General features: G+C 37.7%; 1 protein-coding gene and 1 long non-coding RNA gene across 2 annotated transcripts; both read right to left on the reverse strand.

Annotated features, from left to right (window-relative positions):
• Positions 1-45,581: 45,581 nt before the first annotated feature.
• On the reverse strand, positions 45,582-105,386 carry LOC308614321 (uncharacterized protein). Its single transcript, XM_081228640.1, has 5 exons — positions 105,358-105,386; positions 103,266-103,388; positions 93,624-93,751; positions 92,318-92,480; positions 45,582-45,659 (listed from the first exon to the last, which is right to left on the reverse strand). The coding sequence occupies exons 2-4, from the start codon at positions 103,336-103,338 to the stop codon at positions 92,319-92,321; spliced, it is 363 nt and encodes a 120-aa protein (XP_081084766.1). The 5' UTR covers positions 103,339-103,388; positions 105,358-105,386; the 3' UTR covers positions 45,582-45,659; position 92,318.
• A 2,782-nt stretch (positions 105,387-108,168) lies between these two features.
• LOC308614323 lies at positions 108,169-116,501 on the reverse strand. Its single transcript, XR_014015377.1, has 3 exons — positions 116,383-116,501; positions 113,831-113,990; positions 108,169-108,375 (listed from the first exon to the last, which is right to left on the reverse strand). It is a non-coding gene; the product is annotated as an uncharacterized lncRNA (long non-coding RNA).
• Between the last annotated feature and the right edge of the window lie 27,678 nt (positions 116,502-144,179).

The following is a 144,179-nucleotide window of genomic DNA, read 5'->3' on the forward strand; positions in this document are numbered from 1 at the left end:
TATCACTTATTATAAGCTTAGACACAGAGGCCTAGAAAAGGAAAATGACTTATCCAAGTGCTAAATCTAATAAATGGTAGGACAGAAAACTAAAGTGAGATGTTCTGACTTTAAATTCAATACTTTTGCCACTATAACATCCAGGTAATTCACAGTAAGTTCTTAAAGTGCGGCATCTCTCAGGTATATGGGTTTTTTAATAGATACCCCTGTAGACTAAAAGCAGGGTTAGATTTAAAAGAATAGTGTTAGAATAATAAAGAGGCAGACTTTGAGACTGAGGTTTGGGACAGAGACTGCCTAATTATAATCTTAGCCCTGTAAATGGTCAGTACAAGACACTCTATTCGTATAGAAGGGGTGAGCTCTTCACTACCTTCTCAATCTATCCATAATCTTCACTGTTCAGTCCCCGGACTAGGGACACCTGACTGGGGGGGATATTTCCTTGAGATGCCATGATAACCAGAACCTCTATTTATTGACAAGCTTGAGTGATTTTTAAGGGAAGGGGGTGGCCTTCCTGCAGCTTTTGCCTTGGATTTTTGCCCCACTCAGAAAAGAGGTCTGCTGCCTGTGCCTCAGTTGTGAGAATGAACGCATGGGGACCAGAGAACCACTGCAGCGACAACCTCTGAAGTGTCATGGATCACCTTCACAATGGGGTGGTATCTTCAGCTCTGTACCTCCGCCCCTCACCATAATTAAAGTGTCTCTTCTGGCCCCGTCGCATTTAACCTGTTAAAGACTCTTCAATTTAGGTTATATGCTGATGACTCACAATTATCTATTTCAGGACTAGACCTCATTTTTGAGTTCCGGACCCGTATATAATATATCCTAACAGACTTCTCTAACTGAATATCTCAAAGACATGTCAAGTTTAATCCATCTAAAATGGAATTCATGATCAAACCTACTTTTTATATCCTGTTCCCAAGCCAGAAATCTGAGCTTCATCCTAAAATCCTCCTTGTACTTATCAATGACATCCAATTTGTTAAGTCTCATTGATTCCAGTGGTTTGAGGAATTGGTTTCAGTGGTCAGCCTCTTTTGTCTGACTATAGAGTGGTTTTCTCAGAGTGTGGGTATTGGCATGACTAAGACAAAAAACTATTCTGAAAAGAGATCTGGTGAAAAGTAACTCTAGCTCTGAAAAATTTCTCGGACCAGTTAATGACCTACTCTCAACTTCCTTTCAACCTACCCAAAATGCGTTAGCTACATAATTTTTTTCACTTTGAGTACATTTGCATGAGTAATGTGGAGAACAAATTTTTTAAATACTTAAGGGAGGAAAAGAAATGTTTCTCTCCTCTGACCCTTTTTGGGTTAATCATGCTGTGTTGGTTTGATATCCCCATACCTATTCCAACACCAACAGGCAACAAGAGACTCACCGCCTGATCTGTGAAGAGGAAGGGTTATTTTGAATCCTAACACAAACTCTGTGTCTTCACCAAACTCCAGGAGGGTAGAAATGAAATCTATTTAACTGTTTTGTTTACAGTAACCACAATGATACGGGCAAAGTACATTAAAAATTCACTTTGGTGATTATATCTTGCTTTCATTTAGGGGTACAAGAGCAAAAAAAAAAAAAATCTTGTGTTAAAATACCTAGGTTACTACTGGCTTTATAATATCCACTATTTTTATACAGAAAATGAAAAGTCAAATTACATTTGCCTATACTGCCCATGAAGGGTTCTGTAAAGCCTCCATAAAGCAGAGCCCTGTGATCTCACCTGCCAATACAGAGAAAATGACATGGATATGAATCTCAACTCAACAGTCTAGGAGTTGCTTGGATATTCTTTGTTCTTATATTCACCTTGGAAAATTGGGGTCTGATTTAAAAAAAAAAAAAGACACATTCCTCAAAGAATTTTCATCACACCTACAATTTAGAAAATATTTTCAAGGCAATTTTCAGTACAACCTTTTGATACAAGAAACAATTCCAAACCTATTCCCGGTCCATGCAGTGAAAGTATGTCACCACTATTTGAGCCTGAACTGAGAGGATCATTTTAAATCTAATCCATTCTTTGTCATTGAAATAGTTGTATGAAGCTCTCTTTCTTTCTCCTCATCTGCTAAATGAGATCATCTTCACCCACTTAAGACATCTTGATGAAGTGTTATGGCTTTTAAGGAAATTTAAATATAGGAAATATATTTTTAAGAACACTCTGAGTATGATTTTATGTTTTCTACCTAAAGATGTAAAATGATATTTAATTTTAGATTTGTGTTTCCTCCAAAAAGTATTCCTTTCCCAAAATAATATTTGCTGGCTTGAGTGGTAAGGTTACGGATGATTTAGTCCCTCTACATTATAAACTCTGTAGTACGTTGTCATCTTAAGAATTAAAATGAATTTTAAAAATGGAAAGCAGCAAAGTATCTATTCAACACATATATATTGGACATATTTTCTAAATCATGCCCCGTATTATATGATAAAGTTGTAACAAATAATGAGTAAGAGGGAGGGCAGACCAGTAAAGAGATGGTGAGTACAGAATGTGGTAAGCATAAGAATTATATGGAGAGAGGGATATGCTGTCCTAGAGGAAAGAAAAGGCTAAACATCATTGCAAATTTCAGATGAAGGACAGTTCTTTCATTTAGCATTTACTGTAATTCTACCTTCCACAGCATTGTGATTAAAAGAGTTCATTTCTCTCATGAGGGGAAATATTTTCCTCCCAGGAAGAGTTAACCTCACTTCTCATATGGACATAATTCCAGGGAATACATTTCAAGGAAATGTTCTCAGCAATGGATGTTTCTTCTTCGAATAAACACAGGTGTTTAGTGCCCATAGTCTTTCGGTTTTTGTTCATCTTTTTCTAACCCTCTCACACAAAAGGCACTGCTGCATGGGCACCAGAATCTGACTTTCAGCTCTATCTGTGTTCCCATCTACCTTTCTGTAAGTAAGCTTCAAAGAAAGGTCTAATTTAAGACTTATGGTGTGTTCAAACCTGTAGTTCCAGATAAGGATTCTCCCTCTTACATAACGCATTTTAAAATGAGAGCAAAAAGCGCACATCAGCGTTGGAATTCCACTATTTAGCTTTGAGTATTCTTGAGGGCTTAACTTGAAGAAGGAGTACAGGGTTTGTGAGCTACAGTCATTAGTGCTGGTGGCAGTAAGGCTTGAAGCACTGTTGATGAAAAGAAACCATAATTTCTGTTAAACTCCTTAGGGTCTCCTTTCTGAAAGGGAGACTTGCTATGTTTCTTTTTAAAGCTTGGATCAAATAACTTAAGCAGACACTGTGACAATACTATTTGCAGGAAAGAAACCTATGGTACAACTCACTCACCCACCAAAATGACACCCTATACACCTACTTGTTCCTTGACTTTATTTTCTGAGTCTTCTGAGTCAAAGCCTTTGAAAATCAGTCTGCATGTCGAATCCCCATGAAAACCTACTTGCACACATCTTTCCTGTTCATCCTTGTCTATTTCACCTTTTTCAGCATAGACAGTTAATAACAATTTAGTGATTATTCATTAAGAAGGTCCACATGTAGCAGAAAACTCATTTTTCTCTCCAAGTTAACACTGCTTTACTGCTCCATCACTCCATTCCCTAAAGACTAAGGGAAGATTCCTTTACCCTCAGAATTTTACAAATCCTCCAGTTCATCCCAGCTCTCCTCCCTGACAGCCTCTGTCACTGAAGAGACAAACTTGATCAGAAAACTGTCCTTTGCAGCTTTTACTCTATAATACAAAATCACCTGATTTCATTTGCCTTTGAGAGTATTGGGAAATTTTTAAATTGAGTGGAGGAACTCTTAAAGAATTAAATTTGGTGCTCATGTCATACCCAAATACCACTGCAAATAAGAGATATACTGCCTGTCACATAGTAGGTTTGCGGAGTGTTTGAACAGATTGTAGAGCTATGGTCTGAGATTATCTGGTCGTGCACTATTTTTCTCAAAAAATTTTTATTGAACATCTGCGTGGCAGGCATAGATGCAATGTGCTGTGCACTGTGACCTCGAATCCATCATCCTGCCTCTGGACTGAAGAGTAGTTTGGTCATGTTTAGACAGATGAAAATTTATATTACAGACATACTTCATCTTGCAAAGTATGTCTGATTCTAAAAAAAGTATGAAAATATCCTTTTATTTTGTAATTATAGAGACATTTTAAATCAGAAAGAAACCAACTACTTAAAATTATCCTAAATTAATTCAACAATTCCACTTACATGTGAGGAGACTGAGGACTAAACATGTAAATTATCTAAGGTAAAGAGGGTAGTTATAAATACCCTTTTTTGGGACATAAGGTCAAAAGGATAGTTATAAGATAATAACTCTAATACTCTCCCCTCAGTATTAGGTGGTCTCTGTGAATCCTTTCTTCTTCTTAACAGTTTTCTAGTTAATCAAATAATTCCCCATATTTGTCTTATATTATGTTAGGAATGTTAGTGTAACTGCAGGTTTTCATTGATTCTGCTGCCCTAAAATGGGAATATATCTGTCTTTCCATAAACCTCTGGGCATTCTCCCCTAGAAAAATATTCTAGATTTTAACCATTATTATTAGGAGGTTTTTCCTTATGCATTACTTGATGCTAAACACATTTCACTGTGTCTTTCAGAGAGGTGAAAACTAATAAGAAACCATAATTTATTGAATGAAAACAGTTCATTTATTTGAGGACAATTAACTAACCCCTTTTTAGTATTCTATTTTTCCAGTTAATTTATCTCAATTACCTTGCTTCTTTATGAGATAACTTGTTGATACATTTTTGACCCAGAGCGAAGGCTTATTAAAATGGGACTAATATATCAGCATTATTTCTCTTTACCAAATATTTCCAAGATATTTTATTCATGAATGTCAACAAAGAATGGGAGAAAGAGGGCATGCACTGAGTGCCTGTTATACAACAGCAATGTTTTAGTTATGTCATCATATTTAACCCTCACAGTATCATTGTGAAGACTGCTTCTGGAAGCCTTAAATTTTGAAACATGAGAACAGTGGGGTCCAGCAAGGTTCACTAGCTGGTCCAGTGACATACGGTTAATGAGAGGTGGGGACAAAGTACAAATCCAAGTCTGACAGTAACAAAGCCTAGTATCTTTCCAACACAATGCTCTGACTCACAGGCAAGTGAGAAGATAAACGCCCTCTAGAGATGAGATTTGGAGTCTGGAAAGATTAAATGACATACAGCAAAGGGACACTTTTGAGCCATGGAGAGCCAGGTGCCATTCCTGTGTTCTGGACTGAGGTCTGCCTTGAGTGTGTCCTTAAAGCCTAATCCTCTGTAGGGAACCGTGTTTTCCATCTGTGCGTGACAGCTTAGCACTCAGGAAAGGTTCCAGATTGACATCTGGCAATTTAAAGTTCCCTTAGAGTTATACAGAATGAAAATCTGGCTTATATTTTCTTTTCCCTACTAGCGGCTCATCATGGCTCGGCTGTCACTGGCTGTTGTAGTGGTTGGCAGGCCTGGTGTGTGCAGGAAGTCGGGGTGACAGAGTCAGGATGCCTCAGTGGTTAAGGACGAGAGTAGAGGGCCCAAGCGCAGTCACTGATTCCAGCTCTTGCTTTGGGCAGTCACTTAACCTCTCTCTGCCCTGTCCTCCCATCTGTAAAATGGAAAGAGGAATACTGATAAAATCCTCAGAGAAGCTGTAAGGCAAAACCCATCCATGATTAACACACAGAAGGGGCAAAGTTTAAAACCATTTCAGCGTGAGATCATTTGGTATAAATGTCATTAAAATTATTACTGTTTGGCAATGCTGGTCCAGCAAGCCTTCAATATAGCATTGGCTGTTATGTGTAGCCAGCCTTTTAGGAACTGCTGAAGCAATAACTGCTTTGTGGAGATTTTGTAGGACAATAATGGAAATATGTCAAACAAAAAGTGTGCATCAGATCCTCCATTCCCCAGCTTTCTGCAGGCTTCTTAAGGCCATATTCTATGTCTTCTTCATGTTTTGCATGTTCTATAGTATCTACTTTAGGGCTTTGCATCAAAGAAATTACCAGTTGCGAATCACTAATCATGAAATGATTCACTGATTCAAGGCCAAGAGAAACTATAATGAAAGGTCAGTGGGACTTAACTTTTAATTTTTGGGTAGAATGGCTAATGGCTTTGATTTTCCTTGTGTTTCTTGGCAAGAATTCCTAAGTGCCAGATTGTTAAGAGGTTCTATATTTCTACTTTCCAATTACTTTGGGCTCTCTAAGTATGCAATCAGTTGCATAGGTGTATGGCTTGGGCAAACACCCAACACTGTTTTACCTCACCCTTAAACTCATCAGAAGGTGACCATCCACACCTGTTCAGGCATGGGTGGAGTCCCCTTTTACAGCTTTGTTTCTCCCATCCATGTGAGAAATGAGACTTGCTGTCCATAAGATGTGGTTCATATGCTATGACTGTACTTTGGACCCTCTATTTTTTTTTTAAAGAAGTCAGTAATGAAGGGAAGAAAAAGTGAAGGCTGTTTCATAAACGCTGCCATGGCCCATAAGTGTGTTATGCAGTACCTTGCTACTGAGGAGGGTTGGGGGTTGCAGACCACCAGCATAGATACCACCTGGAAGCTGTATACAGTCCCACCCAGAGCTTCAGAATCAGAATCCTTGTTCTAACAAGATCTCCAGGTCATTTGTATGCACGTTAAGAGTGAGAAGCACTGGTCTAGGACCCAGGTTTTAGGATAATTAGGAAAGGTTAACACCACAGTTAAAAACCAAGTACTCTTGCAGTGTGCAGTTAGTATTGGGTCCCATCATTACCACTGGGGCCTAGTCTCATATTAAAAAACTGTTCACTCTCGCTGTCCAAGATATTATGAAGAGCCAGATGAAGCATAAAGACTGGGTCTTCCCTCCTGTGCGGTTACGACGACACCCTCTAATCTTCCTGTTTCTGCTTTGATACTTGAGAGTTTCTCCATATATACCAGATGCTATTCGCCCCTCCTTTCTAGGTAAATAGGAGGCCAGAGTGTCTCCCTAGCTTTCAATACATACTCTGTCTCACCTGCATCAAACTGACAGCTCTCTGAAGAGCTCAGACTAGTTTTCTTTATAAATAACTCTGAGTCCTTTAGACTTGTCATAAGAGGAGGGAGAAAGAAGCAGTGAAACTCCCTAACTAGCTTACTTTGGCTCCTGGATAGCAGGGCAGATGACATCTCTGCTCAGGGCCTCAGCGTGGAAATTACTCAGCAGAGCAGACACAGGCCTTTCTGTTTTACTGCCAGTTATGAGCTTGTGAATAGCACACCACACTGCCCTGATGAGTGGGTGCTTTCACTCCCTCATAATCGCAGGGACTGGAGCAGAATGATAAGAAGAGCCTCCATGATAGAGCTGGAGGTGTGGAGCTGCCCTCTCTCTTCTCCTTTGTTGTGCTTTTCTTAATTCAGGCAACCCTTTGATGTGTGATTCTTTTTTGCTTTTGACTGACTCACCTGAGCCATCAGAAGCTCCACATTTCCAATATAGTTCCCTCATCACTGTCCTGACTGAGGCTTGAAAGCACCCGGGGGAGAGCTTCAATGTTGGCGCACAGCTGTTGGGTTGCACCATTCCCTGCTGCCTACCAGGAAATGGTGATTCTCCTATTGTACTGCAATGAATAATCACCTTAATTTTTATTAGAGGTTTATCTGCAGACCTTGCCTACCTTTTCTGAAAAGCCTGAGGGAATTTGCCAGTTGATTAAGTGTCCTGTTAGTAGAGCTAAGGGATTTCTTCCGGGGAGCTCATCCAAGATTTCAGCTCTGTCCTTTTCTGAGTATGCAGGCAAGGGCAGATGAGTGAGCAAGAGAGGATGTCTGGGCTGGAGTTCATAGTGCTCAGGTGTGTGTGACTCATTTTCTTTGGATCCCGGTGGTATAGAGCTCTGACTCTCACCTTCTTTGACTTACTGAAGGGCATAGACGAAAAACAAGTGGCAAGTGGCTCCATTTTGGTTCTGATAAGAGGGCACAGATGCTGTTTGGTAATGGAAAATTTACCCAGCCTGTGTGAGTAGGTATAGAGTTACCTCTTAAGTAGTGTCAGACTATTTCTTTTATGATAATGAGCATCTCTGTAATCTTAAACATACATAGCTCACAAATGTGATCTTTCAATATGTATATCTCTCTAAAAGTGAAAATAGTTCTTGAGTCCTTTGTAATGATGAAGACTTATTTTAAACCAGAGAAGAAAACTGCTTTCATCTTGAATTGTTAACTGTGATCAATTGGTAGTGGTACTTGGAGTCCTGCGTTGAGAAGAATATTGAAGCAACCTCAGGGCTCAACAGAAAACTATGATAAATTACGTAGAAGGGTATGCTTTCTCTATACCATTCATACATATTCTAACTGTAATTCATTATTGTTTGGAAGGAAAAGAAAATCTCCAACTGCTGAAAGAGAGCTAGCTCTGATCACCTCATAGGTGTTTTCTTATTTCAAGATACAGGGCTTACTGGATAAACCAAAGCAGATTGCCTGAATAAATGCTACCAGCCTGTCCTAACTATACTATACAGTTTGAACATGTTAGGACATACCTAGTATTTAGAATACTATGCAGCTTTCTTTTTGGTTCTGTTCTCATATTTCTCTGGATTTGGTGTTAGAAGTCTTGGGCTAAAACTCAGGCTAAAATTGCATGACTGTGGGCTAGTCCCTCAACTTCTCTGAGCTTCAATTTCTTCCTTTGAAGGCTGATGGAAAGAACACATGAAACAAAATATGTCAATGAGGTCACAGCAGAAGTCACTATACATGAACAGTCTCAAAAGACTTGTGAGATAGGAAAGGAGAAAAACAGGATGAGTTAGCTTGAGCATAACATAGATACTGAATAAATGGTAGTTTTATCTGAATCCTACTAGTCTCCTTATGAAAATGAAACATCAAAATATATGGAAAAGCAAACAATTTTAGTTGTAGATGGGCATTTATGTGAGGACTAGGTCCCTCTAATGACGGGAACACATGCACATAAACGCTTCTGATATGCTATATCTTTTCTTTTAATGTCTAGTGGCAAAGCCTCTCCTCTAGTTTATACTGAACAGATACATAAATGTACCTATATTTTTTTACATATCTGAGTGAGTCGGCAGTGAATGTTGATAAAGTTCGTTGTAGAAGATCATCTGCAAAGCAGACAACTAAGAAAGCTAAGGCAGTGGTTTTGGTTAAGTTTACTCGACCAAACTAAGGTAAAATGAAAATGATGAAAGCAAGGAAACAGATGTTAATAGAACAGGTATCTCCTATATTAAGATAACTAAAACCTAAGTATTGTTAGGACAGGCTGGTAGTGTTTATCCGAGGAGGCATAACCTTGATAACTTTCCGTACACTATTCCTGCTGGTGGACCATCTCAGATGAACTGAGCTTCAGTTCATGGGTGATGCCCCTTCCCAGCGCATGTATCCCTAACTTCCAGGAAAGGGTCTGAAGGACAATTCTTGCTTTGACACTAACTTTGTGATCTTGGGCAAGTGTCTTAACCTCTTTCTACCTTATATCCCTCACTTGTAAAATGGAGATAATAGTATGTATTATCACCCTCACCTTCTGGTGAGGCTTGAATGAAATATATGTGAAACAAAAAATATGTGGTACAAAGATGTTAGCTGCTCTCTTCATGTTAATACCGGCATTAACTTCAACCTGAACACCTCCATAGATGAACACTGGATGGGGTACCTCAGAGGTTCTCAAGGTACAGTCTGCAGACTCCTAGATTTCCAGGGCCCTTTCAGGTCTGTGAGGTCAAAACTTTTTCAAAATAATACTACGATGTTATTTGCCTTTTTCACTTTTTTTGGTTTTGCACAGATGATACAAAAGCAGTGATGGGGAACTTCCAGTTTCTGTTTCTACATGTAAGGAGCTTGCAAGTCACCACTCATACTGACAACACAAAAAAAGCTGAACAGACTGAAATATCAACTCTTCTTGGATCTGAAAGAGGTCAGGACACAAGCCCCAAGACTGAAGAGACAGGCGAATACAAAGAGTCACAGAGCAGACTCAGAGCAGAAACCGCAGTGGGAACCACTGCTGGAGTAGGAAAACCTGGACTGGAATTGATGAATTGCTGGAGGCTCAGGGTGGACCAGTCTGAGAGTTAAAACTCCAAGAGGACCAAGTCATAGGGGCACCCCCACAGTTGTTCCAGTTTTACCTTAACCAGGTTCCCACAGTAAATAAAAATTCTTCTACGCTTCCTGCAGGAGGGGAGGGGAAAAGGAACCACTTTGAAATAGGTCAGAGCGCTCTTTGCTTAACAAGGCCTCAGGAGAAACTGGCTAACCAGGACCTAACCAGATGGGGTTTTATTAGAGCCTGACTGACGTAGGGGAAAGGAAATACCCAACTCCGGCCCACTCTAGCCATCCTGTCTCACCTAAGTGGGGGAGGAAAAAACTGAGAAACACCTGTGAAATTCACAGTCCCGAGGCATAGTGTCACCAAGAGCAGCGTTGGCAAGAACTGCTGTCAGTTCTTCTAATGATGGATCAACACAGCGTTGACAAAATACACTAGTAGTTATTGTATTCTTTACCACCACACGCTTAAAGTTTTAAAAAATGAGTAAAAATTAGTAATTTTACTAAATCCCAATCTATGAATACATATCTGTTGAATATTTGTACCATGAAATGAGAAATATGAATAAAGCACCTTTACTGCACACTAAAGTACAATGGCTGCCTCAAGACAAAGCACTGGTTTTTGAGTTGCAAGCTGAACTAGCCACCATTTTCATGGAATACTTTTTTTTTACACTTCAAAGAATGACTGACAGACATACTGTGGTTACCAGACTTAGGTATTTGGCACTCATTTTTATAAAATTAATTGAGTTTGTTTCTTCAAGGAAAACAACTTACAGTATTTGCTGCAAGCTATGAAGTTCAAGCTTTTGTGTAATAATTAGAACTGTGGAAAAAGTTTATCCACTATCACAAACCTGGCAGTTTCTCAGTATGTTAAGACTTTTCTCGTAAGACTGGTGGTGAAAATAAGAAATGTGGTATGATTCTTTGATGTTGTATGATAAAAATGTATCAATATTTAGAAGCTCTGTATAACTAAAAAATAAGATTTTACAAATAATAAATGGCTGCCATTACAAAATCACACATGGGTAAAGATACACACAAAGTATAAGATGACAGGCTAATGTATTTTAAGGTAATAGAGTACAAAATGTTTGGCATGGTTTCAGATTTCACATTGCAACTAACCTTTTAGAAATGACCACTTGCTGAGTTTCAGTAAACACCAAAGAGTAATATCTACAAATATATGAAAAGGTTATTAACCTACTCTTCTTTAGTCCAATTAAATATTTGTTTAAGGTCAATCTTCTTCATATATTTCAATAGAAACAACATATTTCATCAAATTCAATGCAGAAGTATACGTGAAAATTCTGAAGTCTTCTATTAAGCCAGATATTAGGATGTGCAAAAATGCAAAACAAGGTTAATCTTCTCACTTTTATGTTTTAAAAAATATTGCTTTTCAAATTAATTAGCTGAATATAACCTTTAATGGTTTATTATTGTTATTTTAAATGAATAAGTGAAAATCTTAAAATTTTTCTCAGTATTTATTTCTAATTCAGTAAACAGTGATATATATAACTCACACGGACAAAAGTTCTTTGATGTCCTCAATGATTTTTAAAAATAAAAAGGGATTCTGAGATAAAGAGATTTGAGAACTACTGACCTACACTCTAGTGTTTCTCAAAATGTCTTCTTCAGCAAACTCTTCATAAACATCTGGATTTCTTTTTAAAAAATTAATTTCAGGGACTGCCCTGGTGGTGCAGTGGTTAAGAATTGCCTGCCTATACAGGGGACATGGGCTCGAGCCCTGGTCTGAGAAGATCCCACATGCCGCGGAGCAACTAAGCCTGTGAGCCACAACTACTGAGCCTGTGCTCTAGAGCCCGAGAGCCACAATCACTGAGCCTGCGTGCTGCAACTACTGATGTCCGTGCGCCTAGAGCCCGTGTTCCGCAACAAGAGAAGCCACTGCAATGAGAAGCATGTGCACCACAACGAAGAGTAGCCCCCACTCACTGCAACTAGAGAAAGTCTGCACGCAGCAATGCAGCCAAAAACAAACAAACAAACAAACAAACAAATAAATAATAATTTCCCCAGCCCAAGGTCTATTGGGTCAAAATCACTAGGCGGGGCTAGTAAATCTGAGTTTCAAATAAGCTCTGCTGGGTGACTCTCTTGCATAATAAAGAATGATGACTTACACTATAAACAGGAGAAAGTCCATACTTTCCAAAATATGTAAATTAATTTAACAACAATCACAGCTCATTGTGAGTACTCTTCCCTCAATCTCCCTACTCTGTAACCCTACTTCTTTCCCATAGGTAAATGGTAAATATTATCCTATCATAGATGGAATGCAGAAACTGCATTTAAGAGCTAGATTCTGATCTTTACTCCTTCACTCATGTACACCCTCAGTGCACCTACATATGTGTCCCTGTGTCTATGAATACTTTCAGAAGGAGACATAATCTGGGATAAAAAAGGGGAAGACCCAGGATGATCTGGTAATCAGGTTTTAGGATGATGATTTTACTTTGGATATAATGACCAAATTATTGACACTGCCCTGGGGGACAAATCCAGTCTCTCAGAGTGAGAATACCTAAGGTTTTCTTTTCTTTAAATTTTTTTTTATTATGGTATGATATACAAAATGAAATTTCCCATTTTAACCCTTTTTAAGCATACAATTCTGTGGCATTAAGTACATTCACACTGTTGTACCACCATCCATTACCAGATTTTCATCTTCCCCAGCTGAAATTCTATACCCCTTAAACACTAACTCCTCATTATCCCTTTTCCCAGCCCCTGACAACCATCTCTTGAATTTCTCTTTTGTCTACCATTCAACCTGTAGGAGGACTGTGGCAGATGGTGGTAACCGGGATGATTCTACTAGAGCACACCTCCATCAAAGTGGTAGGTATGAAGACCTCCCTTCCTTGGTAGATACATACTTACAACTTTTTAGAAGTGAAGAAGAGTTTAATAAAATCTCCTGTTACACATGCTAGGTAGATAAACTTGAAGCTCCAGACTTTCAATTGTTCAGAAAACAAATTTATGTTTTGATGTATCAGTCTATTATATATTTTATTACTTTGGGCCAGGGATAATTGTATTATGTGTTCCTGAGCAAGTTCTAGAATCATAAGAGTTATAAACCCAATTCAGAAGTGACCTCAAAAGCTATATATTTTAATAATTTAATTTATAATCAAATAAATTAATAAATTTAAATAAAAATTAAATTTAAATAATTCAATGACCCATCTGATAATTGGATCCAGCCATGGAGCACTCACTACCCACAGAGGCAGAACATTTCTCTTTGACTTCCAAGATTGTTTAAAAAGTTATGTTACACAAAAACCTGGCCTATGTAACTTCAAAACATCAGTCAATTTTCCTCTGAGAAAATAGTGAAGGCAACTATCACGTTTTCCCTTGGTCTTCTTTCTCTAGGCTAAGCATCACCAGCTCCATCATATATTCACCATGGGATAGGGTTTAATTCCTTCCAAACTCACCTCACATTTCTGGAATAAACTCCCCCAGTTTGTCTGAGTCTCTTCCCCAGGAGATTCCGTATCAAGAGATGTAGGTGATTCTTAAGATCAGTGAGGTAAGCCTGTTAGAGGATGTCTGACCAGCTAGATTACAGCCAAACCAACACTTTCTTTATTCAGAATATCATAATTATATGAATGCAGCCCAAGACCATTTTGCTCTTTTATGAGACACAATACATGACAAATTCATATTGATGTTATTGTTATAAAAATAATATTTACATCTTTCCAAAGCTGTTTTCACAGCTGTTTCTAATTTTTTTAAAAAAATTTTATTTTATCTTTGTTTATTTAATTTTGGTTGCATTGGGTCTTCGCTGCTGCACCTGGGCTCTCTCCAGTTGCGGCAAGCGGGGGCTAGTCTTTGTTGTGGCGCGTGGGCTTCTCATTGTGGTAGCTTCCCTTGTTGCAGACCATGGGCTCTAGGCATGCGGGCTCAGTAGTTGTGGCTCGTGGGCTCTAGAGCACAGGCTCAGTAGTTGTGGCACAGGGGCTTATTTGCCCTGTGACATGTGGGATCTCCCCAGACCAGGGATCGAACCTGTGTTCCCTGCATTGGCAGGCGGATTCTTAACCATCGTGCCACCAGGGAAGTCCCTGTTTCTAATCTTTTTTAAAAAATCAAAGATCAGGCACTTGCATTTCTACTAAACTTAATTTTGTTGGCTGTAGCCACTGTCCCGAGATATTATATCTTTTTGGAATCTGATTCTATTGTACAATATATTTTCTATTTCTTACAACATATAATATACCATTTGAAAAATTGATAATCATGCATTTGATATTCTCATCCAAGTACTGACAAAATCTGTGAGCAGGACAAAACCACAGAAACAGAAACCTTTGACACTTTGTAAAAACCTTTTTCCAAATTAATGGAGATATTTTAATCTGCATACTTAAGATTCAATCAGTCATATTTTGTTTCTCCATTTTACCTGAAAATTATCACAAACACTTTGACAAATGCCTTGATGGGGCTGTTTGATATCTCTGGGTTTTATTTACCCTCATCAATTTAATGGAAACTTAAAATGTTTCACCTCTCAGGAACAGGGTAAGTATTTGTAAGATAAGGTCAACTGAATGCTTTAAGTTCCTTGGAGGAAAAAGGGCTATATATCTATGATTATTAATAAACTAATTTACTGTGGAGAGTCCTAATCCTTCTGTATTCATTATCATCTACTGGGTAAGTGACTACATAGGACAAGGAGACTAAGCTACTACAACTCTGAAACTCACACTGTGACCAACAGATTTTGAACTTTAGGGGTGTGTGTGTGTGTGTGTGTGTGTGTGTGTTAAGATCAAGGACATTCCATTTTCTTGTTTAAAGAAAAAGAAAGTGGGGAGCATCACTAACTTCATTATTTTCTCACTCGTCCTTCACTTACCCTTTACACACACTTAGATCAATTACTGCTAGTATGTCTTCATAGAGGGGAAAAAAAACAGACACTTTTAGACAAGGACCTGATTTTCAGGCTCAGGTGAATCATCTAGTTATAAAGACTGGGAAAGCGGGGCTTAAAACAGAGAGCCCGATAGACCCTTTAACTACTGGAGTGTGCTCTAGATTTGAAGGTTGAAGTTCTTATGTATTTTTCCTGGTCCACTTAACTGCATCATCTAAACTTGATAAACATCTTCTTAAAACGGTAGTCATTTTCTTGAAAATATTAGGAAGTGCTGGAAAGCAACTGAGAATAGCAGGAAGGCAAGCACTTAATAGGCTGGACTATCGTAAAGACTATTCGTTCGTTAGGAGCGGTAGGAAGTGCTCTGCTGTACAGAATCTGAATAAATCGCAAACAAACTCTCGCCTTCCAGGTCCAGGAGCCCAGAAACCCCTTCACACCAGACTAAGTATGCCAGGGAAAATCAATAAGCTACTGAATTGGGTTCTCTGGGGGAGAACACAGTGTATTTTGTAATTTCAAAATAGCTCTTTTATTAGACAGCTGAAGAGGGTATAGCAGACATTACATTTATATGAAATATAAGCCAGGCAACATTCAGATCTGTTTTAAAATTAATAGAGCTTCAATCTTTTTTATTTTGCCAATAGATTGAGTTGTGATGCCTGCTAACTCTGTCTTCGTTCTGATTTAGTAAGCATTTATTAAGAACAGTTTTATATTTCTCTAACTGCATCACCAAAGCCTCTCTCTGTCTCCTGGACATTAAATATAAAATGGATTGCACCAAAGCTAAATAAACAGATCCTTAATTTTCTCAAGCAACACACACACGTATAAAATAAAATAAACGTTATGGTGTTGGGCGTTGGGAGTAAAGATGGTTTGCGTGTAGGTTTAGTTATCAAAATCCACAGCATATAGGCTGACAGCTTTTGAAATACATAAACTGTTTCTCTCTCTCCTGTTTCCATAGAAACAGAGTGCACAAAGCCTTCGTTTTTACACATAGAGAGGAAAAAAATTGGGAATGGAGTCTGGAATTGTCTGGAACAAAAAAAAAAAACTGTAGAAAAGGGAAATTAAGCATCTATCCTCCTCAAGACCTTCATACTTGCTCTTGCCCCCTTGATGTTGTTATTCAAAATATGTATTTGAATGTATGTCGGGGTAGCTTTGAAGAATTGGGTCAGGACCTAAAAGGTTAGAGCATCTCGCCTCCCCTCTGCAAGCCAGAAGAGTCAGTGCAAGTAACTTAATGCTGTCTTTGTCTTGGGAAGTTTCATTATGACTCCCTCCTTCAAGGCATTCTCACCAGAGCTTTGTTGACCAGCTTTTGTCTGTTTACCACACTTCAGGTTAAGATTAAGATCTCTCCATTTTCTATCTTCTCCTTCAGTTCATTCACTTTAAAGGGCCAATGACAATGCCCTAAATTCAACAAATAATGGGAGATGTCACATATCATTTAAGGAAGAATGTCACAAAGCAGCGCATGGAGACCAGCAAAGCAGCCAAAACCGAAGGGGCCCCTCACTAGGGACTACCCTGATAGGCAAGGGTTTAAAGGGCTGCATCAATGCTAAATGAGTACATCTTACTTGTTGCCCCATAATCTACATATGTCTGTTTAAGGGCTCCTTCATATGGGTTCATAACCATTTTTCTAAGTTTGCCTTAGATTTCACTTCCCACAGGGTGGTGATCTTGCCTAGATGTATATACGAAAAAGATTAACATCTAGCCAATACAATGAATATTTTACCAAAGTCTCCTTCCTTCAGGTACAACAGAAAAAGTTTAATGAGGAGTATCAGATTTCTTTCAACCAGAACATTTTTTTAACTTTAATATGAAGGAAATAAAACTTAAACAATCTCAGAAGAAGTCCAGTTGAGATTAAGTGGAAATGAGCATTGCCCAAGTCCTATTATCTCTTCTCCATCTGGGGGCCCCAAAAGTGATGTATTTCATAGATCCTCTACTAACTAGTTGATAGTTACTTTAGTAGTGACAAATATATGTCTGTATTCTCCCTCAACACGCTCTAAATGACCAAGAACCTCTACTGTTACCTGTCCAGTTGGGAACAAGTTCTGGATGGTTATTGCAAAACCAGGTATCTGAATTGTTTTGGTTTAAGTACTCCTGAAGCAAGAAGTGAATTGCTAATCTTTGCTTGGGAAAACAACAACAACAACAACAATAACAACGAAAACACATATAACTCTGCAATCAGGAAATTTAATGAATGCTACTGTGGTTCTTGGCACTCTGTATAGGGTTCTCACAGGGATTTTTCTAAATGCAGGACATGCCCTAAATATATAATGACATGATGAAATGGATTAGCTTAGATAAAGTCATTACTGTCTATTTGTAAATAATAGACCTTTTAAAGAAGCATATGAATGAAAACATACTTAACCAACAGACTACAATGGTTTCTAAGGGATTTTTTGGTTGGTTGGGGAAATAAAACATGCTTTCTAAAATTGCTAAAACATGTACTGACCTGCTAGACCACAAGGAAAATTACTGGGTTCAGAAAACTTGTTTTTAAACATAAACAAAGACAAAAAGTAAACCTAAATACAAATCCTCCTTAACCAGCAACTCTTGGAAAAAGAGTTTTAGAAGTTTTCAACTTCCGTAAAACTTGTTACCTTTTGGCTTGCTGAATGAATTTTTTGCTAGAGATGGGAGTAATCTATAGTGGTCTGTCCTCAAATAGTCAATGCCCTTCTCTCTGGCACTTCTTGCTATTTCTCTTGCCGTAAGTTAACATGACCTGAGAAAGAACTCATTTTTTTCCTAACCTCTCATTTTTCTATTCTTACAATAATGTTTTCTCTCTGATACCAAAAGAAAGACCAAAGGACTTTTTGTTGTGAGTTGACACTGCCCCTAAACCTAGCTACACACCTGGCCCTCTTGCTTTAAAGCACTTCGAAAAGATGGGACTCAGAGGTCGTAGCCCTGATTCCATGGGAGTCTCTCAGACCAACCGTGGTTCTGTGGCAGTATCTATTAACCATGTGGCAGGCTGTTATGGACCTGCTCCTGTGAGAATGGGATAAGGCTAAAATTTTACCTACTTTCCTTTGGCCTAGACAACCCCACCTTGTCATGGCTGACTCTCATTTCTGGCTGTATGAGAATCATCTCCCTTCCCTTCAGTCATCCTCTCCCTTTTTAAGCTATCAAATCATACCTTCTAAAATCTTCTCTGGCTTTTCTTTGTATTCTTTAGTGATTTAAAAACTGTTCACCTCCACGGGCCCACCTTATTCTTTTCTTGTCATGATATGCTTATTCCTTTCTTATCTTTCCCCACATTCTTTTTAACCTCTCTCACATTCTCAGTGAAGTGGCTGGAAGTCACTTGTGCTGAGAAGCCAAAAGGTAATACTGCACTGTGGGCTCACTTGCATGCAGGTCAACTAGGAAATCTGAAAATCTTGTTATATGTTTCTGATTTTCAACACTGGATATATTATTCTCCAATAGGCTTCCTCAGCATTCTTTTTCTTTCTTTATTCCTATTTTAGTAGCTTCTTTTAAAGCAGTCCTTGAACCTCCTGAAAAAATTAGCTGCTCCTAAAAGTCTCTCACACATTCTTCTAAGAAGCGATTCACAAATATGGCTGAATGCTTTTATGTGGGCCAATGTTTAATATGACCCATGCAATGCATTTTCCCCCCTCTAGAAATACAACACCATTTTCAAGAAAAAATTTCATGGAAACCAAACATTGTAGCCTACATTGTTGAGGCTGGGGTGATGGCACCTACTCGGTCTCCTCACAGCCTCACCAGCGATGCTACTTGGACACCCACACTGAGCCGTAGGTCTTCCAGTACAGTGTTTAAAAAATGTTACCAAGGACCACAAAATGACCATGGATTAGTCCATTATTAATCAAAGTGTAGGATTATATAAATTGAATTCTACTACCATTTCCTACCTAACTCACTCCCGCTGCCATTCCGTTCTTAGCAGCTCTGACCTTGGCACTCCCACCATTCATTCCGTGGTGAGAAATTCAAAATGGCTTCCAAGTTACTGATCCATGAGAACCCTCTTACAAGCCTTCTATGGTTCATCAGCCACTGGTTGTCACATTTTAAGTTACTGCATTTGTGGAGTATTCAACAAATGATATCTTAATGACTTGAAATACTGAATACAGTTTACAAATTGCCACTAGGAATTTATTGTTTGGGGAAAAGCTATCTTACTCAATTGTAAAAATAACCATAGTATCACCTCCTCACTAAATAATCTCTATGATGTCACTCTTTCTAAAACTCAGTGAAGGGTCAGGAAGAGAAATACAGTAGTGAGAGGGAAACAGTACATTAAAATCAAGCCTTCTATAGACACATTTATTTCTGGATTTAGGTCCTTATTCACTATTTCTATTTATTAATTTTATTTTTAATTATCATACAGTAAAATTTACTTCTTGATGTGCAGTGTTACAAATTTTAACATATGTATACCTTTGTGTAATCACCATCATAATCAGGATACAGGATAGTTCCATCATCCAAAAAAGTTTCTCCATGCTATATCTTTATTTCACCTTCATCCCTGATGTAGAATTCTGACTTGACAGTTCCTTTCTGCTAGCACTTTAAAGATATTTTGCCAGTTCATCATCTCCATGGTTTCTGATGAGAAATTCATTCTCATTTGAATATTGTTCCCCTCCACGTAATCCATCATTTTACTCCGGTTGCATTCAAGACTGTATTCTCTTTAGCTTGCAACAGTTTGCTTATGATATGCGGAGGCTCGGATTTTTGGGTGGTTTACACTGACTGGAGTTTGTCGAGCTCCCCCAAACTGGAGATCTTTATCTTTAACCAAAAATGTAAAGTTTTTGGTCATTATTTATTCAAATATTGTTTAAAACACCACACTCTTTCCCCTCTCCTTCTAGGACTCTTGATGTCACAAATATTAGACCTTTTATATTACCCCACCGGTCCTAAGGCTTGGTTATATTTAAATCTATTTTTCTTTGTTTTGCTCAGACTGGATAATTTCTATTAATCAATCAAGTTCACTCTTGAGATTCAAGTTCATCTCTAATCTACTACTGAGTCCATCCAGTAAGATTTTTATTTCATTTATTGTGTTTTACAGTTCTATAATTAACATTTGATTCTTGTATATACCTCCTACTTCTTTGCTAAAACTTTCTATTTTTCCATTCATTTCAAGAATGTAATTATCTACTGTAGTACTTCATATACATATATATATATATATATATATATTTTTTTTTTTTTTAGTTTGGTTTTAGTTTGGAGGTTTTTTTTTTGCGGTACACGGGCCTCTCACTGCTGTGGCCTCTCCCGTTGCGGAGCACAGCCTCCGGACGCGCAGGCTCAGCGGCCATGGCCCATGGGCCCAGCCGCTCCGTGGCACACGGGATCCTCCCGGACCAGGGCACGAACCCATGTCCCCTGCATCGGCAGGCGGACTCCCAACCACTGCGCCACCAGGGAAGCCCCTAGTTTGGATTTTTTATTGCAGTATGGTTTACAATGTTGTGCTAATTTCTGCTGTATAGCAAAGTGATTCAGTTATACATATACATACATTCTTTTTTATATTCTTTTCCATTACGGTTTATCACAGGATATTGAATATAGTTCCCTGTTCTATACAGTAGGACCTTGTTGTTTATCCATTCTATATATACTAGTTTGCATCTGCTAACCCCAAACTCCCACTCCATCCCTACCCCCACTTTCCCTCCCCCTTGGCAACCACAACTGTTCTCTATGTCTGTGAGTCTGTTTCTGTTTAGAAGACAGGTTTATTTGTGTCATATTTTAGATTCCACATATAAATGATATCATATAGTATTTGTCTTTCTCTTTCTTACTTCACTTAGTATGATAATCTCTAGGTCCATCCATGTTGCTGCAAATGGCATTCTTTCTTTCTTTTTTATAGTTGAGTAGTATTCCATTGTATATATGTACCACATCTGCTTTATCCATTTATCTGTCGATGGACATTTAGGTAGTTTCCATGTCATGGCTATTGTAAATAGTGCTGTTGTGAACACAGGGGTGCATGTATCTTTTTGAATTATAGTTTTGTCTGGATACATGTCCAGTAATGGGACTGCTGGGTCATATGGCAACTCTATTTTTCAATTTTTTAGGAACCTCCATACTGTTTCCCACAGTGGCTGCACAAGCTTACGTTCCCACCAACAGTGTAGGAGAGTTCCCTTTTCTCCACACCCTCTTCAGCATTTATTAATTGTAGACTTTTTAATGATGGTCATTCTGATCAGTGTGAAGTAGTATCTCATTGTAGTTTTGATTTGCATTTTGATTTGCATCTAATAATTAGCAATGTTGAGCATCTTTTCATGGGAGCACTTATATGTTACCTACTTCAAAGTATTTGTCAGATAATCCAATATCTGTGTCTTCTTGTCACTGGTAACTGTTGTCTCTTCCCATGAGAGTTGAGGTTTTGCTTGTTTTTTCATATCTTGAGTAATACTGGATAGTGTCCTGGAAAATTTGAATATTATGAGACTCTGGGCCTATTTAAATTTTATGGAACATATTAATATTTTTGTTTTAGTAGGTAATTCACATGGTTAAGTTCAATCTGAAGGTTTCAACCAGCTTTGCCTCTGTGGACTGTGGTTCCCATGGCAGCTCAGGTTTCAAAGCCTTTGTAGTGTTATTCAGATCTTTCCTACATATGAACTACTATGAGTAGTGATCTATCAGTTCGGTTCTCAAAGGCTTTGGTATGCTGATTAGATCCGTACACACCCAGCTTGAGTGAACCCAGGTGTTCATAAACCACTTTATGGGGTAGCTATCCTGAGGCCCTCCCTCTCTGCCGTCTCTCTGTGAGTTTCCTCTTCTCTGGGCCTCCCCTGTCTGGTCCTCCAGCCAAAAAGCTGAGTCTCTAATTGCCTCATTTTGCGAAGTATTTCCATGACTGCACCAGGAGCCAAAAGGCAGATGGACAGAGAGAACAAAAAAGCAATGAAGGTTCATCTCATTTTTTCGGGAGCACAGCTCCACCAATTAGACAGGGAGGTTCCCCCTTATTTTGATTTCTGTGGCCACCTCTTGCATTTCAGACAAGATGGATTGTGCTTATTCCTCCATCACTTCCTAAACATGAGAAATCCCCAAACAGAACCATCATGTACGACTGTACGGAGATGTACTGCCCCTCTTTGTGAGAGTTTTATCACATCAACTATGCTGTGAGTGGCAACCTCTGAAACTGAGCAGTAGATAACTTGTAACAAATAAACAGAAGAATCCAAGTCAAGGTAATAATAGTAGACATTACTACTAATATTACTATACCACTGCTGCTCACTGTCGTCATCACGACCACCGGAATCATCATTCTCATTCACTGGACATCTGTTACAAGCCGTCTTTCCACAGTCCCTGGGTATATGACCTAACCACAATCCTAGAAGGTAGGATTTGATATTCTCAATTCACAGATAAATGAAACATGATTCTATGCCTGGCTAAGTGGACAGTGAGGGATAAAACTCAATCTGGGTTACACTCAACATGTTCACCACACACACAGCACTGCAAAAATCTACTCAGAGACCTCCAAGAAGCTTTTTATTTGCACAAAGGTGCTGCCTGCTTCTGTAGGGTGCTTCTGGGTGCCACCTGCCCAGCAGGGCTCCTTTTCAAATTCACACAAAGGTATATTTATGCTGGTGGTAGACTAAATCTCAGAAAGGAGAGGAAGAACTTTTTCAGGGCAACATAAATAGTGAAGTTTATTGAGATGGTTTGGAATTTTGGTCTATCTCTTGTATAAACTTCCTAGATCCAGTTTCCCATAATACTCGTTGTCAGAGTTCATCAGAATCATCTGCCTAAAGTATGAATTTAATTGTGCTATTTTGCTGCTTAAAGACCTTCAATGGGCTCCCCTGGTGGCGCAGTGGTTGAGAGTCAGCCTGCCGAGGCAGGGGACACGGGTTCGTGCCCCGGTCTGAGAAGATCCCACATGCCGTGGAGCTGCTGGGCCCATGAGCCATGGCCGCTGAGCCTGCACGTCCGGAGCCTGTGCTCCACAACAGGAGAGGCCACAACAGTGAGAGGCCCGTGTACCGCAAAAAAAAAAAAAAAAAAAAAAAAAAAAGACCTTCAATGACTTTGCATTCTCTCTAAGATAAGTTAAATACTTGGCCTGAAACTCAGTGTACTTGATGATTTGATCTGATCGCAGTAAACTTCCTTGAGTTTTCTCCCAAACCGTCCATTGTTGTAATCCAAATAGGAGATTCCAATATTCCTGGATATGGCATCATTTTGTTTGTTACCTTGCTTTTTAGAATTTTCTGTATCAGAAAATCTTCTCTCTGCATTCTTGCCCATTGCACCTGTCCTACTCACTCTCCAGGGTACCTTCCACTAGAACGGTTCCATTCTTGCTTCACCACAAGTCACCCTCTCTGGTCTTCCATCATATTTTTTGTGTTTCCCTTATGGTTACATTATTGCAGTCATGTTCCATTATCTATGACTAAATTGTATTAGCTCCTTTCTAGGAGGTCCAAATTAAGGTTGTATCCATAGTTATCACTGAATTCCTATCTATCATACCCAGCATAATACTGGCTAGATAGTACGTGCCAAAAAGTACCTCTTGAATAAAGGAATCTACTAAACTATCAAAAAATGGAGCAGGGGCAGTGCAAAAATGCCACCTTGTGAATTTTAAAGAATAGTAGTTGAACTTCATTTCCTCACAAGTTGTTGTAGACTAGGCAAAATGTTATGAAATAGCTTACTTCAGTTGTGAGAATAGGAACAGGCAGACAGATTCCTAGAAGTGATATTACCAAAGTCAAAAATATTAATACATAGTTAAAACATTTGAGATTTCACTGCATACTGAGGCTCTTCTATTTCACAGAATTTGCTCTGGAGGATATAGCTGCTTTGCTTTTATCTACTGAATTGAAAATTTGAAAGTCCAAGTGTTTCTGAATAAAGTTCTGTCTCCACATTCCATTATATTTTATACACCAGATTTATTTAGCAGTACTCCTGTTCTTGTCCATTCAGGATCATGCAAAAGTTCATTATGATACTAATTCTGTAATGAACATTTTGGTGCATGAACTATTTTTTACCACATCTCTTTTTATTTCCCTAAAATAGATACCTAGAAGTGAAGTTACTGAGTTTAACAACAAACACTTTTTAAGGCTCTTAACACATATTTCTAAAATGCTTTACAGAAACTGAGTACCAATTTACACTCTCCTCAGCAGTGTACCATAGTGCCCATCTCATTGCACTTTCCCCATCACTAAGGATCATAGTGAGAAAAAAAATTTGCCAATATGACAGGTTTTATTATTCTTGTTATTTAATTTTACATTTTTAGTAATTAGAGATGGAGTCCTTTTCAAACACTTATTGCCCATGTTTTTCCTATAATTTTATCGTATGATTTTAATGAAGGGTAGACAGCCCAATTTTTTTTTTCTGCCAGGGGATTTTGGTTCTCACAGACTAGTGTTATATTGAGTAAGAAGAGGATCTTGAAACAACACATTAATAACCAACATTAATCATATAGCACTTTGTAATTTATGAAGCATTTCAATGCATTATATCATTTGATCTTTCAACAATTCTAGGAGCTGCAAAGGTAATTCTCATTTATAGGTGAAGGCACTTATGTAAGGTGGTTCAGGTAGTTAGAAGAGCCACATAAGGACATTTGTACATTCCTAAAAGCACAGAACTAGGACACAGACTCAAATACAAACATTATGACCCTTAGGCTGGCATCCTTTCTTTGGTCTACAGCAACACCTGTCCTCAACACCTTGCCCCCACAGGAGCAGCATGGGCATCACCTAGGAGTTTTTAGTTACAGCCTCTCTGGCCCAGGAGCTTTCTACACAAACTGGTGTCTGTGAAGTGCTGCTTTAGATCATGCTAAGAGCACGCATGCACTCAACTGTGGTTAGACTTCATAGAGAATTCATATGAGGAAGGGAATTATTAATCTGAATATTCTTCAAATAATTTGTAAACTACTGATGGAACTTCAAAAGAACAAAACTTTTTCTTAACCTTTTTTTTTTTAAAGAAGGATATCTTAGTTTAAAGAGAATTCCACAGCATCCATCAATTAGCCTTTCTCTCCAGGAAAACACAGGCATTAACCAAGAGCTCTATCTACTGTTTGAAATGTTGATGGGTCCGTAAGAAATATTTTCCTTTCCATGTACAGGAATCACTGGTGGAGGTTTTTCAAAAGGCAGTTAGTAAGTCAGAAAGAGAAAGACAAATACCGTATGCTAACACATATATACGGAATTAAAAAAAAAAAAAAGTCATGAAGAACCTAGGGGTAAAACGGGAATAAAGACACAGACCTACTTGAGAATGGACTTGAGGATATGGGGAGGGGGAAGGGTAAGCTGTGACAAAGCGAAAGAGAGGCATGGACATATATACACTACCAAACGTAAGGTAGATAGATAGTGGGAAGCAGCCGCAGAGCACAGGGAGATCAGCTCGGTGCTTTGTGATCGCCTGGAGGGGTGGGAGGGGGAGGGTGGGAGGGAGGGAGATGCATGAGGGAAGGGATGTGGGAACAGATGTATATGTATGACTGATTCACTTTGTTATAAAGCAGAAACTAATTAAAAAAAAAAGGCAGTTAGTTACCTTTGTTAGGCTTCCACTTTAAGCCCCACATGACCCCCAAAACATACACAGAACAATTGCATTTGGTGCTGTGCACATTTTCACAATCAGTAATACACATTTTGGCCTAATGACTTACCTACTATTAATGAAAACAATCCTAGGAAGCAAACATATTGTACCTTGTCAATCAAAAAAGGAGGTGTCCTATTCAAGAACCTGCTATGAAGCATTTGAGTGATGCTGAGTGACTCAGCTAACATGTCAGGATGTCTTTCCTTATAACAACTAGTAGTGTATAGAGTAAGTTAAAATAAGGGTATTTCCAAGCCCAATAGTCTGTTAATTTTTTTCTTACAAAGAAAGTAAGCACCCTAGATGACTGGGCCTGGGATAAAAGAGATGAAGTAGCCAGTGGGGAAAGAGAATAGAAATGCAAGTCGTGCAGGAAACAAAGATAAATTTTGTTTGAGTTATAATTTTGCCTAGAACCAGACCTCAATTATGGGCAATAGGTTATAATTTGTCATCACTCCGGGCACTAAATTTAATTGTGAAGCTTGTCAGTATTACATGTAGTCACTTTAGAAGTCTTACTTTAATGTCTATTTGATGTTCCTCCAAATATAGAAATCAGTGGATACTCTGATTTCACACAGAAATGCTTTTTTTTTTTGCTCTTGAAGGACATTATCTATTTAAATGTGTTCTCTATAGCACTCAGACAGAAGTGGTTAACAATTTTGTGCCCTGTGCCCACGAATCTAACTAACATGTCTCGAGAGGCCTGTGCACCAGAATTTCTGGTCAGCAATACCACACCTCATGCAATGCCAGTAGATTTACAGCAGCAGCACAGTCCCCAGGTCAAACTTGGCTTATCACTGTGAATCCACTTTTGTAATAATGATGCTGGTAATGCTGTAATATATTATTTTAACAGGATAATACACTGAACTCTAATTTCTAGGGAATAAATACATTATTCAACCCTGGCAGCAATTACTATATTGTGCCCAAACAAAGGGAGAGGAAACCAAAAAGAGGTCTCACTAAAAATATGTGTAAGTGTCAATTATGTGAAAGTGGTTAAGAAATGGTTGGATTACCACATATTTTTAATGTTTATATTGAATAGCTGCCTACTTTTAATTTCTGATTCTCTTAATATTGTGTTTACTGGCATCTGAATTGACATTTTTGGCAAACCATAAGGGACCAGAATAGCAGTGATACTAACTGCAGGATCTAACATGCAGAATACACCTTCTCTGAATTTAGAAAATTTCCTTTTCAGAGTAAACAAAGGTGTAATACCTGCCAAGAACTATAATCATGAGATGTATAAGTGTTCTAGCATCTCCCCTTCTAAACTTTTTCTAGTAAGTCTTGACAGGCAAAGTTCATCCAAACAAGAAATATTTGTCATTACTCTGATCTGTCTTAGACTTTATCCTTTTTATGTTATAAGTCTGCAAAGCTAAAAAGAATGGGGCTTGTGTATGTCTGTGTGAATCGTGTGTTTTAATTTTTAATTATAATTTGAATAGAATTACCAAGAAACAAATGGTTCTACCTAGCTAATTATCCCATTTTGAAAAGGTATTGGCTTTAAAAAGGTATTGGAACTTAGTTAGTCTTTAATATGATTAAATATGTAAAATATAGCATGCTCCTTCATGTGATTTTACTCTATCAGAAACCATATTCTACCCACAAAATCCATGAGTACAAAATTCACAATTCATTGTATTGTATTCACAATTCATTGTGAATACACAATTCACTTTGTATTCACAATGTTTTAAAAATTTTAGAACTTAAAGAACAATCACCTTACTTAATATTGCTTTCAGTCTTTGCATAACTTACACCTGATTTCATCTCCATTTGGGATGCCTTGAATAACAACAAAAACAAAATGAAATACAACAAAGAGAAATCAGAGTAGCCTCTATTTTCATGTTTCTTAAGATGAAAAAGTTGTAAATGTAGTGATTTCTCTGTGTAGGCATTTGGCAAGAACTAGGAATAACATTATAGGAGCTTATACTGTATCCTCACCTTCTTTATATTTATAAGTTTTTAGAGAAACAATATTTATCGAAAAAATTCTTAGGTCAACTAATGACAGTTTAGTAAATATAAAAGGCTTGGGTTTCTTTCACCTTGTGCTTGGAGGTGTTTTCAGGCCTCTGCTTTAGAGCAGTTTTCTTCCACCCCTGTTCTGTGCCCTTTCTTCCTTGCCCAGTCATTATTCTCAATTAGCAATTGCTATGGGCCGTCATTATCTATCGAACCCATTTAGAAACTTGGCCACAGACTTCATCAACTCTAACCTTTCAAGGATACTGAGTTTGCTGGCAAGAAGCACTGTCTTTGAATTAACAAACCAGTTTTGCTCATAAGTATTATATTTTCAGTTTCAACTAATATTCTTCTTTTCTCTGGGAGTTAGCACCTGATTAGAGCTGTTCTTTTTGCTAATTCAGCTCTCTGAGTAATAAATATTTTACCTTATCAATAAACATGTATTTCTGTGATCCCAAGATATTTAGATCCTTAATTAGATAGTATATGTAAATTGGTTAATCAGTGTGTTTTCTGGCAGTTTCTGAGTCAAAGTTACACTTCATCTCTGGTTAGCTTTTGTAATACTCAAGCTGAACGACTTAAAATTCTTAGTTCAAACTACTTACAATCTGTGTTAATCAAAATGCTGTAATTAAATTGGGCATGGACTTATTCTGTAACCTTATCCATTTAAGTTGTCTCTACATGAATGTCTGACACTAGTACAGTCTTTAAATATTAATGCACAAGGAAAAAAAGAAGATGAAAGGAAGAGTTGGAGCCAAGAGAAAGTAAAAGATAGCAAGGGGCAATTGTAATAAAAAACCTTTAGAAAGTTAGGAGAGTATGCAAAGAAAAATAAACTTGTCAAAGAGGTTAGTAACCAGCATAAAATAGCACAATTTATACACAATCTAAACCTCTAAGGAATGAGTAGCCATCACGAGCTTTTGTGCAATAAAGATTAGAATCTCTGTGAAGCAGTTTCTTGTATTTTTTCTCTGCTTTTGAATTTTACTTTTAAATGATAGCAAAGCTACATGTTAAAAATGAAACAAAGCAAAACAAATAGAAAAACCTATTTTTTTTCTTTCATGTATAAGAAAAAACAATGTGCACCTGATAGTCTGATTTCACACCTCTAACCTGAGGCTCCCTATGACTTTGGTATAAAATGGTGTATCACCAAACAACATCACAAAATAATGTGTTTGGGCTCCACACGCAATGGAAGGCTCTTTAGCATAATCTGCAAAAGTTTCAAGTGGGTATATTGCCAAATAGTTTGGCTTTTACTATGAAAAAGGAAGGAGAGTGTATGAAACTAAATGTATAGCAGGTGTCTCCTTGCACCAGATAGAGAAATTATATTTGTTGAGACACTGCACTGTTGAGATTTGAGGAGAGAGTATGCCCTCAATTTCACTGCACTATACTAGTGTTCATTCAACTGATGAAGTTCTCAACTCAAAGGGCAACATCCACTTTGTTCTAAGTTCCTGCTGGAATGGAAAAGCTGACAAGGGAAAACTTACACAAAGGATATTGTGCTGTTAAAGTTTGTTCAAAGCCACACTTGTCAGATCTCTTTGAAATGAAATTGAAAAGGAAAAACCAATTTTCTTTGAGGACAAAGTTCATCTCATTTGGTGTGCTGCACCTGTCTAATTTTCTTCCCTGAGAAAGAAATCTTGACTAGGAAAATTTGAAAAAATAGTTTATACTAGTGCAGGTATGTATCATAATGTTTAATTCAAACTAGTGTTACATTCTGAGAAAATAAATATAAGTGAATTACTGCCTGTTTGGAGCTGTGATAAACACTTAGCTTGGCTGAAATAATTAGAGACCATTATTCTGTTTCCAAAATGTCTCTGAAGGGCAACAGTCTGAGCTATGCTGAAATAAGAACTCTCTAATGTTTTCCTTTGTTAGTGATCTGCAGATGCACTGTATGACGGTGGGTACATTATCAAATTGAAAGCCAAGACATATCCCTCAAAGGTGTTCCAGGTAAATATCTTACATGCTCCCAAATTTGGAAAAAAAAAGAAAAAAAAACACCATCTATTTTTAGGGTAGTATGTTTAAAAATATTAAAATTCACAACTGATTTTTTAAATGCCACCAAACAAATGCTTTAGATAAGTCTGTATCAATAGCAAACAAGAGGGCTTTGCTATTTGAAGTTACAATTTCCTGTAAGTAAGAATGATACAAGATTGCAGATCAATGTAAAATAAAATACAAAATACAAGTGAATATGTCATTTAAACTGGAAGGAAATATAGCTGTGACCCCAGACAAGGATTTATGTTCAAGATAGAAAAATGTTATTTTAGTCACCAGAAAAAAAAAATAATGAAAATCAAACCCAAGGGTAATCCTCCCCTTTAATGTATCTTGTCTCCTATTTCCCTTTCTCTTTTGGTCTTTTTCTGTTTCTAGGTCATCTTTCCTTGCTCAGTCTTACCTGTGTGATTGGTTACATGTTTATATATAAATCCCATATATTGAAAATAGATGTATGATTAAAAATGAGAAAGAATTTGAAAATGGAAAGGACAAGCAAAATTATATCTTATCTGTTAGATCATGGGAAACAGATGATCTTTGCTTTTGCCAAATTCCCCTCAAAAATTTATATTCCCTAGCTTCCTTCTTTGTGAATGTTTTCCATTTGGAACTACATTGCCAGTGCCTTTTTATTTGCTCTGTGTCCAAATGTGGATCCAGCTGGATTCCTCTGATTTTGTTTTTATTCCATTTGTATTTCTGTAGAAGATTGTTTCACATATCCACACCCTTTATGTAAAAGTTAATACCTTTTAAATATAGTGTTAACCATGACCTTGAAAAACAAAGACCCACTATTGAAACTTCTGGACAGTAGCTACCTTCCTTTTAGAATCAAAACTCATTGGTTGACAATGTCCTGATAATCAAAGGAGAATTGTCCTGGGGTTGAAATAATCAACTAAATGAAAAGCAAATGAAAAGCAAGCTTACTGATTTTTATACCTCTTTTGTTTAATTTTTATTTCCTTTGTGCTCCACGTGTTATAGAGTAAATGTGTTTCGATTTAGTGAAAACATATTCAGAAATGAAACATTCCTCTTATAGCTTAAAAGTTGCATGTTACTTGTGTTCAATATTTGTCAGAAACATAATTTATTATGTGCTTGTGTATAAATTAATTCCTCATCGTTTTGCCTTCAAATTCCATGAGTTGTAGCCAGTGTGTTCTGGAGAACAGCATCTTTACCTCACACATGCTGTACTTCCCTCAGTGCCTGTTTATATGCTCAATAAATATTTGTTGAATGAATGAAAGTATGTGGCTTTCCCTCATCCCTTGAACATCACTTTTTGGTCTTTCCCTTTAATAATGCCCAGGGTACTAAAGTCATGTCACAGGAAGAAGTGGTGTATCCTCCTTCACACTCCACACACTAATTAGATACTCCTCTTTCTGGCCCATCTTCCCCCAGGGATAGTTCAATGAAGCACCTGCTGTAGGAGATCCAATCCTTTCCTATCTCTGAGATACTGTCTATAGTCTACGTGATTGCTTCACTAAGGAGTTTTTTCTTTGTAGTTTTTACATCTTTAGAGGTGGCATTAAAGGATCTCTAGCAGAAAGTGAACCAGTAGTGCTGCACTGTATTTCATGTTTCTATAATGGAGCTGGTCATCACTATGCCTTGCATCCTCCCCTCTTCTTTCTATGAAGGCTTATGACTTGGGATCAAAGCATGGGCCCATATTTACTACATAGCACATAGTATCAAAGCACTGGTACAAGAGTCATTCTCCTGTCAAAACTTCTGTTACACCCACTGATTCAACAGATATTTCTAGCCCCTACTGTGGGTTTAATACAGTGCAATGGAAACTACAAAGAGGCATAAACAAAACAGTACCGACCCTTAAAAACAGAATTTTGCATTATCTAGAGTACTTCCACATTAATTATCTCATTTGATTTTCTACAAAAGCCAAGGGAGGCTAGGAGGATAATTATTACTACACACATTTTCCAAATGAGAAACCTGCAGCCTGGAAGTCTAAGTCACCCTACCAGTAATGCCAGGACCTCAATAAAACACCTAGGGGTTTGATTATACCATTTAATAACTCTTCCTTTCTAATTCAGAGAGAACCAAGCATTTTTAGTGGTAAATTGCCTCTCAGGAAGCACAAGAATATTTCTTCCAAATGTTTCTTCCTTACAGAATATAAGGCAGGTCAATAATTAAAAGTACTTTGGACCTAAATGGAACCATTCAGTTCCTACAGCTTGCAGTTTCTAGACTTGCCATCTTCAAACTGCAATCTATTATTTGAGGATGAGCAATAAGACAGCTGTGGTACACAATCCCTCCTTCCTACTTCCATTGTCCTAGCCCACATCATTATCCTATTACATCAACAGCCTTTCACAATTATCATTATATTTCAGTCTCCCCTCCCACACACCTATCCATTTACATGCTGTTGCCAGGTAAATCTTCCTAGAGTACAATTACGTTTCAGTCATTATGCTTCTCAGAAAATGTATATGGCTCCCTGTAGCCTACTGGGCTAAGTTCCAACTGCTTAGCACCTCCGTAAACAAAGCACAACTTATCTTTCCACCCTTCACTTAACCTACAAGGAAAATACATAATTTGCTGCTTTCCCTACACACTCATCTCTTTACTTGGTGCCTTTCTTGTTATTCCTTCTACCTGGAATACTTATCTTCTTCTGGAACCTGTACTAAGTCTTTCAACATAAATACCACTAAAGTCTTTACTGTAACACTTACATTGTAGCTTCAACTAGGGACAAATACAACTTACTTTGAACACACACAAAACTTCCTTGGAGACTCCTCCCTGAAACTTATGAAACAGCAAATATTTTACAGACAGACAAGCAGATGGAATTAGGTTTAAATCCTGACCTGGTCAAACTTGGTCAACTTATTTAACTTCTCCAAGCATCCATTTCCTTATCTGGTTTATGGTGAATATTAGTGATTATCCATACGAAAACTTCTGGTAATTCTTAGCATATATTAAGAATTAGCAATAAATGGCTGCTCTTATTTTTTGATTCTGCTTTGCATTGTAGTTATGTCTGTATATATGCTATGTAAATGCCCGTAACTTGTCTGCTTTCAGGAAGGCTGAGACCATAATTATTTTTATTTTTCATCTTTGTACCATATAGGTCTTGATACAAAAAAAAAGCTTGTCTCAATTTACATTCCCACCAACAGTGTAAGAGGGTTCCATTTTCTCCACACCCTCTCCAGCATTTACTGCTTGTAGATTTTCTATTTTTTTTAAACATCTTTGTTGGAGTATAACTGCTTTACAATGGTGTGTTAGTTTCTGCTTTATAACAAAGTGAATCAGTTATACATATACATATGTCCCCATATCTCTTCCCTCTTGCGTCTCCCTCCCTCCCACCCTCCCTATCCCACCCCCTAGGTGGTCACAAAGCACCGAGCTGATCTCCCTGTGCTATGCGGCTGCTTCCCACTAGCTATCTATTTTACGTTTGGTAGTGTATATATGTCCAAGTCACTCTCTCACTTTGTCCCAGCTTACCCTTCCCCCTCCCCATGTCCTCAAGCCCATTCTCTAGTAGGTCTGTGTCTTTATTCCCGCCTTGCCGCTAGGTTCTTCATGCCTTTTTTTTTTTCTTAGACTCCATATATATGTGTTAGCGTATGGTATTTGTTTTTCTCTTTCTGACTTACTTCACTCTGTATGACAGACTCTAGGTCCATCCACCTCACTACAAATAACAATTTCGTTTCTTTTTATGGTTGAGTAATATTCCATTGTATATATGTGCCACATCTTCTTTATCCATTCATCTGTCAATGGACACTTAGGTTGCTTCCATGTCCTGGCTATTGTAAATAGTGCTGCAATGAACATTGGGGTACATGACTCTTCTTGAATTATGGTTTTCTTGGGGTATGTGCCCAATAGTGGGATTGCTGGGTCATATGGTAGTTCTATTCTTAGTTTTTTAAGGAACCTCCATACTGTTCTCCATAGTGGCTGTATCAATTTACATTCCCACCATCAGTGCAAGAGGGTTCCCTTTTTTCCACACCCTCTCCAGCATTTATTGTTTGTACATTTTTTGATGATGGCCATTCTGACTGGTGTGAGGTGATACCTCATTGTAGTTCTGATTTGCATTTTTTAATGATTAGTGATGTTCAGCATCCTTTCATGTGTATGTTGGCAATCTGTATATCTTCTTTGGAAAAAGGTCTATTTATGTTTTCTGACCATTTTTGATTGGGTTGTTTGTATTTTTGCTACTGAGCTGCATGAGCTGCTTGAAAATTTTGGAGATTAATTCTTTGTCAGTTGCTTCATTTTCAGATATCTTCTCCCATTCTGAGGGTTGTCTTCTCATCTTTTTTATGTTTTCCTTTGCTGTGCAAAAGCTTTTAAGTTTCATTAAGTCCCATTGGTTTATTTTTGTTTTTATTTCCATTTCTCTAGGAGCTGGGTCAAAAAGGATCTTGCTGGGCTTCCCTGGTGGCGCAGTGGCTGAGAGTCCGCCTGCCGATGCAGGGGATGCGGGTTCGTGCCCCAGTCCGGGAGAATCCCACGTGCTGCGGAGTGGCTGGGCCCGTGAGCCATGGCCACTGAGCCTGCGCGTCCGGAGCCTGTGCTCCGCAACGGGAGAGGCCACAACAGTGAGAGGCCCACGTACCACTAAAAAAAAAAAAAAAAGGATCTTGCTGTGATTTATGTCATAGTGTGTTCTGCCTATGTTTTCCTCTAAGAGTTTGATAGCGTCTGGCCTTACATTTAGGTCGTTAATCCATTTTGAGTTTATTTTTGTGTATGGTGTTAGGGAGTGTTCTAATTTCATTCTTTTACATGTAGCTGTCCAGTTTTCCCAGCACCACTTGAAGAGGCTGTCTTTTCTCCATTGTATATTCTTGCCTCCTTTATCAAATATAAGGTGACCACATGTGCATGGGTTTATCTCTGGGCTTTCTATCCTGTTCCATTGATCTGTATTTCTGTTTTTGTGCCAGTACCATACTGTCTTGATTACTGTAGCTTTGTAGTATAGTCTGAAGTCCAGAAGCCCGATTCCTCCAGCTCCGTTTTTCTTTCTCAAGATTGCTTTGGCTATTCAGGGTCTTTTGTGTTTCCATACAAATTGTGAATTTTTTTGTTCTAGTTCTGTGAAAAATGCCAGTGGTAGTTTGATAGGGATTGCATTGAATCTGTAGATTGCTTTTGTAGTATAGTCATTTTCACAATGTTGATTCTTCCAATCAGAAAACATGGTATATGGATTGTCTGTATCATCTTTAATCTCTTTCATCAGTGTCTTATAGTTTTCTGCATAGAGGTCTTTTGCCTCCTTAGGTAGGTTTATTCCTAGGTATTTTATTCTTTTTGTTGCAGTGGTAAATGGGAGTGTTTCCTTCTCTTTCAGATTTTTCATCATTAGTGTATAGGAATGCAAGAGATTTCTGTGCATTAATTTTGTATCCTGCTACTTTTAACAAATTCATTGATTGGCTCTAGTAGTTTTCTGGTAGCATTTTTAGGATTCTCTATGTATAGTATCATGTCATCTGCAAACAGTGACAGCTTTACTTCTTCTTTTCCAATTTGGATTCCTTTTATTTCTTTTTCTCCTCTGACTGCTGTGGCTAAAACTTCCAAAACTATGTTGAATAATGGGAAAAGACAACCCTCTGAGTGGGAGAAAATATCTGCAAATGAAGCAACTTACAAAGGATTAATCTCCAAAATTTACACGCAGCTCATGCAGTTCAATATCAAAAAAAACCAAACAACTCAATCCGAAAATGGGCAGAAGACCTAAATAGACATTTCTCCAAAGAAGATATACAGATTGCCAACAAACACCTGAAATGATGCTCAACATCACTAATCATTAGAGAAATGCAAATCAAAACTACAATGAGATATCACCTCACACCAGTCAGAATGGCCATCATCAAAAAATGTACAAACAATAAATGCTTGAGAGGATGTGGAGAAAAGGGAACCCTCTTGCACTGTTGGTAGGAATGTAAATTGATACAGCCATTATGGAGAACAGTATGGAGGTTCCTTTAAAAACTAAGAATAGAACTACCATACGACCCAGCAATCCCACTACTGGGCATATACCCTGAGAAAACCATGATTTAAAAAGAGTCATGTACCACAATGTTCATTGCAGCACTATTTACAATAGCCAGGACATGGAAGCAACCTAAGTGTCCATCGACAGATGAATGGATAAAGAAGATGTGGCACATATATACAATGGAATATTACTCAGCTATAAAAAGAAATGAAATTCAGTTATTTGTAGTGAGGTGGATGGATCTAGAGTCTGTCATACAGAGTGAAGTAAGTCAGAAAGAGAAAAACAAATACTGTCTGCTAACATATATATATGGAATTTAAAGGAAAAAAAAGGTGCTAACAAACCAAGGGGCAGGACAGGAATAAAGACGCAGACATAGAGAATGGACTTGTGGACATGGGGTGGGGGAAGGGTAAGTTGGGACAAAGTGAGAGAGTGGCACGGACATATATACACTACCAAATGTAAAACAGATAGCTAGTGGGAAGCAGCCACATAACACAGGGAGATCAGCTCGGTGCTTTGTGACCACCTAGAGGGGTGGGATAGGGAGGGTGGGAAGGAGGAAGACGCAAAAGGGAGGAGATATGGGGATATATGTATATGTGTAGCTGATTCACTTTGTTATACAGCAGAAACTAACACACCATTGTAAAGCAATTGTACTCCAATAAAGATGTTAAAAAAATAAATAAATAAAATTTAAAAGAAACAAACAAAAGTTTGTTAGTCACTATGATGTTAGCCACTGCACACCTACTTCATCATATGAGCATTATGGACAATATCCATGTTGATGAATTACAATTTCCTAGCATCCCTTAGTAGTAATGTCACTAATATACTTCTTTGCAGTTTCAGAATAAGAAAAACAGTTGGTTTAGTTTATGAATCTTCTAATTATAGTTTCTTAATTAAAATTTGGTGGTGTAGGAAATTTAAGAATGCTTAAATGCAATTAATATAGCCCAGGAAGTCAACCATTTCATTAGTATTGTAGCATATAAAAATGGAGCATGGCTAGAAAACTGTATGCTGTATTTCTCAAGAGTATCACTGGGTCTGCTTTTATGTACCCAGGCTGTGCCAACCATGGAGAACATGAACTGGTAAACCAGAAAGTTTATAAAGTTGACTGCACCCAAACTCAACTGGAATAAGTTTCATCACAAATACACCCTTTGTTGGATTGAAAAAAAATGGGATGTCATGAAGACTTATGGAGGAGACTAGATGATGTAATTGTAACCCTCTCTGTGGAGGAACTATGAGAACATTCTTAATAATAATTTTATATAATTACATATATTACTTTATAAAATAATTATTATAAATATACAATATTCATAGAAATACACGAGAAATTCCTAATAATAATTACATAAGTTATATATATAATTATACTTATAAATAAATGTGTATTTATATAAATATTTATATAAAATATAATATAAAATATATTGTTATTGTATAATAATTATACATTATTTATAATTACATATATGGTTATATATATACAGACATATACATGGCTATTGAAAAAATATTGTCATTGTCAATATTTTCTTAGCTTTACAAGTGATATACCTAACAGAATAATAAACAGTTGGTCTAATGAAATAAAATGTTTAAGAAATAAGAGGGTAGTATCTAGCACTTCTTTTTAAGTGGGGACAAGAGTTTTGTTTTACAATGTGGTAGAAGAAGAACTTTCTGATATTTAATGGGCACTTATACATCCAGGAATTTTTTACAATCAACTAATTGAGAAGTAACTAAACCTTCTTATTTGGGGGTGGGATTTCATATTTAAAAACCTCTAAAATATTTACTATCATTCATTTTTTTTCATTCTCAAATACTTATGGATCACTCTAATTACAGTGTGAATAGTAGTTTGGAGGTGTAAATCTACAGGCAGAAATACTTGTTAGGAGGTTGTTAAGGTGATCCAGGTGAGAGGTGATTATGGTCAGATCTGCAGTAGAGGCAGTTAATGGGACAAAAGTATGGAGTAGCTGGGCCATACTACTTTACCTCAAACCTAAAGGGTTCTCAAATTTAGGCCAATGCTTTACGTTAGCCATCCCAATTTGTGCAGGAGATCAGAGCCTCTCAAAAATATGTATAACTAATCTGGAATTATTTTAATGCTCTTCTTCTGGTCCCAGTGATATATCAAAGAGTGAGGGGACTCACGTTCTCCATATTTCCTTTCCCTGGGTCACAGTAATACTCAAACACAGGCCTAAAATTAGAGACAGAGAGAAGCAGAGAGACTTGAGATTTTTCAGGCAGAAAAATCAAAGAACTGATACTAGGTTGGACATGGGGCAGGGAGTGAAAAATTGTAGACTAAGAATTCACCAAGTTGCTGGCTTGGGCAACCAGGTGGATGGATGATGGTAGCATTTACTGAGGTAGAGAATAGAGAAGGAAAAGTAGACTTTGGAGTTGATAAAGATATTAAATTCACTTTTGAACATGTTAAGTTTGAAGTAGGGCAGGAAAATACACATGAGCTAAAGGCAGTTAGGCTTTCTGAGTCTGAAACTCAGGAAGGAGTTTCTTTTGGACTAGGAGTCATCAGCACATAAATGTTGAATGAGATTTCCCACGGGAAAATTGTATAACTCAAGAAGAGAACAGAGCCCTCGTAAAATAAACATTTGATCTTCAGGCAGAGGAAAGGATGCCTATAAAAGGAATGTCCCGAGACATAGGGAATTTGGTGTCACTGAGATCAAAAGAAGAAAGTATTTCGAAAAGGTGAAGGTCATCAAGAATGTTAAATGTTGCTGAGATTTCAAGTAAGTTGGAGTCTATGAAGTTTCCATTTATTTTACTTAAAGAAAAAAAAAAGCATAGATGACTTTCAGTAGAAATTGTTTCAGTGCTGTGATGGGTCTGGGCCAGCTTTTTGTATAATGAAAAGTGTCTCTTGGAATTCCCTGGCAGTCCAGTGGTTAGGACACTGCGTTTCCACTGCAGTGAGCACGAGTTCGATCCCTGGTCAGGGAACTAAGATCCCATAAGCCACATGGTGTGGAAAGAAAGAAAGAAAGGGAGAGAGAGAGAGAGAAAGGAAAGTGTCTCATTAAATGTAATCTTCTGTAATTAAGAAGTTTGAAAGGAAAGTGTCTCATTAAATGTAATCTTCTGTAATTAAGAAGTTTAACTCTGAAGGGAAGAATAAGGACTTGAAAGAGAAGAATGTTTTCAAATTTCTTCCTTCCTCTGTCTCTTATATATTCTATGTTCTTTATTTATGGTTCACTGATACAGGAATAAGTTGGCTTGCACTGGCAAAGAAGAACTTTTTTTTTTTACAAATGGCTGACACGTTACCTTGGCATAGTTCTAGTTCTGGGATTTTATACTAAGCATCCAGTGACCAAGAACAGAAAAGTTTTTACATTAACTCTCGTGCTGACTTTTTAGGAGTAAAAAAACCCAAAACCGATATATTTTCCTTCCTTTTGCTATACTATACTCAGCAATCTAGTCACTGGAATTTGCCTCCACACACCTACAGGCAATGAAGAGATTCTTTAATAGATTTCCATATTAAGAGTCATAAATATTTCACTACCTTCAGAAAATAAGAACAGAGAATTTTAATGGTCTTAATAAGAATTTTTCAGTTTTTCAAAATATGTGTTGGAAGAGATTTGGGAAAATACTAGTGTACCATCTCTCACCTTTATGGAAACTTCCATGAATCTGGATATGGAACTATGAAAAATATGCTGCTTAAAGAAATGTTTTCTTCTTCAGAGGATATAGTGAGTTCTATCTCATTAACATGAAGAAATATATAAAATTATATTTTCATTTCTCATGCTCTATAAGCTACAATTAGAATTACATGAAATACTTTAGAAACTGCTTATTTTTATATCATGAATAAAATATTATTTCAGAGAACCAAATGTTTAGCTACCAACCTCATTATAATAATACCACACAAAATAAAAACTATTTTTGGATGTCAGCTATCACAATAACAGCATTTAATTTCTGTATAGGACTTTACAACTTATGAAGAACTTCGAGATCTGATATCTCATTCAAGCCTTAGAATGATCCTATGAATTAGTCAAGGCAAGTATAATTATTGTCACTTAACAGAAAACAAAACTGAAGTTCAGTGTTATTGTACAATTTGTCTTACCTCACTGGGTTTAGTAAGAGACAGAGTTGGGCTAGGGCTCAGATCTCCTAATTACTAAACCAATATTTTCCACTATACATCAATAGTAAACATCAAACGTTGTTAGAAACAGTGAAAGAAACTTTTCCCTTGAGGCGTTTACAACTGGCTGGGAAGATCAGACATGCGAAACATTAAAGACCAATACAAACAATATACAATCAAGTGCTAAATATGCTTCATTCTATAAAAATCTGAATTAACTGGTGTCACAGTCTTATAAGATCTCTTCCTGTAATTAAAATGGCTCCTATGATGGTTCATTTTATGTGTCAACTTGACTGGGCTAAGGGACGCCCAGGTATCTGGTAAAATATTATTTCTGGTGTGTCTTTGGAAGAGATTAACATTTAAATCGAGTAGTAAAGACTGAATAAAGCAGATGGCCTTCACTAATGTGGGTAGTAGGCATCATCCAATCCACTAAGGCCTTAAATAGAACCAAAAGGAAGAGAAGGGTGAATCTGCTCTTTCTGTCTGAGTTGAGACATCTTCTCCTGCCCTCAGATGTTGGCTGCCCTGGTTCTCAGACCTTCAGACTCAGGCTGAATTACACTAGCAACTTTCCAGGGTCTCCAGCTTACAGACAGCAGATCCTGGGACAGCTTGGCCTCCATAACTGAGTGAGTCAATTCTATAATAAATCCCTTCTTATCGCCAGTTCACTCTCTCTCTATCTATCATCATCTGTCTATTATCTATCTAATCTATCTTATTGGTTTTGTTTCTCTGGAGTACTCTAATACAGCTCCCAATGCCCTCCACTAACAAATGTTCCTAAAAAACAAACAAAAAAAAGAGGTTTGGGCATCATAATCAGATTATTTAAATCTCATTGTATCTGAGAACATACATCCTAGGTAAGAAACCAAAATGTGGATCTATATAGTGAAATGGACAACTGAATCATTGCCAATGTATGTTCATGTGTTCCCAAAGCCAGTGTCTGAAAAGTCTTAAAAATGAGAAAGGTAAACTTCATTTAATTGTCTGGGTTTTTTTCTATCTATTAATCTATCATGTCCAAGGTGCTTCTTCATCTAATCTAGAAACATCTTATCATATTACAAAAGCTTGTATTTATTGATGGTTTAATCCAAATAGTATTCAGAACAACATGATTACAGGAGCATGTCTTAAGCTTATTCATGCTAACCATGTTTTATTAATGTTTATCTCTTAATTAATTAAGAGATTACAGACTGTGGTAACATGATAAATATTTTAGGGGGTTGTGAGGAAGGTGAGATATAAGAGAAGTACAAGTCATTGTTCCTGCTATCAAGGGGAAAATAAAACATGATTCAACCAGAAATGCAGAGACAATAACTATTACAAAAGTCCAGAGAAGGAACAAAGTCCAGAATTGATCACTGTGTGATGGAACAGTTAGCAAATGCCTCATGGAGGAAGTGGGATGTAATCTGGACCTTAACACATAAATAGAATTTACTTAAACATAGGGGAAGAGGGAAAACATTCCAGTTACATAAAAATGGATGAATGAATCTTGAACTGTGTGGGAGGTCAGATAGTAGAACTTTCTAAGCAGACAAAACCCTAGTAACAGAAAGCATTTTAATAATTAGTATTACATTTGACCACATGTAGCATGACAGAAACTTTAGATACATCACTATAGACCTTCACAAAATACATGCAAATAGGTTATTATTATTCCTTTTTGTGTGTTTATGTGTTTTTCCTATGAAGTATGCATGACCCAGAGAAGTTTGGTAAACTAATCAACATTCTGTGGTAAGTGCTGCAAGCATTCAGGTGAAGCTGATTTCACAATCTAGTTCAGTTCCTCCTGCTGTATAATGCTGTCTCTCCCTATTACACAAAAACAGTGCTCTGAGCTATCACAGAATTTCAGCAAATCCAGCCCTGCAATTCAGAACCAGTAATGTAATAACACAAAAGCAAAATAAGGCCGGATACAAATTCTCTTTGCTTTCCATAAATAGGGCTTCAGTGGAAAGAGAAAGTCTAAGAATGTAGGTGCCTTATAGTTTTAGAGTAGACCAAGGTAAGTGTAATTCCAAGAGCATTCTGGGCCATCAGCATATTAGGAACAGAGTTAAGAATACCCCAGTTTTATCAGGGTGCAAACCCTACTTGTTTACCCTGAATCACCTCACTCACAGATTGCAGAGGGTCCTTGATATGGTCACACAATTAAATGTCAAGAGACCGGTTACCCTGAACCTTATTAACCTCCACCATTTCCTATCTTTTACACACAGTAGATGTCTACATTAGTCGTTTTTCAGATTTTCTCTTTCCAGACTTCATAAAAGAAGAATTTGCAAATAAGTCTTTATCATCATTAATAATACTATCGCTAAAGGGCATATGTGAAGTTTTATGATAGTTTAGCACATTAATATTTTACAATCAGGCTTTAACATGCATTTATCTTTTTTACACAAGATTAATATCCTACCTGAATTAGTTTTATTACATGCATTTTCAATTTTCACTAAGCTGATTTTCCTGCACTAGAATTTAAGTTTTTTCTTACAACTTTTTTTCTTCTCATTTGTAGAATTTAATACATTTTATCCATATTAATTTTTTCTCACAATATTGCAGAGATTTTCCTGTTGTACTCCCATTTGCAATGCAGTTTCATTAGTTAATCACACCATTTGGTGTTACATCTTTCATTCTGTTACGACATTTACAGTTTTGTTCTCTCTGAAGCCTGTACAATTACTGCCATGTCCATCAAGTCTAGGCAAGAAGGTAGGTTTAGTAAACAACTGACTAATTTGATAAGTACAGATGATCTTACCAGTAATTCAGGATCATATTTTTACATTAGGGCAGATTAGCCCTTTTGTCAAAGAGTGCCAAAACTGATACCTTGTAACATATTTTGGCACTACTCGAGAATACCAAGAGATATTTTACAGATTAAAAAATAATTAAACCTTGAAATTAGTGCTTCTCATTCTAAAAAGTCTTGTTGGGCAATCTGACATCTCTCTAATACCCATTTTATTGAGTGGCAGAGGCACAGCCTCTCAGTCTGGGCTACAGTTTGGTAGATCAGAATATGGAAATCAAAGTCTGGGGTTTCAATGGCAACTGAAAATCTATTCTTGGTTGAATCCCAGCTTAGTCTGGCCAGAAACTAAGATTAATAGACAAGACAGGATGATTTGTATGTCAAATAACAATAGCAGAGAATGACACCTTGAGTAAAGTAGTTGTAATGATATGCATACAAAGTTGATGTTGAGAAAAATCAACCAGTATGTTCATGTCTATGCGGGCCTCTCACTGTTGTGGCCTCTCCTGTTGCGGAGCACAGGCTCAGCAGCCATGGGCCCAGCCGCTCCGCGGCATGTGGGATCTTCCCAGACCGGGTCACGAACCCGTGTCCCCTGCATCAGCAGGCGGACTCTCAACCACTGCGCCACCAGGGAAGCCCGCTATGATTTCTTATATTGACCTCTGAGGCAATGCCTCACAAAATAAAACCTTCCATGGCCTCTCCTAGTATTACTGGATCACCGGCTGGATGGCTGGAGAGATAATATAATTAATATTCAAAGCTATGATTTTAATGGTTGAAAATTACATCACATCCCCTACCCTCAAAGGGAAATTACTGTATGAAAGGAAACCTCAGTACTGTGATCCAAAGGATTAAGCATTCATCACTTTCTGCTGGACAATGACAATACTTTCAGAATGAACAAGAGTAATTTCAGGTGACAATTAAATTACACACAGATAGACAAAGGGTGGGTGAGGCTATAGGTTAGTTCCATAGATGGTGTTTGTTATTATCGTCTCTATTTGCTGTTTTTTTTTTTTTTCCCTAGCGATTAATTTACTAATTGGCCTTAGGTTAAACGTAGTTAATATCCGCCCCCCTCCTTTTTTTTTTGGCCGGAGCTGTTCAAGCAGAACAAGAAGACAGAAAGGATTCCAGCCAGCAAAATCTTCACTCCTCAAATCCAGCCTTCCCACTGAATACTCTAAAAGCAAACAAAAAACTGCTTCATAGAGTCAAGATTGGAAAGAACCTGTATACTGTTGGAATCACCTTTCATTATATTTCCCCAACAAAAAAGAAAGGATTATGACCAGAGGCAGAATAATTTGATTGGCTGGAGAACCTGGGTTAATAATGTTCTCTTCTCTATGAAACGAAACAAAGTGTACTAAAACAATACTACAGGAGGAATAATTTTATCACAAACATCCACGTTCAGATAGGCTATCAGCACGTATTCTGCACAAACAACACGCACTACTTGAGGCCCTGAAAATACACATACAAGACAGAACCTACTTGCGGACAGCCAGATCCTTTTGGAGGTGGAGTTGAAAACAACCGAGCTCCAAGATTTTCTCAAACGGAGAAAGCAAGCCAAGCTCCCAAGATGGCGGCTGCCACGTGCGTCCCAGGAGGAGGTGGGGCTGATGCACTTCCAGCCCCAGCCCTTCTCCCTGACCGTCCATCACATCAAATAGAAACATTTGTTCTTTTCAAAAAAGTGAAGGGAGGGTCCCCGAAGGCAGTGCACTAGAGACGAGGATGCCATTTTCGCAAGGGATGGCGTTACTACTGACCAGACGCCTTTAGGAGAGCTGGGCACCTCCCCATGCATACTAACTACTTCGCTCACCAACGAGATGGTGGTTGAGAGGCGAAATTAACATGATGTGGACTGCGAGAAAACACTGTGGGAGTTTTGAATTGTGGCAATGCAGATAAGATAACTCCTAAGTGCCAATTTAATAACTATTAGAATTCATCTGCCACTCTCCACTCCACTTTATATTTAATTATTTCAATAAAGAAGTGTGAATGATTTTTATCATTTTCATTCAATTCCCCAATGCACTTATTTCTTCCCTGGACACATTTTTCCTCTGAATTCTTGGCTGTCTTTAGAGTATAGATTTGGAAAATAAACTCAAAAGACTAGAAAGCTGAGGATAGTTGGTATCAGACGTCTTTTCCCTATAGATTAAAAAAAAAAAGTTTTACTACTTGTGGTTGCTTCTTTCACAACGTAACTAACTGGGCAGAGAAACCCAGGCTTTTGTTTCTCAGCTTTGTTTGGAACCCCATGTATTTGCTTTTAGTAAGTCAGCCTCTGCTTATCAAAGGTGTCTCCAAGTTTCAGTTTCAAACATTGTGTATTAATTTTAGGTACCTCCATTTATTACTTTTTGTGAAAAACAAAATCAAACATTCAGTAGCATCTTACCTTTGGAAGTCTGCAGAGATTATCTGCTTATTCTCAGTCTCCCCATGAAATGAACAGCTGTAGATGAAATTAATTTTGTGTTGATAAACTGGTCCTCGACAAGCAGGGAGTGAGTCTCTGTCCCCAAGGAGCTCCTCATCTAAATCTACTGGCATCTGGAAGGCAAGGTGAAGGTACATATAGTCCTATTCCATATTTTCAAGCTACTTCATAATCATCACAGAGTTTTTGGTTTGGGTCTATAAAATTGGCAGTTAGACAGTTAACTTTGTAATCCATTCAACAGAGCATTAAGAAAATAGAGCCTTTCCTGTCTCCTAGACACAACCTGTTTTCACCAGCACGGACTCCTTCTTAAATATCAAATGATCAGTCAAATTCAAAGCCCTGAGAGAAAGGGGTCCAAAAGCATCCCCTCATCTAAAGCTGAAGCTGCCACTTTGGACTCCCTTTGAATTGCTTGAGAGAGTAGATGGTAGGATGAAAAAGAGCTTGCTCTTCAGGTAGAAGAACATGGCTCCAGGGTCAGACTACCCAGGCCCAAATATTGGTTCCTTTACTTCTGGGGGTGCAAAGGTGAATTAAATAAGCTAAGGATTAGTGCTCTAGTGTACTAAAGCAAACAGAAAAGTAACTGGCATCTAGTAAGCGTTAAACACTAACTCCTATTATTGTTCACAAAATTTGTCTTTTGATGACTTGCTTTTCCTTCACGGGCTGCTCTCTTTGTTCATTTTATCCTATGAAATCCATTGAAATTAGGGAAGGTGAGCACAGAGAGAATACGCCTTGCAGGTAACTGTCCACCTTCCATGTTTTATCCTATCCAGTTCTCATTCATTGTTCTGACTGGGTACAAAAAATAAAATGTAAGAAGCAGAAATATCCAAGGGGCACTTAGGGACCAAATTCAGTTAGGGAGAGGAATGGGTAGTGGAATTGTATGGAAACTTTGCATATAAATATGGTTTTACTCAGATAGTATGCTTATTGGGGGTGATTCTGCGGACAGATGGAAATTAGAGGGAGCTAAGAATTTCATCAACACAATCAGTCCTTCCTGTTGCCCATAGTAGGAATAAAGACGAACACAGAGAGATCTTGGAAGAGACATACAACACTGCCTTGGTGAATCAGTGTTGCTACTTCTGCTGAGAAGCAGCAAAATATGATAAACTGTCCTAAAACTCCAGAAACTTTTGAATCTTCTCCTATCTTTTCTTGCACTCCTGTGGATCCTCTTTCATTTCTCCCCCACTAAGAGAACTTGTTAGGAATGGAAAACCATAGTGACTCTGTGCCTGCCTTGGCAATATTTGGTCTTCCCCATGTGAGATGGGATTCTGCCAGAGGTGCCACTGGGAACCAGAATTTTGATCTTATTAGTTAAGGCTGTTCACCAGGTTCCAGTATGTACATACGATAGCTAAAGGATTCTTTAACTTGGCACAGTATAAAGACAACAAAAATAATTTTCCGAAGATGGTTTAACAATATTAAAGAAAATTGTATAGACTCCAATAGACATACTTAAAGAGAACCAAATTTGAAAGATATATATTGTATCCTTAAATGAAACTCCAAATTCTTCACAGTAAGGAAATGATAATAACTTTTAAATGATGTAACTAAGAGAATAATAGTCCGACCTGACTCCTCTTTTCTGTAATATATACCTTTTTCTTTCTTTCTACATGAGCTGGTCTAGTATGCATTTGCTGATTCTTAGTTTAGAGTCATCAATACTAAGCCATGATCTTTGCTAAGGCATTTACTGAAAGTGGAGTTTTCAGGTTTGAATGATTATCAGTTGATTTCTGTGAACACTTTCCTTCCACCCCTTAAACTCAGAAAGATTGTGTTTAACTTGATGCTCTAAGACTGAATGCATGTTTTCCATATATTCATCTATCTTTCTCCACAACTAAACTATGAGTATCTTAAGGACAGGGACTCTCTATTGACTTTGTATCATCATTTCTATCATAGACCCTGACATATAGGGCTCACTAAGAATTTATGAAATAAATGAATTAATGAAAACAATTGCAGGTTTCCAACTTTAAATGTGTTTACCCAGGTAGCCTGCTAGAGGCATATACAGAAGAGGCTTCTCCAATTTTAATCCTGCACTTAGTTCTCAAGAGGCCTTTTAACTAATTTGGCCTAAGTTTCCCCAGCTGCTATTGGTTTCTATTACCTATCAAAAGACACCTGACAATGTTTCAAAGAAGAAACCACTTCATCCTCATTCTGGAAGAAAGAAACTTTATCAAAATCAAAAGATTCGTTTCTCCCCAGAGAGGCTTACAATACTGGCAACAGTGATCAAATAGGGGAAGATTTCCTAAAATACTTTCCGGTAACGAGCCACTAAAACTGTCTCAAATGACTGATAAAGGAATGAAAATTTAAAAATCCTTACCCATGCATCAATCCTGCATTTTAGAGTGTCCCATTTTATTGTACTGATTAATCATATGCTCAGAGGAAGTTGGCAAGCTATCAAAAGCCAACCAGTATAACTGGAATGCCAACTTCACAAAATAATCAGGGTCTGGGATTATTTTGGGATATGTCATAAAATATGCCAAGACGGGTCATTCTAATGCACTCTTGAAAGAATTATACATATTCATCCTCCTCGTTTAGCACCTGAATGACAACAAGCAGGTGAAAGCATCAGAACCAATGTATCAAGCCAGACAGTTGCCATTATGAACAAAACATAAAAAGAGAGTGACGGTGCTGAAAAATGGTAGGAGTCTTCTACTCAGACCTTGCAAGCATTGCTCTCTTTTGATAGGGAAATGAAGCTTGCTGGGAGAGAGAGAGAGAGAGCTATGTCTTATTGTCATGGCTGCTTACCGCTTATGGCAAATTTACATGAAATATACATTTCTTAATAGAAGTCACCATAACTTTTTAGTTTGTTTGTTTTAGAGACATTCTAAGGGTAGAAGAACTGTCAATCTAAACTAAATGCTTTCCTTAAATATCTGGGATCATCTCTGAGCAATGGAGGGCTCTATTAATCACTAATGAACTCCTAAATGCCACCTTCAGCTGAAATAATGATAGGTAAAATTATACCATGACACACTGAGTGACAAAAAACAGCCCCCTTACCTAGTTTCATAGTGTGTTACTGGATTGCAAGGCACTGATTTAAAGGAATAAAATAAATAGCTAATGGGCTGTAGTAGAATCACTTGTATTTCACTGTGTGTATATATTTATATGTGTGCGTGCGTGTGTGTTCTTTTGCAAAATTTTAACAGAGGGTTGTCTATGATCCTTCAAGCCACTGTCACTAACTTCTCCCTCCTTCTTCTTTGCCATCCTTCAATGAAGAGAGCCCTGTTCTCAGTTATTAAAACAACATCTCTTATAATGGGGACTAGGCAAAATCACAGATAAACTAAGCAAAAATAATTACTCAAACTCTGGAAAGCATTAATATTTTCACAGGCTTCCAAGTGTTCTTTTAATTGCTCTATATATCACTTTTGGGAATGGGACTGATTGAGAGAGGACCCAACTCCCCAATAAGACTTTTGTACTGTAACATATACAGTTAAAGAGCAAGCGGGCCCTCTGAGCAGACTTTGAGGAGGTCATTCCTAGACCTTAATACAGAGTGCTAGTGTTTGTAAATTAAGGAGAATGCTCTAAACTGCCCTTGTATGACCTGAGCTCCTGCCCCTGGCCAGTTGTCGTTCTAGTTAGCCTTCATCCCAGACTGCCCAGAGGAGGGTGCCTCATGTATCTGATTGCTGGGATTCTGGTGTGTCTTCTTGGCTCTTCTAGAAATGGCTTCCTGGCCAATGGCCCCCAAGATCTCTCCTTTCACTGGACCTGGATTTGTTATTCAACTGTGCTCATTCAGACTCTTGCAATTTGACCTAGCTGAGATCCAGAGTAGATGTCTTGCGCCAGCCCCACAGAGACAACACTAACACTGAACTGATAATCAAAGCAAAGAAACCAAACAGCAGGCTAAATTGGTGAGCCCATCTAACAATGATCACTATACGTCAATGGAGAAAGTTCTCAAATAAGTGTGTGTGCTACAGACATAGGAAAAGCTCTTTGGAGCTCTTAACTTTAGCCTTTTATATTTTTGCTTTCAACATTTCCTTATAGTCTAACTACTTTGTAGCTAAAGCTAATCCTTTTCTTTCCCTCTTACTGTTAATTTGAAGGTATTTAGAGAAGCTGTAATAGAAGTTAGAAGCTCTGAAGTTAGAAGCATTGCCTATAAACTGCCTGAGCTACTTGGTTCCTGCCTGTCTTCCTCATCTTTTTTACCCCTGCTTTCTTTTCTAATTATTATGGCTCCTTTAAATTACCGTCTAATTTTGAAAACACAAGTATTACAAAACTATATTGCCTGCTGCCTAAATTGAGACCCCTTATGTCCTTTGAAAGAAAAGTAGTTCATGTAGAAGATTCTAAGGATTTTCCTGCAACTCCTGGGCTGTAGAGGATTCTAAGGATTTTCCTGCAATCCCTCTGCAAGAGGTTCAGAGAAGAGCACCATCTGAATGAGGAAAGCTTTATCATGACACTTACTGGTTCTATCTTCTCCTACTGAGGTGTGAACCAACTTAGTTACTCACTCTCTCTTCTGGGTAGCCCATGATTGTATAGCAGGTGAATAACCACAGATGGCCTTCAACCATTCCTCCCCATATCCAGATAAAAGTCTCATTATCATGGGGGCAGCTGAGAGAAGTAGAGAGTGGCAAATAAGAGAACAAATTGAGTGAAGGCTTGTCTATGAATCTGCAGTTCTTTCCTATCTTCATCTTTTGCTGCCCGTCTGCCAACAAATATTTCTGCCCGCGTCTTTTCTTTCTTATCTCCTTGCTTACAGCTCTGGCCTTAAAAAAGCGTATGTCACTTTATTTGCCTCTTGCCAAGCTATCATTAATTCTTTCGTTTAAAAAAATATCTGTTGAATATCTATCATTTATCGGGTATTGTTTTAGATGTTGCAGAGGAACAATTGATAAAGTCCCAGTTCTCACAAAACTTATATTCTAGTGGTGGAAGATAGAAAAATAGACAAAGATTTGTTGGCTCTTTTTTATATTCATATGTTGAGTTCTTAGTTATGATTATTATAATTTTCAATTCTATAACTTTCATTTGATTCTTTTTCATAGATTCCCCATCTTGTCATCTATATTCTTGGACATATTTGTCATGGTTATTTAAAATTCTGTGTTTAATAACTGCAAAAGCTGTATCTCCCATGGGTGTCTTCCTACTGTCACTTTTATGCCCATAATCTGTGGTCATTTGGCAATGTCTTTTGCTGTGTATGGCAACTTTTGACCAAATAGTAATCACTGCGTATGAAAAACTGTTGAAGTATTTTGAGAGTCTGAAAGATTTTGTCCTCTTCTGTCAAGGATTTAATATTTTGTGTTTTTATTTTTTGACGTGTTTTTTTAGGCTATGAAGAAAACATATTAATCCAATCTGTGATTGAGCTGATTAAAGCTAGGTATCAGTTTTAAGAAGGATGATACATTTTCTGATTTGCTCTTTCTCATGAGATATTCCATGGCTCTCTCACTCTTTCTGTCATAAGATGCACCTTTAGAAATCCCAACTAGAAGCCCAGCCATCTCACTTTGACAGTCCCTAACTCCAACTATGGTCTCCCAAGCTTTAGGAGATTGAATAAAGTTCTGCTTAGCTTTTCAACTCCTTGGCCACATCTATGAATGAGTAAACATTGGGAAGGAACTGAATATTAGGCTCACCTCTCTGTTGTTCCCTTCTCTCCAATACTTCTCCAAGATCTTGGTCTCTCTAGTTCTTGCTGACTTTGTATTTTTTCCAATACATTCAAATAGACTTCTCTTAGTTTTATTCAGCCTTTCTGATTCTTATGGGAGGACAGGCTAGTCTTTACAAATTAATTCACCTGTGATTAGGCTCACTTCTCTGTTATTCCCTTCTCTCTAGTATTTCTCCAAGATCTTGGCCTCTTTAGTCCTTGCTGACTTTGTATTTTTTCCAATACATTCAAATGGATTTCTCTTAGTTTTATTCAGCCTTTCTGATTCTTATGGAAGGAAAGGCTAGTCTTTACAAATTAATTCACCATAGCCAGAAATATAAATCTCTTACTATAAGAATTTTTTAAATGTAGCCAAGGTTCATTTTATCATCATAAGGGCCAGGTAGCTTATCCTATTCTCTAGTCAGTGACGATAGCTCTCTTCACAATCACTTATAAATAAAGGCCATCATACTAAGGAACAACTAGTGAGATGTTGTGGATAGATCATGTATCTTCATTGCTGAAATAAAAATGCAGAGTACTGCACTATTGAATAGGCATTGGTAACAACCTTATATAAAGACAACAGTTTATTTTAACTTTTCGGTCCCTACAAATATTTCCAGACTACCAGAATGGGGCATTTTTTTTCAATATGTCGAGTGATTTTATGGCTTTTGAAAAATGACTATAGATAAGCAATTTAGTCACTAGAGGGATTTCAAATGCTGAAATATGCTCTTCTTTGCCTCACCTGACAGTACTGTACCAATAAGACTCAGGACAGCTTAGTAGACCTTTCACGGTATCTATGTAACTTAGCTGGGTTCATCTTGAGATTGAAGTTCATTTATCTTCTCCAGTATAAATATAATTTATCATTTCAAAACACACACGCATATGTACCCACATTTTTTCTGTTTCTGTTTCCAAATTTTGAATAGCCATTATATTTATCGATCTTCTTTAATCTCTTTCAAATACCCAAACAGGAAATATTTTTAGCTGAAGGGTATCCTAGTTGAACAATCCCCTAGGAGTACATTTCCAGCACAATCCTATTATAATACAAAATTGCTATTTGAAGATGTAGAGTACTCCGTTTTGGGTCATTCACTTTTCAGGGATGAGTGATAATTATCAGAATTCTTTATAGTAGCAGAATGCAAGAATTTTATTTGTCTGACTGCAATGGATACTGTTAAAGGTTCTTGTAAGCCAGATAACTACCCCCCAAAATAATGAAAGTACTAGGCAAGGGGCAAATGGTACAGGGTACCATGGCATTAAACAATTTGATTAGCCAGCTCCATTTCTCTGACTAAAGTAAAACATAATATGGAAAGTGAAATCTTACAGGATTACTGGCGGGGGGGGGAGGGGGGGAGTGGGGTGGGAGGTATATTTTCCAGCACTCAACTGTGTGGAATTAAACTACTCCCTGTGCTCAAGAACAGGTCATGGGGCTTCCCTGGTGGCGCAGTGGTTGAGAGTCCGCCTGCCGATGCAGGGGACACAGGTTCGTGCCCCGGTCTGGGAGGATCCCACGTGCCGCAGAGCGGCTGGGCCCGTGAGCCATGGCCGCTGAGCCTGCGTGTCTGGAGCCTATGCTCCACAATGGGAGAGGCCACAACAGTGAGAGCCCGCGTACAGCAAAAAAAAAAAAAAAAGAATCCGCCTGCCAATGCAGGGGACACGGTTCGAGCCCTGGTCCGGGAAGATCCCACATGCCATGGACCAACTAAGCCTGTGCACCACAACTACTGAGCCTGCGCTCTACAGCCCATGAGCCACAACTACCGAGCCTGAGTGCCACAACTACAGAAGCCTGCGTGCCTAGAGCCCGTGCTCCACAACAACAGAAGCCACCGCAATGAGAAGCCCACGCACCACAATGAAGAATAGCCCCCACTTGCCGCAACTAGAGAAAGCCTGCACGCAGCAACAAAGACCGTACACAGCCAATAAATAAATAAATAAATAAATTTATTTAAAAAAAAAAACAAAAAAACCCAAACACGTCAAACATCAGGTTGGAGATATGGTACAGAGTGGTGGATCAAGACATACCTCCTTCCAATCTCTGTAAGGATCAACATACTACAGTGGTTAGTAAGGCACCATACTAGGTACTGTGGTAGGGGCAGGGAGAAATGAGAGCCTTACGCTCTGCTGGTAGGACCAGACCAAATGAATTAAAAACTAAATAAAAATTCAAGAAATCAGTATAATCATAGATGAGCTTTCAAAATGCAGGGCATGAAAGGGTAAAAAACCAGAAGAAGAAGAACTACTGCAGGAACTGGGGGAGGGGGTAGAAGATGAAAAAGAACTTAAAAAGTCAAGAAATGCTTCACTAACAAAGAGGGACTTTAAACAATGTAGAAAGTGGAAGGTCAGATACTATTTTTGAAAGTAATTTTTCAAATGCTGTTTTCCATTCGAGATTCCTAAAAAGAGTGTTAAGAGCAATAGAAAAAAAAATGGATGGACTAGAAAATGGGCACCTAGACCTCTCATCCTCTACTTCAATTATTGGATTTGCATTTCATATTCTAGGAGATTGTGGAGTGGAAATGTGGGGTTCTAAGGCTTTCTTACCCCAACTCTCTCTCTCCCTCCGTGCCTGCCTGCCTTCCTTTTTTTAAAAAATTTATTTATTTATTTATTTTTGGCTGTGTTGGGTCTTCGTTGCTGTGCGCAGGCTTTCTCTAGTTGCAGCGAGTGGGGGCTACTCTTCATTGTACCGTGCAGGCTTCTCATTGTGGTGGCTTCTCTTGTTGTGGAGCATGGGCTCTAGGCACTTGGGCTTCAGTGGTTGTGGCACGTGGGCTCAGTAGTTGTGGCGCACAGGCTTACTTGCTTCGCGGCATGTGGGATCTTCCCAGACCAGGGCTCGTACCCATGTCCCCTGCACTGGCAGGAGGAGTCTTAACCACTGAGCCACCAGGGAAGCCCGCTTTCTTTCTTCCTTTATTTATTTATTTCTTTTTTTCTTTCTACATAAAGTCAGAATCTGAACTTTAGAAAGCTAAAGCCCTGCCTTTCATTCCAGCTCTCTTTCTACCTCTTCCTATGGTTGTTATGAATAACACTCACTACTGATCACCCTTTCTCAGAGTCATCTGTTATAAGGGAAGAGTTATCTATGTATCTATCTGTCATCTATGTTATTCACGTATAAGAGCAAACATGCCTTGAACTATACATATCTAAAAACTTACATTAAAGTATATGAGAAACCACTAGTATTAAAGTATATGAGAAACCACTAGTCTATTCCTCCTTTAATAGTTGAATACAACGAAAGCTCAGAGAGAGGAGTTGAAACACCTTTCCAAAGTTGTTTAGTTAATTAAAATCCAAATCTGAACTTCCACTTGTCCCTGTAGTCACTGTGAGTAACATCCACTACTGATCAGCTTTTCTCATATCCACCTCCTAGAAGGGGAAGACAGTGACAACTCTACTCTGGTTTCTATCCCCAGACTTCAGAGACACTTCAGTCATTCAGTGCCCACTGCTTTTATTTACTAATCATGTCCAGAAGATTCTTGAAGGAGGTGTGTATGTTTTTCAGAGACTTGGTGTGTAAATAGATAGGTGACTTTGAAGTAACTTGATTAATCCTCCTTTAATTCGAACATCCATATCAATGGAATAATGGGAATTTTCCAGTGTTAGAAATAATGAAGCTTAATGAGAATAATAGATACTCTGACTAGAGCTTATAAATATTTTATTGACCCACATGTCTAATACAATTTAAACACAAAATGGATAAATACATTACACATTTAAAATAAAGCATAAATTTACAATATATATTAAAGTATGTTATCTTTCTAACACAAATTGTTAGCAGATAAAATAATTAATGTATTTTCCAAATAAAATGATAATTATTATCTAAAATGAAGGAAATTTAATCAGTCATTAAAACTGACAATAATATTGTTTGATCTTTTTTTTAAGGGTGAGATTAAAAACAAAGTGGGTCAAACATGTCATTATTCAATTAAAAGTATTTTTGTGCAAATTTTTCTAGCTACTGATAAACCTGTTCCTGACTTTACACGAGTTGGTGGAAAGGTGAAGAGGCAATTATTTCTGTAGTACAGAGGCCAGCAAAATTTTTCTATTAAGGGTCAGATAGTATACATTTTCAGCTTTGCAGGGCATACTACTTAATTCTGCTAGGCAGCCATAGGCAATGTAAGTGAATAGACATGGCTCTGTTCCAATAAAACTTTATTTACGATACAGCCTATGGGCCAGATTCCTCCTGTTGGCCATAATTTCCCAACCCCTGCTCTAGGTCCAAATTTTTCTTTTGATTCCAACTTCAAATAACCTCTCCCTTATTTTTTAACTTGCATGAAATATTTATTAAAAAACATTTTAAAACTCATAATAGATAGTATATATTATTTTAAAAATTAAATTTCTTTATTTTTTTCAGTTTTATCTCATGTAGATGGAAATTCTATTGCAAAATAACCTATGTCAATTTCAATACTAGTTTTGGAAGGCTTCTATTCTTCCAGTACAAACTTTCAGTAATACAACTATACAGGGGTAACTATATATCTAACTAAACCTGTAATTTATGCAAATGTGTATCCTTTTGCACAATTCCAATGAGTCACTGATTTTGATTTTAAGCTGTAAATAACTGAGTTTTCACATTTTGTTAAAACACTTAAATAAAGGTATTTGTGGCAGAAATAGCTAACTGGATACCAAAGATCTATGATCCTATTTCATGCTGTAGAATTGCTGCTGGGCAGCAGCTGCCTGGACAGAGACTACATTTCCCAGGTCCCTTGAAACCCAATGGAATCATGGGACTAGTTCTCACTGCTTTGTGTTAATTCCAGGTAAGGACATTTAAGAAGCAGGTGTGGGGCTTCCCTGGTGGCGCAGTGGTTGAGAGTCCGCCTGCCGATGCAGGGGACACGGGTTCGTGCCCCGGTCCGGGAGGATCCCACATGCCGCAGAGCGGCTGGGCCCGTGAGCCATGGCCACTGAGCCTGCGCGTCCGGAGCCTGTGCTCTGCAGCAGGAGAGGCCACAGCAGTGAGAGGCCCGCATACCACAAAAAAAAAAAAAAAAAATTAAGAAGCAGGTGTGCTTTGTCCACCTTCTCTCTTATAACCAGCAAGCTGGATTCAATGCCTGGATTGACCTTAGAAGACATTCTTACTGTCAAATGGGTTTTACCTGATGAAGAAATAAACTTCTGTTGAATTCAGTCACTAAGACTAAGGCTTTATTTGTTGGGGTAGTTACATTACCTAAACTATTCAATAATAAAATATGAAACAACAAAAACAAAAAAAATTCCTGATATTTTTGGTGATATGTTACTAGTATTTTAGTATTTAAAAATAGCACATTTTAGTTGAAATACTGAAATCCTGGAGGTGACTGTTACAATCATTAGACTTTGCAATGAATGTCATTCTCCCATATAATTCACCTCCTATCAATAATTGATGTAGACTGACAAAGCATGGATTTTGTTCAGATAGAAAATGTGGGAAGTTTTATGAAAATGAAACTCTGAACAAATGTGTAGAGACTGGAAAAACTGAATTAATATAATAGTATATTAAATGTGTCTAATATATTAAAATATAATATATCACTGCTTAATGAATGCAAAATGGTTTAGATATTATAGTTGATTCCATATCTAGAAAAACTCAATAAAATATCACTATAGGCATACCTTGGAGATATTGATTTTGTTCCAGATCACCCACCTCAATAAAGTGGATATCACAATAAAATGAGTCACAGGAATATTTGATTTCCCAGGGCATACAAAAGTTATGTTTATATTATACTTTATTAAGTGTGCAATAGCATCATGCCTAAAATCCAATGTATATACCTTAATTTAGAAATACTTTATTGCTAAAAATGAGCCATCTGAGCCTTCAGAAAGTTGAAAATTTTTGCAACAGTAACATCAAAGATCACTGATCACAGATCACCAAAATAAATATAATAATAATGAAAGAGTTTGAAATTTTGTGCTAATTACCAAAATGTGACACAGAGACACAAAGTGAGCAAATGCTGTTGGAAACATGGTGCTGACAGATTTGCTTGACACAAAGTTGCCACAAATCTTCAACTTGTAAAACACTCAATATCTGGGAAGTGCAATAAAGTGAAACAATAAAATGAGGTTATGTCTGTATTTCAGAATAGATAACTCCTCTATACTGACAGAATTGGGAGTACTTCCAGATCTACTGGGCTTCTTGTCCTTAAATGGAGCTACGTAGTTACACACTGACCAATTTAGTTTCTGTGAATCCTTCTCCTCATGCTGACTATCCATAGGCCTACTTTGAATATTTAACCCATATACATAAATACATATGGAGAAGCTTGGCCTCTGTGTCCTGAGTGCCTAGAACAGCATGTCCATCCTGATTTTCACTATAAAAATTAATATTGTAACCAAAAAAATGCCCTGGTTAAAACACAAAAATACCAGAGGAGTTAGCTCAGCAGAAAAACAGAAGTACTTTTCTCTCTGAATTACATGTTTTCTTCCATGACTATCTGTGATCCCAACTGATGCTGCAAGGAACATTAGTAATTCTAGAATTTTCTCTTCACTGAAGCATAAGTAGCTGAGTTTTACCACCCTCTCCTTGCTTGCAGGCAAATCTGTGAGTAATTTTATCTCATAGTCATATGATTAGACTGACCAATGAATAAATTTCTAGGAGTCATTTTGCAAGATAGGCTCCCAGTTTTGTTTGTGTGTGTATATATATATATATATATGCTGACAGAGTTGCTTTTGGTTTAGGCAGTAGGAAACATTAGAAGGTGAGTAAGCCCATATGGACTGGGGGCAACAAAAAGATTAAATTCTAATATCTGATTTAATGGGGGCTTTTTAAAGACCATGGATGGAGATATTCCCTCCCTCTCTTAAATTCTTTCTTTGGTTTTGTTAATATCACTTATGCCATTGTAAAGCCTCCATTCCAATAAATCTGGGCCACACTCTCCTCCTATTGCTATTTTTCTTACTTAATTATTTCAACTTTAAAAATTCTCCAGTCATGTTAAGTGGATAAAACCAGTAGGGTCTTTTATAAAATTATGAAGTCTTGCTAACTTGAGTGTTAAGGAGCCTTTCCAGTTCTAGAATGGATACTATTATGACCATGCAGACAATGGAGAGTCACTGAAGGTTTTGTAGGATAAGGATTTCCTAAAGTAGTATTTTAGGAAGACTACCAGAGGACCACTGAGTAGGAAAGAATGAAGGTGGGAAAATGGTTAAAATGGCATTTACTTAATAAAAGCAGTGATATGAAATGAAATAAAATGAAAAGGAGATAATAAATGTAAAAACATTTCAAAAGAAGAGAAGGATAATTACAAATTAAAACCACAAAAGATATTACCTCTCACCAGTTAGAATGGTTAATATCAAAAAAGACAAGAAACAGCAATTGTTGGTGAGGATGTGGAGAAATGGAAACTCTTGTGCACTGATGGTGGGAATGTAAATTGGTATAATAACTATGGAAAATAGTATGAAGCTTCCTCAAAGAATTAAAAATAGAACTATCATATGATCCAACAATTTCATTTTGGGGTATTTATCTGAAAAATATAAAATCACTATCTTGTGTGGTCTCTCTCTACATATACACAATGGAATATTATTCAGCTACCAAAAGGAGGAAATTCTTCCATTTGGACAACATGGATGGACCTTGAAGGCATTATGCTAAGTAAAATAAGTTTGACAAGAAAAGCAAATACTATATTATCTCATTTATTTGTGGAATCTTAAAATAAAAATCAAAGCTCATAGATACATAGGTAGCTCATCCACAGAGAATTCTTCTCAAGTGCACATGAAACATTTTCTAGGATAGACCACTTGTTAGGCCACAAAACAAATCTTAGCAAATTCTAGAAGAATGAAATCATAACAAGTATCTTCTCTGATCAAAATGGCATGGAACTAGAAATCAATAACAGATGAAAACCAGAAAATTCTCAAAAAAAAAAAATTAAACAACACTCTCCTGAACAACCAATGGATCAAAGAAGAAATTAAAAAGAAATAAAAAATTCTTTTGAGACAATAAAAATGGAAACACAACACACCAGAACTTGTGGGATACATTAAAAACAGTTCTAAGAGGGAAGTTCAGAGTAATAAATACCTACATTAAGAAGCAAGAAAGATTCCAAATAAACAATTTACCTCTATGCCTTAAAGAATTAGAAAAAGACAAAATGAGCCCAAAGTTATCAGAAGAAAGGAAATAATAGATTAGAACAGAAATAAGTGATATAGAGAGCAGAAAAACAATAGAGAAGATTAACCAAATTAAGAGTTGGTTCTTTGAAAAGATAAACAGAAGTGTCAAACCCTTAGCCAGACTAACCAAGGAGAAAAGAGAAAGGACCCAAATGAACAAAATTATAAATGAAAAAGGAGACATTACAACAGATACCACAGAAATTCAAAGATCATAAAAGGCTACTATGAACAACTATATATGCCAACCAAGTGGACAAACTAGAAGAAATGGAAAAAAATCTTAGAAACATACAACTTACCAAGACTGAATCAGGAAGAAATAGTAAATGTGAATAGATCAATTACTAGCTAGGAGATTAAATCAGTAATTGAAAATCTCCCAATGAAGGAAAACTCAGGATCAGATGGCTTCACTGGTGAATTTTATCAAATATTCAAATAAAAAATAACACCACTCCTTCTCAAACACTTCCAAATAATCAAAGAGGACGGGACACTCCCAAATTCACTTTAGAAGGCCACGACTATACCAATCCCCAAACCAGAAAAGGATGCTACTAGAAAAGAAAAGCACAGGCCAATATCTCTGATGACGTAGATGCAAAAATTCTCAATAAAGTTCTAGCAAACCAAATTCTGTCACACATTAAAAGGATCATTCACCATGATCAAGTAGGATTTATCCCTGGGATGCAAGGATGTTTCAACATATGCAAATCAATCAATGTGATACTTCCCAATGAATATAATGAAAGAAAAGAAATGTGATAATCTTAATAGACACAGAAAAAGCATTTGACAAAATTTAACACCCATTCATATGTTTTTAAAATCTCTTAACAAATTAGGCATAGAAGGAACATATTTCAACATAATAAAGACCATATATGACAAGTCCACAGTTAATATCCTGCTCAATGGTGAAAGGTTAAAACTTTTCCTCTAAGATCAGTAACAAGACAAGTGTACCCACTCTCTCCATTCCTATTCAACATAGAAGTCCTAGCTAGAGCAATCAAGTAAGAAAAAGAAATGAAATGCAGAATTGGATTGCAGATGACATAATTTTATATACAAAAAACCATAAAGACTTTACTCCCCACCAAAAAAACCCAAAAAAAACTTAAATTTAATCAAGGAATTCAGTAAAATTGCAGGATACAAAATAACATACAAAAATCAGTAGTGTTTCAATACACTAATAACAAATTTTCTAAAAAAGAAATAAAGGAATTGATCTCATTTATAATAGCATCAAAAACAATAAAATACTTAGATATAAATTTAACTAAGTGAAAGATCTCTACTCAAAAAAGTACAATATACTGGTGAAAATAATCAAAGAAGACACAAATAAGGAAGGTATCTAATGTTCATGGATTGGAATAATTAATATTGTTAAAATGTCAATACTACCAAAAGCCATCTATAGATTCAATGCAATATCAAGATTACAATGACATTTTTTATAGAAGTAGAAAAAAACACTCCTAAAATTTATGTGAAGTGACAAAAGACACTGAATAGCCAGAGGCATCCTGAGAAAGAAGAAAAAAGCAGGAGACATCACACTTCCTGATTTCAAGCTATACTATAAAGGTATAGTCATCAAAACAGTATGGTACTAGCATAAAAACAAACAAATAGACCAATAGAAGAAAATTGATAGCCCAGAAATAAACATAAGCATACATGGTCAAGTAATATTTGACAAGAGAACTAAGAATATTCAGTGAAGAAAAGACAGACTTTTTAATAAATGGTGCAAGGATAATTGGATATTCACATGTAAATGAATGAAACTGGACCCATATCTTACACCACTCACAAAGATTAACTAAAAACACATTAAAGACTTAAATGTAAGACCTGAAACCGTGAAACTCCTTGAATAAAACCCAGGAATAAAACTTCTTGGCATGGGTCTTGGTAATGATTTTTTGGACATGACACCTAAAGCATAAGCAACAAAATAAAAAATAAACAAGTGGAACTGCATCAAACTATAAAGCTTACACACAACAACAACAACAACAAAATCAAAGTGAAAAGACAACCTACAGAATGGGAAAAAATATTTGCAAACCTTAAATCTGATAAAGGGTTAATATCCAAAATATATAAAGAACTCATATAGCTCAAGAGCAAAAAACAAATAATATAGTTAAAAATGGGCAAAGATCCTGAACAGATATTTTTCCAAAAAAGATGCATGAATGGCCAATAGGTACATGAAAGATGCTCAAACAACATCACTAGTCATTAGGGAAAAGGAAATCAAACCACAGTAAAATATCACCTTATACCTGTTAGAATGGCAATTATCAAAAAGACAAGAGATAACATGCTGGAGTGGATGGAGAGAAAAGGGAACCTTTGTGCACTGTTGGTAGGATTGTAAATTGGTTCAGCTACTATGGAAAGCAGTATGGAGGATCCTCAAAAAATTAAAAATAGAACTACCATATGATCTAGCAATTCCACATCTAGGAGTATATCCAAAGGAAACAAAAATGCTAACCCAAAAAGATATCTGTGGGACTTCCCTGGTTGTGCAGTGGTTAAGAATCCACCTGCCAATGCATGGAACACAGGTTCGAGCCCTGGTCCGGGAAGATCCCACATGCCATGCAGCAACTAAGCCTGTGCACCACAACTACTGAGCATGCGCTCTAGAGCCCAAGAGCCACAACTACTAAGCCCATACGCCACAACTACTGAAGCACGTGCACCTAGAGCCCACACTCCACAACAAGAGAAGCCACTGTAATGAGAAGCCCGTGCACCACAATGAAGAGTAGCCCCCACTTGCCACAACTAGAGAAAGCCTGCGCAGTAACGAGGACCCAATGCAGCCAATAAATAAATAAATGTTCCTTTAAAAAAAATTTTTTTAAAAAGAGATATCTGCCACTCCATGTTCATAGAAGCATTTTTTATAATAGTCAAGACATGGAAACATCCTAAGTGTCTATCAATGGATGAATAGGTAAAGAAGTTGTGGTATAGACACACACACACACACACACACACACACACACAATGGAATATTATTTAGCCATAATAAGTGAGGAGATTCTACTACTTGCAACAACATGGATAGAACTTGAAGGTATTATGCTAAATGAATAAGTCAGACAGAGAAAGATAAATACTGTATGATCTCACTTATATGTGGAATCTTACAAAAGAATAGAACAGAAAAACCAAACTCACAGGAAAAGAGATCAGACTTGTGGTCACCAGAGGCAGAGGGTTGGTGGGAGGGGGAACTGTAAGAAGGTGATCAAAAGGTACAGACTTCAAGTTATAAGATATTTAAGTATTAGGGATGCAATGTACAACATGATGAGTATACCTAATGTGGCAGTTAGATATATATGAAAGTTTTTAAGAGAGTAAATCCTGAGTTCTCATCACAAAGAAATTTCTTCCCTTTTTTCTTTTAATTGTATCTATATTGAAAAGGTGGATTTAGCTGAACCTATTGTGGTAATCATTTCAGTATATATGTAACTCAAACCATCATGCTGTATGCCTTGAACTTCTACATTGACATATGTCAATTATTTTTCAATAAAACTGGCAAAAAAACAAAAAATGAACTCATAGATACAGAAAACAGATTGGTAGTTTAGAGGTGGGGATAGGGGGATGAGGGAATGGGCAAATTGGGTGAAGGTGATCAGAAGGTACAAACTTTCAGTTAAAAGATAAATAAGTTGTGGAGGTGTAATGTACAGTGTGGTGACTATAGTTAACGATGCTGTACCACATACTAGAGAGTTAGAGTAAACTTTAAAAGTTCTCATCACAAGAAAAAAATTATAACTATGTGTGTGGTGATGGATGTTAACTACTGTGATAATAATTTCAAAATATATACATATAACAAATCATTATGCTGTACACATAAAACTAGTATATATAATAGTGTGTGTCAATTATATCTCAACTTAAAAAAAGAAAGGTAATATTTGGTTTTAAACATGAAGAGTTGGATGTGAAAATGGGATACTCAGCTAGAGGTATTCAACAGGCGACTGAAAATGCAGGATCTAAGCTTGTCAGGGGCATCAGGTCTAAGCATACAAATATGGAAGGAAAACTGATAAATGTATCTGGCTAAGATGACCTTAATGTTCCCCTCAGCTTGACTAAACTTGAGACAGATTTCTTTACTCTAAATTCTCTAACCTCTTTTTTCTTAGAGCATTTACTTTAGAAAACTTGCAATTGTAAATTCTTTCTCTGCCTCTTCGAGATGTAAATTTTCTCCCAGCCTCCTGCCAGTTTTATAACCCAGGAATGTCTTTCTCAAGGACCTGGGAGCCATCTCTTAGAAATGTAATCATCAAGAAAGATAGTGTTTTCTCTCTCAGTCTCTATGGGAGGGTTTGAGCCTAACTTCAATAAGTGTCAATTAGCAAACACAGATGGCCTAGTCACATTGATCAACCTCCCCCTAGTACTCTTTTCTAATACTTTTCCACTAGCTCACCCCGCTGCTTAAAATTCTCTTGCCTTTTGTCTCAGCCGAGTTGAGTTCAATACTTCTCCTCTTTTGCAATGGTTTTGAATGAAGTCTTTGTTTTCTGTTTAACTTATCCAGTGCAGTTTTTCTTTGTCAAATCCATTGGAGCCATGGGAGTATTTGAAATACCCAAGAAAGACAATGAGAAAGAGATGAAGGACAATTATGTAAATTGGGGAAACTCAACCATTTAATTAGAGGACTAGAGAAGGAATTGGAGAAACAGGAAGAAAACACACAATATGTAACAGAGAATTTAAAGTCCAAGAGAATTTCAAGAAGGAAGATGTAAACAATATCAGTTCTGCATTAAAATCTGGAAAATTGATTACAGAAGAAAATGGATAAAAAGCAATTGGACAAAATGAGTAGGAGGTAAGTGCTGATATTTATTCTAACATCTTTATTGAATGCATACTGTGTGCCATGCAATTTTTAAAGTTTGGGTTTCAAAGGTGAGTGAGATAAGCAAGATCCCTGCTCTCATGCAACTTACATTGAGTTAAAGGAGACAAAAAATAAAATAAAATAACAATACTAATAAAAAGCAAAAGAAGTGTTAGAAATGATAGATGCTATCAAGGAATTTGAAGAGAATGTTCCAATAGAAAGTGACTGGAAAAATATTTTTGATGGATTGGCCTCTCCAAAGAAGGGATAATTTGGCTGTGATGTGACTTACCAGAAGGAGTCAGCCATAAAAAGCAGATATGCTATGACAAAGACCCTATTGCAGAAACAAGCTGGTTGAGTTCAAAGATGCAGAACCTACCTACAGTACACTGAATGAGCCTGAGAATTGTATGAGATGAGACTGACAGAGAACATAAAACTGTAGACCAGTGTAAGGTGTTTGGATTTTCTTTTCAGTGTTACGTGAAGCCATTGGAGGGGGTTAAGAATGAAAGTGACATCATCAGGTTTATGGTTTAAAAGAGTAACTCTGACAGCTTTATGGAAACTGAATTTTAGAGATGCATGATGGGAAGCAGAGAGATACTTTGGTACCCTGCAACCCTCCAGGCTACAGACTGTAGTGGCTTGGACCAGGGTTCATGAAAAAAGCAGTTTCAATACAAAAAGAGAGGCTGGAAGTCAGATTTGTATGGGAGGAAGTAGAGATGGGTGATGTGGGATCAGGGGCAGCAGACATCGTCTTTTCTTACTTGTTTGAACGTGAAATTTGGAGGCCAGAAATGAGGAGCATTAAAAATTTTCTTCAATCTACCAGAGGGCAGACAGCAGAAGCAAGAAGAACTACAACCCTGCAGCCTGTGGAACAAAAACTACATTCACAGAAAGACAGACAAGATAAAAAGGCAGAGGGCTATGTACCAGATGAAGGAACAAGATAAAACCCCAGAAAAACAACTAAATGAGGTGGAGATAGGCAACCTTCCAGAAAAAGAATTCAGAATAATGATAGTGAAGATGATCCATGACCTCGGAAAAAAAATGGATGCAAAGATAGAGAACATGCAAGAAATGGATAACAAAGACCTAGAAGAATTAAAGAACAAACAAACAGAGATGAAAAATACAATAATTGAAATGAAAACTATACTAGAAGGAATCATTAGCAGAATAACTGAGGAAGAAGAACGGATAAGTGACCTGGAATACAGAATGGTGGAATTCACTGCTGTGGAACACAACAAAGAAAAAAGAGTAAAAAGAAATAAAAGCAGCCTAAGAGACCTCTGGGACAACATTAACTGCAACAACATTCGCATTATAGGGGTCCCAGAAGGAGAAAAGAGAGAGAAAGGACCAGAGAAAATATTTGAAGACATTATAGTCGAAAATTTCCTTAACATGGGAAAGGAAAGAGCCACCCAAGTCCAGGAAGCATAGAGAGTCCCATACAGGATAAACCCAAGGAGAAACATGGCGGGACACATAGTAATCAAATTGGCAAAAATTAAAGGCAAAGAAAAATTATTGAAAGCAGCAAGGGAAAAATGACAAATAAAATACAAGGGCACTCCCATAAGGTTAAGAGCTGATTTCTGAGCAGAAACTCTACAAGCCAGAAGGGAGTGGCATGATATACTTAAAGTGATGAAAGGGAAGAAACTACAACCAAGATTACTCTACCCGGCAAGGATCTCATTCAGATTCAATGGAGAAATCAAAAGCTTTACAGCCAAGCAAAAGCTAAGAGAATTCAGCACCACGAAACCAGCTCTAAAACAAATGCTAAAGGAACTTCTCTAAGTGGGAAACACAAGAGAAGAAAAGGACCTACAAAAACAAACCCAAAACAATTAAGAAAATGGTCATAGGAACATACATATCAATAATTACCTTAAACGTGAATGGATTAACTGTTCCAAACAAAAGACACAGGCTCGCTGAATGGATACAAAAACAAGACCATATATATGCTGTCTACAAGACACCCACTTCAGACCAAGGGACACATTCAGACTGAAAGTGAGGGGATGGAAAAAGATATTCCATGCAAATGGAAATCAAAAGAAAGCTGGAGTAGCAATACTTATATCAGATAAAATAGACTTTAAAATAAAGAATGTTACAAGAGACAAGGAAGGACACTACATAATGATCAAGGGATCAATCCAAGAAGAAGATATAACAATTATAAATATATATGCATCCAACATAGGAGCACCTCAATACATAAGGCAACTGCTAACAGCTCTAAAAGAGGAAATCGACAGTAACACAACAATAGTGAGGGACTTTAACACCTCACTTACAAAGAAAACAACAGCAAAGATGAATAAAACTAAAAGCTGGTTCTCTGAGAAGATAAACAAAATTGATAAACCATTAGCCAGACTCATCAAGAAAAAGAAGGAGAGGACTCAAATCAATAAAATTAGAAATAAAAAAGGAGAAGTTACAACAGACAACGCAGAAATACAAAGCATTCTAAGAGACTACTACAAGCAACTCTATGGCAATAAAATGGACAACCTGGAAGAAATGGACAAATTCTTAGAAACGTATAACCTTCCAAGACTGAACCAGGAAGAAACAGAAAAAACAGACCAATCACAAGTAATGAAATCGAAACTGTGATTAAAAATCTTCCAACAAACAAAAGTCCAGGACCAGACGGCTTCACAGGTGAATTCTATCAAACATTTAGAGAAGAGATAACACCCATCCTTCTCAAACTCTTCCAAAAAATTGCAGAGGAAGGAAGACTCCCAAACTCATTCTATGAGGCCACCATCACCCTGATACCAAAACCAGGCAAAGATACTACAAGAAAAGAAAATTACATAGGCTTCCCTGGAGGCACAGTGGTTGAGAGTCTGCCTGCTGATGCAGGGGACATGGGTTCGTGCCCTGGTCTGGGGTGATCCCACATGCCGCAGAGTGGCTGGGCCCGTGAGCCATGGCCGCTGAGCCTGTGTGTCCGGATCCTGTGCTCTGCAATGGGAGAGGCCACAACAGTGAGAGGCCCACATACCGCCAAAAAAAAAAAAAGAAAATTACAAACCAATATCACTGATGAATATAGATGCAAAAATCCTCAACAAAATACTAGCAAACAGAATCCAACAACATATTCAAATGATCATACACCATGATCAAGTGGGATATATCACAGGGATGCAAGGATTCTTCAATATATGCAAAATAATCAATGTGATACACCATATTAACAAATTGAAGAAGAAAAACCAAATGATCATCTCAATAGATAAAGAGAAAGCTCTTGACAAAATTCAACACCCATTTATGATAAAAACTCTCCAGAAAGTGGGCATAGAGGGAACTTACCTCAACATAATAAAGGCCATATATGACAAACCCACAGCCAACATCATTCTCAATAGTGAAAGACTGAAAGCATTTCCTCTAAGATCAGGAACAAGACAAGGATGTCCACTCTCAGCACTCTTATTCAACATAGTTTTGAAAGTCCTAGCCATGGCAACCAGAGAAGAAAAAGAAGTAAAAGGAATACATATAGGAAAAGAAGAAGTAAAACTGTCATGGTTTGCAGATGACATGATACTATATAGAGAGCATCCTAAAGAGGTCACCAGAAAACTGCTGGAACTAATCAATGAATTTGCTAAAGTTGCAGGATACAAAATTAAGGCACAGAAATCTCTTGCATTCCTATACACTAATGATGAAAAATCTGAAAGAGAAATTAAGGAAACACTCCCATTTACCACTGCAACAAAAAGAATAAAATACCTAGGTTAAACCTATCTAGGGAGACAAAAGACCTGTATGCAGAAAACTGTGTAAGACACTGAAGAAAGAAATTAAAGATGATACCAACATATGGAGAGGTATACCATGTTCTTGGATTGGAGGAAACAATATTGTGAAAATGACTCTACTACCCAAAGCAATCTACAGATTCAATGCAATCCCTATCAAATTACCAATGGCATGTTTTACGGAACTAGAAGAAAAAAACCTTAAAATTTGTATGGAGACAGAAAAGACCCCGAATAGCCAAAGCAGTCTTGAGGGAAAAAAACAGAGCTGGAGGAATCAGGCTCCCTGACTTCAGACTATAGTACAAAGCTACAGTAATCAAGACAATATGGTACTGGCACAAAAACAGAAACATAGATCAATGGAACAAGATAGAAAGCCCAGAGATAAACCCACATACCTATGGTCAACTAATCTATGACAAAGGAGGCAAGGATATACAATGGAGAAAAGACAGTCTCTTCAATAAGTGGTGCTGGGAAAACTGGACAGCTACTTATAAAAGAATGAAATTAGAACACTCCCTAACACCATACACAAAAATAAACTCAAAGTGGATTAGAGACCTAAATGTAAGACCGGACACTATAAAACTCTTAGAGGAAAACATAGGAAGAAAACATAGGAAGATCTTTTTTGATCCACCTCATAGAGTAATGGAAATAAAACAAAAATAAACAAATGGGACCTAATGAAACTTCAAAGCTTTTGCACAACAAAGGAAACCATAAACAAGACAAAAAGACAACCCTCAGAATGGGAGAAAATATTTTCAAATGAATCAACGGACAAAGGATTAATCTCCAAAATATATAAACAGCACATGCAACTGAATATTAGAAAAATAAACAACCCAATCCAAAACTGGGCAGAAGACCTAAATAGACATTTCTCCAAAGAAGACATACAGATGGACAAGAAGCACATGAAAAGATGCTCAACATCACTAATTATTAGAGAAATGCAAATCAAAACTAAAATGAGGTATCACCTCACATCAGTTAGAATAGGCATCATCAGAAAATCTACAAACAACAAATGCTGGAGAGGGTATGGAGAAAAGGGAACCCTCTTGCATTGTTGGTGGGAATTCAAACTGATACAGCCATTATGGAGAACAGTATGGAGGTTCCTTAAAAAACTAAAAATAGAATTACCATATGATCTAGCAATCCCACTACTGGGCATATACCCAGAGAAAACTATAATCCAAAAAGACACGTGCACCCCAATGTTCATTGCAGCACTATTTACAATAGCCAGGTCATGGAAGCAACCTAAATGTCCATCGACAGACGAATGGATAAAGAAGATGTGGTACATATATACAATGGAATATTACTCAGCCATAAAAAGGAATGAAATTAGGTCATTTGTTGACAGGTGGATGGATCTAGAGACTGTCATACAGAGTGAAGTAAGTCAGAAAGAGAAAAATAAATATTATTTATTAACACATACATGTGGAACCTAGAAAAATGGTACAAATGAACCAGTTTGCTGGGCAGAAATTTAGATACAGGTGTAGAGAACAAACATATGGACACCATGCGGGGAAAGCGGTAGGGGGTTGGGGGTGGTGTTGTGATGAATTGGGCGATTGGGATTGACATGTATACACTGATGTGTATAAAATTGATGACTAGAACCTGTTGTATAAAAAAATAATTTTTTTCTTCATGTAAAGGAATCTTGAGATATTCAGAAGAGAACAAAATGGATATAAAGGAGAAAATGAGTTTACTGTAGAAGGGAAGGGTTTAACTTTTGAAACAGTTAGAGTAAGAATAAAGAAAGTTGTTCCAAGAATGTAGATGATTCTTGGAATGTTGTAAACCTTTTCATAGTTTAGTAAATGAACAAGCAACTCCCGCCTTTCTTTCCTTTCTCCTTTGGAAGAAGAAAATACAAAATGGTTAAGATAGATGACAATGGAATATAAAGCATAGCAAATGTCAATTAGTACCGCTAGAGCCTCAGTTATTCAGGAACTTGTAGATCAACGTCAATGCCTACTTCTTGTATCAGCTGCCACTGAAACCGCTCTGGGTCTCAGAAGAACTGAACAGGAAAGTCACAATGTAAGCAGTCCAAAGGGAAAACGAAGTAAAACAAAACTATTATTGCTGCTGCTACTAGATCTACTATTCCTACCACTACTACTAATAATAATATAAATAACAATAATAAATATTTTTACTAAGGATTTCCCTTCTGAATAGGACTGGTTTATAGAAAAAGTCCTAAGAAGACTGTTCACTGGGCAGGAGACCAGTGAAACTCTGAAGGCACTTCTGAATATAAAATTCATGCTGGAAAGTAATTTAGAGCATGTGACCCAACTCCTCACTAATGCATTCTTCCAGCTCAACAATGCTTATGAGAGTAAAGATAATGTATACAATTGTCAGAGGGGAACACTCTTTTTTCATAATCTATTAAAACAAACAAACAAAGAAACAAACTTCCAAAAGTAGGAGAATCTCTTACAGCTGCAACAGCAACTATAGCCCACAGGATGAAAACATTTTTTGCCTTGGTACCCCAAAAAAGTCAAGGCAGGCTGAGTTTTGATATTTTTCTTAAAAATGACATTCCCTCAAACAGAAATTGATCTCTCGATGCACTTTCTTGCCACTCTAATGGATACTTTCTGGGAAGCCAGACAAAGAGGTGAAATATTTTGGTGGCATTATATGAACATATTGTCATTGTCATTCATTTCTGAAATCATGTCATGATAATGATTCCTTATTAGGTATACCTTTTGTTTCAATATCACAAAGTTCTGCCAAGTTTCTGGTAGTAGGATTTATCACCTGCTACTGACAAGAAGTAGAGAGAGGTTCATAGTAGCTTGGAGGCTGGGCCAGAATATCACCAGTATCTCTTACAGTTCTAAGGTTATATGAAGTCTGTGCTTCCTATGGAAGCAGAGGACTGTGAACCTGTCATCTTGGCTCCTGAGCTAAACCCACAAAGCCTGACCCCTTGGAAGATGGTGGAAGTGGGGCAAAAAAAAAAAAAATGTTTACAGATACTCCAAACACAGTCTGCTGCTTGTTTCTTGAAGCTCCCAAGATATCTAGATGATTTTTTTTCCATAATAAGCATATGAAAGGTGAATTTTTGTGGCCTGGGGATTGGTGTGAGTTTCATTCACTGTCTGCTTTGCTGTACTCCCTTTAAGAGTGGAGAGTGTATATGTCATCTCTAATTGGAACTCCCAGGCAGAAATGATGCCATCAGGGAACTTAAAATATGTGGCCATTTGAATCACCCTGAAGACCAACCATATTGCTATAAAGCAAATAATTTACATCTAAATAACTTATCTGCATTCACCTAATTTAAAAGTAATCTTTATTCTTTCTCAACTAATCCGCAAACTTATGGACTAGTTTGATCATATTTGTGCAATAAAATTGAAATTTTCAGATATGGTTGGTAATCAATTTTAGTCACCTCATCTGCGTTTCCAATCTCATTACAGATTGCAATTTTCAGTGCAGATTACATGATGACCCATCAGTGGCTTTGTTGTTTCTGAATTACCAATTCCTTGCCTACTGCCAGATAAGAACAAAGCCTATGCATCAGCCTGACAGCTTGCAAACAGAAAATGGGCTTGTAGGATTGGATTTAAATCCCAGGTGTAGGGGATAATTACCACATCACTCATGCAGTAACTGAAAAATGGTATTTCAACAAGAAAAATTACATTCCTTTTATAGTGCCAACAGAAATCATTATTTGAGGCTTCACACTGATTCACTGTATCATTACATGTGCACTGTATTCATTAAATGTAATGTTTGTTGCAACATAAAAAAGTTATTGTTTTAGGTACTTTGGTGGAGCAGGTAGCTTAAATTTAAGGTTTGTGGAGCCTTGATGGCGTAGAGGTCATTTGGATTCTAATATATACCGTGCAAGAGAAATGATAACCCAGACACAGAGCTTTCCAACCTGCTCCTATTACATGAGGCGTGGATGGATAGTACGAAAGAAAATGGAGTATAAATCTTTTGTTTCAAAAACCCCAGCCATTTAACCCTACAGTCTGTCTACAGGAAGAGGACAAATAATGATTCAAATCTTCTGGACAGAGCAGTGCTGCATAGTGCGTATTTTACCATTAGCTTTGAAATTATTGAAGCTCAACATACACATTCTAAAGGATGGTAGGATGGAGACTGTATTCATTTGAAAAATCATTAAAGAAAACAGTGGCAGACATACTGGAAATGCACTCCTCATCCCTGGCATTTGGTCCGTCAGCCACAAGGCTGCAGTTGCTTCCCAATGATTGTGCAAGCAGCACAATAATGAAAGAGAGATTGGCAGAGTCACCTGTACGTGCAGAAGGCTACGCATGGACTGCTGAGTGCAACAACCCAAGCTGTATTAATCGGAGCCCTATTTTTATGGCCAACTGGCTTTCTCATTAAGATGATCAGAAATAGTACAAAAGAGGACATGCCCTTAGATTTGCTGTGTTCTTGCATGCACTCCAAGGGGAGGCACTGATGTTGGATACGTAGATAGATAGATAGACACATAGATACATAGATACATAGATAGATACATGATAGATAGATAGATAGATAGATGGAATTTTACATGTCAGCTCATGGCTTCTTTGCCTTGAATTCATAAATTAATACAATGAGCTTAACTCTCTTTCCATGTGTAGAGAATGAGACCTTTTGTGGAGACGCTTAAAGTACAATTATGAGGAGCTGATATGTCTTTCTAATCCTCTATTCCTCTCACCTCTATAGTCTTTTTGTCTTGACAATCTTTTCAGAGTGGCTAAGGCCTTACCGATGCTGAAGCAGGCTGCGTGTGTGGAAGGCATGCAAGGTTTTCTAATTTCTCTCCAACTTTAGGACGACACTACCAGCAACAGACTTAATTTTCTGAGAGCTAGTTCCTATCCTCTTGTATTCCAAGAGAAAATACACCTAACAAACTTTAAAGTGGTATATATAGACATGCTACCTGCCCTCAAAGAGCTTATACCTCTAGTTGGAAAAGAGGGACGTGGAAATAAAAAATATATAGTAACAAAAGTTTATAAGTGTCAGGGGTTCAATGAGTAACAGGGTCATGGGTCCTACAAATAACCCCGGCTGAAGGAGGCTACATGCAGAAGGAGAGGCAGTAAGGCAAGGACAGCTCTTAAATAGACCAGGGAGGGCTGAGGGAACTCCAACAGTAAAATCTTCTTTAGTGATAAGACCACAAGGTAGTGTGCTACTCTCCTAGATGTAAGGTTTTCAAAGACAGAGACTGGCAATGTTGCTGGTACTTGTCAGGCACTCAATCACATTAATCTGAACCTTAATCATAATAAAAATAAACATTTATGTATGTGTACTTTTTATGTAAGGCATGGTGCACAGCCCTTAAGATAAGTTATCTCATTTAAGTCTCACGCAAATCCTATGAGGTTATTATCACTCCATTTCAAATAGGTGGAATTTGAGACATGGAGACGGGCAGTAATCTTCCAAGTGACAGAGCCAGGATTTGAACTGAGCATGTCTTTCTACAGAGCCTGTTCTCTTAATTGCTACCCTCTATAGTTGTAATGCTGCCTTCATAGTAGATTAGAAACCTAACATTTTAAAAATAGTCCTTTTTGTTCTCATGTACAAAGCTAACACTACCTAACCCCAGTCATTTACCAACTAAAACCCATCACAGCTACTAAGTACATACGCATCACGCTGACGGCCATTTTAAAATGACTTGAGGATCCAATTAATAGTCATAACAACAAACATCTCAGGTGTGGGTCAAATCTTACATTTACTTTGAAGAGCACACTCTGAGCTCCAGCTATGCACTATTTAAATTCTGTACTGTTGGTGGCATTTCGTTCTATTTCTTGAAATGCAAAGCATAACCTATTCCACCCACTCAGAATCTCAGCAAACTTTAAGAGATAAGTCCCTTTGCAAAGATGCCTTAGAGGAATTTTTTCCTCCAGGCTTATCAGGGAGAACAATGTGTATTTGGTTCTGGATCAGGTGGTCATATTAGAAAATGAATTAAAATGCAGGCTGGGGGCTTCCCTGGTGGCGCAGTGGTTGAGAGTCCGCCTGCCGATGCAGGGGACACAGGTTCGTGCCCCGGTCTGGGAGGATCCCAAATGCCGCGGAGTGGCTGGGCCCGTGAGCCATGGCCGCTGAGCCTGCGCGTCCGGAGCCTGTGCTCTGCAACGGGAGAGGCCACAACAGTGAGAGGCCCGCGTACCGCAAAAAAAAAAAAATGCAGGCTGACAAGCAAGACCAAATGCAAAGTTACCATTCTGTTCTGCTCCTGACAGCACTGTGGAGAGTGGGATTTCTCTGTATTCGTGCCATCGGGGCCTTACATGGCATGGTTTAATTGGGGGTCAACATGTGGTTGAACTGGAGGTTGTAAGCTGTGTTCCGAAATTAAAACTGACCAGACTTGAATGTTGTTTCCCACCTGCGTAGTCCCTGTAGTACACAGGCTAAATTTTCCACATGAAAATCCCTGCACCTTCCCAGCACCCCGTCTCTGGTCACACTTCCTCTGCAGCTCCTAATTTAGTAAGAAACCGAGCAGCCACATTCATCTAAGAATCCCTGTGCAGGGGGGCTGATCAAACGCCTCCCCTATGTGAATAAATTGGCTGCGCCCAGAGTAAGAAAATCTGTTCTGTATTCTTAAAAGGAATGCGATCAGAGCGTGTGTGATTTACAAACTATCCAGTATTTTTATTGCAACATGAAAATAAATGGATTAGGTCCCCACTGCAACTCAGGTCTTTCTCCCAGGGCTGGAGGGGTCGCCTGTTTGGCCCTGTGGCGTGCCCTTGTGAGAGCGGTGAGAAAGCAGCTGCTTACATTACCTGTGAGGACTCTTTTAAAAGCCTCTTTTACTCTAAAGAGCTTTGCTGCTTAATTTTGTTTTTCCTGAACATGTTAGATGTCGCCCGTTGGTGCTGCCTCTTGCTGCCTCATTGTTCACTGCTGGGTTGTACTATGTTTCCACGCTTGGGAAAGGTGCTGGACAAATTGCACACGGGATATCTCCTTGTGTGGGAGTCAGGGTCAGGCCAGGAAGATCTCACAGCATTAGCAACTGGCGCTCCTCCAGCCTGGGAGGTAGGGATAGGAGTGGGGAGTGGTACTGTCCTCATGCCATGCACAAATAACTGAAATGACTAGCCTGAATCCACCTAGGAAGGAAAGGCATGCACAGAGAGAAGTCGAACAGAAATCATATGTGTGCTTTCCAACTTGCACCGCAGCAGCTTTACTCCTTTGTTAAAGTGGCAAAATGGCTTTATGTTGTTCATGACAGGAAGGAGATTTTCCTTGCTTCCCCCTTTCTGATCCCATGGTTAATATATGCTTCCATGGTGGGTTTTTAACTTGCCCCCCTTAAACACCACTGGGGGAAAAGGAAAAATGAAGTTTGTCCCCTCTGGGCAAGGCCAAAATGTAGCAATGGAGACAGAGAAGTTAACTGTCTGCCTGGTGTTTGCAAGTGGCAAACGCTGCCATGCACCTTCAAAGAATGTGTTCAGCTTTGAACTGTCCAGTGGTCTGAATGTGAGGAAACTGTTAAAGTTTTCATAATGAAACAGAAATCCTGTTACAGTTTTCAGAAGCCTGCAGCAGCCAATCCAGACATTTTAGACATATTCACTGCTTAACCCAAGACACGAAATTTACATTTCTGTAGTATCCTCAAGTCAGATGCTCCATAAGACACAATCTGGAGATGATCTATGGCACAGTGGACTATTTCTGAGCTTTCTCTATTCTTAAACCCAAAGGCTCGGTACAATTGCTCTAGGGCTGGCTCTTTCACTTAATTAATATTTATTAATCACTTACCAGCAATAAAACTCTATGCTGGGTGCTTAGGGGAAGATGAACAGTACCTGATTCTACTTTCAATCAGTTTATAATCTCATAGAGGTTTTAAGCCTCCCAAACTGGCTACAATATCGATAGAAAAAGGTCTGAATTACAGACCATGGAAGACTGGGGTCATTTTTAATGGCGGTGGCTAGAGGAAGATTCTTATAAGAGGTGCCTTTCAGTCAAGTCTTAATAAAAGGGTAGAAGTGTTTGAAGGGCAGAGATGAGGAAAAGAATTATAGGTGGATGGAAAAGAAAAGAAAACTGGGCATCTAGGCTAGAATGTAGGCTACATGATCAGGAGTAGGGGAAGGGGGATACCAATGCTGGCTTGTATTTCATTTGATTGTTAATAGGAATAGAGGATGCTGGAGGCTGTTGCTCAGGAGAGTGCCATAAGCAAAGCAATGTTTTTAGGAAGGTACATCTGGAACTAGAAGCAGGGGGACCAGTAAAAATAATAAGGGCTCAAATGAGAGTGGGAGTATTGGAGAAGAGAAAGAGAAGACAAACATGAGAGGCATGGAAGGCTTGCTGGACTCTGTGCCAGAACACAGCCCACAGAGCCCTGAGCTGGAGTGGTTGGCCATGCCTAAAAGAAAGCAGAAGGAGGATGAACCAAAAGAGGAAGGCAGAGAAAGGGCAGAAAGAGAGGATTCAAATAAGTATTGAGTACGTTAAGGGACTAAAAGAAGGGAGTTTTTTTTTTTTTTTTCAAATAGGAGCTTGAGGTCAATAGTATCAAATGCTGTAAGGTCAATGATAAGAATGATAAATAGCTATTGGAATTCAAAATCGGGAAGTCACTGTTCACTGCCAAGAGAAGAATTTCAGATTACAAACATTAAGGGGTGAGAGATGGCAGAGGAGTCTACTCACAGCTCTGTCTTTAAAATATTTTGGCCTGTAACTTGGAGAGGATGTGAGGAAAATAAGCATTAATATGTGGATAATGGCAGTGGAAAGGGGCAAAGTCTTTCTGGGGAGCATTTTGGTAGTAAGAACTTGAAATGAGAATCCCCTTTGATTACAAAAGCAATTACATTTTATTTGAATTTATTTTAAGGAATCATATATTGTTGATTTAAAAAATGATCTACAGAAATGCTTATTACAAGTCTTTATATAATGGTGAAAAATTTGAAGTAACCTAAATGAATTCCGATACATCTGCCATAGAACACAGAACTATACAGCCCTATGAAGATCTGTTGTTAAAAAAAAACTTATGACACAGAAAAGAGTTTATAATTTTTGTCAGTTATTAAGTGAGTTAAACAGGTTATAATACCTGTTATATAAAGTTATAATCAAGGTCTTATTTCATTTTTGAATGTAGTTCTACATACCGCAAACATACCATATATATATATAAATGTATATACATTTATGTGTAATACAGATACACACACACGTATACAAATATATATATATATATATATACATATATGATATAGCCAGATATTTTTGTTTGCCTCATCAAACCCACTTTATACACATCTCTACCTTATTTTCTGCCTACTACTCTGATATATTTGGATAGCCTTGGTAGGCTCCCTTGTGCTACAGTAGGGTTAGGACAATGGGAGACTAAGGCAGGAGACTGGAGGTGGGAGGGAAAGGAGTGAAGGTTTGCATATGTAATTCACCAACTCCATCTCGGTGTTGTTACCTTGGTCTCTTTGCATTCCTCGAAGCACTCAGCTCCTATCCATGTTGAGTTCTTCTCTCCAAGGTTCTCTGCTCCTGAGTTCTAGTACTACTGTCTTCCCTCACTCCTTCAGGCTCAGGGCTGATAAAAGATAGGTAATAGACACGGTGCACTATCCCTTATGGTTCCCCTACATCTTTTTTTCTTTTTTTTTTGCGGTATGCGGGCCTCTCACCGCTGTGGCCTCTCCCGTTGCGGAGCACAGGCTCCGGACGCACAGGCTCAGTGGCCATGGCTCATGGGCCCAGCGGCTCCGCAGCATGTGGGATCTTCCCGGACCGGGGCACGAACCCGTGTCCCCTGCATCGGCAGGCGGACTCTCAACCACTGCGCCACCAGGGAAGCCCGGTTCCCCTACATCTTGTCCACACTTTAAAATTATCTCTTTATTGAACTCTTTGATTTAGTCCAACTTGAGTCTGCCTAATTTGAGTGGGACCCTGAATGATCTATGACATCAATCTTTATACAAACTATTTCTTCTACTTGGAAAATTCCAGGTTTGCCTGGACAAGTTTAATTCATTTAGTCTGGTTTGTGCTGTTAGAAGTTTATACAATTTTAGGGGCCTTCTTTAAGAAAAATAATACAAATTTATAAATATAAATCTAGGTATAAAAGTAATAGTTATTTAGAATGAGAAAATAAATGATAACATACTATACATTTTAAAAACTACATTACAAAGTTTCCCAAATCGGAAAAAATAGGATAATATTTTTATTAATCAGCCTTCTGACACAACTCTGTAATATGATTTTTCCAACATTTGCTGCCCACATATTCTTTGTTTCTTTATATGACAACAATTTTGTAATCTTGCTTTCATTAGAGAAAATACAAAGATAAGTTGATCTTTCCTCCAGTATGGATGACAAATATTGTGATAGCTTAGAAAAGTTCATTAAGCTTCACAACATACTAAGATCATGTCATTTTTTAAGAATGCTAAATTTGGGAAAACCTCTCTCTAATATCATTCATATACATATATGTGTGTGTGTGCGCGTACATGTGCGTGTGTGTTTTCTAAGATTTTAAGGCATTATTGAGTGCATTCCTGGCAGGAGAGAACTTTCATTTTGACTCCTCATCAATGAGATCAAATCCTCTTTTATTTATAATTTTATATATCAAATGACTGGAAGGACTTTCCACAGGTTAAGTTCTGGTTCTGCACATTTTAAATCTCGTTTCTCTTCCTCCATCCACATTCTTGTAGTGTCAGATGCCCTAGGATATATTCATATAAAGATATGAACTCTGACCCTGCACCTCTGTGCTCCAACACTGACTGAGTTGAAAGAGTGTATCAGAGGAGTATCCTGAAAGGTACAGTCTACCTCCAGATGGCTAGCAATAACTTATCTATACATGGAATGACTGCAAACCACAGCAATGCATCCCACTAACCCAAACTGTTTCCAAGTCAACTTTCTTCTAATCATATTCTATAAAACCCTGTGGCTTCTCCAAGGACACCTGAGACAAGAGGAAGTATGTTGGAGGAGATGTTGGGGTAAAGAAAGAAAGAAAAATGATCTTAAGTATCAATGGTTAAAATATATTGCACAAAACACAAGACCATAGAACACAGTGGAAGGGACCCATGCAAGTGCAAGGCCCTGGAGTGTAAGCACTAGCAGTAAATCTACTTTGGGTTTATTCAAATCACCTCGCTTAGAAGCTCTCCTTGTGTCTCCTGTCCCCAGACCTAACAGCTTAGTCCCCCATCTCTTCTTCTGTATTCTCATAGATTCTTGAAGATTCTTCTTTATAAATACTTTCTTATTATAGTATAATTTATGGTTTAAAAACCATTTGTCTGTAAGCTCTTGATTTTGTCTCAGTTAGTAAAGATGTAGAACCTGGCAACTGATGAAACTTACACCTTTGTGTAGATGTTCAAAAAATGTTTTCTCTTGAATTAAATTAAAAATATGTGATGAGATAAATAATAGTCAAAAAAAAAGAAAACCCCACAAAGCAGATACAAGAATTTGAAGCATGGTTATAGAATGGAAGGAGTCGACTAAAAGAGGATAAAACAAATCTTAGAGAAACAGAGCAATGATGCAGTGGAGAAGAGAAAATTGGGTAAGCTCCCAAAAGATGCCTTGATCCATCTCTGAAAGAGAAGGTGAAACGAGGGGATATAACTGAGATTTAAAGTGCAAGAGACCAACCAGTTTGAAAAAACACTGATAGAAGTATATGATGAAATCAAAGAGGAGTAAACAATAGATGGTGACAGAGGACCCAAAGTTGTGCTATAACTAGCTCAGAATCTGTAATTTTTAAAATAATTCTGCCCTCTGCAAAAATCCATTTCAACAATCCAGCCACTATTGTTAGAGATTATCAAAATGTTTCAATGGAGAATTCATCCTCCTGAGCCATTACCAGCAGAACCAAAGTTCTCCATCAAATGTCCTGTCTTATGTGGACCAAACAAAATATATCTGCAGACTCAATCCTGTCCACAGGCAACCAGCATGTAACCTTTATTTCAGTGCCACTCAACATCTATAAAAATTATGAAAAAGGACTGTTCCCTCCCCAACACCTCAAATGAACTGCATTACAAATCCACAGGTGGAGCCACGGAAAGCTGGGGAATTGCGTTATTATGAGAAGTTTATTAAACATGTTAATTTGTTTATGTCAGAGTGATATATTCATTATTCTAAAACTAACATGATTAGTCCTCAGTAATGGTGACATGTGTCAATAGAGGGGATGCCAAATTAAGATTTGATGGGTTAAAAGAAAAACAATTAGGAATGTAGTCAATTGATCTGATTTGCACAGGGCCTCTGACCAATAAAGATGGAAAGCAAAGGGTTCTCATGATAAGGCAAGTTCCCACTTCACCACTTTGTAGCCTGCCACTAATATAGAGGTCTATCCTATCACACTGGATTCTCTCTCCAATTACAAATCCCTTGACTGACAGACACCACCATTCTGCTAGCGGAATGCATCATGCCTCAGCCTGCAGGGAAAAGAGATTTGATTTCATTGTTACACTTATTAGAGAACTAACTCCATTTAACAGCATTATGAACAGAAACTAAGTGCTAAGTGTGTATAGATGACTCCGCTAGGCCTTATAAAACAGTCATAGACTAATAGCTTCAAACAAATTCCTCAAAACAAATGTGTAATCCAGGATTCAGAACAGATATGGAGTTTCATCGTTAGTGATAAATTTGGTTCTTAAACCTTGTTTCCCCAGAGTCACAAGAAGATGCTTAAGGAGAATAGAAGGGGAGATTTTACATAAGATGTACCATGAAATGCTTCCTTTTCATAGGGTATTAAATCTCATGCCCAACTAATATGGACTCCTCTCATCTTTTCATGAAGGTGGGAAAACAATGGAACTGCCCACTATGAGGTGGGGACTCTTATTGAGATTCAGTCTAACTATGCTAAAAAACTTAGGATGAAAATATTCCTAAATTCTCAAGGGAAACTGGTTCTGTGTCTAAGTGACCTTTTCTTGACATGTCTCTCTTAGTGTTTAACCTAAACCTCCCACTGTTTCAGTTTAATCCCATTTATCCTGGTTCACTCCCCAGTGGCCACACTGACTAAAGGTAATGCTACCTCTGGGAGTGAAACTGCAGTCCTGGATAGGAAGGTTTATCAAGGTTGCTAGTGAAGGAGTGAAGAAAAGAAAATGCCTCGGGTGGTCACAAATGGTTCAAAATCCAATGTAAGTGGCATGACACATTCAGTATTTATGATACATGATCTAAACAAATAAAAACTCTAAATGTTTCAGTGGGTGTGAATAGGGGAATGAGGAAGGAGAAGAGAGAGACTTTTTACTATATATCAGAACACTCTAAATGTTTCAGTGGGTGTGAATAGGGGAATGAGGAAAGAGAAGAGAGAGACTATTTACTATATATCAGAACACTTTACAGTGATCCTCTGAAAATTTCCTAAAATTTTTTTGTGGTACACGGGCCTCTCACTGTTGTGGCCTCTCCCGTTGCGGAGCACAGGCTCCGGACGCACAGGCTCAGCGGCCATGGCTCACGGGCCCAGCCGCTCCGCGGCATGTGGGATCCTCCCGGACCGGGGCACGAACCTGTGTCCCCTGCATCGGCAGGCGGACTCTCAACCACTGCGCCACCAGGGAAGCCCCTATAATTGCTTCTTAAATGTTATTTATTTATATTTGGCTGTGTTGGGTCTTTGTTGCTGCACGCGGACTTTCTCTAGTTGCATGGAGCGGGGGTTGTTCTTTGTTGTGGTGCGCGGTCTTCTCATTGTGGTGCCTTCTCTTGTTGTGGAGCACAGGTTCTAGGCCCGTGGGCTTTAGTAGTTATGGCTCACAGACTCAGTAGTTGTGGCTCGTCGGCTCTAGAGCTAAGGCTCAGTAGTTGCAGCGCGCGGGCTTAGTTGCTCCATGGCATGTGGGATCTTCCTGGACCAGGGCTTGAACCCATGTCCCCTGCATTGGCAGGCGGATTCTTAACCACTGCACCACCAGGGAAGTTTAATAATTGCTTCTTAAATTGATAGTTTTTAAGTTCATGGAAAGGACCTTTGAGATGTAAGAGCTTATGAATTCACGGAGAATAATTTAAGCATGATGAATTAATTTCCTTATGCATAGAGTGGCTAGACCAATGGACTAGAGAGATTAAGGATTATTCCCAGGTCTCTGGGCTCCCTACTACTTGGTGGATAATTGTGGGCTGGTGAAGACTGAAGCAAGAAGAGGTTAGGAGGAAAGAGAATAAATTAAATTTGAGATATCATGAGATATCCATGTAGAGCTATTAGGTAGGCAATTGGATACCAAAATGTGGAGATGTGGAGACAACAAGCTTGGGCTGGAGAAATATATTTGGAAAAAGATGGATGGAGATGCAGGAGGAAAAAGTAAATGGAGAGGTAGGAGAAAAACTTGGATCAGGTGGTGTCTTAGCAGTCAGAGGAGAAATGTTTCAAGAAACATTGACTGTATTGAGTGCTGCCAAAGAGTTGAGTAAGATGAGGAAAGAAATGTTTCCATTAGGTTTGATGATGTGCTATTATTCTACTTACATGCCATGGAAAAATACCTTAACCGTAATTTTTCGTTTTCTTATTTGCAACTTCAGTTTCTCAGCTGTTACGGGCAATGACTATGGATGTAGTTTTGTTAAAATGAATACTTGGCTCTTTTCTGTTGCAAAATATCCCCTGCTGGCCAGAGGAAAATTCACACCTTAGTTATTTGGGGACTCTCCAAGGATGCTGACATTATCTATAAAACAGTATTGGCCATTCCTTGCTACCAGTAGGGATGGAAACCCACCACACCTGCTGCCAATGAAACACAATAGTGGTGCACAACACTGGAAACCTGATGGCTGCGGGGACGCTTTTGTGAATATAGAGGCCGATCCATCCCCCTGTTGTATTCAGTTGAGGATATGCCACAATATAGCTGCTTGGACACTAAAGTATGTGGAATGTAGTGAGGCAGCCCTATCAGCTCACATGCACTTAGTCCTATCCTCAGAGAACACACCTGTCTCCAGGATGGCTGGATTTAGCACGAGCTTGTCCGCTGCTATAGCTGGCAAACTATTCCTCTATGCACCACCATCTAGCCTCCTCCTTTCCTTTTGGGAAGTTCCACCTCAGGGACTTCTCATTGTCCTTCCAGCTATCCGGCTTCTTTCACTGCCCTCCCAGTGCATCAGATACATGTGAATATAGCGGGAAGCTCAATGGACTCTTCAGTTTCTTTGCAAATTAATGGCCAGAAATGGGGAGGGTGGAGCCTGTACAATTTCATTAGCATAAGAACTCTATCCCTCACCCATTTAAGATACTTTGTTACATACATTCACATCACTTCTATGAAGTTTGAAAGAATTCTCATAGAATCAATTTAAAATAAAAATAAGCCTCAGAGAGGTTAAATAACTGTCCAAAGGCTCGCAGCACATGAGTGGACAAGGTAAAACTTAAATCTAGACCTAACTGACTTCAAGGCTGTAGTCTTTTTTAAGAACAGCTTTATTGAGGTACAGGTGTCATGAAATACACTGCACATATTTACTGTGTAAATTTTGATAAAATTCGAACATATATACCCATGAAACTATCACCACAATTAAGAAAATGAACATACATGTCACCAACAAACATTTCTTCATGACTCTTTGTAATACTTCCCTTCTGCCTCTCCCTGATACCCTAATCCCAGGCAACCACTCATCTATTTTCTGTCAGTATAGATTAATTTGCATCTTCTAGGATTTTATATAAATGACTACTTATAGCATGGACTTTTTTCTCTCAATTTTTTTCACTCAGCATAATTATTTTGAGGTTCATTCAGAGCATTCTGTGCACTATGGTTTATTTTTATATATTGCTGAATAGTATTCCATTTCATGGATATGCCAGATTTTACTTATTCATTCACCAGCTGAGGGATGTTTGAATTGTTTCCAGTTTGGGGTCATCACAAATAAAGCCACTCTGAATATTTATGTGCAATGTGCAGTCTTTGTATGAAGATATGCTTTCATTTCTCTTGGGCAATACTGTGAGTGCATGTTTAATTTTTTTAAGAAACTTCAAAACTGTTTTTCAAAGTGGTTTCTACCATTTTCCATTCAGTTTGAGTGTATGAGAATTCCAGTTCCTCCACATCCTCACCAAGGCTTGGTATAATCAGTGTTTTAATTTTAACTATTTTAATAGTTTTGTTGAGGTATCTCATTATGGTTTTAATTTGTGTTTCCCTAGTGACTACTAATGGTGAGCATCTTTTTTTGTGTGTTTACTTGCTTTCTGTGTATCTTTGGAGAAGTGGCAGTTCTTTTGTCCACTTTTTGTTGGGATGTTTCTTTTATTATTATTAGATTTTGTATTCTGAATACAATTTCTTTTAATCAGATATTTAATTTACAGACATTTTCTACCAGTCTGTGCCTTCATTTCTCATTTTTTAAATGGTGTGTCTTTTAAATATTTTCATTTTCCTAACAATGTCTTTCAAAGAATAGGAATTGTTAATTTTGATGAAGTCCTATTTATAGATGTTTTGTTTGTCTCATGGATATTTTTTGTCTAACCAATGAAGTTAGCCTAACTCAAGGTCACAAAAATTTTCTCCCATGTGTTCTTCAAGAGGTTTTACAGTTTTAGGTTTTACATTTAGGTATATGAGCCATTTGGAATAATTTTTGTTTCTAGTTTAAGGTATGGATTGATGCTCATTTGTTTTGCTTATGAGTATTCTTTAGTTCCAACACAGTTTGTTAAAAGATTATCCCTACTCCATTGAATTTGCCTTTAGTGTTGTCTATATCTATCTATGTATCTATCTATCTATCTATCTATCTAATCTATCATCTATCTATCTATCTATCCATGTCTATACTGGACATTTCATTCTGTTCCTTTGGTCTATTTGCCTATATTTAAGCCAGTTCTACACTGTCTTGATGATTAGCTTTTTATTAAGTTTTGAATTCAGGTATTGTTAGCCTTTCGATTTTGTTTTTTATTCTAAGTCATTTGGGCTAATCAACATCTTTTGCATTTCCATAGGACTTATAGAATCAGTTCATCACTTTCCTCAAAAAAAGAAACCTGCTGGGATTTTGATTGTGATGCTGTTGAATCTATAGATCAATTTAAGGAGAACTGACATCTCAACAATATTGAGCCTTCCAACCCTAAAGGTGGTTATCTTTCCATGTAAGTTCATTTTAATTTCACTAAGTAATGTTTTACAGTTTTTAGTTTAGAGGCTTTTACATATATTTTGTCAAATTTATCCTTAAGTTTCTAATATTTTTGGATGTTATTATAAATGGTATTTTTAATTATAATTTCCTTTTTTTGTTGTTAGCATATAGAAAGTACAACTGGTATGCTTGATCTTACATCCTGCAACCTTGCCAAGATCACTTATTAGTTCTAGTCTTTTTAGATATTCTGTACGTTTTCTACAAAGATGACAATGTTGTCTGTGAATAGAGTTTCACTTCTTCCTTTTCAATTAGATGCCTACTATGTCTTTTTCTTGCTTTCTTGCATCAGCTAATCTTGTACTCCTACTCCTTCATTTATTCATTCAACAAATATTTTTTGATTGCCTATTATATATCAGCCATGGTTATAAGTGAGATGAATTCAGTGTGAATGAGACAAGGAGGGTGGGTACATGTTGTCATGGAGTTTACAACAATCATTCAGTTGTTTAAGAAAACAGATGTATTTAAACATGAGTGCTAATATTGGTAAGGAATAGCTAATGAAAATAGGAATATTTAGCTTAAAAAATAACAGACAAAGGGAAAATAATTATGCTGTCAAATATTCAAGGGATTATTCAGCAGAAAGAGATTTTTTTTCCTGTATAATTCCAGAGGACTTAACTAGGATTAGTGGTGGAAAGTTGAGGAGAGAAATTTAAGCATTTGTTGCCACAAAAAAATATTTGATATTGAAACAAACTGCCTCATAATAATCTTGCTATGAAAAGTTTATCAAGAGGCTGGATAATCTTTCATTAGGTATACTATAAAGAGGCATCATACTCAGGTAGAAGACATAGTTAAAGGATTACCAGAGAGGTTACCAATTTGGATGATCTGAAATTCTTTATCTACAAAGACGAATGGGACAAGGTCTTTGCTTGTATTCTGCTTACAATCTCTTCAGAAAGAAAAACAGATTTATGATACAGAAACATAATGCAATTCTAATTATGGTTCAAGATACCAAATGAAGATACTTATACAAAGTGGGACACAATTAATGGCTATATAAATGGGACAAATAATATATTCAACAAGAATTGTTCAAGACATTTTTTGTCAATCAAATTAACATATATAAATGTAATTTTATTATTTTTTCCACACATTCCAGCTTCTCTTCAAAATTCCTATCTGCCTTGTCTTGAGTGTCCCTTCCTCTCCTTTATATAGTTTCTAATTCTTAATTCCTCCTTCAGTGCTGGTGTTAAATCCCAAGAACATCCTTCTGAAGATCCCCTCAAAATTCTAGTCTTCTGTGGTCATTCCCTTTCCTCATTGATTGTTTACACTTCAGTTAGATCATCAGGAAAGAAAGTAAGTCTTACATCTCTAAGCATGTCTGATCCCTAGAATTATATTCACAACATGCACTCAATAAATGGGAGCTAATATTATTATAATGACAATAATGCATAAAAGAGATCAGGGAGAAAAGACTATCATGATAACTTCAGGTGTCATAGTTAGAAAATGTTCTTTAGAGGAGGTGGAATTTTACCTCCTACTTCTCTCCTGATTCACTGATACATTTAGTCACTTAATAAATATTCACTGATGACTTCTAAGTCACATCCTGTCAAAGACTGAGGATACAAAAAAGAACAAGGCAGACATGGCTCCCTGACTCAGGAACCTACATTCTTATTAGAGAAATAAGTAAAAAGACAAATACACAGATAAATAAAGGATTTACAAATGATTAAGGAAAAAACTAGAGACTAATTTTTTGTAGCATGGTTAGGAACAGATTTTCTGAGGAACTGACAGGCTGGAACATGATAAAACGGACATGCAGACAGTGTTGGGAGCAGGGCAGTTGGGGTCCATTTAGGCAGAGGAAAGCGCTTCTGCAAAACTAGTCATGTGAGAAAGACCTTAGCTTTTACCAGGAATGAACAGGAGGTCATGTGCCTCCAGCCTGGTGGGGAAAGGGGAGATGTGGATGAGATGATCTCAGAGAGGTAGATGGGCCCGGGTTGTGTGAGGCTTTGAAGGCTATGGGGAGGAGTTCAGATTTCCTTTTAAGCATAAGGGAAGATGTTACAGGACTTTAAGCAGGAAAGTGACATGACCTGGTAGTTTACATTTTTTGAGAACATTGGTTGCTCTGTGGGAAATGGATTGACAAGAGTATGGAGTTAGAAGGCAGTTAGCAGTAACCCAGAGAAGAAATGATACTTCCTTGAACACGGTTGAGGTAGAAGAACCGGAGAGAAGTCAATAATCTTCCATTTTGCAACCTGATGTGGCTGATTTAAGCAGCCCTTTGAGCTTTAAGAATATCAGAATTCTGCTCTTCTAGACTCAAATCCAGGCTGGAAGGAATGCGCTTTTTTTTGCCTAGGAAATACATTGTTCTCTATTTGGATGCTGTTTTATTTATGGTGGCTTGGAAGAGGGCTGCTGATGAATGAGGTTTATGGATGCCTCAGGTCTCCATCAGCCAAGCACTGGCGACACCTCAGATGACCCTCCCCAGTACAGCTATCTGCTGCACTGGCAGCAACGCGACCTGCTCCTCTGCAATGTCGAGGAGCTCTAACTGTTACAGCAGGGGTCCCCAACCCCCGGGCCAGGGACCGGACCGCTACTGGTCTGTGGCCTGTTAGGAACTGGGCTGCAGAGCAGGAGGTGAGCGGCAGGTGAGCAAGGGAAGCTTCATCTGTATTTACAGCTGCTTCCCCATCGCTCGCATTACTGCCTGAGCTCCGCCTCCTGTCAGATCAGCCTCAGCATTAGATTCTCATAGGAGCTCAAACACTACTGTGAACTGGGCATGTGAGGGATCTAGGTTGCCCGCTCCTTATGAGAATCTAATGTCTGATAATCTGAGGTGGAGCTGAGGCTGTGATGCTAGCGCTGGGGAGCGGCTGCAAATACAGATTATCATTAGCAGAGAGGTTTGACTGCACAGAGACCATAATAGATCAACTGCTTGCAGAGTAATATCAAAACCCTATCAGTGAGTGGCAAGTGACAATTAAGTTGCATCTGGTGGCAGACTTTAGAGTAGCAAGTGAGTTGATGTACTTCAATTGTACAGCTGCATCTGGTGGCAGGCTTTAAGTCAGAATCCGACACTTATTTTCATCTGTGCGTGGCCCACCCATTATTTTATTTACCACTTCCATCCGTGCCTCTTTCCCGCACTGCGCACTTGTCTCAGTCACAGTTTTGGTAAGCCTACAAGCTAACCCTAGCCCAAATGAGTAAAAAAACAAACGTTGCTGGAGAGCTTCTTTGAAAGGGGGAAAGACCCAATGATGAGACAGCAGAGGACTCTAAGACTGCCAACAGAAAGAAGGCTGCATCAAAAGAAAATACCAAGAGTCCTACTTAGATTACAGGTTCATTGCAACAGGTGATTCACATTCTCCAAGCCCACTTTGTATATGTGGTGACCAGTTATCCAATGAAGCCATGAAACCTTCCAAACTGCTTTGCCACATGGAGACCAAGCACCCGGCATTAAAATACAAGCCTCTGGAGTTTTGCAAAAGAAAAAAATGTGAACGCAAAGAACAGAAGCAATTACTGAAGGCCACCACTTCATCAAATGTGTCTGCACGGAGAGCACATTCTTAGTAGCTAACCGCACTGCTAAACCTAAGAAGCCCTTGACTATTGGTGAAGAGTTGATCCTGCCTGCTGCTAAGGACATTTGTCATGAACTTTTAGGAGAGGCTGCAGTTCAAAAGGTGGCACGTGTTCCTCTTTCGGCTAGCACCGTAACTAGATGAACTGATGAAATAGCAGAGGATATTGAGGCATGATTGTTAGAGAGGATTACTGAGTCACCGTGGTACGCAATCCAGGTTGACGAGTCTACCAATGTTGACGACAAGGCACCAATGCTTGTTTTTGTGTGATATATTTTTCAAGAAGGATGTGCATGAGGGTGCGTTATGTGCACTTTTGTTGCCAACCAACACCACAGCTGCAGAACTATTCAAGTCTTTGAATGATTACATATCAGGGAAACTGAACTGGTCATTTTGTGTCGGTATATGCACAGATGGAGCGGCTACCATGATTGGACAGCTTTCTGGCTTCACTCCTCTGGTCAAAGGGGTCACTTCTGAATGTGAGTCTGTGCACTGTGTAATCCGTAGAGAAATGCTGGCTAGCCAAAAATGTCACCTGAACTTAAAAATGTTTTGCAGGATGCGATTAAAATTATCAAGCACATTAAAGTACATGCCCTTAACTCACATCTGTTCATGCAGCTCTGTGAGGGGATGGACACAGAACATACATGTCTTCTCTTGTACACAAAAGTGAGACGGCTTTCTAAAGGTTCATCACTGGCCAGAGTTTTTGAGTTACGAGAGCCGCTCCAGAGATTTCTTTTAGAAAAACAGTCACCTCTGGCAGCACATTTCAGTGACACAGAATGGGTCACAAAACTTGCTTACTTATGTGACACATTCAACCTGCTCAACGAACTCAATCTGTCACTTCAGGGGAGGACGACAGCTGTGTTCAAGTCAGCAGATAAAGTGACTGCATTCAAAGCCAAACTGGAATTATGGGGGCTATGAGTGATCACTGGGATTTTTGACATGTTTTAAACATTAGCAGAGATTTTGAAAGAGACTGAGGCAGGGTCTTCTTTCTCCCAGCTGGTGCATGATCACCTATTTCAGCTTTCAAAGGAGTTTGAGCATTATTTCCCAACCACACAAGACCCCCGAAATGGGAAGGAATGGATCCACGACCCATTTGTGAATAAGCCCAGTGAATCAACTTTGTCCATGCTAGAAGAGGATCAACTGCTTGAGACTGCAAATGACAGTGGCCTTAAAAGTATGTTTGAGACAACTTCAAATCTCCATACATTCTGGATTAAAGTCAAGGTGGAATATCCTGAGATTACCACAAAAGCACTGAAAAGCCTGCTTCCATTTCCAATATTCTATCTTTGTGAAGCAGGGTTTTCTGCAGTGACAGCAACCAAAATGAGATTATGGAGTGGACTGGACAGAGGCAACACACTTCGGGTGTCACCATCTCCCATCAACCCCAGATGGGACCATCCAGTTGCAGGAAAACAAGCTCAGGGCTCCCAGTGATTCTGCATTATGGTGAGTTGTATAATTATTTCATTACATATTACAATGTAATAATAATAGAAATAAGATGTACAATAAATGAAATGTGCTCGAATCATCCCGAAACCATACCCCCATTCCCCGGTCCATGGAAAAATTGTCTTCTACGAAACCTGTCCCTGGTACCGAAAACGTTGGGGACCACTGTGCTACAGGATCTAGTTTGGAGTAATGCTTACTTAAGAAAAACCATTTGGATCCCTTCATTATCAAAGGCAAGAAATCTGGTCAAGATGGTGACTCACCATGTATAGCTGGAGGGCAAGCTGAATACCTAGGCACACCCAGATGGATAAATTCCATAGTTTGGGGAACATTGCCCCCTCCCCTGACACGATATTGTCATTTCAGCAGTAACAGTTCTAAAAGGACAGGAAGGCCATACGTCTTGGCATGAGGCTGCCCCTACAGCTGGGAAATACCTTGGCCTACTGATAAAGGGTGTTCATTCATGTCCAAGTCCACCCTTCCGCTTTCTTGAAGCCCATCCTTTCATTTCCTTCAAGCCCAATCTTAGTCCAAAGTGTTCGTCAGCTGCCTTGGAACCATAAACAGCAGGGCTGGGCCAGAAACCTTCTGTTAAACCCAACTAACTGTGTGCAGATGTTTTTAGAATAAGAGGCTCATTGTTTCAGTAGAATCTTGTGGCAGAGGTTTGTTTACCCTATCCTTACTATCACCGGCTGTACCTGGTATAGCATAGGAGAGAAACTGCCTACTAAGCTTTTAACACAATGACTATAGCCACATGGGTTCAGAGAATAGAATCCTTGCCCTCTTGTTTTTCTCTAAAATGATGGACATATTTCTGTTTAGTCAGTTGCTTCAAAAATTGGGCCTCCAAGAGGTATATAACATAGCTCACGTCCAAAGGAAGGCAAGTGGAAACTGCAGTTTCACAAAAACCAATTCATTCAATTCAAAAACTGCCCTCTATGGACATGATGAAATATGAGAAGGTAGCTGCCAGGGTCTTTCAGGAAAGGTTTTTTCATTCTTAAAGTTGTAAGAAAGAGGTGGACCTACATCTATGCCTCTGGACATCCTGTCTGAACATGGTGATTGGGATGCTTATAGCAGCTTCGGTGCTGAGAAGAAAGTTGAAGCTGATTAGAAAGGCACACAGACTAGGGTTCTGGGTGTCTTCAAGGATATCTAGGAGCTACTGGACTCCTTTTCTAGCAGGGGGTTGGAAATACTCCTTTTATGTGAGATAATCTTATTGTTAAAGTCAGTTGTTATCTTGGCTTCAGGTTTTCTACCTGCTTGAGTGGGTGAGAGAAGATTCCCTGGCTGTTTTGGAAGGGCTTTGGGCTCCTGGGAGTCAACTAAAAGAGTAACCTCAAAGTTTTAAAATGTAGAGGGACCAAGGTCCTGAGGGATGCTCCCAGTGAAACTAATGTGTCCCCATGTCAGATGGTACCTCATTCCTCGGCTGATTTGCAGGAGGCCTCGACCCTTCTCAGGTGAGTTCCGGGGCTGCTGCTCTGATGGTTCTCGAAGTGCCTTCTGACCTTGGAGTGTGTCCTGTCACAGGCACTCTCTCTTTCTTGGTGTTTTATGTTTTCTCCTTGCACAAATTCTACCTGTTAATGGGAGAAAGATGCAAACATTTTAAAGAATTACTTGCAATCCTAGCATTCAGACAATGTTTAATATTATCTTGGCATATATACTCTATATGTGTACGTGTTTCTGATTCATATTTATCCCTTCAAAAATTTGATCATCATACTGTATATAAAGTTTTATATACCCTTATTTGAGCTCATAACTATATTATAAGCATCTCTACCTACTACTAAATACATTTTGAAAGCTTAAAAAGATGCCCTTTGGTCTGGCAATGCCTCCAGGGTATTCTGGTACTCGTTGAAGGCATTTGGGAATGAGGCAGATAATGTCTTATGTTAATTAATCAAAAAAATTATTTCTCAGTACCATTTCTAGATTTAATATAGAAAAGTGGATTGATGATTCTGGAGGCCTAGTTGCTAGGCCACATTCTCTCTACTTAAGAATAGGACATTTTTTGTAGCCAACGTGATGACAGTCCATAGGTACTGAACACACAACTCTGTGGTGATACACATCATGTAGTATTTGAGAGCAAAGCCACAGGCTTTCTGGATTCCCCCTTGCTTTGCTGATTGCCTTTGAGATGAACTTAAGCATGCTAGTTAGCATCTCTAATTCCCCTTTTCCTCCTTTGTAAAATGAAAATAAAAATAAAATCTATTTCATAAGGTTGCTGTAAGAACTAGCATAATTCTGAATACAGAGCACTGAAATGTTAGCTATGTTTATTATTATCATCAAAGTTTTAGGAACATTACCATGAGTTGATACTTACCTCCTTTAATCTAACTATCCTCCAAAAAAAGTAGGAATTAAGGAAGGATTAAACAGGCAGTTTTTTCCTCTGTGCCTCACTCAGTTGACTCTCCTCTAGGATGTCTATGTGCCTCAGATTCTTACCATGTATAAATCCTCACTATTCCCAGAGCACAACAGACCTTTCCATAAGTGATTTCATAATCACTTGTCTACTCGTGATTTCTTCTGCTAGAATGCTCACCCCCTCCTTCACCCACCTGCCAAATGCTTGCTCATCCTTTAATATCTTCCCCTCTATGGAGCCCTTTCCCACATCCCCAAAGAGTTGTTGTTCCATTCTTTACACTCCCACAACACCATTTTTAAACCAATATCTTTAACATAGCACTTACCATGGTATATTTGTAACTGATCTGTTTACATGATGATTCTTCCACTGGAGCGTTTTTTTTTGGGAGGGAGGGGGGCGCGGATCTGGGAACATGTCTTTGTCGTCTCCAAAGAGTGCAATAAACGCTTACTGTGTGAAAAAAAAATGAAACAAAACTATAAGCCATACATTTCCCCAGGGGAAAAAAACACATGAACTTTCAGGAGTCTGAAGAGCAGATCAGCTCCCCTGCTTTGTTCTCCATGTGTTCAGAACTAGAAAAAGCCCCCAATGGAGTCAGAAGGAAGGGTTCTATTCACACACACCTAATTACAGTCCTCACTCGATTCTCTCTTATAAATGACAACCATCAGATGCCAAGTCGTGGCAGAATGACATCTGGCTCTTTGGCAGACACCCCTGGTAACAGCGTTAATGACTTCGGAGATGGCTCTGGATGTGTAATGCTGTTAAGTTTGTTGTGTGGATTACATTACCCTCTTCAACATCTTTTTACATTGTCCTCTAACTCACTTCTGATTCCGATTCTGTGAAACCTGGACACATTTATCCAAATTTGCCCAATGCCCTTCATGGCCTTGACATGCCAGTCCCTTAATATATTTTCATCAGCTCCTGTACATCTTTCACAGAGGGTTGTGAGTGTACTTCACAGCCAGTTTGTGTTCTCATAGGCATCTCAAAGGGGAAGGTTTTTGTCATCTGGGAAAAAGTTCTTTAGTACTCGACCAAATTACATTTTGTAAGATGACCACATCTGGGGGCTCCTTTTGAAATCACGCTATATAAAGAAAAAAAAATGCCTCAGTGACCACATATGTTTTGAATTTGAAACCAATATGCAGTGCTTCATTAGCTCCCAGGATGAACTATAAAAAGGCAGGGGTTGCAACCATAACAGTCTTGCCTCTGACTGAGAAAAATATATACATTTTAATTTTTTCCTAGGCATTAAAAACAAAGCCTGTATCTGAAATTTCATCCAGTTTTCAGAAATGATGCATTTAATTTCAGTCCTGAGTTCTTATATTTTTTCCTTGTTTTTTTTTCACTCTTTACCATGTAGAAATAGGAGGCCAAACTAGGAAAACCAAATTGTATGAGAAACAAAATCCCCAAAGCTTTCTCTTCCACACGAGTTGATTATTGTGATTTTGGAAGAGGTCAAAATTAATCAAACTGGATATATATGAAAATGTATAAAATATTAAGAGAAATGTTAGAATCCAAATGGTAAATCACTATAGCAAGTCCTTATAATGTAAATCAAACCTTGGAACCAATAGGCTGAAATGTTAGCTTCATTCTATGGGTATTTAAACTATTTTTTTAAATTTTGCTTACAAAATAACTGCAATACTCACAACTGAAAAAAACTCATATTATCTAGTGTTTTGACTTATTGGGGAAACACTTATGTGTAGAACTAGTACATTTATCATGCTTAATTGGAAATTAATGAGACAGTATTTATATTGCCTATGTTTTTACTTTTTTTTTCATTTAGGCATGCCATCTTAAAATTTATTACACTTATTTAAAATGCTGATGGAAATCAAAGATATAGGATTATGAAATGTCAAATGTAAAATTAAAAAGAGAAGGATAATTTTTAAAATTCTATACAGTAGTTCTCAATGATACCATGGTACCCTCTAATTCTTCAAAATTCTGGAGTGATTTGTAGGAAATAGAAGTGTCCATGGTTCAAATCCTGTGACTTCCAAATATCACATATTTTGTTTGTTTTCATGGAATAGACAAAACAATAGACACTGGAACATAATGTTCTGGAAGTAGCAAAATGGTTTTTGTTTATTAACTAGTTTGATGAGAAATAAATAATGGGATCTTTCCAGAAGTTGTCAGTCTTTGGCCCAAGTTTCCTGTGCCTAGGTTAACAAAACTTCAATTTCCATAAATATATTGATGCCTCCAGAAATGTGTGAACAAATGCTTTATCTCTATATTGTGTACATAAATATACGTTCTGAGATGTAAATTGATCAAACTGTAGAAACAAATCATTTAAGATTTGTGCAGTGATTAATAACAGAAGCCAGTAATCAAATCTCCCTGCCACTAGCACATCTGTTACAGAGAGTTTCTAGTTTGCCCTATTATGCAAATGTGCAATAAAACAAATACGTTACTTAATTTAGCAGCTGGTTCAAAAACATTACTTTAGGTGATTTCTTTATGTTTTGTGTACTTTTGCTATTGATAGTGGTTAATGTGAACTAATTCAATTGTTTATGAGATGAGCGCTTCTACATAAAAAGTAGCCTCTGGGGAAAGCCAGCTTTTAGAAAGTCATTTTGACCCTTGTCTCAGAACCAAACACTGCAGCAAACACAGGATAAGTCATGGCTCTCAAGGCCTCCACTCAAATAGCATAGGATTCTCGAAGGGTTTAAGTGGAAACTCCCTTGATTTCCCTGTTCTTGAGGATGGAGGAAAATCCTATGACCAGTGCTAAAACTTGCTGGATTTGGGATTTAATTTTTTTTAAGCTGAAGTTGTTTTTATATTAAAATTAAAAAAATCTGGACACAAAAAAGAAATTTAACAGGTGCACCATACTGCATATTCTGATGTTTTCCTGGTGAAAGGTAGGAGGATCTCATGGAATCAGTTGGAACTAGTTCAATATCTGGTATACTAAAAAGTAGGAAATGTGTCTCTCATGAGCTTGAAAATTATATGAAAACCCACAAGCAGGTGGGCTGGACTCTTAAGAAATGCTCAGAGGATCACCTTTTGTGTAGAGTAGGCAGTGACCAAACTTGTATTTGTGAGACCAGTCGAGGGAGGAGATGAGAAAAGGGAACAATGATACAGGCACAGTCACCCACAGAGTCTTCAGTAGCTTGATAGCAGGCAAGAAAAGAATAGCCTTGATTTTTCAGCAGTGGAGCTAAGTAAAGTGATAGCTGGAGAACAAGGAGTAATATGTTACTGTAGAGTTTAAGCTGTTTGGAGACCGCCACCATACTTAGGACAGGGGATAGTTGAAAAGCAATATCTATGCCCAGTTAATATTCAGGGTCTCTCAGTTAATATGCAGGCTCTCAAATCCCTTCCACTGTGGGCCCATAGGACAACTTCAAAAGAACCTTTTAATTAGGGGTTTTTAAATCCATCTTCACCAATGGCCAAAAACTATAGCTAAAAGGTGAGGAATTACATACATGCTTACATGCTTAATAATATAATACCTAGAATAATCCAAATAATCAATGTTTATCGAACACTTGCATTAGCACAGCCTTGTGAAACAACCTTACAAACAATATCTCTTTTGAGCTTCATATTTTACCAATGTGGGTAGTGGGGCTCAAAGTGACTTGCCCAAGGTCACAGGACATTGGGACTGAAATGAAGCACTGATTCCAAAGCCCGTGTTCACAATTATGTTACCTTGTTTCTTAAACCGAAGTTAAATTTCAGTAGGAGACCTGAGGAAAAAGACAAATTGTGGAGCGTGTCCTCAGCACCACAGAAGTAAGAGGGAGAAGCACCATTTTTTTCAGTAAATACTCAATTGCATGTTCTGCAAAGTGAGACAGTACTGAGCTGAGAATTCAAACATTAACATTAAAAAAGAAAATACAGGGCTTCCCTGGTGGCACAGTGGTTGGGAGTCCGCCTGCCGATGCAGGGGACGCGGGTTCGTGCCCCGGTCCGGGAGGATCCCGCATGCCGCAGAGCGGCTGGGCCCCTGAGCCATGGCCACTGAGCCTGCACATCCGGAGCCTGTGCTCCGCGACGGGAGAGGCCACAGCAGTGAGAGGCCCGTGTACGGCAAAAAACAAAAAAGAAAATACAGATTTAAGACACTTGACTGAGGGTAGGCCTTTGGAAATGTGGATTACCCAGCAGACAGACTGTATTATTCAGGATTCTCCAGAAAAACAGAACCAGTAGGATGTATATATATATAAAAAGAGGTTTATTATAAAGGAATCAGCTCACATGATTATGGAGGCTGGCAAGTCCAACTGCAGTGTGGGCCTGCAGGCTGGAGACATAGGAGATGCAGATGCAGATGAAATCTGAAGGCAGCCTGATGGAGAATTCCTTCCTGAACAGGGAGGACAGTCTTTTTGTTCTATTCAGGCCTTCAGTGATTGGATAAGGCTCACCTACATTATGGAGGGTAGTCTGCTTTACTCACAGTTCCCCAATTAAATGTTCATGTTCATTTCCTCCAAAAATGCTCAGCAAGTTGACACATAAAATTAACCATCACACAGACCAAGTTTATACCTAAGACACCAGCAAAATAAGGTAATTTAATAGGAAAAAAATTTTTTTTGAAATAATGTGATATGTGATATTTCAGAAAAAACAACCACCATGGACAAAAATAGAACTCTGGCTATCTTAATTTTATAGCTTAGTATTTTTAATATTTTGATTAGATGCAGGGTGGAGAGGGAGAAAAAAATCTCCATAATCACCATAATATTTTAGTGCTTGGGACCTCTAAAGGCCCTGCCTTCTGGCCATCACTAGAAATTTCAAACCATCATTATATGAACTTTTTTCTGTCCAATGCTTTAGAAGTTATAATGAAAGTGAACTGAATTCATTTGGCAAATATTAGGCCTGCCAACAATATTCTTACTTTCTGTAGAGATTGTGAGGTCAACATAGCATAATGGGCAAGAGCAAGGCACTGAAGTCAGAAAGGCTCATTTCCTAACTCTTTTCAACACTTTCTATCAGTGTGATTTTTGGCAAGTTTCATAACTCTCTAAGCCACAATTTCCATATCTATAAACTAAAGATAACTGAGCCTCTTTCCTACTGTTATCATGAGGATTAAAGGAGTTAAAGCACTTGGAACTCTGGGCACAGTGTCTGACATATGATAACTCAATAAACATTATTCTTGTGATAGCCATAGGAAGAAGAAAAGGAGCTAGAGTAAAAAGCATAGTTGTCGGACCAAATCCATCCATACTCTGTACATGATGCACAATGAATATTCCTGGTGAGGAGGTCCCTGAAGAACCATCATAGACCCTGTGTTCTCTGTTTTTGGAGACCATATTCTACATCATATCAAGCATATTAAAATATAATCAAATCCCACATTAAAGAAAAATTCAGAAGGTAAACCAGTTTTGATAATTTTTAAAAAAATAATTTTGCTTTTAAAACTACTTGGCCCCATAGCAATTTGTTATTTATTAAATTGGAATTTTAGGAATTCCTTAAAAGTAAAAAAAAAATCTAAATTTTTTCTTATGAAGTAAAATTTTTATGGAATTTAAATTTAATGTTTAATGAGGTTGTCAATATTTTGTATAGTAGACAGTTTAATAAACATTTAAAAATTTGACTGCAGTTTAAAAAAATTATTTTGGAGACAGTAAAGTTTGTATACAGGTTGCAAATATTCTTGAAAATTCTTGAAAGTTCACAGATCCCTGATATTCTTCCTATACTACCTAACGGTTAAACTGTCTTGCATAAGTTTTAAGTTCTGCAGAAAAGTAGTAAGAGAGAAAGCAAAAAAGGGAGAGAGGGAAAGGGGGTGGGGGAGTCAGAAAGTCATGCTTTCATTACTAGTTAAAAAGGTCTTTATAATTTCTTATTTTTAATCATATTTCAAACATACAGAAAAGTATAAAAAATAATAAAATACATTCTACCGCTTATTGCATCTCCCATTTTACTTCTAAGTTAATTTTCTTTTTTCCAGAAATATATTCATTTACTAATTTTAGTATGGCCTCATGGTTGAAGGCTAGGTTAACGAAATATAAATTTCTAGTCTCAAAGGTAATTTTACTTAGCAATTTGAGGATATCATTCCATTATCATCTGACCTCTGTTATTGCAGTTTAACAGCTTGTTGTCAGTCAAATGGCTTTTTGACTATGATCTGCCTGTTAGCTTCTCAGGTTTACTCTGTCTTTGATATTCTGTATTTGGTTTATAGTGTGCCTAGGTGTGGTATATAAATAAATAAATAAATAAATAAATAAATAAATAAATAAATAAATAAATATTTGCTTGTTTGTGTGTTTGTTTTCAAAATTTATTACCTGCCTATCTATTTTTTATTTCTGGAATCCTATTAGTGGAATGTTGCACAACCTTATTTTATCTGTTTATTAAGCTCCTTTGCATGTTTTCTGTGTTTTTACTTCTCTTGCTTCTTTCTGGTAATTTCCTCAGATTTATTTTACAGAGCACAAACATCTCCTCATATCTTGATTTTTTTTTCTTGTCCACACTTTCAGGTTCTTAGACTCATGCATACGTTGTAGTGCCAACATTTTGCTTTGTATGGGTCCAGAGCCTCATGTTCTTTCTCTGATGGGGAACTAAAACCCAATCTATTATGTTACTTGGACAATAACCCACTCTAGTTAACCTAAGTGTAAGTTTACCTTCTCTGTTTAAAGTTCTTTGTTTTTAGCATCTGAAGATTTCCTTTTCTTTTTTGCTAATTCAACTGACATTTACACTTCTTTTTTTAAAATAGATTTTATTTATTTATTTATTTGTTTATTTATTGGCTGTGTTGGGTCTTCATTGCTGCACGCAGGCTTTCTCTAGTTGCGGTGAGTGGGGGCTACTCTTTGTTGCGGAGCACAGGCTCTAGGTGTGCAGGCTTCAGTAGTTGTGGCACACAGGCTTCAGCAGTTGTGCCTCGTGGGCTCTAGAGCACAGGCTCAGTAGTTGTGGCACACGGGCTTAGTTGCTCTGCGGCATGTGGGATCTTCCCGGATCAGGGCTCGAACCCATGTCCCCTGCATTGGCAGGCAGATTCTTAACTACTGTGCCACCAGGGAAGCCCTACACTTTTTTTGATCTATCAAAATTAGCAGTATTAAATGTTTTCTGCTAGAGGATATTTACTTATTTTAGCCAGTGTTATTGGCTGAATTATGTACCCCCGAAATTCATATGTGGATGCCTTAGCCCCCAATATGATGGCATTTGGAGATGGGGCCTTTGAGAGGCAAATAAGTCATGAGGATGGTATCCTCAAGATGGGATTAGTGCTCTTATAAGAAGAGACACCACAGAGCTTGCTCTCTGTCTCTCCTTGCCATGTGAGAACACAGTGAGAATGCAGCTGTCTGCAAGCCAGAAAGAAAGTTCTTACCAGAACCAGAACATTCTGGCAACCTGATCTGGACTTCTAGCCTAAAGAACTGTGAGAAAATACATATCTTTTACTTAAGCCAACCAGTCTATCATATTTTGGCAGCCTGAGCAGATTATCAGCCATCTTTCTGAAATACTGAGTCTCTAATGCCTTATTTATTCAATTAATATTGATGAGTTTTAAGGAAAAAAACGCCTTGCTGCTTTTACCTTTAATATATCAACTGAGGCTCCCTAATATGAATTTGTAGTATAGTTTGACTTTCCCTGGATTCAAATAAACCACAGTATCTGAGCAAGTAATGGACAATAATTTTAAAAACCTACTAATTCATGTGGAATGAATAGTTCAACTCATGTTAATTCCAAATGGACTACAAGGTAAAGAATCAAGTTTGGAAGAATAGCCAAGAACAGAATGATTTTACTTTGTTGGGCTGAAAAAAACAGAAGCAAAGATAGCTTCTAAACAGCTTCTATATGAATCCAGAAGGCAATCTATAGAAGCCTAATAAAGTGAAAACTTCCATCAAGATTGAAAATAAAATATCTTGAGGGAGTCTGTATAATTAATAAAAAGATGGGGCTATCATTATTGTGGTAGATATAAATTATTACTAAGTGCCCTCCAGCTAATTTGAAGGACCTTTGGCTTTTGTGTGGCTGTAGTGAGAAATGAGAAATTTACTACAGTAAAATATGTAGTATCTATTGCAATCTTAAAACAAAGAAATCTGTTGGTTGGCAGCAGTATAACCCTGAAGCATCCTGATGAACTGTAAATAATCCAGGCTTTACTGTGTGTGCAGAAAAAAAAAAAGAAACTTAGCTGATAATTCATATAGGATTGTATTCCTGCCATGTGACCAAAAGGCTTTAAAAGGAACTTTTTCTTGTGTTTCAGAGGCTGGTATTAATAAAATCACTCGGCAATTTGGCAGTCGTAAATTGAGACCTCTTGTCATTGTCTGGGTCACAGATGTCTCCCTCCTTTCCTTTTTAAACACTGATGGGTCAACAAAGTAAACACTGACTTCATAAATAAGCAGAGAGTCAGAGCACGAGGTTCTAGTTACTTCCATGATGGGAGGTAGGCAGGGGAATTTCCCAGGGGATGTGAGAGGGGAAGGAGGGGGCGCTAGGATTGCTGTCAAGCAGATGATGGAATGAATACCCTATTTAAGTATGCCATACATCGTCATGTAAAAGAAGCAGTGAGTCACCAGAAACTGCAGGAATGGCATACTGGGTTGATCCTATAATTAAGGGAGAATACATAAGTCAGAAGCCTATCGGACCGAATGAGTTTCTCTACCGTACACTATAATTATTACTTTTATGATTCTCACTTCAACAGGCACTTTACACTGATGATATGGAATGCCTTCTCCTTTCAGTATCAAAACTTAAAGAGTAAAGTATATGACAGATTGGAGAGTCAGCTAAAGCTCCTGCTCTTGCAAAGACAGACTGTGGCCATTACTCTAACTTGGCAAAGCTAGAAAAGCAGGGATTTCCACAGGGCAGCATCAAAATTGGCTGATTCTAAGAGAATCCATCACTTTAAAGACATCACATACCAGATGAATTTCTGCCAGTCCTTTCCCAAACTAGGCAGTTAGCAATCAAGGAAGAAAAACGTTAAAACTCCCACCATCACTATCACGACACACACACACACACACACACACACACACACACACACACACACACACACACACACACACACACACACACACACACACACACACACACACACACACACACACACACACACACAGTGCAAGCATTGGCATATTGTTTTTCTCTCCTAAAATCTTGTTCTTCATAACATCTCCAGATATGTACGTGGAAGACGCGGTTGGATGTCTTCCCAAGAACCTCTCATAGCATTTTTTCTGGCTTACAGCATCCTAATTTTGTTTGGAGCAGAGTTTGCCCAACCCTAGGTAATGAAACATGATTGGCTAAAGCCATTCATGACAGTCCCTTCTGTTACTTTAAAAACTCCTAGGAGTAGTCATTAAAAAGTTCTGTCCAATGAAATCTTAAAGTCTGCTAGGGAAGTTTCTAGGGAAATGTTAACTTTCTGGATAAAAGAAAACACACTACTGGAGTCACTTTTCCTACCTGCCTTTTTCTAGAACACAGTATGGCAGCTGGTGCTGCTGCAGTCATTTGTGATCATAAAAGGTGAAAGAAGTTGAGGAGACACGGACACTTACATCACTGAGCTGCTGACCAACACTGGCATTAGCTAACCTCTGGTCTTTAGATTATATAGGAAAAATAAACTGCTCTTTGTTGAAATGTTTCTGTTACTTTCAGCCAACACCATTTCTAACTGATACGAAATATATGGCACTACCATTTAACAAGCTCATTACCTAGTTACCATTAACAAGCATGCAGTATTTTATTTTCATAATAACACCAAGGTTAAGGTAGCTATTCACTTCAAATCCCAGGTTTATGTACAGGAAAGCTGTTACGGTGAAAATTATTGACTCACCTTGGGTTATCCAGTTAGTATGTGGCAGAGCCAGAGTTGAAGCTGTGCTTGATGTCATTCTTACTTTGTTCATTCATTCATTCAACTAACAAACTTCTGAGGATGTATATAAGGCAAAAATACCTGTGTACCAGGAATATGAATATTAATAATTAGACAGTTTGTGCTCTCAAGGACCTCAACTCTATGATGTCTGAACTCTAGTGAGTTCATAGTCTTTGAACTCTTAGTTCAGTGGTATTTAATTGCATTCATCTACTGTCCTGATGATAGCTACAGTCATGTGAGCAAGGCTTTCTTTTTTTAAAATCCAAATTCAGGTGATTTCTGGGGCATTTGTCTAATCTGAAGATATATCTTTCATCTGTTACTAGGTCATGGATGGAAATTTCCAGCAGAATTTCAAGGCAGAATTTTCTAAACAGTTTACCCTTCCTTCTACTAATTTTTCTCTCTAATGCTTCATCTGGATGACTGTTGCAGTGAGAGAATGTGAGGCAGTCACATGTCTGGAGCTGGGAAACCAAATGCATAGTGACACATCACAGGGTACAGCTCAAGAGAAGGACTGAACATGCAGGTAGAGGAATTTAGGCCAAGAAGATGCTGCAAAATATGGAAAGATGCTGGGCTCAAATAATAATTTAAACAAAGGTAAAAATATTGTACCGTGGAGAATGGTAATAATATGCTAATAAAAGTACCTGTAATATGAAGAAGAGACTCAGAAAATAAATCATGCCAAGAGCCAAAGGACTGATAATGGCAAAGAGATATTTCCAGTCAATCAGTTGGGGAAAAGAAAAAAGACTAACACATACGTAAAAAAGTAAATAATATTCGAATGGCATAGAAGGCAATCCCAAGAGATAAGACGCAAAAAGCTGTTTCAAAACTGGAAAGGTGTGGTGTATGGCAGAAAGAGTCCAAGACTGGAATCAGAGACCTTGACTCCAGTTGCAACTCTATGACCCATATGACCTAAAGGTCATGTTAACCTTTGCTTTTCAGGGAAGAGCTAATTTAGGAAGACAAAATAAGAAAATATGGAAGACCTTTCGAACTGTTAAATATTAGACACACATTATATGCTATCATTTCCATGATGTCGGAGTAGTGGGAGAATATTTTATGGGGAAAAAGGGAGAGAGAATGAAAAATTAGAAAGGATTTACATAGTCTAGAATATAAGAGTGATGTTTCCTAAGAGGGAGATAATACAAGCAAAAGTGAAGGACACAGGCAGAAATCTTGGGCACTAATTATAACTCTGCCACTTCCTAGTTCACTGAAACTCCATTTCTTCATCCACAAAATAGTAAAAAAAAATATATCCCTTCAGTGACTTCAGTGAGGATGAAATTAAATCACAAACATTCAATTGTTTCACAAAACCCTGTTCCACTGGCTGCAAGAATACTGGACTGGCTGGAGCAGAGGAAGGAGCTTCAGGTTAAATGAGGTATGGGATGGTATAAAACCAGGTGACTACTTCCAGGCAAAGAAATGCCAGTATTGTCTGCCATAAAGTGATGTCAATATGGGAGCCTGAACTGCCCAGCACCACCAGTGCTATTTTGCCACCATCCAATGGAACACAACCAGTAAAAACAGAAAAAGAATCCCCTAACTACCAAGGTGAGATACACAGTTCAATGCCTTAAATTATGCAAACTACTAGCATCCATCAAAGGAGAGACAAACACAGATGTTGAACTTTCCCCACTCCCAATCACAGCTGTGCGATGGGATCTACCACCCCAGGTGCAGACTAAAAGAAGGTGCACTGTTTGCAAAGAATTTTAAAATTTATTTACTATAAAACCTACCAAAAAACTGTCCACTTTTCATTACCACCGTGCACCAGCAATTCTAAACAATGTCAAATAATGAAATATTCCACTGAAATAAATTTCTTGTTGATCTAATTTCTAAACAGTCACTGAGGTTACAGTTGAGTTCTAATAATAGGTATGTGACCTTCAAATTAGCACATTTTATTATTTATTCCTTAATAAACACTATATCCTACATAAAATGTACTTTAGAGAACTCCCAGTCATACAGTAGCCCCTGATACATGTGGACCCACCTACACAAGTTTAGTTCAAAAGTAGTTCGAAATAGTTTGACATCCTTTAAGTTTGTCTTCAAATGCTGTGGTTCCACATATTCCTGGGTTTAAATAGGAGATGAACAATGATTGTACCTCACTGTAAAATGAAGAAAGAAAACATGAATTAGTTCTGTTATTCTAGGTGACTACTTGAAGTTTGTACGCGTGTTTAAAATTTGCAAGAGTGAAACAAGTGAACTGCATATTGCTGGCAAGTGCAAATTTTAGATTATACGTGAAATAATATAACAAATTTGAATAACTTACTTAAAGTTGAAATATATTCTTTTTAAGTTGTTACTGTTTTGCTTTAAAAATAAGAGATGGATCAAGAAATTAATGATTACCACCAATTATTACATGATCATTACTGAAAATAATTTAATTGGTCCATTCGGAGGGTTAAATACTCTAGGTATGCTAGAGGGAGAGATTCAAAAGTTCCCTAAGCACTGTTTTTTGAAAGAGGGTTAGTGCTTTGTGTGTGCTATTAACAGACCACACTATTGAACACTCTGCAGATTTTAATTCACAGCCAATTCTACAGCAGGACATGCCCTAAGAGTTGAAACACGTCCTCTGATACATTGTACCATATCTTCCTTCCAGCCCCTTAAAACAAAATCTATGGCTTTGGAAAGTTCTTCAATACTGTTATTTACACTATGGACAGAAAACAGGGCAATACTGAGAGATTGCTTTTGAGAGGTGATACAGAACTTATTCGTTTTGTTTGGAAGCTATAATTGTGAGGTTTCACCTAGAAACATGGGTCCCGCTATGCTTTCTGAGGCCTGAATCTAACTGTACTCATGTACTTGTTTGGATACCTACTGTAGGGGATGTTCCCAGCTGGACAGCCACCTGGAAATGCAGGACTCCGGAAGGCCATCCCCAAGGCTTCCAATTTAGAAGATTTGGAGTAGAGCCTAGAATTTGTTTTCTAAATAATCAGCAACCCATTTAAGTTATTCTTGGACTAAACTTTAATAAATATTAAGAAATTATAGATCTCAAAACAGTGGAACCCTTTTTGTAATTTTTTTCCTATTGACTATTAAGACTTTGATTTCACCAAGTCAGCACTTTTGTTTAAAGGGTAAACAAACTTGTAAAAAGGAAATAAGTAAATAAACAGATATTACCCCCCCCAATAAAAAGAGGACAAAACAAGCATGGTAGACAAGAAGATGAATTGCTGTTGAGAGAGAGATTTCAGGGGAAAGCACCTGTAATAGTGAAATGGTCTGAGAGTAAAATGCCTTGCCAGATTCAAAGGGAAGAGAAGACATCTTATTTGGAGTTTGCTGTGGTCTGAGTGTCTGTGTACCCCCAAAAGCTGAGCCTTCATGAATGAGGTTAGTGCCCTTATAAAAGAGACACCATAGGGCTTCCTAGCCCCTTCTGCTACGTGAGGACACAGTAAAAAAGCCTCTATCTGTGAACCAGGAAGTGGGCTCTCACCAGACAGAGTCTGCCAACACCTTGACCTTAGACTTCCCAGCCTCCAGAACTGTGAGAAATAAATTTTTGTTGTTTCTAAGCTACACAGTCTCTGATGTTTTGGTATAGAAGGCTGAAGGGAATAAGACAGAGTTTAATAAATATAATGAAATTTTGGCCTTGAATTCCACTTCAAAGAGACTTTAGAAAGGCAAAATTTACATAATTTAAGAAGCTATAAACAAGATATTTACTTTTTTTCTTAAAAGCTGCTTACATTTTACTTCTAGTAGTAATGATTTTTATATTCGATTGAGAGTTTAATTCGGAAGTATCTCTGTAGCATCCATTAGGTGCCAGACATGGAGACAGAAATGTCATCACTCTGAAGGAGCTTTTAGTCTAGCTGAAGAAATGGATGCATCAAGGTGTAGAGACCTGGCCAGCACCTTGCTATGCAGACACCAAGCCACCCAGAAAATCCTCACTTGCCTTTTGCTGGTTCAGGCCTCTCTGTGGTTTGGTGTGACATGGAGGGGCCGTGTGTGGCATCAGCGTGCACGTGTGCGATCACACATCTGGTAAGGTAGACTGGCATACGTTTCCCAAGGGGTACATCTCTCAAATAAAATAACATTGTCACTTGGACTGTGCCCCTTGAAGGAAGTAGTCACACGCCAGACTGAATATAGAGAGGCATATGACAGAAGAAGGATGAGGGTGGAGAGGAAGTTTACTTCTTGTATAGATTAAGTCCCAATAAACCCTTATAGTTGCTTCTCAATACTCCCTACCTGGGACTGGGGGAACGTAACTGCCAGCCTCAACCACTGGATAGATTTGTGGGCAGTTTCTATTAGATATCCTTTTCCTTCCTGTCACTTCTCATCATTTTGCCACAGCAGCCGGACGATGCTGTTACTGCCACGGGCCTCTCCCCAGCTCTAGTCAGGCACAAGGGAAGCAGGGAGACCATCTTGTTCTGATATTAAACACGAGCCTCAGGGGTGATGTACATGGCACATTGTGTTCTTCAGACTTGTTTCAAATGAAAAAAATAATGTCTGTGTGTGTTGGGTGGTGCTTTTCAGACACTTCATTTCTGAAAACATAGAGGTAATAACAAGTGACAAAAAGAGAGTTTCCCCCAAAGCAAATATTCCTCCCCCTGCCCCCTTTAAGGAGATAGAGCTAGTTCTTCCCGGAGGGAGGAGAGGCTTTCCTGCTCAGCCCTCACTGAGCCCTCAGGAGAGTGTTCCTCCTGGTAATTTCTCACAGCCTGAGTCCTGTTCCCGCTCTGTGTGTTTTCCTGGGAGCTAATGTTTTCCTCCCTTCCAGGCTTCTGCCTCTTCCCGTTTGTTCCTTCCAACTCCAGAAAATCAGATTTGCTGGCAACACCAGGGTTTACACAGAGAGCTGACCTGGGGAAACGAAGGCCTTTGTGATCTCACCGGAACGGTCCTCTTATCGATTGAGCCCCGGGCCACCCTGTGTTACTGCATTTGCTGTCTCTCAGATAGAAATTTCATACCAATTCTGCAGTGGCCATCCCTAGGAGTAACCAAATATGACAGAATTTCAATACCAAATTAAGGAATCCATTACTCCTAAACTCTGGCTTCTTCAGCGATTCTGAAATTGGTATTTCACTTTTACAAATTATGTTAAGACAAAACATTTAAGTTTGAAAGATACAAACATCCCCAAAGGGCACAGAGACGAAACGCCCCTTCTTTGTGCCTTCCTGCCTTGCCCCCTGCCCCCTCTACAGACACAGAGGTGTGTAGAAGAGAGCCAGAAATTGCCCATAATCATGCTCTGCCTTTCTGCTGTACGTCCAATATGTGCTGTCATTATTTCAGTGTTTGAAGCTCTCATGGCAGCATTGCCAGGGAAGATAATGGGGCCTATTATTTTCAATGAGCTCCATCAGAGGTTTCAATGGGCTTGCTATCACTTGAACAAAGACACATTGGTAAGCAACACTGCTTTCTTGTCATCAAAATGGCTGTGAGTTTGTGTGAAGCTAAAGAACACCCTTTTTCCTTTTCAGCCCTGTTGGATTTGAAAGGGCCAAGAAAGGCAGTTTAGAAAGAAACAAGCCTGACTCCTCGCAGAGTGCCCTTTGCCCTGGCCAGATGTATATATGTGCTGCTTTCATTTTATAGAATCGATAAGTTCAGCAAAGTGAAACCTGCTTTACCATGATTTCCTATTTATAGCCAGAAATATGTTCCCATGGAAAATATCTTCCAATAGAATTAGAAACAAAAACAAAACAAAAGCAAAAAATAACCTGCCAACATAGAAGTCGTTTAGAGGGTCGTTGAGTTTAAGGCAAATTAAGAAATTCTGGCTCAGCTTTGAAATCTCTTTTCCATCCTGTTCCTGACTCTTCTTCCCTAAACATGAGAAGTTCTCCTTTGTCTTTACATCCACTGCAACTCGAGCTCAGTCCCAAAGCTCCTTTTGTCTGCATATTTACAGAACCTTAGTAGTTACCCTTTATGAGGCCGTAATAACAAGATTACTAGTCTAACCCTTCCGAACAGGTGGGTGATTTTAGGATTGGTAAAATGTATTTTCTGAGGTTTATAAATATGAGAGTTTATAAAACAATTTCACTTGCAATAAGAGTTCTAACAGTTTGTTGAAGCATTTCAATTTTTGAGTGTTTATTACGTGCATGCTCCTATTCGTTTAATCCTCATAACAACCCATGAGAAACAGTGCTTTTGTTATCCTCATCTGCACATGAGGACATCCTTGAGGCCTAGAGAGATCAAATCACTTGTTGAAATTGACTTGGTGAGCAAGTGCCTGAACAGGAATCGAATCCCTGCAACTTCAGTTCAGGGTCCATGAACCGTGGGAGGCCTCTATGCATAATTGAGCAGCTGTAGAGTTATTTGAAATACTAATCAATATTTTTTCTTCTAGCTTATAGTCTTCACCCCTCTCAATCTGCCCCTTCTTTCCCGTAAATACCTCTATTCAAGCCGTTAGTAGGTTCCTGGTGCGTGTCCTCAAGTTTACCAGAGTAGGAAGCAGAAATAGCCTGCCAATCTGCCTTTAGTGTTTTCAAATGTTTAAATTCTATTAGATGCATTATTTTAGATGCCTCTGTGTCAAAAGCATAAAAATGGAAGCAATGCATTTGAGAGGGAAAAGGATAGAAAATAAGGATTTTTAGAAACATGGTGACTCTTTAGGATTCGTACAGGAATGAGAGATGGCTCAGCCAAGTTACTTCCAGCAGGGCAATCTGTGATGTGTTCAAAAGCTCTGTAGACACTATATCATAATTTGCAGAACATCCAGCCTTCACTCCAGTGAGGCCCGTCCAAAGCCTGAAGCCAAATTTTCAACTGGGCTGCCTTCCCATCTGTTGCAGGGGAGCCCTGGCGATCCTGGGAAGCCCCCAGTGCACTCAGTAAAGCCCCAAAGGATGTGGTGCCATTCTTTGCTTGCAGATCTAGTTTGGTCCTATTCAGTGTATCACTGTAATTTCATCCTGCGATATTCCAGAACACCTGTCATCCCAAGAGAAGGAGGAATGATGGAGGAAAGGGAGTGGTAATGAATTGAAATAGTTTAAGTTCCTCTGAGCTGGGAGAGTGATTGGATACAGCCTTATTATGCCAGCTTCATCTTCTGCTATGTTTGAAAAAAGTAAATTAGACTTTGGATATAGGCAGGAAAGAATGCTATACAGCTAGCCTGACCATTTCAGTTGTCAGTTTATTAAGTATAGGTTACTGCAAGGTGAATTGACTTATAATAGTATTGTCAGTGAAGAATGTTTGGAAATGTTTAAAATGACCATAGTAGGGTAGTGAAAGATCAATGTTTTCACAATGCTGTTTGACCTCTGGTTTATGTGTGGGGTGCTGGAAGGCATACATAGGAAAAGGTATTTTATTGATCTCTGTGTCAAATATGCACAGTTAAATGTGGATAAGATTATGATATTTATTTATTATCTCATTGCAAAAAAGGCTCGAGATGACAATGTCTGAAACAGTCTAGCAAAGATAACTTCCATGATGCATAAATATGCCCATAATTACTTACCAACATTAATTTGGCTTTATCCCTCTTGTATTCTAGTCACCTCTGCCCCAGAGAATTCTCATCTGTTTCTAAGTGATCAACAGTGCCTACATTTTTAAGGATTTATTTTTAGGATAAAACACATTACAGTCCCCAGCTTCCTATCACATGCAACAGTCATACAACTAGTAACTATTTTTAAAAGAAAATATGTAAATGGATATAGATGCTCAAATACTTAAAATAACTTCACAGGTTGGAAGTCACTGATTTGTCCATATAGTCTATGCTATAATTGAAGGTTTAAGCATTTTTAAAAACCACTGGATTCTAAATCTTTTAAGTAAAGATCATGTTTTCTTAATCTTGTATAAGCACAAGGTAAATACAGTGTCTGGAATATAGTAGGTGCTTAATAAATGTTTCTTGATGAATGATCAAATATTTTCATTCCAACGAGTGTAAGCTAAAGAACATAGAGTATGAAAGGGGTGGGGGAAGGTTGGCTGCATGTCTGTGGTAGTGACGGGAGAGAATGACACTTTCTTAGTTAACAAACTTTTATACTGTACTTACTATATAGTGCTTTTTATAAGACTGGAAGAATTCTAATTATCTCATAAATATGATTAAACCTTATAATGACCCCCATGAATTATTGTTATTACTTTTATTGTTGTCTTCTCTACTTTACAGATGAGTAAACTAAGGCACATCTAAGAAGATGATATGCTGAAGGCCACATGATGAGTTTATCAACAAAAATCTTTAGTTTTTTTCACATGAACTATCATTATACCTTATTGTATTTATACAGATGATTTAGGTTTATGGGAAATGATGGGTGAACTTGTTGATGATCTACAAATCAAATGAAGTCTAAATGTATTTTTTTAAGACAGACTGCTCATTTCCCTCCCCCACATATTCCTCTGCTGTAAAATAGCTGGGGGATGGGGTATTTCAGAGCTAGGTGTCTTGGACTCCAGATTTAAGATAAATATTTTGAACCATGGCTTACTCTATAGAATTCCACACCAACAGCTTACCAAACAGCTTAATAGATATGGTTATTCATAAATCATTCTCACTTATATAGCAACATAGGCTCTTTTAAAATGTAACTGTCCAGGGGTTTTCCCAGACACCTGCCCAACTGATTCAGCCTGTCAAATGATCAGATTATGTGGACAAATGGAAACCTTGTAAATCAAATGCTAAAAGGTGGCATAACAACTATTAAGGCAAAAAAGATCTGGGGGTATTAGTTGACCACGAGTTCAAAAGATTATGACAAGACTAAAAAAAAAAGACAATGCCATTTTATAATAATTTACTAGATGTACATTGTTTGGTTTGCAAGGGATGATGAGTCTACATTTGAAGTATGGGTTTCAATTTAGGCTCTCATTTTAAAGGAGGAAAATGACAGATTTAGATCACTCACAAAAAAAGTATGCTAGGGAAGACAAAGCAGCTCTAAACTGAATCAATTAAAGGGCTGGGAAATGTTTGCTGTGACAAACGGAAGATCTAGAAAACTCACAACAGACAACAGTTGTCTTAGAATAGTTAAAAGAGACTCTGTAGTAAGGCATAAATATTTTCACTTAAGGGTCCTGCCTTTCTGTCTCTGAAATACACCTTCATCTATTTCCACTGCCTCTGACCTAAAATGCCTCCTTAGTGCAAAAATTTTCTAATTAGTGTCCCTGCATCTCATCTCATATTTCTCCCACATAAACCCTTCACAACATACCAGAATTATCTTTCCAAAACACAAATCTTTCTGTGACATTTCCTGGCTTCAAAACCTCCCTGTGGCACTGCGGTGCACACAGTGTAAGCGTGAACTTGTCAGCCTTACAAGGTTTCCGACTATAATTCACATTCATATCCTGCCACTCCTCTCCTATCCCAACCTCATGAGCATCTCCCTTTCCTTAAACCTATGTTCTGGTTTCTTAGGACTACTCACGTGAAAGGACTCTGTACTTCTAAACGCGTTTTCCTCTACACACACTGTTCTTTCTCTCCATCTGGAATTCTCCACCCCCATATCCCAACCCCCAGCTAATGAACTTCTATTCATCCTTTAGAACCTGCAAAAATATGTCACTTCTTCTATGAAGCTTACCCCATTCCCCACAGTCAGGATTCAGGGCCTTCTCCTCAGCACACCCCTAGTACTTTGTACATTAATTACCAGGTTATTGTTAGAAATTCATGTGCAAGTCCACTTTCCCAAATCTTCAACTTCTTGGTGTCTTCATGACCTACAACAAGGCCTGAGTCAAGGTAGACTCAATTATTTTTTGTTGAGTTAATGAATGAGGATAATACATTGAGGGGCAACACATGGGAGCAGATATTGTTTCAATACAATGATAACATTGATGATGACATTAATAATATTAGCTACCATTTCTAAGCATCTAGAAGGTGCCAAGCAATGTCTCAGGAAGTTTGTATGTACGATCGTGATCCATCTTGATGCACAAAACCCTAGGCAGTAGGTTACTTACAAATAAAGAATGTGAAAGTCAGAGGGGTAAAGTGGCTTGCCCAAGGTCAAACAACAAATAAACAGTGGAACCGGGATTTGAAAACAAGTCTCTGACTCTAAAATCCACGCCCGAGGCCATACATCAAACTGTCTCCTTTAAACCTCTAAAAAAATCAGAGGTGTCTAATTGAGTCCCTGGCTTCCTCTGAAAGTTTGTTTCTAACCATTGCCAAGTGAGAGTTTCTTTCTCAGAAATATTTTAGAATGCTAACCTCACTGTTTGGAAGATTGGACTGTACATAGATACAGCATCAAGGCAGGTGTGGCTTGGAAGGGTGCTAGTCAGCGCCCCCCTCCTCAAATAATTCCCGTCAGCTCTCCTCTAGATACCTGAATACTTACATGAATATGTACATACTTATATCTAAATTAAACTAGTGTACTTACTTGTAAGTGAACATCGTTTCCAGACTTCTGCTCTAGCTGCATTTGTCCTTTCACCAGACTGATGGCCCAAGCCCCTCCTGTAGAGAAATTTGGGAGTTGCTGCTGATTGTACAGGCTCTAAGGATGCCTTCATGTCCAGTTCTGGATGAAAAAATGAATTCTATAGAAAGAGCACAGAGATATAAAATACTAATGTTTAGGTCTTCTGCTTGATGTTGATTATATACATTTGATTTCACTCTCCTCTCACCCTCCACAGATAACATTCTGTCTGAATCTACCATGGACGTATTTAAGTTATTAGGACTGTAGGCTCTCGTTTATGTTCTTGGCTATTTGAAAACCTAAGAAACATTCTGAAGTTGTTTACTGAAAAACTGCTTACCATTTGCTTATCTCCCTACCATGGGATATATGCAAGGAGAAGTTTAAGGCATTTATCTTCTCCCTCTGATTGCATCTTACCATCTGTGGTGCATCTAAGAGGACCAGAGAGGCCTGCATCTGTAATGACTGTACTTTAATATTCTGGATGCTCTATAGATACCAAAAGATTTGGGAGGACACTGAAGCCTGGGGAAATATATGGGTAAATTCAGCTCAGTTACCTTCCTTTAGGTGACTTTCCTCAAGTAGAACATCCTAAAGTTTGCAGGTTTATACGTGATATCTTTTAAAATAGCTCTAGACGTATGGCTGGCTCTGTTCAAAAAATGGAACGTCAAAGGTGACTCAGCCCAGCTGAAGCAAGGAAAGTTTAATTCAGAACATAATTTGCTTTCCTTTATTTGCACACGCAGTTCTGGGGAATAAAAGCCATTATGGAATCAAAGGACAATTTGCTTTTTTGCTGTGGTGGTTGTTCTGCACTGAATCTTTAAAGGCTTTTTTAAAAGAACATAAAGAGATGAATGATACTAGATTCAGTGCAGCTTAAAACTAAGTACCTTGAGCTCTTTTCCATGATAAACAGAAACCAATCTTGGCTCTCTGCCCCCGAGCACAGTTCTGTGTGTACTCAGTGAGACAGATCTTTTCCTTGCCTGGGGGAAGGGAGTCCAGGCAGGCACGGGTAGTGATTCTCAGAGAAATGGGAATTTTAAAAGATATTTAATTATAAATGTTTCCCTCTCCCCACAAAGTGAAGTCTCTCATTGTCTTTTCAGTCCCTCTGTTTCCAAACACTGAAGGGAAATTTTGAGCCTGTCAGAGAAGCCTCTAGGCCTTTCTATGCATCTTGTGGGGTAGGGGAAATACTGGGGTGGAGAGATCAGGAGAAACTACAGTTCTACCAAAAAATAATAATAAAAGAGAAGATCTGATAGAGTGAGGGAGACCGTGAAGATTCCAAGAGCCAAATAAAATGTGCTCTATAAGAATTTTTGTAGGATGTGGATTATAAGGTGTGGACACCGATATTTGGGGGGCAGCGACAGAGTATGAGGATATTGATATGAATTATGTATTAAATCTCTTGGACCTTCTTCAAGAAATATCAGTAAAAGGTGGGATTGCTTTTAATTACTTTTTGATGGCTGAGCTATTTCTCTGAATGTGACACTGCACAAAGAATAGACAATGTCAGGCCCCAGCTTATAATAGTAATTAAAGAAGAAACTAAATCTAAATCCAGGAGGGCAAAAATGAGTTCTGTTTCTATAGCCCTTCTTGAATCAGGGATGCTGCATGTGGCCTTAGGTCCTCCATGAAGCCTTGGCCATGGAGTACCCAGGAAGAACATTGACCTGGAGCATGGTAAGAACCTTCAGAAAATTATCTGTGCAAACATTTACCTCTGCAGTATTGGACAGGACTTCACTGCTGGCCACTGGATAGCAGGATTGTGACTACCATTACGAGACTACCTGCTATAGTTAAGGACAAAGGACAAGGACAATTAATGATGCGCTGAGGATCTACCAAGGGCTCAGCACTGGAGTGAAACTAAGAATAGTGTAAAGCACAGCTACAACCACCCAAGAGGCTTACCATCAGGCTAGGGAATTATGATCACATACAAAGCACAACTGGAGAATAAACAGAACTGGAAGAGTCGGTTAAGGTACATTCAGTGGCAGCTCAGTAGAGGTTTCTCATCCTCTCCAGATCCAGGTATGAAGTGTGTCCTGGCACAGAGGCTGCAGTCCCTTGGGGGGGTTCACCCACTGCCATGGGTTGGCATTATGGTCGCATCAGAATGGGAGATTGACTTTTCAACCATTGGTCAGGGAGCCACATTTTCTTTCTGCCCAGGACACCAAAAATTATGTAGTTGATCCTGAAGATGAGTAATGATTACATCACAGACATGGAAGAAGGGAATGGATTGCAGGCAAGGAGAATGGGACTGGAATGGCAGAGATGCCTCTTCCTTCTGTTTATGAAGATTCATAAGTACTTTCTCAGCTCCAGACAGGAGAGACCCCCCCCCAAAAAAAATGTTTTCCACATAATTACACTCTTTATTGAGTCCAGAACCCACTTATGATTCTATTCACCCTTGCGTTATTCTACTATAAAGGCTAGAAAGTTAAAATAGCTTCCCACTCTACCTTGTTGCCAGAGGCAGGCTTGTGACACAGGTCTGGCCAATGAGATATCATCAGATTTTCCTCCTCAAATCAAAAGGCAAAACCTAATGAGGCTTGGCTCTCCCCCTTCTGCTGGCCAGGAATGCCAATATAAAGTGGAAATTCCATTCTTCAGCCCTGAGATAGGAAATATAAGGGTTAATAAATGCATAATAAGGATAGAGGAGCTGAGGATGGAAACAGCTTTAGTTCCTAATGGCATCACTGAACCGTCATGGCAGTCCTGAATTTCCCACCTTTAACTTCCTGCTTCATGAGAAAAAAAAAAAAAAAAAACCTGTTTAAGCCATGGTAATAGAACTATTATTTACTGTTAAATGGATTAATAACTAATATACCTTTCAATTCAATAGGAATGCCATTTTTTTATTCCCTTGCTCATGTCACTGACCTCTTTCCATAGGGGCAAATATAGCTTCTGAAACCCACAGTGTCTTCCTAAATATGGAGCAAAACCTCCATTTTTCAGAGGTGATACATTAATACCCAAAGTCTCATATTGATTGACAGATGCTTCCAAAGGTATGTCCCATTGCCTCTAAAATTATAAAACCATATTTAGCTCCAAATTAGTACTAGACCCTTTCAAAGTCAAGCTTGTATGCTAGGTAAATAGTAAAATAATTACTACATATTTTTGTATTTTCACGTTAAAGTGGTGATAAACCATGGGTAGAATGTTTCAATTTATGACTGAATCTATGTGATTTTAAAACAGCTGGTTGACAGATAAAAAAATATTCAAACTACTTCTTTGAGTCAATGTAAGGAAAAATCAAGTTAATTATTTTCTAAAGTTTTTCCCCATTCTAGCATTTTGACCATATCAAATATACTGGCAATATGCCAAAATTATTCTTTTAATTTGTATTCTTTACTTATTTCAGATGTTTTTGAAACATATTATTGGTTTATGAGATATTATAATATTTGTTTATGATCTTTTTTTGACCCAACTGATCTGTCTCAGTTAGGATGCATTTAGCTGCCAGAACAAAATACCCAAATTACAGTGTTTTGAACCACTGCTTAAGTGCATGCATTGTTTACTTACTAAGAATTTTGTAGGCCGGCAATTTCAGGGCTGTTTTGGCAGTTCAACAATGTGATAAAGGACACTGGCTTTCTCCACTGCTCTAATTTTTCATTCTCCATGTGTTTGTTTTTATCCCCATGTTTGTCACCTCATGGTCACATAATGGCTACCATAACTCCAGGCATGTCATCTTCACCCAATAGCATCATGGATGGAAGATAAGGAGAGGAGGGCTAAAAAAGACATTCTCGCTATAACACTCTCTTCGATTAGGGAGGAAATTAATTCCCAGATGCCCTCAGCAAACTTCCTCTTTAGCAAATCATCCCAGAACAAACTCTGTAAGGGCTAAGAGAAGAAAAGTAGTGCCATTATTGGCCTAGACCAATCATGACACATTCCTTTGGGTGAGGCCCATTGCTATATGGATTCTGGTAACAAAGGAAACATTCTCAAGGGCAAGTAGCCGGTGACAAAGCTACAGAACCCTCATCTCCTGACCACTGGAAAGTCATTCATCATCCTCCACCATACTCTTATATACTCACTAGAAGTTAAATATCAACAATAAATTACCAGATAAGCCTATAATCTTTTTTTTTAATAACAGACATAGCATTCACCTTAGCCATGGAAACTCTGAAAGATTTTGGATGATTATGAAATGCAAAACCATATAAAAAAACAGTGTATTTTCTCTCATTCATTCATTCATTCATTCAATAAAATTTTACTAACTAGCTACTATGTGCCAAACTCTGTACTAGGTAGTTAATATTCATCAGGGAAAAAACAAACAAACAGGACAGAGTCCTGCCCTTGAGTTACTAGTGGGAGGAACATGCAATAAATCATAAACATTAACTAGTATTAAGCCCCTTTCTGTGGAAGATTTTACTTCCTACATTGTTGACCTCAGGTTTGGCCATATTACTTGTTTTAGCTAATGAAATGCCAGAAGCTTCTGCTGTCTCTCTTTTCTCTCTACCAGGAGAAAGGCAATTCAGCATGGAATATTCAGAATGAAGAAGACACTGAAGCACGGCCTCTATCAATCCATGCAAGTAAAAGTTGGTGTTGTAAGTCATTGCGGTCTTTTGTTACCATAGTATGATAGAAGTATGATAGGCTAAGCTGACGAGTACTGTAATTAATATAGTATACAGACCCTGATAAGTACTGTGGGAAAAAGGGAAAATGTAGAACAGAGTGCAGAGGGTCAATAGTAAGATAGGGGTGTGTTCGGATAGCAGTGTTAAATAGGATAGTCAGGTAAACTTTACCAAGGAGATGAGATTTGAATTTGCATTCTGGAATAAAGTGACTGAATTTTGCCAAGAGGATATCTGGAGAAGGAGCACTCCAGACAGTAGCACCGGCTAGAGGAAAGACCCTCAGGTGAGAAGATGCTTAGAATATTTGGGGACCTCCATGGCTGGAGCAAGTAAAAAAGGCAGGGAGTATCAGGAGATGAGTTCAGAGGGGTAATGGGGCCAGATGGAGTGGGATTTTGGAGATTGAATTAGGATTTTGGCTATTACTCTGAGCTAACTAGGGAGTCATTGCAGGGTTTCTAATAGAGGAAGGAAGGGTGCTAACTTAAATTTTAAAAATATCAGTTGGCTGCTGTATTGAACATACACTGCTGAGGGACAAAGGTAGAGCATGGAGACCAGTTAAGAGGCTATTTCAGGAATCCAGGTTAGATATGATGGTTACTTGAAGCAGAGAGGTAGCCAACGAAGCTGTAGATATGTTAAGATTCTCAATAAATTTTGATTCTCAATAAATTTTGAAGGTAGAGAAAACAGGATGTAGTAATGGACTGGGTGTTGGGTGAAGAGAAGAGAAAACTCCTTTGACAAAATGAAGTGTGCTCCCTTACAAACTCTCAGGCTCTCTAGTGGATAGACCATTCAGCACTGTCATTCCTGCTGACCACTCGGTGTACTCGCCAGTTGTGCCTGCTGGGCCTGTGAGATACACAATCCCACCAGATCATCAGTCATCAGTGTTGATGGTCACAATGGCTTGTGAAATATAAAGGGAAATCAGAAAAGGACTAGTCCTATCTAGAAAAGATTCTGAGCATTCTTGCTACTGTGGTTTTATCACATATTATTATATGTCATGTAGTGTATGGCATAAATCTAAAACAGTTTATTATCTTATAACAATTTCATAATAGTTTTCAACAAAGTCTTTTGGTTTTGCTAAACTATGAAACAGTAAATTCATGTTTAATAATAACAAAAAGTACTGAGTTTTCATTTTTCAAGAAAGTTGTTGATAAATATGCAAACTTCACGAACTCTCCTTGATATTTACCATCTTCCATTGTGGTATTAATGATACCATAGGTCACATGAAAAGCAAAACACAAAAACCTAATGATGAAGCATCAGTGAGGTTTTTTTAAGAAGACAGTCCCCCCCAAATTATTGTATAGTTGCACCTGCCAAATGTAGGTTAACAGATTACGAAATGAAGGACTTTTCATTTAGATCAATGCTCATTATTTTAAATTACTTTTGCTCATCTTCCATTTCAAGTTTTCTTGTGATCCAATAGGAGCTTTGTGAATAATTAAGTGATTCTGGTGCTATATGAGTTCCATCAGATTCTTTAAATAGAAAATCAGTTAATTTTCTAATGGTTTGATTACTTTATTCATCTAGTTCAAATTAAAGCTTTTAAAATTTCACTCCTTTGCCGGTGAGATTTCTAATATTATTTCAAATGACACTTGGTTAGGTGCAACAATAAAGGTAAAATTGCTTGTTTTGTAGTGAAAATTTGAATGCAAATTTTGGGGAATACAGTATCATAATTGTAATAAAAAGAACAATGTTCTTACTAATTAAGATCTTTGTGTAATAGAAATATATTGGAATTGATTGTGTAACATAAATAACTCAGAATTAAGTCTAAATTTGTGGTGATATATTACACATGAAAATGGAAGTTGTCAAAATTTACAAATAGTATATATATACACACACACACACAACCACACAACATATATACACACACACAGAAAAATAAAGCTACAAAGCTGATGTTTCATTAAAAAAAAACAACAACAAATAAACTTTAGCAAGACAGTGTTGAGTTACTATTGTGCTCTACATGGCAATGAACTTTTTCAGAGTGAGTTTTCTAAATGTTGACTGATTTTCATTCAAATCAGTTGGAAATCTTTACTTGAAGTATTCAGTAATGAGAAAACCTAAAACAAAACAAAACAAAACTCCAGCTACTAAAGACTGTAATAAATTATAGCTAATTACTAAAACTAAAGCCTGAAAACAGAAAGACTTCCCAATTTATTTCTATAAAAACAGAGATAACAGAAAAATATAAGTGATAACAGGTCAAATGATGTACATGATTTCATTTTGAAATTTAACAACTGCACTTTGCAATATCCCAAGTGTGGAAAAGTCCTTTTCATAGATCTCCTATTTTTAATTGGATATACGTATATTCTGACCAATGGAATAAAGTTGCAAAGTCCATTGGTTTTGCAGCATCTAAATTTGATGAAAGTCACAGGAATCATAGGTAGAGAAAATTATTTGACAAAATTTTGAAAGTAAAAATACTTATTAAAGAAAGGTTCTCTTGATGGAGGCAAAAAGGAAGAACTTGTGGCATATTTGAAATGAACTATGTATGTACTTTAATTTTAAAAAATTAGAATTGAGGTGTCCTCCTTTTAGCAGAATTTTCTCTGAGCTTCCTAGATACCTCAGCACTAATAGTATTTTTCTCATTTAAAAATATTATAGTGTTGGGCCTCCCTGGTGGCGCAGTGGTTGAGAGTCCACCTGCCGATGCGGGGGATACGGGTTCGTGCCCCGGTCTGGGAGGATCCCATATGCCGCGGAGCGGCTGGGCCCGTGGGCCATGGCCGCTGGGCCTGCGCATCCGGAGCCTGTGCTCCGCAACGGGAGAGGCCACAACAGTGAGAGGCCCACGTACCGCAAAAAAATATATATATATATTATAGTGTCCAGAGAAGAATCCATTGAATGTATCAGCAATTCAAAAATTACTACTTTGTATTTTTTAAAATATAAGAATGTATGTAAATTTTATTTTAGAAAAATATTATTTTCGAAAGTAGTTTTGAATAAAATGTTTTCTAGATCCATAATAAGATCAAATTGTTGAAAAAGACCTACTTCAAAAATTACATAATTTCAATTATTTTTCAATTTTGTTTTCTCTCCCAAATGTATCCCAGTTTGGATGACAGATTTTAAAAGCCACTCTAGACAAGGGCAACATGAAGGATTTTGCCAGAGCAGCTAGAGGGATGGATTTGCCATTAATTGGGATGGTGAAGGAGGTGGGTAAAGCAGTTTTCCGAAGTAGAAAAGATCAGGGGTTCAGTTTTGGACATGTTCATTTTAGACATCCACGTAGATGTTAGGTTGACAGTCAGATATATGTCTAATCCTGATAAAGATGTGTGGGCAGAAGATAAAATTTTGAGAGTCATTAGCATATAAATTATTATGTTTCCCTGTGAATAGACACAGATTCATCCTGTCTCAGTTTTTCTGTACCTTTGTAATATGACTTTGTTCTCCTTCCATCAAGGAGTGAAATCTATTTTCCCATCTTTTATTTGTGCATAGATTTTGTGACTTGCTTTGACCAACAGATTGTGGCAGAAGGGATAATATGACTTCAGAGGTTAAGTCTATATAGGTCTTTGAGCTTTCCCTTTCATTCTCCTAGAACACTGCCCTGAAACTGCCATGTAAGGAAGCCCATCTGACCTGTGGGACGACATGAGGTAATAAGGAGGAGAACCAAGGCACCCCAGCTGACAGCCAGAACCAACTGCCTAATCTACATACGAGGTAATCATGGACCTTTCAGCCTACTTTCCAGCTGAACACAGCTACATGAGTGAGCCAAGTGTCACCAGGAGAATAACCATCCAGTCAACCCACAGAACCATGAAAGATAATAAATTGTGGTTTTTTACAGCACCAACTTTGGGGGTGATTGGTTACAGAGCAATAGGTAACTGACAGAATATTTAAACAACCTGATTCATTAAAATTATCAAAAGAATGATGGACAAGAAAGGGATAAGGATCAAGAACTAAGTCCTGGGAACTCTAATATTAATATGATAGCCAGTATCTATATTGTACTAACATATATTAATATTACATGCATATTATATTGAAATTTGGCTGTATCATTGGAAAAATATATTTGCAGTTAAAGATAGGTATGGAAATGATTCTCTAGAATTCTGAAAATGATAAGCTATGTGATGATTTACAGTGACAACGTAACCCTGTGTTTGTATCTGTTGCCTTACAAACCCTAATGTGTTTGCAAATGGGAAAACATGGCAGGTTTATTGTTGAAATTAATATGTATATCTCAAATATCACAATGACTGATGCCATAGTATGTATACTAAAGCTCTACAGTAGGCAACCAAGGATATATTGACAAACAAGGAGATGTGGCTCATGCCATAATGAAATTTGCAATCTAGTGGTGGATAAAGACAATTAAATGAGCAATTACAATGTTGCTATTTGACAACATACACAGACCACCTCAGCCTCAGACTTGGGGAAGACAAAGGTCAGAAACATTTTCTGAATAAAGTAAGGTCTCAAGTGTGACTTGGAGAATATACAAATGCTAACCAATCAAAGTCACAAGACGTGAAATCTCAAAGGTTAGAGAAGGAAAGAGATCCCTATATGATCTAAGACTTAAGATGTGGTGCATAGTGTCAGGGGAGGGGGAAAGGTTGGGCATGGGAACACTGAGGAAGGTGTGACTAGAGGTGGGAATCAAAAGGCAGCCTTCTGCATTTTATTAATGATGCTACAAATTAAGACTTCATCCTAGATTTAGAGTTACAGACTCAGTGTATTGGTAGGGACAAAAGCTAGAATACAGTAAATGGAGGAATGAGTGGGAAGAAAAGAATAACCACATAAATGGTCAACACTTTCAAAGTCTGTATCTATGAAAGAAGGATAATAAGGTAGGTGGTGGCTAGAGAATAATGTGATATCACGAAGAGGTTCTTTAAGCTTAGGCGAGCATGTTTGGTACTGATGGAAAAGGAAGCCAAAAATGATGGTAGAGTTGAAGATACGGAGAAAGAATCCTCCCTGATTCGTAGAGTGAGAATGCTGAAAAGGTGAGAAAGAAGGAGATCAAGAGCACAGGTGGAGAAATTAGCATTAGGCAGTTAATTCATACACTGAAAGGACAGAGTCGAGGAGAGGGTAAGTGTGGGTGCAAATAAGCTGCTTTGGTTGCATAAATTTGAGAAACTTGTTAGTAGGCTTCTATTTTCTCCTTGAAGTAGGAGGCTAGGACATATGCTGAGGGGTGAGAAGCAAACTGGCAGGAACAGAGGTTTAAGGAGAATGGAGATGTTTGGAAATAGCTGTTGCAAAGAAATAGGGGTGAGGACTAATTAGGAAATCAGTGGCATCCCGGCTGAATTTGGATACCATGAGTTTAGAGTAGCATCAATCTGCTGAGTTTATCCCCATTAGTGCTCAGCAATAGGGGTATAAACTCAAAGAAGATAGGTAGTTAAATTCAGTCTGATTAGCTTTTCACAGGTGGTTGTTCTGGAAGGACAATGGAGCCATATGACACACATACTTCAATTATAAGGCAGGTTAGGATAAATGTTACATGAATGATATAAACAATCATGTCTGTAAGTATAGGGAGAAGAGGCAAGTCAGTACTGGCTACATTTGTTAAAGAGAACTGTGAGCATTTCCTAAGATAGAGGGGAAACATCAGGGTATTCAAGGGGAGGGAAATTCATAGGTGATGGCTTGGGTGTAAAGAGAACACAGTGCTCTCAGAGACAAAAGAGTTGCAGAAATGGTAGGTCCTTGGTGAGAAGTGATGTGAACTGTATTAGACAGGTAGGTATGCCTAAGTCTGGAAAGTGTGTGTGTGTGTAAATTTGGAGCCATTAGGAACCTTGAAACAAAGCAGTGATGCATTATAGGCAGGAGTGGTAAATGAAGAACACACACGCATGCACATGCACATAAACTCATATGCCTTTATCAACATCACTACTGAAGTAGACACTGATACTTTAATTTGGTTAACAATAAATGGATACCTATACTTTAATTTGGTTAACAATAGATGGATACCTAGGAGTATGATAAAAAATATGATATTCATGTAGCTTATAATATTTTAATTATAAAGGTATTTTTTAAAAAAATATTTATTTATTTGGTTGTGCTGGGTCTTAGTTGTGGCAGGTGGGCTCCTTGGTTGTGGCACATGGGCTCCTTAGTTGTGGCACGCAAACTCTTAATTGTGGCATGCGTGTGGGATCCAGTTCCCTGACCAGGGATCGGACCCGGGCCCCCTGCATTGGGAGCGTGGAGTCCTATCCACTGTACCACCAGGGAAGTCCCTATAAAGGTATTTTTGAAAACTCAATATATTGTTCAGATTCTATAAAAACCCTATTTCTTTCATTCTTTCAACAAACGTTAAGTACCAAGTACTGTTCTAGATGCTAAGATTACAACATGGAACAAAACAAAAAGGAAAAAGCCCTGTTCTCAGTGAGTTCATTTTTTATTGGGAAAGTCAGACAATAAAAACTAATTAGATAAAATATACGGTATGCAATGGTGTGGTTGGTAAGTTCTTCAGAAAAATAAATAAATAAGGATTGAAGGGAAATGGGAAGTTCTAGGGCTTGGGGGATGTTCTATAATTTTAAATGGAGTGGTCAGCAAAAGCCTCACTGTGGAGCTGACATTTGAAAAAAGCTGAAAGGTGTAATGAAAAAAGCCATGAAGCAGTCTGAGGTGATTGTAAGGACATTGGCTTTTATTCTGAGTGAAAGGGCAGGTCATTAGTGGGTTTTGAGAAGAGGGGGGCACATGATGTGACCTAAGTTTTAAAAGAATCACTTTAGCAGCTGTACAGAGCATGGAGTGGGAGGGCCAGAGTAGAAATGGCAACATAAGTAATTAGACTATTACAGACATTCAAGAGAGCACTGATGATGCCATATACCCTCAGTAGTGCCCCACTGTTGTGGTGGCAACCTGTTGGAATATGGACATATTCTGAAGGTAAGGCCAACAAGATTTGCTGAGGGAATGGATATAAGGTATGAGGCAAAGAGTGAAATCGAATATAACTCCCAAATTTTTTACCTGAGCCAAGGGATGGATCTACCATTTACTAAGACGCAGAAGACTGCAGATTGGAGATGAAGATCAGAAGTTTAGTTTTTGGCCCATAAAATCTGAGAAGCTTATTAGACATCCAAGTGGTGGTGTTTAATGAATAGCTAGATATATAAACCTGGAGTTAAAGCACAAGTCCAGGGTGGAAATATAAATTTTGGAAATGTTTGTCTTACAGATGAGTATAGATAGATCATAAAAAGCCCTGAAGACTGGGCTCCAGAGCCCTGAAAAGTTTAGTGGGAGACTGAAGAATATGTTGGTGATGTAAGAAGTTCCAAAGAAGACAGTGGCATTTTAAAGCCATGTTACAAGTCTTTCAAAGAAAAAGGAATGATCAACTCTATCAAATGCTACTGAGAGGTGATATTAGATGGGGATCTAAGAGTTAACCATTGGATTTAGCAACATGGGGGTTAACTGGTAAATATGACCAGAGCATATCAGGTGGAGAGGAAGACTTATTGGTATGGATTCAACAGAAGATAAAGGAAGAATAATGGGAGACAACCCATGTAGATACTTCTTTTGAGGAGTCCTGATATATAGGATAAAACTAAAGCATTAGCTTGAGGGGGACTTAAGATTAGGAGATATTTTTTAATTAGAGCTAAATTTCAGCACTTTTGAATGCTGATGGAAAGTGATATGGTAAAGGGAGAAAAAGTGATGACTTAGAAGGCAAGTATGGAATTGCTGTTGTGATGTCTTTCAGTAAGGAAGAGGGAATGGGACCTAGTGGACAAGGGTAGGAGTTGCACTCAGACAAAAGCATGGATACTTCATCCATAATACGAGGCAAGCAGGAAAAGCACAGAGATAAAGATGTGGGTATGTGTTAAAGGTGGTAGTAGGAAACTGTGGAAATTTCTCCTTGATTGTTTCCATTTTTTTCAGTGAAATAAGAAGTGATTTATAAATTTTAAAATCATAGTGGTAGATTGAATATAATCATATATCTGGAAAGTACCAAGGTTCCATTTGAAGTTAGTCATCATGAATTAAAAAGTTAGATCAACTAATAAATCATGTATACTTTTGTACACATTGCCTTGTATTAATTTAAGAATAGAAATGTCTGGGATTTAGGTTCAAGAAAGGTTGGGGTTGTTTCAGGTGAATGTGATGAAGCCAGAGGTGCCAAAGGGAGTTGAAGGTGCATGCTGGAAAGTGAAGACATTTGCCTTAGGTCTTAAGAGAGATAGGAAAGGGCCTCCCTGGTGGCGCAGTGGTTGGGAGTCCGCCTGCCGATGCAGGGGATACGGGTTCGTGCCCCGGTCTGGGAGGATCCCATATGCCGCGGAGCGGCTGGGCCCGTGAGCCATGGCCGCTGGGCCTGCGCGTCCGGAGCCTGTGCTCCGCAACGGGAGAGGCCACAGCGGTGAGAGGCCCGCATACCACAAAAAGAAAAAAAAAAAAAAAAAAAAAAAAAAAAAAAAAAAAAAAAAAAAAAAGAGAGATAGGAAAAAAACAAGGAGGTAGGTGAGGGACAACAAAAAGGTTGTAGGATTATTGAACTGTAGGTCCTTGTGGGACAGGAAAATTTTACTATTGGATTTAGAGTTACTGAGCTTTTCCTGAACTATCAACAAGTTAGCCAATCAGTCAAAGACTGTAATTTTTGAATTCAAGTGTATAAAAGTGAATTGTATTGATCTAATCACAAGAGAATCTGAAGTTGAGTCAACTTCTAGTCATCCAGAATTCCTTCCTCCTACAAACAGGAATATGGAAAGAATGTCCCAATTTTGTTATGAACTGGAAAATACTACCTCCTAAACATAGGTAATATCACATAAATTGAAGAGGGCATGGTTTGCCACAAATATTCTCAAAGTTCAGCAATTTCTGTTTCTTAAATATTTGTAAATACTATTAAACACAAAATTACTGGTTTCATCTTTTTAAAAATTTGATCCCTTATCAACACTTCTAACTTTCCACCCTTTATAGATAGTATACATATGCATTTTATATGTTTTCAGAATGCAGGAACCCCATCTACCCTTAATAAGGTAAGAGCAAAAGTTAAACATAAACTTTTGGATGATTACATCATAATGAGGGAGCCTAGGAAATGTACAAGGGTGATACTTTTTATCCTATACTCACAATGGTACAAACCTATGTCCTCCTGGAACTGACATATAGAATCAAGCAATTCTGAGGCACAGTAGTCTTTTCTTTGGGATGAACATATGGTAAAAATTCTGTGAAAAAACTCCAGGAATTGCAAGGCTGTTTTCCAGCAATTTTGCATAAAAATAGATACGAAAACAAGAGACATGCTCTTTGGTACTGAACCTTGGCTTTCACTTGCTATGATTTGCATACCAAGATAAAACACTTCTACCATTCCCTCTGTATCATTTAACACCTACTTGAGGACCCATGAATAAAAATAAGAAATAAATATAAATGCTGAATCCATAATTGATTGTGAGACCCCTAACCTGGTGATAAAGCCTCTAGTGTTTATGTATATTGTCAGGGACTCTCAAATCGAAGACAGCAGAGGATGCCAAGTTGAAGAGCTAAAGGATGGAATTATGCTATTATAACTTCTCATCTATCAAACTAAAGCACCTGGTACTTGTAGAAGTTCCTAGAAGTAAAGCTGTTAGAGGTAGTTTCTCACACCTCATTTTCCTATTCATATTTCTATTTCACCCTGTTTTTATGCAGACATACTCATGTTCTCAGTCATAGATCTTGGGCATAACTTCAGAAGGGATTATGTCCAAAAGGTAACATTTTTCACAAAAGTTTCAAATAAGCTGAATTCAGATATAGGGTAAGCTTCAGATATAGGGTAAGCTGTAGGCACACATGTCAGCAGGCATAGTTTATTTTCAGTGACCACTCCCCACAGAAACTTTGTACTTTAAATGACTAAAATATTCAGACAAAATATATGTAACAGTTTTCAGCAATTAGAAAATAGGCAGGCAGTATGTGATCCCTGAAGGAAGGGAAATAAATGAGGTGCATTCTATCATTGTTTCCGCTTATTGCATAAAAGCAGGTTTTAGGTCACAGATGGGGGGTAGGAAACAGGGACCTGGTCTTACTGGGTAGAAGGGATAGAGTTCAGAGTTCAAGGAGGCCAAGCAGCCGGAATTCACAAGGCAGAATACCAGAGAGAAGAGAGCTATGTAGAGAGAGAGAGCGAACTCTAGAGATCTGTAGAGGATTCCCCTTGTACCTTCAGCTGAATATTCATCAACACATCCACAGGAGGAAACTAGTAAGGCTGGAGAAAGAACTACAAAAAAGGAGCAGGTCGAGCAAATCACAGAGACCCCAGAGAACTGGCAACAGTCTGATTTTCAAACAGTAGTGTGGAAAGACCTCTCAATATACAGAGAATTGAACAAAGTCCTCAAAATGGTAATGTCTCAGTAAAAGCCCAAATTAGTCTTATTACTAAGTCTTAAATTACTAAGGGCTCTCTGGATCTGCCTAACAAAGCCCGAAAGCAAACCTTGAAAGGACCAAATTGTTTCCAAACAACTTAACAACATCCTAGCACAAAGCCCCAACAGATTTAAAAGAATAAAAGAAACCCATCATTCCAAAAACCAAAATTCATAATATCTGACATCTAATCAAAATAAGGAGCAAACCAATCAATAGTGACAGACCTAGAAATGACATGAATAATTTAATCTGTAGGGAAGTATATGACAGTAACATTTAGAAATATACTTCATATGTTCAAGAGAGTAGAGGAAAATGAACAGGGCAAAGAGAGATATCACACACACATACATATATACTATACTATAGATACATAATGCATATAGATATAGAGATATACAACTCACACTTCTTGAGATGAAAATACACTAAATGAGACTGACAGAAGATTAAACACCACAGAAGAACCAAATGATGATCTTGAAGACATAAATAGAAACTATCTAAAATGAAACAAAGAAAAGAAAATAAATGCATCGAGCATTAGTGAGTCAGAAGACAGTATTAAGCAACCTAACATACATGTGATTAGAATCTCAGAAGGAGAGAGTAGGAAGGTAGAATCAGGAAAATATATTTAAATAAGTAATTGTGAGCAATTTTCAGAGCTTATAAAAATTATAACCACACAGATCCCAGAAGCTCAACAAAGCCCAAGCAGAAGAAACATGAATAAAACTACAGTGAGATGCATCTTAATCAAACTGCTTAAAACAGTGACAGGCATAATTCTAAATGCAGAGAACAGAGGAACAGAGATAAGGATGCCAGCAAATTTCTCTTCAGAAATAATGCAATCTAGAGAACAGTGGAATATTATCTTTAAAATACAGGGGAAACTATGTACCCAAGGAAAAAATAAAGTTGAAATGAAGACTTTTAAAGAGATACAAAAGTTGAAAGAATTCATCACCAGAAGCACCTATAGTATAAAAAATATAAAATAACTCTTTCAAGCATAAGGAAAATAATACTAGATGAAAACCAGATCTAAAAAAAGGAATGAAGAGTAATGGAAAGGGCAAATATACAGATAACTATGAAAGACATATTTTTCTTATGTTTAAACCTCTTTGGAAAATAAATGACTATTTAAAGCAAAAACAATAACAGTGTTTTGTAGTTTATAACACATGTAGATACAAAATGTATGACAACAATAAAAAGAAAGCCAACAGGGAGGAAATGGAAGGATACTACTGTAAAATTCTTATACTACATGAAAAGAAGAAGAATGTTTAAAAGTGCTCATGACTCTGTGAAAACATATACTGTAACCACCATAAATAAACAAATAAGCAGAAAAAAAGAGGGATAGCTAATAAACCAATAAAGAAGATAAAACACAACTATGAAAACTACCAAATTAATTCAGAAGGCAAAAATAGAAAGAACAAGTGGAACAAATAAAAACCAACAAACAAATCAAACAAAATGATAGATTTAAACCCAATCATATCAATAATCCTATTAAATATAAATGGTCTAAATACCCCAATTAATGGCAATGATGATCATACTGGATAAAAACTCAACTACATGCTGTCTACAAGAAATTCACTTTAAATATAAAGAAATAGATAGGTTAAAAATAAAAGGATAGTAAAAATTTCCATGCTAAACACTAATCAAAATAAAGCTAGAGTATCTATTTTAATATTAGACAAAGTAGAATTCAGAGCAGTGAATATTACTAGGGATTGGTTACAATGATTATTTCATAATGATAAAGGGATCAATTCTTTAATAAGATATAAAAATTCTAAACATTTATGCATCTAATAATAAGCTTCAAAATAAAAACAAAAACTGAAAAAACAGCAAGGAACAATAGAGAAGGCCACAATTATAGTTGGCATTTCAACATTCCATTCTCAATAATATGTAGAATTAAATCAAAAGTCAGTAAGCATATAGAAGGCACAAATATTATTATCAAGAAAGTTGACCTAGTAGATATTTGTAAAACATTCCACCTAACAATTTTTTCAAATACACATAAAACTAAGACAAACTATGCTCTGAAAGTTCATAAACAGCTCTTAATAATTTTAAAATGATCAAATCTTACAAAGAATGTTCTTAACCAAATTGGAACTAAATTAGAAATAAATAACAAAAAGTTCTCTGGAAACTCTCAAACATAAATTTGAAAACAAATTTATAAATGACTTGTGGTTCAAATAAGAAATCACAAGAGAAATTAGAATATATGTTGAATTGAATAAAAATGATAATATGGCAAAATTTGTGGTATGCATCTTATTCAGTGCTTAAAAAATTTTTATAGCATCAAACATTTATATTAATAAAGTAGAAAGGTCTGCAATCAATTGCCTGCATTTTCACCTTAAAGAACTAGAAAAAGATTAACAAATTAAACCCAAAGTAAGATGAAGAAGTAATATAGATAAGAGCAGAAATCAAATAAATAAAACTAAAAAGAAAGAGAATCAATAAAAACAAAAACTCATTGTTTTAAAAAATTAACAAAAATAAGAAACCTCTATCCAGACTTAACAGGAAAAAAAAGACATAAATTACTAACATCTGAATGTAAGAGAAACTATCATTACAGATATTATAGACATTTAATAGGTAGACAATAAAGAAATATTTTGAACAACACTATATTAATACATGTGATAACTTAGATGAAATGGAGAAATGCCTTGAAAAAGACAAACCACCAAATCTCACTCAAGAAGAAACAGAAAACCTGGATATTGTCTATCTATCAGAAAAACTGAATTTCTAGTTAGATATCTTTCAACAAAGAAAAGTGCAAACCCAGATGACTTCACTGATGAATGCTACCAAACATTTAAAGAAGTAGTGATACCACTTTTATACAAGCTCTTCTCAAAAATAGAAGTGGGAGCATTTTACAAATCATTCTGTGAAGCTAGCATTACCATGATATGAAAACAAGACAAAGTCATTACAATAAAACAAACCCATACACCAATATTCTTCATAACTATAGATGTAAAATTAGCAACAAAATTTTAGCTGAATCTAAAAATATATAAAAATGGAAAGACATCAAGAGCACACTGGTCATGTGGTCTTGGTCACAACTATTTAACAATGTACTACAAAGGCAGCCACAGACAATGCATAAATGAATGTATATGGTTATGTTCCAATAAAACTTTACTTATGGGCACTAAAATCCAAATTTTACACAATTTTTACATTTTACAAAGTGTTATTGGTTTTTGAGTTTTTTCCCAACCACTAGAAAATGTAAAACCCATTCCTAGCTCATGGGCCATACAGAAACAGATGACAGGCCAGATTTGGTCAATGGGACATAGTTTGCTGATCTCTGGTATGGAGCAACTAGAACTCTCACACATTGCTGGTGGGAACTGAAAATAGTACAACCACTTTGAATACAATTTGACAGTTTCTCTAAAAGTTAAATATTCACCTACTATATGATTCAGCCATTTCACTCTTAGGTATTTATCCAAGAGGAAAGGAAGCACATAACCTCATAAAGACTTGTGCATGAACATTTGTAGCAGCTTTATTTGTAGTACCCAAACTGGAAACAACTTAAATCTCCATCAACTGATGAATGCATAAACAAATTGTGGTAATATCCATGCAGTGGAATCTCAGCCATAACAAGGAATAAACTATTAATACACACAACAACATAGATTGCATCTTAAAATAATCATGCTGAGTGAAAGAAGCTAGTTAAGAAAGAGTACATGCAGTATGATTTCATTTATATTAAATTTTATGTAATGTAAACTTATCTATAGCAACAGAAAGCAGAACAATAGTTTGCTGGGGGATAGCTGGACAGGTGAAAGAAGGCTTGGATTACAAACGGCTATAAGGGAACTCTTAGGAGTGTTATAAATGTTCAGTGTGTTGACTGTGGTGATGGTATCAGAAGTATAAACATATATTAAACTCATCAAACTGTATACTTTAAATATGTAAATTGCATAGTATGTCAACTATACCTCAATTATATTGTAAAATATAAACCTGTGCTCACAAATAATTTTATAAACTTTACATTCTACTCTAAATTTAAATTAATGGCTGCCCCTCTAGGGTAATTGCTTTTTAAAACTTCCTTCTAATTATAACAGTGGCCTTTAATTTCTTTAACATGGCACCAGGGTTTAGCAAGCAAATGGGGAATATACTTGGAGACTCAAGCATATAGTGGGCAATCATAATGATTTTTGAATTGAGGAAGGAATGCATTATGAGAGAAATATACATACAGTTTAAGCATTTACATGTTAGACTATTTATAAAACCAGTCATCTAAGGAAGTAAGAAACGAGGATGCATCCTCTTTCTTTCCAGTTTGATTTCCTTTCCTTTTCAATTTGATTTCTCAAGTCTTAAGATTTCCAATGAGAAAAGGTAAGTTTGTTGTAAATTATGCCAATTGGTGGGTTGAGAGTGAACAAACTAAGTTGTACCACTAAAAATTCTATGTGCCAAGTTGGAATTTAGATATAATCTATCCCAACTCCTTCATTTTGTAGATCAGAAAACTGAGGCACAGAAAGGTAAAGTGACATTGTTAACACATTTTAACGTTTTCTGTTACACACCAATCAGGTTTCAGCCAAGGTACCACTGGCAAGTAGTAGTAGACAAACTTATTTATTTATATTAACAAGAAAAAATATGCAGTCATATCAAAGTTCTTAATGATCAGTGAATCATTGCCCTAGCCATTTTTCCTTCCTTTATGTATTAAAATTGCTAATACATGCACATATGAAATGTTGTACATACAGTGATTTTGGTATACTAGATTGTTATATATTTCTTAATATGTTTCATTTTAAATGTTTGATATATGCACAAATCTAAAAAAAATGTTGGATACATATAAATTAACACATTGGCCTTAAAATCAGTAACAATGGTTTCAGGGTTAGGTATGACCTCATCCTGAGAGATAAGATCAGCTTGAGGAGATAACACAGTGTTTTCTATTACATGTATGATCCTATTTAAATTCAGTACTGATGAAAAGGTTGAAATAAATTTAATATTATTGCTTTCATTTATGTGGGTGAGCCCCAAATGGAAACTCTGAAGCCCAAATTGATTTAGAAAACCCTATTATTCTCATGTGTTTTTTTCTTGTAAAACTTATAACCCAGCATGGTATTATTTCACAAACAAAAGCTTTGCAGGGTTATCTTTTTTGTCTGATTTGTATGGTAGCTCCATTGTCTCCTAGGCCTGCATTACACATTCTGAATAGGACCCTGTGAATGTAATTAAGGGTCACACATATAGTATAAAGAGTAGGGAATGAAGAACTAATTTCTGTTTCCCTTCCCTGGGCTACAGATTGGTTTTCAAGTTACTATTCAATTCAGCAACACAGAGCTCAGAGGAAAAGACCAAACTGCTGCAGCTGCTCTACATTATAAAGAGAGAGAGAGAAAAATTAGATTTTATTTGCACACAAAATGAACATCCATGGTCTGTACACAATGGGAACAGCTCCACATTTTAGGTTAGGCAGGTTTTTTAATGTTTTTTATCTTTTCTTCCCAAGTTCTACTCAGTTCATGAACATCATTAAAACTTGGACAGAGTACCCTTCTGAGTCTCATTCGTGCAAACTGTGGACCACTCAAAGGAAGAACATAAAGGTGATATGGCCAGAAAACTGCACTCTGAGGGTGGTTATTAAGGACATGAAGGTAATTGGGGAAGAGGATTAAACCATGTCTACATTTAGCCACTCTCACAAATATTTTGACACCAAAATGTGGTCTTACTGTGATGTACACCTGGCATTCACTGAGAAGATAAAGATTAAAATGCTTTTACAGACAAGAAAACATTAAAATGGGTGGGCGTATCTACTAATTGACAACATCACAGGCATGGATACTGGGGAAATCTGCTAACATATTTTAAAAGATATTATTTCATCATACAGAAAAGGGGACCTTAGTGGAACCTGTCATAGTTGTCATCTTGTTCTTATCCATAGTCAATTGTTTAGGTCTCCAGGAAATCAAATAAAACTAGATTGGCCATTTCTGCATGACTGAAGTCATAGGTTGGTGTAAACATGTTTGCAGTATCTCAATAACAAATCAATGGTACCACCTTAACTTACAAAACTCCTTACTTAGTTTTTGGATCTACTAGCTACACAACTTTAGTTGAAATTTTATAGATTCTGTTTTAGGAAAGGTTTTGCATTTCTGCCCTCTTCCCCAAATTGTCAAGGGGTCCAAGTTTGATTTTGTTCCCTCCTGCCTATAGTGTACTCAGTTCCTCCCATGTTGTCCCAAATGAGGTTCCACAGGAATCCAAGCAACATCTTTTCCTTTATACTACACTCCCATCAACTTATATGCTGTCCTCATCCTTATCTACCTGCTCAAGATAACAGACTGAGGACATACATCTATTTTCTTCCTTCTCAAGAAGAAAATGACAAAAAGAATATTCGCAAATAAAAAGAAACCATAACAGTTCTAGGACAGTGGGAGGTGAAGGGAGGAGTAAGAAGAAGGACTAAAAAAGAATCAGAAGTGAAGCACAAGTTTTACTGAAAGAAAGACAGTCTAGAGGAACTGGATCAATAAAGAAACAGCAGAGAGAAAACTTTGGGAAGACAATTGACATATGAGTGGGTCATCCTTGTACTCTGAAAAGGCTCCAAAAACTCGAAGCAACAAAATACGCAACAAAACTGCACTGTGGGTAAACAATAATTCTTTTAAATTAAAAATATGAGGACATATTTTTTTGGAAAGCCAATGAACAGACAAAATAATCAAATGGGAAGAGCAGCAAGAAGCTTCTAACTTAAAAGATAAAATTGAGGAAATTTCTCAGAATGAAGTTTAAAAGAGAACAAGTCAAAAAAAAAGTTAAGATTCATGAATGATATACAGAAGAGATTTAATAACATTGTTAGGAATTATAGAAGGGCAGGGGGAAGGAAGAGGAAAAAGCAATAAAATCACATAAACACAAAATAATTTCCCTGAGCTGGAAAAGAGTAACAGCCTTCTAATAGAACACAACCACTAAGAATCAAGCAAAATATACCTTAAAGATCCATGTTTGTACAGATCCTGGTGAAATTTCAGCATTTGAAGATACAGAGGAGGCAGAAGGGGCAGGTTCCCTACTAAGGACTGAGAATTACACCACCATCAGACTCTTCATCAGCAACCTGGGATGCTAGAAAACAATAGAACTAAGTCTTCAAAGTATTAAGGAAAAAATCAATTGAAACACATTTAGGTTTCAAAATTTTTTTTTAATTATAATGGGGAGAGAAAGGAAAACATCTTGTTTTCCTTTTAGACCACAGGTAGGCAAATATGGCCTGCGGGCCAAATTCAGCCTGCTGCCTGTTTCTGTATGGTCTGAAAGTTAAGAAGAGTTTTCACATTTTAAAATAATTTTTAAAAATCGGGGGCTTCCCTGATGGCGAAGTGGTTGAGAATCTGCCTGCTAATGCAGGGGACATGGGTTCGAGCCCTGGTCTGGGAGGATCCCACATGCCACGGAGCAACTAGGCCCGTGAGCCACAATTACTGAGCCTGCACGTCTGGAGCCTGTGCTCCGCAACAAGAGAGGCCGCGACAGTGAGAGGCCCGTGCACCACGATGAAGAGTGGCCCCCGCTTGCCACAACTAGAGAAAGCCCTCGCACAGAAATGAAGACCCAACACAGCAAAAATAAATTAATTTTAAAAATAATAATAATAATAAATTGCATGTTCTTTTAAAAAAATCACTTTCATGACACGTGAAAACCACATGAAATTCAAATTTCAGTGTACACTGCTAAAGTTTTATTGGAACAAGGCTTTGCTCATTTATTTATGTATCATCTATGGCTGCTTTTGCACTACAATAGTGGAATTGTGACAGAGACTCTATGGCCTGAAAAATCTAAAATATTTACTCTCTGGACCTTTATAGTGGCCACTCTTATTTTATTTTTTTTAATTTTATTTTATTTATTTTTTATACAGCAGGTTCTTATTAGTCACCAATTTTATACACATCAGTGTATACATGTCAATCCCAATCACCCAATTCATCACACCACCGTCCCCCCACCCCCCTGCTTTCCCCCATTGGTGTCCATACATTTGTTCTCTACATCTGCGTCTCAATTTCTGCCCTGCAAACCGGTTCATCTGTACCATTTTTCTAGGTTCCACATGTATTTGTTAATATACAATATTTGTTTTCCTCTTTCTGACTTACTTCACTCTGTATGACAGTCTCTAGATCCATCCATGTCTCAACAAATGACCCAACTTCATTCCTTTTTATGGTTGAGTAATATTCCACTGTATATATGTACCACATCTTCTTTATCCATTCGTCTGTCGATGGGCATTCAGATTGCTTCCATGACCTGGCTACTGTAAATAGTACTGCAACGAATATTGGGGTACGTGTGTCTTTTTGAATTATGGTTTTCTCTGGGTATATGCCCAGTAGTGGGATTGCTGGATCATATGGTAATTTTATTCTTACTTTTTTAAGGAACTTCCACACTGTTCTCCATAGTGGCTCTATCAGTTTACATTCCCACCAACAGTACAAGAGGGTTCCCTTTTCTCCACACCCTCTCCAGCATTTGTTTTTTGTAGATTTTCTGATGATGCCCATTCTAACTGGTGTGAGGTGGTACCTCACTGTAGTTTTGATTTGCATTTCTCTAATAATTAGTGATGTTGAGCATCTTTTCATGTGCTTCTTGGCCACCTGTATATCTTCTCTGGAGAAATGTCTATTTAGGTCTTCTGCCCATTTTTGGATTGGGCTGTCTGTTTTTTTAATATTGAGCTGCATGACCTGTTTATATATTTTGGAGATTAATCCTTTGCCCGTTGATTTGTTTGCAAATATTTTCTCCCATTCTGAGGGTTGTCTTTTTATTTTATGGTTTCCTTTGCTGTGCAAAAGCTTTGAAGTTTCATTAGGTCCCATTTGTTTATTTTTGTTTTTACTTCCACTACTCTAGGAGGTGGATCAAAAAAGATCTTGCTGTGATTTATGTCAAAGAGGGTTCCTCCTATGTTTTCATCTAAGAGTTTTATAGTGTCCGGTCTTACATTTAGGTCTCTAATCCATTTTGAGTTTATTTTTGTGTAGGGTGTTAGGGAGTGTTCTAATTTCATTGTTTTACATGTAGCTGTCCAGTTTTCCCAGCACCACTTATTGAAGACACTGTCTTTTCTCCATTGTATATCCTTGCCTCCTTTGTCATAGATTAGTTGATCATAGGTGCGTGGGTTATCTCTGGGCTTTCTATCTTGTTCCATTGATCTATGTTTCTGTTTTTGTGCCAATACCATATTGTCTTGATTACTGTAGCTTCACAGTACAGTCTGAAGTCAGGGAGCCTGATTCCTCCAGCTCCGTTTTTTTCCCTCAAGACTGCTTTGTTTATTCAGGGTCTTTTTTGTCTCCATACAAATTTTAAGATTTTTTCTTCTAGTTCCATAAAAATTGCCATTGGTAATTTGATAGGGATTGCATTGAATCTGTAGATAGCTTTGGGTAGTATAGTCATTTTCACAATATTGATTCTTCCAATCCAAGAACATGGTATATCTCTCCATCTGTTGGTATCATCTTTAATTTCTTTCATCAGTCTCTTATAATTTTCTGCATAGAGGTCTTCTGTCTCCCTAGGTAAGTTTATTTGTAGGTATTTTCTTTTTGTTGCAATGGTAAAGGGGAGTGTTTCCTTAATTTCTCTTTCAGATTTTTCATCATTAGTGTATAGGAATGCAACAGATTTCTGTGCAGTAATTTTGTATCCTGCAACTTTACCAAATTCATTGATTAGCTGTAGTAGTTTTCTGGTGGCACCTTTAGGATTCTCTATATATAGTATCATGTCATCTGCAAACAGTGACAGTTTTACTTCTTCTTTTCCAATTTGTATTCCTTATTTCTTTTTATTCTCCGATTGCCGGGGCTAGGACTTCCAAAATTATGTTGAATAATAGTGGTGAGAGTGGACATCCTTGTCTTGTTCCTGATCTTAGAGGAAATGCTTTCAGTTTTCACCATTGAAGTGATGTTTGCTGTGGGTTTGTCATATATTGCCTTTACTATGTTGAGGTAGTTTCCCTCTATTCTCACTTTCTGGAGAGTTTTTATCATAAATGGATGTTGAATTTTGTCAAAAGCTTTTTCTGCATCTATTGAGATGATCATATGGTTTTATTCTTCAATTTGTTAATATGGTGTATCATATTGATTGATTTGCATATATTGAGGAATCCTTGCATCCCTGGGATAAACCCCACTTGATCATGGTGTATGATCCTTTTAATGTGTTGTTGGATTCTTCTTGCTAGCATTTTGTTGAGGATTTTTGCATCTATATTCCTCAGTGATATTGGTCTGTAATTTTATTTTTTTTGTAATATCTTTGTCTGGTTTTGGTATCAGGGTGATGGTGGCCTCATAGAATGAGTTTGGGAGTGTTCCTTCCTCTGCAAGTTTTTGGAAGAGTTTCAGAAGGATGGGTGTTAGCTGTTCTCTAAATGTATGATAGAATTCACCTGTGAAGCCATCTGGTCCTGGACTTTTGTTTCTTGGAAGATTTTTAAACACAGTTTCAATTTCATTACTTGTGATTGGTCTGTTCATATTTTCTATTTCTTCCTGGTTCAGTCTTAGAAGGTTATACCTTTCTAAGAATTTGTCCATTTCTTCCAGATTGTCCATTTTATTGGCACAGAATTGCTTGTAGTAGTCTCTTAGTATGCTTTGTATTTCTGTGGTGTCTGTTGTAACTTCTCCTTTTTCTTTTCTAATTTTATTGATTTGAGTCCTCTCCCTCTTTTTCTTGATGAGTCTGGCTAATGGTTTATCAATTTTGTTTATCTTCTCAAAGAACCAGCTTTTGTTTTACTAATCTTTGCTAGTGTTGTCTTTGTTTCTATTTCATTTATTTCTGCTCTGATGTTTATGATTTCTTTCATTCTTCTAACTTTGTGTTTTGTTTGTTCTTCTTTCCCTAGTTCCTTTAGTTGTAAGGTTAGATTGTTTGAGATTTTTCTTGTTTCTTGAGGCAGGCTTGTATAGCTAAAACCTTCCCTCTTAGAACTGCTTTTGCTGCATCCTATAGGTTTTGGATTGTCGTGTTTTCATTGTCATTTGTCTCTAGGTATTTGTTGTTTTCCTCTTTGATTTCTTCAGTGATCTCTTGGTTATTTAGTAACGTATTGTTTAGCCTCCATGTGTTTGTGTTTTTTTTACGTTTTTTCCCTGTAATTCATTTCTAATCCTATAGCGTGGTGGTCAGAAAAGATGCTTCATATGACTTCAATTTTCCTAAATTAACTGAGGCTTGATTTGTGACCCAAGATGTGATCTATCCTGGAGAATGTTCCATGCACACTTGAGAAGAAATTGTAATCTGTTGTTTTTGGATGGAATGTCCTATAAATATCAATTAAATTTATCTGGTCTATTGTGTCATTTAAAGCTTCTGTTTCCTTATTTATTTTCATTTTTGATGATCTGTCCTTTGGTGTGAGTGAGGTGTTAAAATCCCCCACTATTACTGTCTTAATGTCGATTTCCTCTTTTAGAGCTTTAGTGGTTTCCTTATGTATTGAGTTGCTCCTATGTTGGGTGCATATATATTTATAATTGTTATATCTTCTTCTTGGATTGATCCCTTCATCATTATGTAGTGTCCTTCCTTGTCTCTTGTAACATTCTTTATTTTCAACTCTATTTTATGTGATATGAGTATTACTACTCCAGCTTTCTTGTGATTTCCATTTGCATGGAATATCTTTTTCCATCCCCTCACTTTCAGTCTGTATGTGTCCCTAGGTCTGAAGTGGGTCTCTTCTAGACAGCATATATAGGGGTCTTGTTTTTGTATCCATTCAGCAAGCCTGTATCTTTTGGTTGGAGCATTTAGTCCATTCACATTTAAGGTAATTGTCCATATGTATGTTCCTATGACCATTTTCTTAATTGTTTTGGGTTTGTTTTTGTAGGTCCTTTTCTTCTCCTGTGTTTCCCACTTAAAGAAGTTCCTTTAGCATTTGTTTTAGAGCTGGTTTCGTGGTGCTGAATTCTCTTAGCTTTTGCTTGTCTGTAAAGCTTTTGATTTCTCTATTGAATCTGAATGAGATCCTTGCCGGGTAGAGTAATCTTGGTTGTAGGTTCTTCCCTTTCATCACTTTAAGTATATCATGCCACTCCCTTCTGGCTTGTAGAGTTTTTGCTGAGAAATCAGCTGTTAACCTTATGGGAGTTCCCTTGTATGTTATTTGTCATTTTTCCCTTGCTGCTTTCAGTCACTTTTCTTTGTTTTTAATCTTTGCCAGTTTGATTACTATGTGTCTCTGCATGTTTCTCCTTGGGTTTATCTTGTATGGGACTCTGCATTTCCTGGACTTGGGTGGCTATTTCCTTTCCCATGTTAGGGAAGTTTTTGATTATAATCTCTTCAAATATTTTCTCTGGTCCTTTCTCTCTCTCTTCTCCTTCTGGGACCACTATAATGTGAATGTTTTTGCATTTAATGTTGTCCCAGAGGTCTCTTAAGCTGTCTTCATTTCTTTTAATTCTTTTTTCTTTATTCTGTTCCACAGCAGTGAATTCCACCATTCTGTCTTGCAGGTCACTTATCCGTTATTCTGCCTCAGTTATTCTGCTACTGATTCCTTCTAGTGTAGTTTTCATTTCAGTTATTGTATTGTTCATCTCTTTGTTTGTTCTTTAATTCTTCTAGGTCTTTGTTAAACATTTCTTGCATCTTCTCTATCTTTGCATGCATTCTTTTTCTGAGGTCCTGTATCATCTTCACTATCATTATTCTGAATTCTTTTTCTGGAAGTTTGCCTATCTCCACTTCATTTCATTGTTTTTCTGGGGTTTTATCTCGTTCCTTCATCTGGTACATTGCCCTCTTCCTTTTCATCTTGTGTGTCTTTCTGTGCCACACTTATTTTAGATCCTTTGTTTTTCAAACTACATTCAGGTTAATCTACTTCCCCCTAGCCCCCCACCAAATTTATATAATCCCAGGTCCTGTTTCCTCAGGGTTGCCTAAATCTTGTTAGGTAACATGAATAGCAATAAATACATTAGTAGCAATCAAATAAACAAGCTAAAAGGTAAAAGAATTCTAGCTAAAATGAACTCAACAACCAATATGAAGGCAAATTAAAAACACTTCGGAGCATGCATGGACTTCTAAATTATACAACCTCTCAAGACAACATTCCAAAGCAGGAAAAGAGTAATACAAGAAAAAGGATAATGTGATACAGAAGAAACAGTGGCAGCAAAATATGATCTCAATAGAAAAATGAGAGCAGAAAGGAAATTAAAAAGAAATGCCTTGAATCTCTGCACACAAATCATTCTCATTTGAGCAGAGATTTAATGGCAGAATCATATTCCTTTCCCCATCAGTTCAATCATACAACATAGATCTAGAGTAAATTACACATATATAACAAGAAACTGAAAATAATGCTTTATTCTGTTTAAGCTATTAGACAGCCTATGAATGAAGAAAATAAGATTTATATTTATGTCAGAATATAAATTTTACATAACTTGACAGTGAAACAATAATAATATAGTTAACAAAAATCAGAGGTAAGTAGGGTTATGATGTTCAAATCTTCATATTTCTAGAACTGTCTGAAGTTTGTCAAGAAATAAAAGTTGAAATAATTGCTACCAGAAATATTAATTGTGGTTACCTACGGAGAATGTGAGAAAAACGTTTACCGTTTATTTTAATTTTAGACACTTTATTGTTTCACTATGTGCAGGGTACCCAGGATGACAAGTACCAAATCTTGTTTCCCATTCTCTCAGAGCTGCTTAACATTTTGATGGGTAACAAGGGTAGCAACTAACACATTAGTACACATTAGCATGGATCAAAAAAACAAGTTAAAAGACAATATAATTTCAACTAAAATGAACTAGTTTCCATATGTCCCTCATAGGCTGGAGCTGGGAACAGAATTTCACTTCCTGTGAGGGCGAAGTGGGAGAAAGAGTCTCCCTGGTCTGTGTAGCATTTTGCTAGCCTTTCAGTGGTATCCTGTAGGTAGGAACAGATTTCTTTGAGCCAAGGCTATTCTGGGGTCAAACAATTACAGAAAATGATCAGTGGGAAGCAGAGAACGCTTGAGTAAAATGATGGTTATTTCTGGGTTAAGCCTATAGATTAAATTTGGGTCCGACAGCTCAGGTGGGCATGTAGATAAATGGATGACCATTCTTAGGGTGGAAGTGAATCAGGGTCAGTTCTAGGAGACTGATGTGGACTTTGGCCACTCAGTAATGACGTGTGGACCTGTATTTATTCCAAATATTCTGGAACCAGCCAAGGATGTCATAAATTAACCTACCTCATGAAAATGGCCACTGAAGGAGTCCTGGCTTTATTTTTTATTTTTTATTTTTTTAGAATTTTCTTTTTAAATTTTATTTATTTTGGGCTGCGTTGGGTCTTTGTCACTGTGTGCGGGCTTTCTCTAGTTGCAGCAAGTGGGGGCTATTCTTTGTTGCAGTGTGCGGGCTTCTCATTGCAGTGGCTTCTCTTGCTGTAGAGCACAGGCTCTAGGCACACGGGCTTCAGTAGTTGCAGCATGTGGGCTCAGTAGCTGTGGCGCACAGGCTTAGTTGCTCCGCAGCATGTGGGATCTTCCGGACCAGGGATCGAACCCGTGTCCCTCGCACTGGCAGGTGGATTCTTATCCACTGTGCCACCAGGGAAGTCCCAGAGTCCTGGCTTCTTGAAGTCAAGATCTCTCCTTAAGGTTTCATGTCAGGCGAAAGTCAAACTAGCTCCTACTGAGCCCAGGGAAATGGCTCACTCAGCATGAAAAAAGTACAACCCAGCAGGCTTCCTGCCTTCAAGTGTTTTTCTCTGACCAAAGCAACGTGAAATGGAAAGAGAATATCAACCAAAAACAAATAGTTCAAGCAAGTGTC

This window comes from Mesoplodon bidens (genome assembly GCF_964165515.1).
Source record: "Mesoplodon bidens genome assembly, chromosome: 3".
NCBI classification, from domain to species: Eukaryota; Metazoa; Chordata; class Mammalia; order Artiodactyla; family Ziphiidae; genus Mesoplodon; species Mesoplodon bidens.

Excerpts from the sequence above, each read along its gene's own strand:
- LOC308614321 (XM_081228640.1), bottom strand. The coding sequence starts at position 103,338 with ATGAACAAAGTAAGAATGACATCAAGCACAGCTTCAACTCTGGCTCTG. Across the intron at positions 93,752-103,265 it reads TACTAACTGGATAACCCAAG|TAAGCGTTTATTGCACTCTT; the intron begins GTGAGTCAATAA and ends TTTTTCACACAG. Across the intron at positions 92,481-93,623 it reads TCAGTTACAAATATACCATG|GTAGAATTTGTGCAAGGAGA; the intron begins GTAAGTGCTATG and ends TCCCATTAACAG.